General features: G+C 36.8%; 13 protein-coding genes across 16 annotated transcripts; 6 read left to right on the top strand and 7 right to left on the bottom strand.

The window, feature by feature from the left end:
- Positions 1–1,392: 1,392 nt before the first annotated feature.
- Positions 1,393–2,619, bottom strand: LOC111519597. The gene is made up of 2 exons (XM_023181179.2): positions 2,509–2,619; positions 1,393–2,453 (listed from the first exon to the last, which is right to left on the bottom strand). The coding sequence occupies exons 1-2, from the start codon at positions 2,581–2,583 to the stop codon at positions 1,629–1,631; spliced, it is 900 nt and encodes a 299-aa protein (XP_023036947.1). The 5' UTR covers positions 2,584–2,619; the 3' UTR covers positions 1,393–1,628.
- A 1,460-nt stretch (positions 2,620–4,079) lies between these two features.
- LOC6652506 (extensin) lies at positions 4,080–4,910 on the top strand. Its single transcript, XM_002074899.1, has one exon. The coding sequence runs from the start codon at positions 4,080–4,082 to the stop codon at positions 4,908–4,910; it is 831 nt and encodes a 276-aa protein (XP_002074935.1).
- Positions 4,911–5,110: 200 nt separating this feature from the next.
- Positions 5,111–6,373, top strand: LOC124459841 (serine proteinase stubble-like). The gene has a single exon (XM_047009589.1). It carries the CDS (start codon positions 5,111–5,113, stop codon positions 6,371–6,373), a length of 1,263 nt encoding a protein of 420 aa, XP_046865545.1.
- Positions 6,374–6,928: 555 nt separating this feature from the next.
- Positions 6,929–7,384, top strand: LOC124459842. The gene has a single exon (XM_047009590.1). The coding sequence runs from the start codon at positions 6,929–6,931 to the stop codon at positions 7,382–7,384; it is 456 nt and encodes a 151-aa protein (XP_046865546.1).
- Positions 7,385–8,154: 770 nt separating this feature from the next.
- LOC6652503 (proteoglycan 4) lies at positions 8,155–9,332 on the bottom strand. The gene is made up of 2 exons (XM_047009591.1): positions 9,284–9,332; positions 8,155–9,221 (listed from the first exon to the last, which is right to left on the bottom strand). Exons 1-2 carry the CDS (start codon positions 9,330–9,332, stop codon positions 8,155–8,157), a joined length of 1,116 nt encoding a protein of 371 aa, XP_046865547.1.
- A 22,689-nt stretch (positions 9,333–32,021) lies between these two features.
- LOC6652501 (zwei Ig domain protein zig-8) lies at positions 32,022–117,596 on the bottom strand. Of its 3 annotated transcripts, XM_047009817.1 has the most exons (9): positions 116,964–117,315; positions 71,283–71,449; positions 60,498–60,575; positions 60,287–60,419; positions 48,148–48,267; positions 47,931–48,027; positions 47,046–47,143; positions 33,186–33,268; positions 32,022–33,098 (listed from the first exon to the last, which is right to left on the bottom strand). In XM_047009817.1, exons 1-9 carry the CDS (start codon positions 117,076–117,078, stop codon positions 32,178–32,180), a joined length of 1,812 nt encoding a protein of 603 aa, XP_046865773.1. In that variant the 5' UTR covers positions 117,079–117,315; the 3' UTR covers positions 32,022–32,177. The 3 variants fall into 3 exon arrangements, with proteins under 3 accessions (XP_046865773.1, XP_023036912.2, XP_015032063.1); XM_015176577.3 differs by lacking the exons at positions 32,022–33,098; positions 33,186–33,268 and adding an exon at positions 44,942–46,317 and having other exon boundaries at positions 116,964–117,596; XM_023181144.2 differs by lacking the exons at positions 47,046–47,143; positions 47,931–48,027; positions 48,148–48,267; ... (2 more) ...; positions 71,283–71,449; positions 116,964–117,315 and adding an exon at positions 33,516–33,635.
- LOC6652502 (keratin, type II cytoskeletal 2 epidermal) lies at positions 39,607–40,885 on the bottom strand. The gene is made up of 2 exons (XM_023181211.1): positions 40,828–40,885; positions 39,607–40,766 (listed from the first exon to the last, which is right to left on the bottom strand). Exons 1-2 carry the CDS (start codon positions 40,883–40,885, stop codon positions 39,607–39,609), a joined length of 1,218 nt encoding a protein of 405 aa, XP_023036979.1.
- LOC6652188 lies at positions 66,545–69,662 on the top strand. The gene is made up of 6 exons (XM_023181142.2): positions 66,545–66,765; positions 66,857–67,460; positions 68,323–68,457; positions 68,609–68,828; positions 68,898–68,959; positions 69,022–69,662. Exons 1-6 carry the CDS (start codon positions 66,741–66,743, stop codon positions 69,449–69,451), a joined length of 1,476 nt encoding a protein of 491 aa, XP_023036910.1. The 5' UTR covers positions 66,545–66,740; the 3' UTR covers positions 69,452–69,662.
- LOC111519588 lies at positions 88,418–90,103 on the top strand. The gene is made up of 3 exons (XM_023181143.2): positions 88,418–88,504; positions 88,797–88,879; positions 88,938–90,103. Exons 2-3 carry the CDS (start codon positions 88,802–88,804, stop codon positions 89,877–89,879), a joined length of 1,020 nt encoding a protein of 339 aa, XP_023036911.2. The 5' UTR covers positions 88,418–88,504; positions 88,797–88,801; the 3' UTR covers positions 89,880–90,103.
- Positions 117,597–127,929: 10,333 nt separating the features above from the next.
- LOC6652186 lies at positions 127,930–128,639 on the bottom strand. The gene is made up of 2 exons (XM_002074891.3): positions 128,570–128,639; positions 127,930–128,502 (listed from the first exon to the last, which is right to left on the bottom strand). The coding sequence occupies exons 1-2, from the start codon at positions 128,637–128,639 to the stop codon at positions 127,934–127,936; spliced, it is 639 nt and encodes a 212-aa protein (XP_002074927.2). The 3' UTR covers positions 127,930–127,933.
- Positions 128,640–131,788: 3,149 nt separating this feature from the next.
- On the top strand, positions 131,789–134,358 carry LOC124459947. Its single transcript, XM_047009820.1, has 4 exons — positions 131,789–131,908; positions 132,545–132,612; positions 132,683–132,774; positions 132,827–134,358. Exons 2-4 carry the CDS (start codon positions 132,594–132,596, stop codon positions 134,351–134,353), a joined length of 1,638 nt encoding a protein of 545 aa, XP_046865776.1. The 5' UTR covers positions 131,789–131,908; positions 132,545–132,593; the 3' UTR covers positions 134,354–134,358.
- Positions 134,359–134,551: 193 nt separating this feature from the next.
- LOC111519606 lies at positions 134,552–138,725 on the bottom strand. Of its 2 annotated transcripts, XM_047009819.1 has the most exons (6): positions 138,330–138,725; positions 136,433–138,271; positions 136,022–136,363; positions 135,820–135,953; positions 135,369–135,765; positions 134,552–135,296 (listed from the first exon to the last, which is right to left on the bottom strand). In XM_047009819.1, exons 1-6 carry the CDS (start codon positions 138,397–138,399, stop codon positions 134,884–134,886), a joined length of 3,195 nt encoding a protein of 1,064 aa, XP_046865775.1. In that variant the 5' UTR covers positions 138,400–138,725; the 3' UTR covers positions 134,552–134,883. The 2 variants fall into 2 exon arrangements, with proteins under 2 accessions (XP_046865775.1, XP_046865774.1); XM_047009818.1 differs by having other exon boundaries at positions 135,369–135,953; positions 138,330–138,724.
- An 804-nt stretch (positions 138,726–139,529) lies between these two features.
- On the bottom strand, positions 139,530–140,424 carry LOC124459843 (golgin IMH1-like). Its single transcript, XM_047009592.1, has 2 exons — positions 140,272–140,424; positions 139,530–140,171 (listed from the first exon to the last, which is right to left on the bottom strand). Exons 1-2 carry the CDS (start codon positions 140,347–140,349, stop codon positions 139,530–139,532), a joined length of 720 nt encoding a protein of 239 aa, XP_046865548.1. The 5' UTR covers positions 140,350–140,424.
- Between the last annotated feature and the right edge of the window lie 3,755 nt (positions 140,425–144,179).

A 144,179-nucleotide genomic window follows, 5' to 3' on the forward strand; every position in this document is an offset into this window, starting at 1 on the left:
CGGCGAGACGACTTACTTACTTCATTTTTAGAAGATCTTATTCTAGTACAACTCAAACCCACGAATTTGGGGGTTGAAAAATTATTATTATTTTGGGTTAGTTAAGAACTACAAGTGTTTTTCCACAACGGGTGTGGCTGATTGTAATCCTAGTCATATGCTAGGTAGTTGTTTGTGTATTACATTACATTTTCTTTAGTGCATGTGATTTGGTGAAGCCGCTTCAGATCAATACGATGTTTATTCTTAAACACTAATATCCAGCAAAACGCAAAATTTGATCAAATTCGGAAAAAAAATAGACAAGTTATGCATAGAAACGTTTTTCCATACGAGCGGAGTTGTCCGTTGGCTGGTGTCGGCGCTAGTGTGCTCAAATGCTTGGGTGAGCGAGATAGTAAGTAGATAGTAGTAAAAAACATTTGAGCAGAATTTTTTAAAAATACCTAAATTCTTTTGTTATTTTAAATTTGAAATATTTGTTTTACTGATGTATAGTATACCTAACTCGGCGAGACGATTTACTTACTTCATTTTTATACCCTTACAGAGGGTATAATAAAATTGGTCAGATGTTTGTAACGCACAGAAGGAGACGTTTCCGACCCAATAAAGTATATATATTCTTGATCAGCATGAGAAGCTGAGTTGATATATGTAGCCATGTCCGTCCGTTCGTCCGTCTGTGTGTATGCGTTTTACTCAGCCGTCTTAAGAGCTATCGGGCTGAAATTTTTTTTCGGTGCTTTTTATTACCCGGGAAAAAAAAAGTATGAAAACTATCGGGATCGGACCCCTATATCATATAGCTCTAGAAGAACTAGAACAAACATTTTCATAAAAATTGGAGTATCGCTATGAAACTTACATATGTGATAATATTGGATATAAAACCCCAGATCCCAAAATGTGATCGGATAAATATAACACAAGTTACAGTCAATATAATAATCGGCTCTGCTCCCAGCTCTGCCGGCAGCGCTGCTTGCTGTCTACTACGTCTTTCGTCATCAACAGAGTACATGCATACACACACAGACGCAACGCTATATAAACTATATGTGTATGCGTGCGTTGCTTTGCTTTGGGAATGAGGGAAGAAGAAGAACAAATTGTAAAATAGAGAGTAAAATTGTTTTGTTTGTATATTGATGAATTCAGTTGCAGAAAACAAATTTTGAACATGTAAAATTATTATTACCAAGGACTGCAAGGGTATATAAACTTCGGCATAGCCGATGTTAGCTTCTTTGATATTTTTATTATACAATATCCAATTCGACATATGTCAATAGCATATTCATATAAAGTTCCAGTGGATTAGCCTACCATATATTCCATATATTTACTTAACATTTAAAAAACACTATGCTAAAATCAAATACATTCTCTGCTTCTTCAATGTTTTTATTCACATATTGGTCCAAATATGATTTAAAAATTGCTTTATCAACGCCAGGACATACATATGTTTTACCCCATTTTCGGATAGGAACAAAAATTTAATTCACATTCTAGTACTATGACTATAGATTTTTATAGCTTAATGTGCTTGGCAAGAAGGTGCTGCCTTATTTGGGAGCGGTAAAAAAACCGGACTTTAACTGATAATGGGCACAAATTAAGCCTTACCTAAGCGATTTCGACAGCATCACCAAGCTAATTGATGGGTCAAGTTTCATTAATTGCACATTTTTTGGCTTTACCATCAAAGTATAACTTTTACAATCCTTTGAAAATTGTGTATTAAGTTCGTCTAAAGTCATTTTAGAGATACTACCCATATCAATTTTTATTGAGCTGCTAATAAGAGTCAGCGATTTGACCAATTGTTCACTTATATTATTTCGACTAAGCCGTTCAAAATTGTCGAAGTGGGCGTAGGAAGTACCTCCATTCGTATGTACTCGATCAATGTACACTTCATATTGCAGCGTTTCGAAAAGACCTCTATCATCCATATGAGTTTGACCTGGAAATCTACCATAACGACATATTACTATCCATCCGGGACCAGCTATATCATTTTCAATCACAAGCGTTCTGTCACTATACCAAAGAAATCGTTTCCGTTCTTTGACTGCTGTCTCGTTTGTTTTTATTTTTTCTTCCAGTTCTTTTATTTTCATCTCGTAACTCTTTATAAGAACATCATTTTCATTTACTGCCGCCGCCAATCGATCCTCCACTTGCTGATTTTGAGCTTCGAGACTCTTGATCAATGAGAACGATTCCTGTAGAAGAGTGTTCGCCTCTTTCAGTTGATTATCGTACTTCAATGTAATTTCTGTGTAACTTTTATCATCAGAGTTCTTGTTTAATGCCATGATAAGATTGTCAATTTGCCGATCTTTCAATTTAATTGTGTTAGCTGCTTGCTGCAATATGGATCTAATTTTTTGATAACAATTTCCCTCGCACTGAACGTTTATTAAGTCGAACCCATCGACTATCTAAAATATATTACTTATTAATGAGCTTTTACATATGCTAAGTATGTATACTTACCAAACTGATCTCAGATTCGTCCGTCTTGGACTCTTCCGAAGAAACCTCCAGATTGGCTACGGTCCGATTTTCCATTAGCTTCAAACCAAATAATTTTCTATGAAAAACGTCAGCTCGTGACACCTGCCAACTTTACACTGTCATATTTGCTGCGTCTTGTACACTTTAACCTTAAATGTATTGCTTATCACCAATAAGTATACGTTATCTGGATAGGAAAGAAAAAGATAAGTAAGTCGCATTAACTTTATTAGGTAAATGATTTTAACAAAAATAAAATAAAGTAAATCGAATCGTTTGAAATCGTATTTCAAATTTCGAGAACGAAATGTAAGTCTATTATATTGTTTGAGGGAATTTGCTATCTCGCTCACTTTTACCAACAAATGGAACAGTGGGAAATGGGCGTTGAATAATTTTAAATAATCATAATCTGCGGGAATACTGAACAAATCTAAGTAACGAATTTGGTGACTTTTGCTGTGTTAGTTTTCGAGAAAATCAGTGTTATTAAATTTGCGAGGGCAGAAGTGGGCGTGGCATAATCTGCCACGAGCCTCTTATAGTCTTCGAGATATAGGTATTTATACGGAAGAACAAGACTACATCTTCTCGGCTGTTGATGCTGATTAAGAATATATATGTTTACTTTATGAGGTCGGATAAGCTTTTTTCTGAATGCTATATACATTTTCAGTATACCCTATGGGTGCATGGTATGAAAAGACCTATGTACATTCAAATGTAAAAAAAAAAAAATTTTCATGGTGCATGGTATACCGAAGTCGGCGAGACAACTTACTTTATTCGTGTTGTATATGTACAAATCAAATGTCATTTATTGTGCACATACCAATCGTAAAACCTTTCTCATTTTAACAGTTTTCTGGTTGACTTTAAGTGAATTGCGCAATGTTCCATTTTAGAGTTTTAGAGAGACCAAAATTACTTAGTTGAACCTTTGTCTCTCAGGCCTAAATTCCCGAATTCACTGTTAATAATAATAATCATTTTTAATTAGAAATTGTCATATAAACAAATGTTTTTTAGTTACCTAAACTGCATGGACCATTTCAAAAACTTTTACTTTGTAGAAAATCTGAAAATTTGGAGGTAGGTCTATGTTTTGTTCTGGTACCTGTCGTCCTTTATAGAATTTTAAAACTAAATACATACCCAATCGATCCAATAACAAATAAAAATATTTTGACAATTCAAAATTTCGACTTTGGCTTAAACTTTCTCAAATATGCCCACATAAGTCTTCACTACGGATTGTATTATAAAGTGTAATAAAATTAATCAAGATATGGTCAAATCAGAATCTCATTCTGAAATCCGAACACAAAGAATGGGCACGTTGACTTCAATTCGTCAACCTTTTGTAGAATAGTGCGTTTGCATATTTGGCTTAATTTTGTTTTCTTTGTTGTCTACCATTAAAAAATCAATAAAACTTTGATTTGTATTAGAATAAGTTTGGCCAAAATGAACTTTACCTTGGATGTATGTATAAAATCGATCGCGTTTGGAACGACTCAATTTAGTCGCAAATCAGAACGACACACACAATGTTCTACGGCAAAGTGTTTCTATGGATTTTAATTTATGGACCAACGATTTGGCTAGAATCATCTGGAAACGAGCTCACACATCGGATACCAGTTTGGAATATTCAAGATGTTTTCTCACACATAGCCAGATTGCCCGAAAAGCAGACAATTGTTAAGCACAAAAAGAAGAAAGTAAAGAGTACACCGCAACCGGATAAGGAATGGCCATACCCCTACTATCCATCTCCTCCACTGACACCGCTGCCATTGCCCCCTCCGTATCATCATTATCACCATCATCATCATCCGCATACAACGACAAAGCCAACGACCAAGGAGCCAGTAACAAATCCCCCAGATACGGATTTATGCGAAATGTATCCCCATCTACCGATATGCACAACGGCACCGAAACCCATAACCCCCCCGCCGGAACCAGATTGCACCCTTGATCCAAATCTACCATCATGCACGACGAAAAAGCCCCCGGAATCAGATTGTGATCTCGATCCCACTCTGCCAACATGTACAACACCCGATATATGTGAAATGTATCCTCAACTGCCCAGCTGTGCAATAAAAAAACCACCAATCAGAATAACCACTGCGAATCGTGAAGAAAACTTAAATTTTTCAATCGAATCGGAGCCGCAGCCTCTGCTCTCGCTCTGCGATCGCTATCCCGGTGTCTGCAAGCGGGCGGACGAGGCTCAATTCATAGGTCTGAAGGACGAGCAGGGATACCCGTTGATATTGATAGCACCCGGGTCAGCGTCAAGTGCTGGACGATCAACTTTTGGTTCCCGGTTGAAGTTTGAAAGGCGACCTACTCCAAGACGCAAGGTCTGAATAGGGCTAACGAGTTGCAGAAAGAACCTTTGATAGAACAATGAATGAAATACAATTGCTAAAAACGATAAACAACTCTTGATTTTCAACTTGGCCTGGGGGGACCATCATGGTCAATCCACATTGTCGGTCGTGTGCCCATTATGATCCATCTCTATAAAAATATTTGTTTTGACCAGATTTTTGCTTAGTTTTGGATCATGGCGTTTGGCATCAACATTCGAATCTTTCTCTTGCTGGTTATGGTCGTTCATTCAACCTGGTCACAGGTTGGCGACAATTCACTAAGATTACATATACCTGTTTGGGATATAACCGATCTTTATTCCCGTTTATCGAGTGCACTTCATCATCCACCAGAAAATCCTACAACATCGCCGCCTGAACAGCAATTTGATGCAGCCGTCTTGGCGAATTATTACAATAATTTCTGGCAGAGTGTCGAGAATAAGAAGCAGCAGTTGGGTTTGTGGTCAGATTCAAATGCGGGTGAGGTAATACCTGTGGAGCCGGTGCCACTACCGCTTCCTCCACTCCCGCTACAGCCGCTACCCCCGTATCGACCACAAAGACCTTTACGACCCTTGAGACCCAATCGACCGAGACCCAGACCAACTAGGAGACCAACAAGAAGACCTACAACAACCCGGAGAACAACGACCACAACAGCAGCAGCCACAACAACAACGTCAACTACGGTCAAACCTACGACGATAACTACGACAACAACCAAGGCAACAACGACTTCCACAACAGCCGCTTCTTCCACTACTGAGTCCACATCTACAGAATCTACTTCAACGAATTCGAGTGTAGTTTCTACAACCACAGGATCGTCTACCACAGGATCGTCTACAACAGGATCGTCTACAACAGGATCCTCCACAACAGGATCGTCTACATCAGGTTACTCAACAACAGGTACCATAATAGTTAGCTCTCGAACGACTCAATCACCATATTCCACAGAAGCGACCACTGTCAATCCTATCTGCAATCTGTTTCCCCATCTGCCCATCTGCACTTCATCCTCCTCGTCGAGTCGTCTGCATTTCCAAGAGCACAATTCTACAACGATACCCACGGTCCTTAGCCAGGTCGATACATTCACTAGTCAACTGCATCCAGAGCAACAATTGAGTCTCCAATCTTCGCCATATCCCATGACCTCGCTCTGTTACAATTATCCGAGGCTCTGCGCCCACCCGGAAGAGGCGCAATATGTGCGTTTGTCCGATGGCCATGGCAGACCCATGCTTTTGATAGTGCCCGATCGAATGAGTTACAACAAATACAACATGCCCGAGACAACAACGCCGAGAACCACCGCCAACAACAACTACAACAACAACAGACCCAACAATATGAGATTGAGACCCTATAGACCCACACCTCGACCAGCTTGGCAGAGACCACAACGCAAACACAATTATCTCAAAAAGATGCCCAAGTGGAAATTATAGAAATAAGCGTAAACTACATAAAAGTATTCCGATCCCGGTATACCCTGTAATATATGTATCTGAAAATCAAACAAACAAAAATAAAAGAATCTTTTTGATTACATTGTATATAATTTTTAATTATTGTCATAGAACGTGAAGCTTGTTGTAGGTCATGATTAAAGACAAAAGTAATTTAAGAGACTGCTCAACTAATCAACATATTGTCAGAGTGATAACTATTTTATGAAGATGTACGAGTCTTCAAGTATTCTAAGAGTCGGATGTGAAATTAATATATAAAATCGAATCGAATTTCTAATAATGCGGTCGTGATTTTGACATAATGATGACTACTTTATTATTGCTCTTACCTTTCCATTTGCTTTTCCCCTATATATGCCCAATTTGATTAATGGGCAACGGCAATTCAAATATGTGTATAATAAGAACTATTGTTTGACATTCATTTTGGCATGCCCAGAGCACATAATTTTTGGCAAACTGGTTTCCGTACCCATACCGAAGAGTTCAGTCGCCGTCGAGCTACAAACGCAGCTGGTAGCTGAAATTGAAATGTGTCTCGATTATTTCTTGTGTTTGGCATTGGTTTACCTCGTTGCATCGAGTCGAGGTCACGGGGATGAGGCATTTGCCGGACTGAAGCAAATACCAACACTGAATTTGACGCAAGTGACATTAATCGCCGAGAATGCCACTGCCAGATGTAATTTGATACCGAATCTCTGCAATTGGCAGTTGCATTTGTACGGAGGTCATGCATTCAGTGTGCCCCTGAAGCAAGAGGAGCAGAAGAAGGCAATGGAAAAGGAGATTATTAAACCTAAACCCACTCGAACAGTGTTCACCTTGTCTTTGCCAGATGACTCCAAGGAATTGCTTTTCTATGCCGATATTGAACCCAAATCCCGTGCCATGGAAAAGCGACGGAAAAGAAGACTCCGACCAAGACGACCAGCAACATTCCACTCTGTGGGCCAACGAAATGTCATTCTATGGCTGTTCAAATGAATGAATTTCCATGAGAATTAATATTTCAATAATTAATTTATTTTACGCATAACGAAATGGTTAACGCCATTATTAACGCTTCTGACCTGTTTTCAAGCGTGGAAGCCGTTCAACCAGTTTCAACTTTAACCTGTGACCGGTCGGTCGAGCGACCGAGCGACTGAGCGACTGAGCGAACTACCGGCCATGTCACGGTCGTCGTCTTGATGCCATTAAGCTGTCAGTAAACATTTTATTTGGCGTGAACTAAGCCATTCTCGCTTTCATTCTCAATCTCAGTTGTGCTTCTGATTCTCATTTACTATTTTCTGTATATTTAAATATTAATAAATGGCTTTTTAAATGCCCAGCTGAGTTATTGTTGTTGAGCAGCGGGCATGGTTGTATTTTAATTAAGTCGTCTTTGTTGACACAGCGGCTTAAAATCATCATTTTTTGGGAGGGAGGCAAAATTTGAATAAAAACACGAGAAATTCGGTCTCTTGGGTATGGTTCTAGCGAATGATTGGATTGGAAATGATAAATCACATCCCAAAGAAAAGCCATTGTGCATGATGACTACATTTAATCAAGACTTATCAAAATGTATTTTATTCTTTTCTTTTTTATTGCAAATTTGTTTTGTGATCGTTAAATCCAACACAGTTGCGATTGATTTCGAACGGAAATTCAATTCAACGCTCGCTAATCTAACCCAAACCCGAACCCAAACCCAAACCCAAACCCAAACCCATCCTCACCCGAAAACCATTTCCATTGGTTTCCTCTTTTCAGAAACCAAAACTTCTGGACATGCCCCCAGCACGTTCATCGTCATCGTCGGTAATGCTATCATAAATCGTATTCAAAAATGTTCTAATTTCCGCATATGGTAGTATCTGCCACCAATTTGTCGTAGTTTCAATTTCCTCCTTGGCTGGTCGCCGTTGAGAGCCCCGGCGTTTAGTTTTGGTCTTCGAACCCTTCCTTGCCGGACTGGCCACTGTGACTGCTGCTTCTGTAGGACGATGCGTGCTGATTTCCGGCGATTGTGTTGCCAATCCCATTCCTGGCTCCTTGACATGTGAGGACGATGGAGGGGATGGAGGGGATGATGATGGCGATGGCGATGATGGAGTTGCTAAAGCCGGTCTCAAGTTTGTTGCCATTGTTGTCTCAATTTCGTTTTGTGTTTTCGTTTTCATTGTCGTTGGCACTGTTGTCGTGGCTTTGGCTTTGCTCTGCTTTCGTTTGGACTTCATGCGAAGGGGTTTAGCTGTTGACTTCACTTCTCTATTATTGTCAGTTTGTTGACCATCATCAGTCTGCTTGAGCGGGGTCTCTGTGGGCATGCTTTCCTGCAACTTCATTTCCATCACAGTCTCCACAGTGTTAATTTCGATATTTTCATTAGTTTTAGCTGAAGAACTCTCTGTTGTCGTAGAATCTGTGGTTGCAGTCTTCCCCGCTTCTGGCAAAGGCAATTTAACTTTCAATGGTTCGTCCTGTAGCTTAATATTGTCCCGCACTGGCTTGCCATCGGCCAGTGTATTCAATTTCACTATTTTCTTTGAGCCTACATTTTGTGAGAGAAACTCGTTGGAGTATAAATTTGCTCGAACAGTGCTTAAACTGGAATTAGTGTCTGCTTCAATTGTCTCGTCTAGATTCCTGTAATGTGATTTTTGCATTGTCGAGCGGCTGCTGTGGGAAAGTTGCTCTAACAGTTGAACCATTGGCAAAACTTTGCCCCCCTCTTGACGGGCCAAGTTCATTCTGGGCTTATTAAATGCATACAGATCCACATTGAAGGTTCCTCGTACTGGGGCCCGTTTCCAATGCCTGGGCAAGGATTGAGCTAAATCAATGGAAAACAATAACTTTCACTTGCATTCGATTCCAATCAAAACTTTATCTTACCGGCCACAATAATCGCTAGTAACTGTATTAGGAATAAGAGCTGCCTCATGATCGCCGTAGAACATATTTTAGGCGTTGCCTCTGTCAACAACTAAACCGATTTTGGAACACTCAAGCAATTTTATTGCCATTCAATTTGGGTCACTCACAAACTAATTTGCATCAGATGGAAAAAATATATATAGAATAGACTATTACAATATTTAGATACAGTAAGCCTAAGTTATAGTGGCCACTAATCAATCACTTTCCCCTTGACATGTCAACGTAAACTAGGAGATTTCGTTTGAATAAAAAAGCTTTATTTTAAAGGTAATTCAAAATGTATTCCCATACAAGCTTCGGTTTGTGCACTCAATTTCAATATTTTGCAATATTTCGAAAATTAACTGAAGAAAATATATTTACAAATACATACATATATCTGTTATTAACAAGCCTAAAAAGGAATACTTAATTCGTATTCAATTCAGTCTACTCGTCCCACGTTAGTTCTAGCCATGGTTTACTGTGATTGAGAACTGGTTTCTCCCGTGCACGAATTCAGATAACGGCACATGTCTGGGCCACACAATGGCCAACAGATTCGCCAGCTAATGCCACCAATGCTAATGTGTTGCCCCATAAAAAATTTATTGTATTTGATGGCAAAATGCTTCTGACCTGGCCGGCACCCTTGACCAAAACAAAAACAAAAAAGCAAATCACAAACAAAATGTCAATTTATTTATGCACCGAACAGCGAAAGTTGAAATTTTATTTTAATTAACATATCAATAAAGAGATGCCAAACAAGAGACACTTAATGGAAAGTAACTAAATAACTTTGTTGAAATTCTAAAGAATAAATCTATATGTAAATGCTTATGGCTAGGTAAAAGTTCCAAAGGGTCAAAACAAATTCCAATATCAATTTTGATCTTGGAAACATGTCAAAACACAGCACTCGAGATGAAAAAAGAAAAAAAGGAAAAGTCAACAAAGGAACTGACAGTTTGCAGTGGGAGTGCTCTAGACGGACAGCCGGAGAATGGGATGGACCTGATGATGTCCACTCGACAAAGATTTATGAAAACTGTTGACATTCAGTTCTTCGAACCGTAAACAGTGAGCTAAGTTCAGTAGAGCCAAGGCAAGTAGCGAAATTTTTGCATTCCGAGAGTGCTAACAAAAAAAATAAAACAAGAATGAAGAGAGAAGGAAAAATCTACCACAAAAAATGGGAAAAAAAACCAAGTAGTGAAAATGACACATAGAGACAAAGGCAATTGAGGCAACTGGAGCAAGACAAGAATGCAAAAAGGCAAAACGTTAAGATAGATTGAAGACAAAATTGAAAAAGGCCCACAATGAGCTTCATAAAATTGAAACTCCTTTTAAAACTTCAAATTGCCATTGACTGTATTTTGAAAGAAAATAAAATCTAGGAGTAAATCTAGTCAAACTCCAATTTTCGATTAGATTTTATGATAATTCTTTAATGATTATTTGTTTTGAAAAACTCTTTGGTTGGGCTTTCTCCTTAAAAATATTTTGAAGCAGCTTATATTAGTTTATTAAGGATTGGAGTCTGTAGTCCTCCTCTAGGAATAAGGACACAGAAGCCACATAAAAGATGCGCACTCTAAGAAAAATTATTGGGACCGCAAAGTACTTTCGAAGAGACCTTGACTAAGATTAGGCTCGAAAATTCTACAAAATTTATAGCGCACCCAAAAGAGCTTGCAAAGTTAATAATCGAACTAAGAAGAAATGGAAGACCACCTTTTGAAGATTGAACAAACAAACTTAAAACCAAAATAAGTCATAAAGAATATTATGTCAAGTATTGCTTAAAACCAAACAATTTAGTGGAAAACATTTAAGAATATAACAACGGAATGATGTCAACGCCGAAAAAAGAGTATAAACAAATTGGAATCCCCGAAATGGTGGCACTTAGAATAAGTACTTTTTAAGAAGAATTGTCGCCACCTAGATTCTAAGATTGGTAAATAAAATCAGTTCATATTTTGAATTCAACAAATGAAAATTAAGTTATTTTGCTTCTGCCTTGAAATCCTATTCATCACCTCAACAGTAAACTAACACCGCAGTACTTACACTATAGACTATATATAATTTTTGTGTTAAGCTCTAACACTAAGTTAATAGGCGGTTCGTTTTGCCATTGTGAATCGGGTTAAATGATTTTTTATAGTACACCCAAAAGTTGTGTAAATTCATTTAGGTATTTATTTAATGCCTCTTAAGAGTTTAGCTAAGCACTATAGACTTTAAGACCTTACGTCAGATTCATCTCACACCAAAGGACATCTTTTTTTGCATTATGTAAACGATGACATTGGCAACTATTTTATTTTATTTTTTGGTGCCTTGAATCTAATTTCTTAGCATTAAAGATGCAAAAATATGAGGTATTCCATTCCTTCCATGATTATAGCATGAGAATCGCAGAAACCTGACCTTGGAAATTTGAGCAGTTAGTCATCCTTTGGATATCATTAGCTTACTGACTGACTAATCGCTGACTTCTTTTTGGGTAGTTGAAAGAACAAATCACTTTGAAACTGCAAGATATACATTTCATTTTTCGCTTAATCTAGTTTTAATTCTGAACTGGTTGGGAATCTCTTGGGAAAATCATCCCTAGGCCTTTGATCTTGTATACATGGATCAATGGCTAAAATTCCGTATGGAGGGTTCCTGTCGTTATATTGGAAAAATGTGAAATAATACTGAAAGCGGCTTAATAATCCGCATAAGATGCTGTAAAGTAAAATTCATATCAAGACTGAAATTATCCACTCCAGTTGACTTGTCCTGGATCCTGGCTATATACGTATGTATTTACGTTATCATTGTCCTCGTCGTCTGGCGTTGAAGCTGTCAAGGTGACAATGCAAATAAGAAAAAGAGGATGAGGAAAATGAAACAGAGGGTGAATCGAGAAGGCGAGGACAAAGTGTGGACACAAAGAGAGGCAATTAAGGCAACTGTCGTCGTGGCCATCTTAATTAATCAGCAACACAACATGGACAATCGCATACAACTTTCTGATTGTGGGTCAACTTTCGAAAGAGGCTTATTGGGCATTATTTATTAAAATGCATAAATAACAGGGGTGAGTTGTGAGGAGTCGCAAGGTGAGTGAGGTGAGATGGGATAAGGAGCAAATGTGCAATTTTAAAGTTCTTTTTAATTTGTTTGTTTGTTTTTCAGCAGTTTGGTTTTTCTTTTTCATGCTCGATTGGATGCACACAATTTACTTTAGCACTCTCAGTCCGTCTTTGCATCTCTTGGCCATCTATCTATCTATTTAACTATCTATCTATTGCTTCTCTCCATCTCCTGTCATTCCTTTGTTATCTGTTTGAACTGCTTTTGACTGCTCATTTTCAGTTTGCAGATACTTTGTCCAATTTTTTATTTGACCATTTTATTTGTTGCACTCTCAAAAGAAAACGAAAATGATAGAACCAACCATGGTCCGATTTGCACTCGAATTCGCATTCGCATTCGCATTCACATTTCCATTCACATTCTCATTCGCATTCGCATTCACATTCAAATTCAGATTCAGTTCCACAGCGTTTGGCACATTTTCGTTTCGTTTAATTTGAATTTCTCTATGCAAATGCCGCGTGCAATGAACAAAAAACTACAATAAAACAGAAAATATACAAAAAATTCGAGCATATATATATATAGCTAAATATATATGGCAAAAAATTTCTCGTTAAATGTTCGTCTGTGCTAAATTGTTATTGCAATTTTCTTTATATAGAATTGTCCTTTTTTGTTTTTGCAATTTGCAGCCATCATGGTTCATTTGGCTGTCTTTGTGTCTCGTTTTGTTTGTGTCTTCATTTCGATTAAGAGAGTGTACCAGAGGGGTATCATGGCTATTGCGATAAGTTTAAGTATATTCGGGCATTTTTTTCGCTTGACAAACTCGAACGGGTCTAAACAAAGTTCTGGCTTGACTAATTGATATGCCTAATCCAATGGAAGTCGAATAAAACCAAACGACCATAAACTCTTTATCTATCCGCTCTCCCATCGTAGGCAGTGAGTCTGATTAGTTGTTATAGGAGCCTCTTTGCATGCCACAGACAAACGACATTTTGATTTAGTGCAACAACATTTGTGGGCTGAATAAACACAGCAAATGGCGTACTATACACACACATACATATATACATATATATGTATATACAATAATAAAATAAAACAAAAGCGAAACCAAAAATGCAGGCGGCAGTTTTATGGCACACATAAAAATCTTCTCAATCCCCAAAAACCAAACCCAATTCTGATACCATTCCGAGAGTCCTACCCCAAATCTAGCTGGCTAGATCTCAGGCTTACGCTGACTGAATGTCAATGAGTCATGACAAAAGATGGGTAGGACCGCCCCTCTTAGTCTCTCTCTCTCGCACACTCATTCTTTTCTTCTTCCTCTTTCTCAAGATTGCTTAGGCGTTGGATTTGGCCAGAAGTGTAGTCCTATTGTTGTAGAACTTGTTGAACTTCTTCAATATGCAAATCTCGCCAATTTTTGGCATAAGTAGCAAGCAAAATGCCACGCTAAGCCGACCACCAAAAAAAAAAAAAAGGAAAGAAAACCGAAAACTTTAAGTTCATTTAACTTATTTTTTGCAATCATCCATGCTGGAGGACGCAATACAATAGCAGCAGGACGCAGGACATGACTAAAGTCTTGTCAAGGCAATTTATGATTTATGAACAGCAAAGGAAAGTCAATTCAGCGCTATGGCTCCTCAATACCCTACCTCAACAGAGTACATCCATTTTAAAAAGTAAAAGAGGTATATTATATAGTATTTTAAAATTATTTTGATATCGAAATCGAAAAACCGCTCCTAAAAAGTTAAAATGTTATGATTTGAGCCAAACTTGTGAAATATTTTAAATCTTATATTCGATTGACCCTACAAAAGTAAGGAAACAATTGTCTTTTAATATTTATTATTTTTCTCCAAAACCTTGAAAGTTTGAATATTTTAATTATATCATCCATTTTTAAGATTCAATGGCTGATATTATCGAAATTTGAAATGTTCAGAGCTTGGGATTGGGAAAATCGGGAAATAAATATACACATCAAGACTAAATTATCAAGAAAATTATCTCTTAAAAACATAAATGTATAGTTAATAAATATAGTTAATTTTCTTTGAATTGAATTAAATTTCTAGTACTTACATCCCAATTTGTTTTGAATTTAACTTTGGGAAAAAAAAGGTAGATATATGAATATGAATCATGCATTTTTGAAATCTAATTGGGATATATTTTTACACACTGTGCATAGTTGTTCAACTTTAAATTAAAAAATATATTTAATATGAATTTGTGTGCTTGTTGTTAAAGAAATAATCCTCTATGTAGCCTAATCAAGTCGCCTAGATCAAACTTTTAAAGGGCATCATAAATCGCCCCACGCGCCGTAAATGGCTTGCAAACATCCACCCACTTAAGAGTCCTAGTCGAACCTAGCCCGAACCTTCATTCAAACCCTCTCGGACAGACACCATCGCAGCAATTATCTAAGCAAGTGAGCGTGTAATGGACTTTGGACCAGGCCAACAGCTTCAGTCAGCTTCAGGTTTTTGGCCACATTTTTCCCCTCTATGTTTCCTTGTTGCTTGCTGCCTGTATTGAAATTGACCATGATTTATGATTGGCTCTTCTTGGCTGGTGGCTGGTAGCGTTTTCTTTTCAATAAAACCGCTTCACTGTCTGTCCAGGCATTTAATTTTAATAGCCTTTTTTTTGAGGATGGCTCAAGTGAAGCGCTCGAAGCACAATGTAAACTATATGTTGTTCGAATGTAAGCTGTAAGATAATTTATGAAGTAGCATCCGAAATTTCCATATGCGAAATTTATGCAGTTACTACTACTACTATCAAATGCTAATGCATATTTATGGCAACTTAAATTCAATTGAGAATATACCGCCACACAGGGTGGGGCAAAGGGGAAAACCCGGGGCCGAAGCGAAATTTGTCTCCCCAATCAATCATAATTTGTATCTGTCAACGCGAGCTGCGACCGCGGCCATTGAGTGATGAAGTTGTCGCCACGAGAAACAACGAACAGTGAAGTATGACCAGCAGGAACAGCAGAGAAAGAGGAGCGAGCATCAGAGGATTTTAGAAAGGGACAAAAAGGCAACCAAAGTCAGCAACAAAAGCCACACACTGAACAGGGAACAATGACCATCAGTGGGTTGGAGTGGCAACAAACAATCAATTGGAGCGACGACATCCAGATACCTTGGATCATCTAAAAATATACTTCACTCAGCGAAAAACATTCAAGAACATATTGGCTCAATAATTCTCAACTGTTTAAAGCTTGAAAATTACTGAATTATGACTGAGGAAGCAAAAAATAATAATTAGTATCGAAAATGTAGTTCATAAATGCGTTTAAAGGACGAAATTTAAGATCATTTTAAATCATTTCGACTGTCTCATTTCCTGCAGTAAATATGGAAAATGACAATTCGGTGGGTAACAAAGGAGGCTACAAAATTTGACTTTGCATGGAACCACTGTGAGTTTGGTTTTCGTTCAGTTGTCTTTCTGAAATGAGTTCGGCCTCATGTTTGAAACACACACACACTCACACACACACACACACTCGCCATTGTCTCCGGGTGTGTCACCTGGCAATGGGTCATGGTTTTGGCTGATTTATCGTGACTTTTTCCCCCATTGAGCGTACTGCGAAAACAAAGAGCAAACGGCTCCAGTGTTGGGGCTTCTGCTGGAGGAACCAACAATGCTGACAAAACTTTGATGTGCTCCGAATTTGACAAATGTCTGACAAATCCTGTCAGCGCACCCACTCTAATACTGGGCTAATGAAGCTCAATTGCTGTTTAGGTCTCTCGTGCAGGCAAACAAACAAGACAAAAACCAAAAAACAAAAAAAAACACAGAAAAAAAACTGCCAGCTAAAAATCTTTGGCACGTGATGCCGCTTTCAGGTTTTTCCGCTGTACTTATTTTCTCCACTCCCACCCTCCACAATCTCCCGTCGTGTAATATTTCCTTTGTATATATGTATGTGCATTTAATATATTATTATTTTTTCACACACGTGTGCCCAAAAATTGTGGCGTTAATAACGATTAAATACGCCAGTCAACATTGACCTGAGGGGCTGCTGAACGCAAAAGGAATTGCCAGGATTTTTGTTATGCCTGGCACATACACGTTAAGGATGGTTCTTTGGGGTTTTCTGTTTTGTTTTTTTTTTGTGTCCTCATGCCTCCGCACCGAAAAGAAGTGAAACTTTCACTTCCATCATAGGCTGACAGTTTCAAATGGCCTGGTCAGCTGTGATTTGTGTCAAAACGTCGATGGACCCAAAACACTCTCAAGTGATCAGGGGCACTTCCCGTTCTCTGCCATCGAGCTATCCACCGACTCCTGTTCATCCTGTGTATCCTTGGATGGTTTCGTCCTCCTTTTACCCCTGCTTCTGCGCCTGTTCCCCGGCCATGCATCATTTTTCATGTTGCTGTCGCACAGCAACAGAACCCAAAAGTGAATGTGATTATTGATTGGTGTGGCACCTTTATGGCTTTGCCTGGCATCCAGATGAATCATTTATCTAAAAAGTCAAGAGCAGCTAGCTGGTTACTCCAAGTCCCTTTCCCTCTCCCTAGCTATCTTTCTGTCCGTGTGATAAGAGAATAACTATGTATGAATTCATGTTAAAGTGTAGTGTCTGCTGGAAGAGCGATGACACAAAAAAAAGTTGCTAGTTTTGACGTTTATGTGACATTTGATATCAATTTACCAAACAATTGGATTTTCAATTTTCGAATATTTGCAATCGATGCGTTTGCATGTCAATTAGGAATCTACATACATACACGTACATCTGCACATATGTATATATGTGTGTAGGTACTACAATGTATTGGTATAATCGCTGCGATGCCACGGAATATGCCCTGAATTCAAACACCCAACCAACAACCGCAGCATTTGGGACAACAGCAGAATTCACCGCAAATTATACAAATACGACAGCCCGGCGAAGTGCCGCCAATTTATTTCAATTGCAAATCCAAATTGATAACTCCTCCAAATAGGCAAAGCGATTGGCAAATTAATACCAGAAATATTTAACATTAATCAATACATTATAATTATAAAATTGCATCCATTACACCCAACCCCAATCCATTAACACGAGTAAAGTGTTTACGCCAAATGCTAAAATGGAATATTTTTGGTTTTCAGAGTTTCAATGAACTCCGATTTACACGTAGACCTACCTACATATATTATGTATACGCCTCGTCGACTAATTTACATTCGAATGTTCTACAGTTTTTGATTGATTACCTACTCTAATGGGTTTGTTTGGTTTTCAGCTTATTTTAAAATCAAAATATAATGCACGTTGCATTTTGACTGCAAATCCTTCTTCATGCCAATGTCATGCGAAATGTGCAACAGAAACACTAGAAGTAAACACTTTTGGTTCACTTTTTACTTTTCGGAAATAATGGCATAGGTCTTTATAGAGAGTTAGTATACCCTTTCCTTGGTATGAAACGTTTGTTACACGTGACATGAAATGGTATATGATAAGGTGATATACAAGGTAGAGAGCTGGATGAATGAGAGAAAAGTCAAAGTCAAATGAAACCATACGAATTGAATTCAAATGAATGAGTGACAACTACACAATGAAATGAATGAGTGTGAGTTAGTACTTGCCATATCTCTAAAAATACGTAACTCTGTTTAATGAAAGGAAATGAATTAAGTGTCAAAGCATAGAATTGTACTAAAGCACTCGAATCATTAGAAATATTCGAATTCACTCATTTTTGCTGGGATGTTTAAAAGCAACAAAAACTAATTGTTTTATCAAAAATGTAGGGAAAATAATAGCAAAATGGGGGCTATTAAAATTAAAATATGCTATACACCAAAAACTTTAGTACGCAGTTGTGGATTTGACAATTTGGGACAAATCTTGTAAAATCAAATTTTTCTAAATTAGATTCGTAATTGCCACGAACCGTGAAAACTTAAATAAGGCTATCTAATATATTAACAAAAAATCATATTCTCTAATCCATCATATACACGATGGATCTACCTTTTAATATTACTTCACTAGTTGGGAAAAAAAAAATTCTTCTCCATTTCTGTGGGGGTTTGAACCCGATAACAACAGTATTGTAGTCTGAGTAGGTCCCCACTGAGCTACTTGTCGTATAGTAATCACATATAATTTAAAAATATTCAATACAAATAAAAACTAAATACTAAACTAATGCATTCGAATCATAGCAACTCATTGACTCACTTTCTAACTCATTCAATTCGTTTTGTTTCGTTTGAATGTTGTGCGACTGATTTTTACGTCGCACACTCATTCACTTGAAGTCGATTTTCAAAGTCATTCAATTCATTCATTTGGTTTTGAATGTTGTTAGCTCGAATTGATTTTTCTATCATTCATGCAGCTCTCTAATACAAGGATATAGGTTTAACTAAATTCGTTCTGTTTACATTGATGTCTAAAAGCATTCTTATAAAATAAACGTATTTATATACATTCAGAATCATTAAATACATTCCTATAAAATGATTCCTTTCAATTATAATAAATTATGAATTTATTTATTTAAAAATTATCAAGTCATTTCGATTTTAAAAGTCCGTATCATAAATACACTCATCTAAAGACGACTTAAAATATGTGTCGATGATAAAGTGACAACTAATAGATAATAAGACATTTTGTCCTTTTTCTCCCATGTTCATATTGAAATTGATTTTATTAAACCGCTGCGTAAGTCAAAAGAAGATGTTGTGGATTTTAAAGGATGTTATCAGAGCAAAAGTCCCGCAGCATTGCGAGTCAGAGTTAAAGGAAATTGAAGGACGTCTAGAGGGTCTGCATGGTACCGATTCATAAGCCTGAGTCAATAACTCAATCAAGTTTATTTTATAGCCTCTTAAGTTACTATTGAGGGACATAAATAAGGAGCAGATTCTGAATTACTTGAGCCCAAATTGAAACAGGGTATTTCAAAGTCAGTTTTACTTCGTTTGCAGTGTTTCTCTTGTTGCCTACAACGTTTTAATTGGCACAATGAATGGAAATAAGAAAGACCCAGGAAATAAAACAGCTTTGCTTCAAATTTGTTGATGGAAATCGAAAATCCGTATGATTTTTTTAGCCAGGAAGCTTTGAACTTATCTATTGGGTCTTTAGGCCCATTGCCAATTGCAATATTTGTTCTGCCGCAAATGCTTTGAGAGAGGAGCCTAACATCAGAACACATTCTGCATTCGCCAGTCGAAGTTGTTGTTATGCGAAGACAAACATCTAACTGAAAGGGAGGTCCATTTGCCAAGTCGAAATGCAGGCAACATCTGCTGCCTGCAATTGGCCAAATATTTATTCCGTCTAGCCGCAGTTTTGCAAGAGAGAAACGAAGCAATGCAGTTGCAACTGAAAAATGGAAGACTGTGAGAGTAAGGGGCAAACATTAACTGCCATTTTAGGGTCGAACTCTGTCTTTTTTTGTTTTTGTGGTAGGCTCAAAAAATCTTAATTACGCGCTTTCTAAATTCAATTTTCCAAACCGAAAAAGAAACTTTTTCCAAGAAGCACTCAGCGTTTAATCCTCTTGGATTAAAGGTTAAAGGCTCGTGTCCTTCTACAGCAACTCAATGGATGTGGGCATGAATGTGTGTGTGTGTGTGTGTTGTGCTTAACAACTCATTCGCTTTGCTGTTAATGAAAGCGGCGATGCCTGCAGCAGCAGCAACATTCTTCCTGGAATCAAGAGCGGACTCCCCTCAACCCTAAGCTGCCAGAGAACACACAGAGGTGTGGGCCCTTTGGGTTAGCATCGATAGACTGGGCGAGTGAGCACGTTGCGGGCTGAGGGGGCTACCTTGTTGTATCTTTGTGCCTCAGCATAAATTCTCCAACGAAAATGGCGGAAGTAATATTTTTCATATCAGCATACGTTGAATGTGTGTGATATACAGATAGGTCTCTGCATCTTTGTGTGGGTGTGGGTGTGGGAGTGTGCCTGGATGGGTGGGTTGGTTGATAGGTTTGTTCTGTGAAAGGCATAGGGTATTAAATTGGTTTTTCAACCAGCCCTCGGGACCCCTTCTATTCCTCGTCCATAGACACACTTACAATTACAAATCCAACCAGTTGCCTGAGTTTAACCGATGATTGTTGCTGTAAGTGCTGCTGCTGCTGCCTCTTGCCGGAAGTGTGCCAATGTGTGTTTGTCCGCAAATGCCCAGCACTAGAACCATTTCTCAGTTCTTAGTTCCCCAGTTTCTTCTCTCGCTTTGCCGCACCAAATATGTAGTTATCCTTGTAAGTTTACGTAGAAGATATAGCCAGATAGATATACATAATATTTAGTGGCAGCTGTTGCAAACTTTTTGGGCGTACGCTGCGTATGCGTGTTACTTCATTGCCGCCGGCTAACTGGGCTCCACCACTGAGAGAACTTGCTTGGCTTTTTAAAGAAAATTAAAAAGAAAAGAACATAATCTGCATGAAAAGCCTAGAAAATCAAATATTAAAAGATACGAATTTGTCAATTTTGGTATATAGATTGATCTACTGTTTCCTACTTTTTGGCCTTTATTTAATTGGAATGACTAATATACAATTACAATCCTAGAGAAGGCAGTAGTAGCCCATGATGAAAAACTGCCTAGTGGCAGTTCGTAAAAAATCGTTGTACAATCGTACATCATTGTGCTTATCCTAAAGATGTCGAAAGCTTCTCAAGTGTTTATCAAACACTGTACTGACATCAACAAGACCATTACTCAATACACGCAGGAATCCAAATCGATTAGCGAAAGAGAATCCGCCACATTAAATGCCTACCTGAAGCAGAAATCGACGACAGTCTATAGACAAAGAACCCTTATCGATAGTTGAGTCTCATAAGCTAGATAGAGCACTAAATCTACTATAACACTTTCGGATTGATCAAATAGAATTTCGAGATAAGTCTGAAATCCAATCTGGAGTTGCTTTTAATAAAAGTGTCACCTATTCATTACCTTTTCTCAAGATGAGTTCTTAGACTAGGAATCAACAAGTGCCTTGAAGAGACATTTCTCCTCAGCAGTACAATCAACTTTTGCAGAAAGCGATCTCCTTTTTGGAAAATAGAAATTGCTGCCTTTTATTTTTTTCAAGTGTAAGATGAGCATACACTTTGGAGGCGAGGAAAGGACAACGACTTTGTCGACTTTTGTTGTTATTTATGCAACGGAAACGGGGAAGTTGGCTTCGTAACCGTTAGCCCAAAGAAGTTTCCTCTTTTCCAGTGTGTCTATGGCTACATATGTGTGTGTGTGTGTGTGTGTGTGTGTGAAGTCAGCATATGCGGAAGTTTTGGCACTTGCCCCAAACGGCAGCAGCCACATGCTGCTTTGATATGCATTTACCAGAGTAAAATGCTTATAAAACTGCCTGCATTTTCTACCCTAACCATGATTTATAGAGCATAATTTTAATTAAATAATGTCTTCTAAACATGAAATAGGTATGTGTGTGTGTGTGTGTGAGTGTCACTGTGTGTGCTAGAGCTGCTGGCAGCTAATTATTGATTTCTGCTTGTGGCAAAAGGCCTAAAAGCCTCTAGACCACAACAAATTTTACCTGCAAAAAATGTGAACATACTTTTTTTTCCTTCTTTCTGGTTGATTGTAGAAAATGTTGAATTTTCATAATTTATGATGCTGCCAGCCGGTCGGGCCTACGTATCAACATAAATAATACCAATCTATATGTATATAGTTAGTATGTAGATTTATACATACATATATAGTTGAACCCTTTTTTGCTCCTGCTTAATCAACATAATTTTTGGTCCCTTTCATAAGCGGTTTGATTTACACAGAGTATAATCATTAAAAAGGGCAGCAAATAAAAAACAATTTTTAAGTTGCTTCTACCTCAACACCCTCACACCAAACCCTTGGCTGACTTTTTCCCCCCTTTTCCCCCCCATTCCACCAAACTTGTTTATTTATTTACGGACTATATAGTATGTGGGAAAGGGTCAGTCAGTTGGGGTTTTCAAAATATATGAGCTTACATACATGTGGAGACGATTAGAGAGAAGAGCAGCTTCAATTTCGGTTGGACTGTTGGACTTCAACTTATTTTTTTCAGTTTTTTTTTTGTGTTTTGGTTTGGTTTTTTGGTTTGCGGCATCATTTACATAAATGCCATCAGTCCTAGACAGAGTAGCAAGTTGAACCCAACGATTATCCCTTTTTAATAGACTCATAAAACGGTTATTAACTTTGTTGCACACACACACTAACAAAGGGGGAGGAACAACACACACAACCGAAGAAAAGTATACAAAGTACTAGATTTTATTCCATTTGAAGGAACTCATTTTTGGCCAGAGCAAGAGTCCATTTATTATATGTTTTTGCATAGTTTGGTGCTTTTTTTTTGCAATGAATTTTCTTTTGTTGCTGTTGCCATTCGACGACCAGGAAAATATTTCCGAAAATTATATTTGACATTAATAAATGAGCGGATGCTGAAGCTAATGGTATGACTTGCCAATCCTGAGGAGGAGGGCAACAGTCCGATTTGGCCACATGATGCTTTTGCCAGTGGATGGCCGCCAATGCCAATGCCAATGCAAATTTCATGCAAATAAAACAAAAACGTAAAAAGAACTACAAAAAAAAAAAAAACACGAAAAACCAACTTTTGCAATGCTCCGACTACAATAAGTAAACATTGAGAATTGCTGATAATCGATTGGGTAGCAAAAATAACTTTAACAGGAGACTCGGGGTTAACTTTAATCACGCCGAAGTTTGTATACCCTTGCAAGTAATATTTCTTACACTTATTTTACCTATAGCCGTCAAAGGGAAAAAATCATTTACATTCTTTTTAAAGACTTATCGTAGAATGGCTCACAATCTTAGCCTGGAGCAATGCGGAGCATACAGCATGCGATTTTGACGACTATATAATATAGTTATACGATTTGTATCAAATTAGGTACAGTCATTAATATGTATAGAAATCCAACACTAATTAATTATTATGACTATAGCTTAGAAAACCACAAAGTTATTGAGAAAACTCACTGTTTGTCACTTTGCCGTTTGTATGGGAACTATATGATATAGTGGTCCGATTCACCCGATCCTGTGCAGAATAGAAAAGCTCACATGCAGATTTACAGCTCTGTATCTTTAACGGTCCAGGAGGATTTTGCCTTGATCCAGACGGACGGACGGACAAACAGGCGGACGGATGGGTATATCAACTTGTCTCGTTGTGCGGATCAAGAATATATATGTATACTGGATATGGCCGGAGTTGGTTCCTTTTATGCGTTGCACACTTCTGACCAAAATTATTATACCCTTTTCGAAAGTGTATAAAAATGTATTCATTATAGAAATGGTTACACGGTTGCCGTCGTTAGCTTAAAATATCTGTACACAGGTAAAAACTTTTATTTTTACTCCTCACATTAAATTTAAACAAATAATTCTTACAACAAAATATTTCAGAAAGTCAGACTATTATTTTTTAGTTGTTCAAGATATAACAAAATGTAACAAAAATAAAATATTTTTCCTAGTCATTACCCTGGAAAATCTTAGGCTATTTCATGGTTCAACCCCGTGGACCGTAGCTCTGGATTTTTCCTTACGTTTTTGGTTTTCTTTTTGGTTGTTGTTTTGTAGCAATTTCACTTGTTATTTCTGATTTTGCAACTGGCAAATGCAATTCACTTTTATGCTGCTGCTGCTCTTCGTTTGCTTTCAGGTTGTTGCTTTTTTCTTCATTTTTGTTGCAGTCAGTCCCTTTTGCAACATCCACACAATAGTAGCAAAACAAGATAAATGAAATTCTGATGCAAATTTGATTTGTTTGTAAATGTTCGACGTTGCAGAGGGAAGGAGAAAGCAAGGGGGAGAGAGGTATGTAGATAGAGGAGCCCCCAGAAGTTGCAGCTGTGTCCCATGCTGCTGATCACTTGCAACGGAGTGCTAGAACGGCAGCAACATGTTGCCCCCTCCAATCTATTTCTCTCTTGCTCTCTCACTCTTTACCTCTATCTCTGTCCTTCGCAGTTTCTCATTTCACTTCAGATGACATTTTTATGCGCGTATGATTAATTATGCAATTTCGCATTTGGTCTTGATGCTTTTACCGCCCCCAATTCTGGCTGAATGCTCCACTACCATTGAGGTTTATGGGTTATTATGGGTCTCAAATGCATCAATCAGACACACACAGAGGGAGGGGAGATGGTGGGAGCTGTTATCCCTTTTATAAATTGGTTAAAGAGGTTTTAATGTTTGCACTTTCCTTGACTGCGGCTGCGGGGTAGAGGGGAGGAAAGTACAAAATCAATTTTCATATTTTCTAGCTAATTTTTTGTAAGCCAGCGTGTGTTTGTTATTAGTAAAAGGCTTTTTATGAGGTAATCCATGGGGCTAAAACCGTAAAAGGTTATTAGCCAAACATATCACTAAATGAAATTTAATTTAAATGCAAATGGAGTGTAACTGAAAATGGCATCAAATGGAATGAAATGGAGCAAACAGTTTAATCACTGCAAGTCAGGCGACGTGAGCGAAGCCCAAGACTTGGGACTAGATATTTGCACGCAAATGACAAATGATAGACCCAGGGAGGATGAGGGTGGAGAGAGTAAAATAAAAATGTAGAGTTTCCTGTTTGCATGCAACCCACTCGCGTTTTCAACTTAGCTGCTGGTTCTGGGAACCACAGACATCGCAAATAACTGAAAGAGGAGCTGGAGCTGGAGCTGAAACTGGAGCTGGAGCTGGAGCCGTAGCTGGACCTGGGAGTAGGAATCAGGAAGATCGAGGCATTAATGCCGCACAGCCCATTTGAGGCACGTTTCAGTTATTAACGGAAATGTGGCCGCAGTCCGGGCAGCTTGTAAAGTGCATGCCACTGACCATTTAGTCCCTCTGTCTCTCTTTCATTCACCAATATGCCTGTCAGTGCCATAATAATCAGCATTGGAATGTGTGCGCGAATTGGTCAGCACTCTCCGGCCTGTCCTGTCCTCGCCCCTCTCCATCTATCCCACATAAAAGTGCTACGCCAGTCATGTATCCTGGTTTCGGCCTCCAGCTCGACTCCTGTTTGCTCTGGAATTACGCACGAGGGCAAATGTATGGGCAATTATGTTGGCACGTTGCTTGTAGGCGAGTCTCTCTATTGGGCCAAAACTATGGGAAGCTCATGCAAATATTGGTCCGATCTAATTGTTGAGATAACGCAAGACCTAACCACATATGTATAAGCCGTACATCGAGCCAAATCACAACTACTTTGCTTTGCGGAATAGAAAGGCGATTTCTTGGTAAATTCATCAGTTCTATAGAGTCACTATAAATTAATCTATAAGAATATGAGGACTCTGTTTCTAAATTAAGAAGTGTGACTTTTACAAAGTCCATTTAATTTTATTTATTTATGGCATCCTAGCACTAAAAGGTATCCAAGCTCAACAACAAAAAGTGTTCCTGACATTTTTCCTAGCTTAACGTAAAATTTGATTCAAACTTAAAAAAGGTCATAATAGAGACTTATTTTATAAATAATCCAAACTGGGTTTTAACATCGGTGAAGTCAATAAATCTTACTAATTCAAAAGATTTTGAATCATAGGCACAAACGGCGAGCAGGTTGTCTGTATAGCTATTTGAAGATGTACCAAGTTCAATCATCATCAGACTTTGCTAATGAATCCATACCATATTCTCAACGCCTTACGGAGTTGGGAATCCAAACTACAGTAGAATCTGGTTATAACGACGCACAAAGGACCAACGATTTTACGTCGTTATGCGCCTTAATCGGAAGGATTAAAAGAAAATTTTGTTTCTTGATTATTTTACGTTCATAATAGGTCTTAAAATAAAAATAATTACTTTTTAATCAAAGCCAAAAATTTAATAAAATTTCATTAAAATTCAAATTTTTGACCTTTAAAAACAGCTGCGCCTGTCATGAAATGAGATATGACTGCTGTGAAAAAATTTGAATGGACAAGTCTATTTAGAATTGACTCTGAAACATTACATGGCAAATCGTCACTTCTTGTCCTCGGAAGGTTCCCCACAAAACGCCACTCCTTTGTTAATAAGAACCTATTCTTCCAATTCTTTCTTTGAAATAGGTAGCTGATTTTTTAGACTTTTTACCCAAACCGACAGAGGAATGTCGTTTGCGTTTTCAATACAACTTGAGAATGAGTGGCTGCTACTGATAAATGAACACATTACCATACACCAATAGGGTGAAATGGTATATTAAAGTCGCCAAAATGTATGTAACAGGCAGAAGGAAGCATCTCCGACCCCACAAAGTATATATATTCTTGATCAGGATCAACAACCGAGTCGATCTAGCCATGTCCGTCTGTCCGTCCGTATGAACACCTAGATCTCGGAGACTATAAGAGCTAGAGCCACCAAATTTGGTATGCAGTCTCGTGTAGTATGTACACTTATCGAGTTTGTTTCAAATTTTTCCCACGCCCCCTTCCGCCCACGGAATTTATAAAAAAACTAATTTTCTTAAAAACTATGTAAGCTACCGACATTAAATTTGGTATGTAAGCTAGCTTAATAGACGCACAGATATTGACTATTTAAAAATTTTGCCACGCCCCTTTACGCCCCCGAAAATTAAACAAAACGGATTTTCTCGAAAACTAACAAAGCTAAAGTCACCAAATTTAGTATGTATATTGGCTGCGCGCAGAATACATATATTTTAATATATTGCCACGCCCACTTCCGCCTCCATAATTTAGAAAAAACCGATTGGCTCCTGCAATTTTTTGACCATCGCTATCAAATTTGGCACACTAATAAATCTTATCTATTTCTATCAAACTACCAAATTTGATTGAAATCGGACTAGAAACATACAAGATATACGTATGAACGTATTTTGCTACGCGATCCATAAGGGCAGAATTGGCCGTTTGCTAGTGGCGGCGCTAGAGTGCTCGTGTGTTTGTAGAGTGAGCGAGATAGCATATGGATAGCATGTTAACACAATTTAATAGACATACATTTGGTTTTCGAAATTTTAAATATTTGTTTCACCTGGTGTATGGTATACCCAAGTCGGCGAGACGACTTACTTACTTCATTTAGTTAAAGTATATTGTATATGGTATACCTAGTATATTCATGTGTAAAAACAATATACGGTGGGCCTTTCATTTTTAGTGTTTGTCTAGACTACGACTTTCTTCAAGTTAATCAAAACTAATTGGATTAATTAAAATACCTTATTAACTGTTTCTTATATATGTACCAATATTATATGGAAACATCCAATAGGGATTAGTGCTTATTTTATTTAGGAGGTAACTAAAAATCTCAGTTAACATTTATTGAGTTATTCGAATGGAATTTCATCAATCATATGCATTTTATACATATCAATGAATGCATACATATATTATATTGAATTGGTTGAAACAAAGTGAAAAAGAATAATAAAAAAAAATTGAAAAACGCTTCAATAAACAATTTTTCTAGTCAATCTTTGTGCCAATTGGCAATGTTTATTAAAAGGCAATTTAAACCGATTTATTTTGCATATTTCTGTTTGGAACATAAAACAATATGAAATAAAAAGAAATTGTATTGAATATGCAATATAGTTGAGCTTCGTTTAGATTGTTTTTTGTGTTTCTTTTTTTATGTTTTTGTCAATTTGGTTTGAAGTTCAATTCGTTGGAATTCGATTCAAAAATTTCAATTAAAGGCAAAAGTTGAATGTGATTTTTACAATTGTTGAAAAGCCTTGCCAGATATTAATTAGATTTTATGATTTACGGCTCATGATTGCCAGATGGGATTGTTTTAATGCTCTGCTTCCGTCGGCTTCGGTGAAACGGTGCAGAAGATGGACGTGGGCGGGGATGGGGGTGAGGGTGGGCAAGATTCTGTTCCCGTTGGCTTTTAATGAAGTTGTCTGTTGTAATTAGAAGTAATAATAATTTCCTAGCCCGAGTAGAGAGTCATTATGAATTTGGATTGCGGCCAAGGAAATGCCATTAATCAAATTAGCGAGCGAATAACTTTTTATGATTATGCGGCCAAGATAAGCAAACTGTCAGACGATACATACAGAGAGGGAAGGAAGAGATAGCTATGTCGCGAATCCTGTTGCTGCACATGCAAAGATAAACTTACCAAACGGCTGACTGACTGGCAGGCAGGCTGGCAGGCTGGCAGGACAATGTCTGGTCATTTGTTTTTTGCTTTTCTTATTGCTTAATTCTATTTATTTTTTAATAAACAGTTTTCCTAATGAAATGCCTGCAAAACGAGTGGGTGACAAGCAACCAGAAAGGAAGGGAGAGTAGCCAAGCAGGAACCGCAAAATTAATTACGATAAACCATGGAGCCGATGTTGTAACTGAAAGTGAGGCAGCTGGAGGAGTAAGAGGCTGGAGTAGAAAACATCAAGTTAATAGTAATTGAAAAATTTTACAATAATGAAATTTCTCTACTGTTGTCTCTGATGTCCCTTGACCAATGATTCGATCTGCCAGGCAATTGAAAAGGCCTCATCCTAATTAGGCAAACTTAAAGGTCCATTGTTTGTCGAGAACCGCCCTTTGCTTAGTGGACAGGAAATCTCATGAGAATGAAAAGAAACAAAATAAAATCACTCTCATCATAATTATTTGAGAATTTTTTTTCAGATGAGAATCGTCTTTCGTTTTATCCAATTGGAGGATTATGTTAGCCATCGCATTGGATAACTTTTGTCCTTAAATTAAATAACTAATGTCCTTTTGAGGACTCTCTTGTAAAATTGCATATAGATTTAGATTTTAGCTTGATTCGGGCTAATTGGCCATATCAAATTGGCATAGTTTGTCGCCGTGTTGACATATTTATTTTGGCATTTCGAACGAATTGAACGCATTTTGACCCAATCCGACCGAACAACAAGTTCGACCAAATAGCCAAAACTAGTACCTAGGACTCGACTCGACAAGTGTGCACTTTGAACTGATTATGGTCAAACAAATGTAGTAGTTGCTGGTTCTGTGGATGTTGTCAGATGTCATGGGTGTGGCGGAAGGGATCTTTATGCACCGGAGATAGAACATTTGGAGGTGCATTTCTTATCGACTGCAAGAATGGCAGGTCTCTTTGAATTTGTAAATGGTTTGATTATCACTCCCCTTGGAGCCACCCATTGTAGTGGATGTTGTTAATGCAAGTCTGCATTTAATGTGTCCTGTATTGACCCACAAAACTGCATTTGTCATTTGCCATTTACCAAATGTTTGTCCAAACATTAGAAAATGCTGCCATAATTGTCGACGACTATCTTTAAACAGATCAGGAATTGGCTTAACTGTCAGACGTAGATTTTCAATGGGGCAAATTTGAGAAGATCGTATGGAATTTGTATCTCTCGATTGAGTCAGAGATATTCATCTACTTATCTCAGACACTTTTTATAAGATATTAAAACATCCCACTTATGTTTGCTTTCGGGGTTGAGGATTTTGGCATTTAAAGTCACAAAAGTTGAGTCGAGTCTTCAAGTTTCAAAGCGAAAGAGTAAGTGAGTGGAGTGTGGGTGGGTTGGGGGGGTAGCTAGAGTGGGTCAGCAGGTGGTTGAGGGTTCGAAAGGATATGCAAATTGAGAATGTCTTTTGCCTCCTTGTAAGTTTCAATCAAAATGCTAATATTGATGCAGTTGACATATGACGTTGTTCGGCCAGCAAAATCAAAATCCAAGCTATAGCAGCAGCATGCAGATTTATGATAACAACAAGAACAACTACACAACCAGGAACAGGAACAACCAGCTTAGAGAAAGAGACATACATATGTACACAGAGGGCGGGGCAAGGAGAGACAAAAGATGTATGGCAAGCAGAAGGCACAGTCTTCGAGAATGCAATAACAAAGGATAAAATAATAAGATTTACTCATGACTTACTTCCTACCCATGCCTCTTTGCCTCCTTCACCAAATTGTGGAGTCATGGGTGGGATTATTGGCTGGAACAACTGGGAATGGTGACGACTTTGTCGGAAGGGGATTGAGAGGCTCGGCAATGTTTTATTAAAATATAAACACAAACAAAAACCAGCGATAACAACAACAACAGCAACAGCTATGACAGCAAAGATGCCATCAGATTGAATAATGGGAACAGCAGGTTCATCCACTGCTCACAGGATCAAGACAGGTGCTGAGAGTTTTGACTCAAGACCTGAGGGCTGGTAGATAAATTAAAAAACAAAAAATACTCACACACACACAGACACACACTTAATATTTGAGTCCCATTTGTGATTACACCGAAGTTAAGATACTCTTATAGTTCTTGGTCATTACGGTAGAATATCCTTAGGCTCGAGCAGTCATTTCCTGTTTATTTAATCAATTGACTTACAATTAGATCTAATTGAAGGTTTGTTTCTCCATATTTTAGCCAGGCCGTTGGAAGTAAAACGAAAAATTCAGAACTAGACATAAGGAAGAAAAAAATTGTTTCTTAAAATTTATTAAATTAAGATTCTTTAAATATAGTTTAAAAAATAATTAATAAAAACATTAGCCCTAAAACATAGTTTACCAAAAATGACAGTAATTTAAAAAGAACTCTCACGGGTAAGGGTATTATAAAAATAAAACTCATCGTACTAAATTAGAGCAACAACAATAACAACACCAGCAGCTGCCAAGGTAACTTTCAGTTATTATTTTTCAATTTCTTTCTCAAGTTTTGTTGTCATTTTTCAAGTGCTTATATGCTTCTTGTGCATTGCTAAACAAAAGTCTTGATTAAGTTTTGCCTAGAATTTCAATATTTCTCCCAGGCTCCTTTCCGTTTATCATCATGTTAGCAGAGAAATTTAAAACTTTACTCTCTGATTTTGCCCAATCCAAAGTGATTAGCTTGTGTTTAGCAAAAGCAATCGAACTATTCGTATGAATTTAGCTTTAGCCTTTAAATACACACATATCGACCTTAGTAAACACTTTGCGTGGACATATTTTCATTGCGTCTTGAAAAGAGTAAGAGAATATAATAATTCCTATCTTGTCTTTAAAGTGCAGAAAGCAGTACACTCGCTAACATGAAAGTCGCTCGAAATGTATAATTCGTGGGGCTGATCTTTAGCGAGAGAGTACACCCAATTCTTGCTAACCACAATAGTTTTAAGTTAAGTTTTAAAACTAGCTTTTCAATGATATATGTATTTAGTTTTACACTTGGCCAATCCATCTATGTATGTACCTATTCTAAGGACAAGGAGGGTAACAAATAGTTTTGATATTGGACTTTAATGAGTTTAAAACATTCATTACACCGTCGGGTTATTTCTTCTATTTTCCGTTTGTAATAAAATAATAAATAACAATATTAAATAAATTATTATTCTTAACATGCAATTGCGCAGAGTAGTAATTAAACTGTTGGATTTACCTTTACTTTATATTTTTATGATTCATTCCAGACTTTTCAGCTCGGAAAATTGAATGTTTTATTTTATTGCTGATTGACATTTGAATATTATTTATTTTCGCCATTCAGGTTTTCTTTGTCAATATTTGGTAAGAAAAATCAAAAATCAATACAATATTTTCCTTCAAATTCCAAAAATTGAGACTGATTAATTATGGCTATTTATGTTTTTGTTAATATGACTATTAGATATTCCGTTATTATACAGTAAAATAAATGAAAATTATTTTCAAAAATTATTATTACCGACATCCACATTTTGCGCGGACCGTTTTATTCAGTTAAGTAAGGGGTTAGTAGTTGATATTTTAATTTAGATCTTATCATTAAAGTGTAGGAAGTATGGAAAGTAAAAGTGTCCGAAAGAGATTCTAAAGTACGTCCGCAAAAATCACCACCAATCGTTAGTGAGGTTCTTAGAGCACCCATCGATTTTATTTTATATACACTGCCGTTCCAATCATGAAGAGCAAATTCATCATAGTGGGCAAATGAAGTGGTTCCATCCTTATATACTAAATGAATGTATAATTCGTGGGGATGATCTTTAGTGAGATCATACACCCAACACGAGCGAACGGAAATAGTATTCTTGAGTGATCCGCTTTGACGTTCAGAACGTCTTATGACTATCCAACCAGGACCAGCGATATCATTGTTAATGGTCACCGTCACAGGTCTCAATCCAGTTAAGTGAATTATCGATTTGTATTCTTTGTCTTCTAAATTCTTAATTTTTGTTTCGTTATTTTTTATCAGAATTTCATACTCGTTAATTTTTGATGTCAGCTTATTCTCCATTTGCTGTTTTTCAATTTCGAGCATCTTTACTTTCTTGTTGGACTCCGGTAAAAATGTATTCGCCTCTTTAAGTTTACTTTCGGCTTCTGATAGCTGCGCGATTAGACTCTCTACTTTTTTATTGGACTCCTCTAAAAGAGCATTGAGTTGATCTTCTCTAGCTTTAGCTTGGTCCGCCAATTGATCTCTGGGTTGTTCTTGCACTTGATTCTCCATATAATGCTTATGTATTTCCAGACATTTCATTGACAGTGTTGATATTGTCTTTAAATGATTATCAATTTGCTGATCTTTTAGTTTAATCAACTTGCCTGCTTGCTGCAATATGGATTTTACTTTTTTGTAGCAGTTTCCCTCACACTGAGTGTTCAGTAATTCAAATTCATTGATAATCTGTAATTTATAAGTATACATCGATTTTTTTTTGTTTTACATCTAGGTAGTATATACGTACGTATGTACATATGTATGTATACTTACGGAATTGGTCTCCGATGAAGAATCTTCTGGAGAACCATCCATATTCGGCGACATCAAATTGAGTATGGCTTGATCCATTTTATCTGTAAAATTGAAGAATTGGCATTAGACGCTTGTGGGCAGTTTTCAGACTGTCTCTTTCGCTTAGTCAGCAAATTCGATAAAAGCACATATGGACGTATGTATATACATATATACTTATGTATGAATGTTTACATACATTTGTATAAAAAACTATGTATGCATGTATGTAGGCAGGAATCAAATTAGACGTAAAGCTGCAATTTTATATACCTATGTATTTGCTTTATTATGATATTTAGGCATTACCTTATTATTTAAAAACGTTTTATTATAAGGGATTAATAAAATTTGATCCTGCTTAATAATGAACCTTAACTCTTCTTGGGACTTTTACTTCGGGTAGCTGAAACCACTTCGCAGAATGAAAGACAGCAAACAAGTTATCGAATATGGGGAATTATCGCGTTAGAGATGGGCTTTCAACAATGGAGCATCATTTGTATTAGAGATGGAATGCTGTCAAAATTTGGTTTTAATAAGTATGATATTAAGTCTCTTATGTATGGAGCGATTTTGGGCTGTCTGAAATATATGTATTTATATTTGCAAAATCCGAAGCCAAACATAAATGTAGATGTAATTTTACCATCCATTTTACCATTAGAGGATGTTTCTATCTCAAACATTTCGATTTTGCGATATTTGCAGAATTAATGATTAAAGATCTGCTATGCAGTGAGGAAAAAACCAACTTCGTATTTGCCTTTTTTGAGGAAAGCGCAGGTTTACATATATCATACTTATTAGATATACATATGTACTATCTGTTAATATATTTTTTTTTATATTGATGACGTTTTTTGAAGAAAAAATAAATAGAACCTGTTTCTCTCATTACAAAAAGTATAAATTTCTAATAGGGTTCGTTTTGTTGAATATTCCCCAAATTATTACCTTAATTATTCCTACTACTTGCATTAATCAATAAAACTGTATCTTTTTTTTTCAACCGTTGCAGTTCGATGCACTGCATGGGAATACGATGTTACTGCATGGGAATAAGATGTTAGATAGTTTCCATAGTTCGTGTTTATTGACACTTATCACCTGAAAGCTTTTCAAAGCCAATGCCCCGAAATGGCCACTGATAATGTAATTAACTTTGTTATAATTAAATTGAAATGAAATTCAAATGATTTAAACCATTTTATGTATTCGAAGTTGGAAGTTCCAAATCTAGTTTTTTCACAATATCAGCAGATAAACAAACAAAACAAATGTGTGTACATACAAAGTACATATGTAATTATGAACATATGTACATATGTATGTACATACATATGTGTTGTATATGAAGAGTGTTGATTTCGCACGATCATCATTCTCGGATGAAGAGACGGGCGTTGATCGAGTATAGAGCTATAAATGTACATATTTGTTTATGTATGTATGTATGTATGTACATACATACAAAGAAGGTTGGCATCTCAGCTTGAGGATCACGATGATAAGAGTACGCATATATGTATGTATGTATGTAAATTTATATACACATGTACATATAAAGCAATATTTCCTCGTCCGTATAGATCAATGGAAACTCATAGACCATTTAAGCACTGGAGTTCTGAAGCTGGATCGGATTAGGTTTTAATATTGTAAGTATCTACTTACATATGTACATACATACATACATATATACATATGTACATACATACATACATATATACATATGTACATACATACATATGTACATATGTCAGCGGCTGCCATAATATGTATGTATGTATGTATATACATATATGTAGTGGACGTCTGCAGTTAAGAATAGACTAACAAAAAAACTTGGTCGGGTATGCAAGCTGGAATCATGTAATCGAATTGGCATTATATTGAAACACCCTAATGTACACACACAGGAAATCCCTTTGAAGGAAAAGAAAAACATTTTCTCTACCATTTTAATTCGGTCGCTCGGTCTTTGAAGTTGGCAATTCATCAATTTGACTGGCATGTATGTATGTACATAAATCAAGCCCAAATGAAAACCTCTTCAAAGCCATTTATAGTTGTATTTACAGATGCGCGCAAAACAAAATAAAGCAAATAAATATATGTACGAGAAATACATATATTTACATATATATATAAAAGTAAATATAGGAGAAACGAGAGAGGATATTGCCACTTAACAGCACGACGAGTGTTCATACATACATACAAAGTTTTTCACAAAATTTTAATTGAATGGCAATTGCATTGAACAACTTTCTGATGCCACTAAAATTGATTACACACACATCCAACTGACGGCAGCAACATTGCAGCAGCAGCAGCAGCAGCAGCAACAGCACCGACAACAACACTTGAAAAGTTTCGTTAAATGTATATATGTTTGTATGCATCCCCGTCTATATTGTGATATTGAGAAATTATTGAACCGGAAATCGGCCAGGCCGCAGGACTATACACACACACACACACACACACACACTTGTGTGTCAAATGCATAACGTTGTGCGCTCAATCCAATCCTGTAGCACTCCGAATCTGAGGCCTGTCGCATTGCCAGCATGTTGCAATTTATTCTAATCGCTTGTCGGGGAGTGAACAAAAAAAAAAGGACCAAGCAACACACAGAGACGGAAGAGAAAAGAAACTGCAGAAAGAGGGCTGATGGAATAGGACGACAGGGGATGGGGAGTCGGGCGCTTAGCGATGCGTGTAACGATGCACGTGAAGTCAACGGTAAACCAAAAGTCGAGACCCCCACCCAGCACCAGGATCAGAGAAGGCCTGGCCCAGAAAGGTTGCCAATTGAGAGGCGCCAATCAATCTGCTCTTCGACTAGAAAATGTGTGTCAAAAGCGGCGCCTGTGCCTTGTCAAGCTGCTGAAAAACTGCAACTTAACTGCAGCTCGAGGGGTAACTGATGTATAGATGGGTGGATGGATGGATGGCTGCATGGATGGAGACATGGTGACGGTTTGTTGTGTCGCTTATGGCACTTAATTGACGCCAATCGCATTGACTTGCAACACTTTGCTCTAGTTCTCGCATTTTGTTCCTGCTCCTGCTCCTTCTCCCGTTCCTGACAGCTCTGAAAAATCACAGCTCGTTAGTGTTTGAAATTTGTTACGGAAAAAAACATGAATTTGAGATTTATTTCAGAATTGAATTGTACATAAAAGAGGAGAGTTAGTCTCTCTCAGTCTCCCATTGGAATGAGTTCTTGCTGTTGCCTTCATAAGCCGCAAATCAACAGCAGCGACAACTACATGACAGCCAACAGACCCACACACACACACACAAACATAACTCTATTGTCGGAGGACCTTTTGCCCAACCGCTTGAAAAGCACATCTCATGTACTTTGACTCGTATGTGCGTTTGTTTCTTAATGATTATTTGACGGCATATTTGATTGACGTGTCCTGCAAGGAGGTGTAGCCAGGTGGATAAGGTCATACAAGCGTGTGTTCGAGCTCGTTACAAGTCTTCAACGGCGTCTGCTTCGTCCTTTTCTGGTTTCTGGTGCAAAATATTTCTTATTGTATAAATTTTATTATGCGAACATGCGTGTTTCGAGCCACCAACTCACACCTTATCTCTCTCTCTCTTTCTCTCTCTCTCTCTCTTTGGTGTCTCTGTCTGCTAATGGCCGTTCAACACCACAACAACCACAAGGCACTTATCAATTTTGCGCCTTAACAAAATGGCACTCAAGCGCGTATGTGTGTGTGTGTGTGGAGGGGTGGGAGAGACATTTCCTTTGGTGATATCAAGGATGCATGCCTGTACGTGTAAGTCTGCATTAATATGCCCTTAAATTGACAACGGAATGTGTACGATGTGTGTTAAGTTCGCTGACTTTTCATTGTTACAAGCAAAACGTATAAATTAGTTGTAATGTGGTCAAAAATGAAATGTCTTTCAAAGTGAACGTTATGTAAATACAAACCCAACAGAACGTGTCAAGTTATTTTGGAGTATTAGTATTAGTATTAGCAAAAGCATTACAAGTAATATATATGTATGTATTTATGATCTTCATCAGATATAGTGCACAATTTTACAATTCCCAAAATGCAAATATGTTTAGACTTTTATCTGACCCTTATTTCACTACAGTGGCTCCAATACAAATGTGCTCTTGTGCTTATCAGCGAAAAATGAGCGTATATAGAGTTAACAAATGGAGAAAATGAGAGCGGAGGAGTCGTGTAAATGTACAACATGCAGACCCCATCGGAAAGTTGGTGGCTTGTAATCTCCGAGATCTATCTACTTATAAGATCAATCGATTATACCACTTCATGATTATTAAGGTTTCAATTTCATTCATTATTACACAATTTCTCTATGTTTAAGGTGAGACTTACAATTAGTTACTGAAATTTTCTTAAACATTTCTCTTTATTTGAAACTTTTAATATGAATGGAACTATGCATAAAATTCCGCCTTAAGACTGTAGTCTCTTTGTAATTGGAAATTCGTACTGTCACTTTCAAGTAGAGTAAAACTCGGCTCTCTCGTTTCACCTTTTTTAATTATAATATGCAAGAAGCTTTAGTTTTATAGGAGTGCGCCAATATGATTCGAGAAAAAAATGTATTCTATAGTTTTGTGCCTGCCTATAATTGCAATCTAATGACCAAATGAGAACTTTTAATATATTGTTTCCCCTTTGGTATGAAACAATTATTAGTCTGAGGAATACTCATCGAGTCAAAGCCAAAGAATGAAGTTCATACAAGCCGGGCCAAGAATGATCACATAAGAAAAGCATGTGAGAATGTTCTATAATATATTTAATCTAAAATAAGAGTAAGATATTAATTATCCTTTTGTAGTAGGTGCAAGTTTAGCGTCCTAGTAGTTATGTATGTTTGTAGTCTAATTCACTAGCATGGGTCGTTGGTCGTTGGACCTCTTGCAATTGTTACAACATCCAATATGCTTCTTTTCACTTTATTTTCGGCAATTTTTGTACAGACAGACTTCCCCTCAGCAATTTGGAAACATTTCACGCCTGGCCCACTGCAGTGTCCCAAATACATACATATGTATATGCGTATGTATGTACATATTGTTGGGGGATCTCTGACTCTGACTCTGGGTGATGTGTTGTTGGATAAACTATGTAGAGAGTCCTTGAAAAACATGCAAAGCCATACAAGCAGAATGCCAGCGGCTAAAAAAGTTAACAGTTGACATAGTTTAGAGTTGAGTTGAATGGAGGGGGAGGAAGAGGGGGAGCGATCAGAGGACGTGAAAGCAAAACGGGTTCAACAGCCACAAGCATAAGCCAGTCAGCCGTTCTGTTGAGTTCGGAATGAATGAATGTCTTAATAGGAGTGTGCAGTGTGTCAGCTTATTGCAGAGATGCTAGAAGGATGGCCAATGGTATGACGGGGAGGGGTGGGGATGGTGGTAGTATGCCAAACTAAATGAATTTAATTGCCGCTGGATATGAAAGTAATTATTTTGCAGTACATAGGCGCAATACACACTAGAAAGAATGAGGGAATAAGAGACACGCTGAGAGAGTAGGATAGAAAACGCATTGAGGCCAAAGGCGAGTGTCTCTATCTCTGTCTTTGTTTCAGCTTCTCTCTCTCATTGAGAGAGGGAGAGAGCGTGTGTGTGTTTGTGCGTGTGTATTTGTGGGTGCCATCGATGCACTTGCACTTAACAGCAAACAGGCGTAGGCGTATGGCGTTGGGCGTACAAATCGCCACGCCCACTGTTCAGTGTAACTGTAAAATTGCCCCGCGGATATTTTGAGTTGTTCTTTAATTTATTCTCTTTCATGTGTGTGTGTGTGTGTGTGTGTGTTGGTGTCTCTGTGTCTGGATGTGTCCTTCGTTGTCCTTGCGCTGGTTACGCTCCATAGAGGGGCAACGAAGAGAGCTTCTACAAAACGCAACGATGTGTTGCACTTGCAGTTGTCGCTTGCCACAGCCACCCACATACGTAAGTGTACATATGTGTATGTGAGGCACTGTAATGTTGCTTGTTTGTATGCCCGGACGATGTTTTGCTGCCTAGATCAACGTTTCGCTTTTTTCTGTTTTGTTTTTCTTTTCTTTTTTTTTGTCCTGTGCATTGTTAGTGGGCAGGACCTCGTAACACTTTCGATCTGCCTCCCTCCTATCTCTCATACCTCTTATAGATGTGCGATGGATTTGTACTCAGGCTGCAAATGATTGAACCGAAACAACTCTGCCATTCAATTTTAAGTTCCAATTAAAACCGACAAATGCGATTTCAGTGTACTACTCTGCTGTTTCAGTGATTTCTAGCGATTAACAATAGAGAAATAAGTTAAATATTCGTTTTCGTTTTATTTACTTCTAGTTTTGAACTCTATTCGAGGAATCGCATACAATTTGCTTACTGCTCGTATTGCGGCGACTTAACATAGACAGGAGCAGGATCGGTTAAGCCATAGTTACGCACTACTTTCGGATAGTTGGAAGCATATTCCTGCTTGGGATAGCTGGCTGGTTGGTAACCCGAGTTCGGTACTACCTGCTTGTGGGCACGGGAGCGTTTTCGGTGAGTTGTAACTGGAGTTTGCTGATAGTAATAGCTATTGTAGGCATCGATGGCATCGCTAGCATCCTCTAAAGAACGTTCTTCTTCATAGTCGAGATAACGTTGCTTTGGTGGAGGTGGGTAGCCATATGGGGGCGGGAAAGCAAATGGAAATGGAGGATAACCACCAGGATAACCATATGGTGGGAATGGATATGGTGCATATGGAGGGTAACCAAATGGTGGAGGTCCATATGGAGGGGGCTTATTTCCATGGTTAGGTTTTGTTCCACTACCGCTTCCAGAGCTGCTGCCGCTTCCCGAGCTGCTACCGCTTCCAGAGCTGCTGCCGCTTCCCGAGCTGCTACCGCTTCCAGAGCTGCTGCCGCTTCCAGAGCTGCTCCCGGATCCGCTTCCTGTGCTGCTATTAGGATCCGTTGTCACCAAAATGCAATTCACAGTTGTGGTATCATCGACATCAATACTACTACCACTGCCACTGCCGCTTCCACTGCCATGACCACTTCCACTGCCATGACCACTTCCACTGCCATGACCACTTCCACTGCCATGACCACTTCCACTGCCGTGCCCACTACCATGTCCACTACCATGTCCACTTCCGCTTCCGCTTCCACTGCCACTTCCACTTCCACTGCTGGAATCACTGTTTGGCTCATAGGTAAAGGTTAAAGATTTACCGGCGTCTTTGCCATCGTTTTCATCGTCATCATCCTCATTGACATCCACATTGGTGGCAGAGATAACGCACAGGGGGTAACCCTTCTTGTTGACCACTTTCTTTGGTGGCTCGGTTGAGCTGAATAACGATGGGATGAAACTGCCAGCGGCAAAACCACTCTTAACACCAGCTGCCAGACCCTTGATGCCAGCAATCGGGCTGCTTAGAAGGCGGGCCTCAGGGACTTCCTTCTCACCCTGAGTTAGACGGAGCAATTCATTGTATTCCGCTCGCGTTACCTGATGCAATCGCAACAACTGAGGACGACTTGTGCCTGAGTGGAGACGGTAATATAGGTGATAAAGGCGACACAACACGAGGATACGGTAACTTACCAGCCTTGGCGGCGGCAAAGCTCAGAGCTAGCACTGCCAGAAGTATAAAGATCTTCATTCCGATCACGAATAAGTTGGCACTGCTTTCGACATTGACTTATATACGTCGATTGACTTTCGTTGTGATCGCTCTCGTCAAGTTAATGATTCAAGATCTTCCCCTCTTATGGCATTGTCATTCAAATAGCCAAAATGGCTCAAATGCCGCAAATACAGTTTAATGCTTGGCCATAATTATCTTGAGAATTTGCATAATTTACATACTGACCCAATTCTTTTGCCGTCTCCCAAGCCAAGCCCAAAAAAATACTAAACATGGCTATTTTTATGACTGTTTTAAGTCGTTTGGTGGCTCAGTTAATAACATGAATACATTTATGGTGAGATTTGCATGATAAGCGATTCTAATGTACAATCGTCATGGAGAAATGAGCTCGCAAATTATCAACAGATCGTGAGAAAAGGCAAAGCCCGATAGTGGCTATGATTAATTTTACTACGGAGAAAACATTTCCCCCTCATTTGCATTGTTTGATTGACTTGATATCATTCGACATTCCTAAACATCTGCAAATCTATCTAATAATCATTTATCAATTTAACCAAACAAAAAAACAATCATTTTTGATATTTCGTACAATTATTTATTTATTTATCATAAAACTATTCATTATCATAACCCCAATAGTTGTCACCTTCTTTATCGTATTGAATTTCGGGTTCAGCGACTACTTCGTAGGAAGATTCGTTATACAGATTATCATCGTCATCGCCATCAATATCGTGATGGTCATTATTAGACTGATCGTAAGATTTATAAAAACCAAAAGGAACATTGTAAGGCTGGTAAGGCTGTGGGACGTAGGGACCATAGGGGCTAGTCAGCTGAGGGTTGTAGAAGCCGTAAGGTGGGGGACCTCCAAATTGTTGTTGGCCAATTGGATAAGGATTGTAAATGCCATATTGTGGAGGTGGTGGTGGTGGTGGTGGTGGTGGTGGGTATTGAGGGTATTGGGGGTATTGAGGGTATTGGTATGGACCAAATTGACGCGATGACAAGTCATTTGATGTTGACTTTGTGTAGGTATTCGTTTTGGTGTTCTTCTTGGCTAATTTGGGCTTTGGCGGCGACTCCGTTGTAACTTCTTCCTCTGCTTCTTCTTCCCGCTGTTCTTCCTCTTTCTCTTGTGCCTGTTCTTTCTCAGCTGACTGGTCTTGGGTCTTCTTTTTCTCGTCTGCCTCTACAACCGGTTGCTGCACCACTTCCATCTTAGCTGGCTCATTTAGGTCTTGGCCAGATGCATATTGCGGTTCTTGTACTTCCGGGGTGGACCAATAGTTGCTAAAACTTGGGCTATGTTCTACACTGGGCAACTCTTGTTCCTGTTCGTGACCGTTGTTGAGCACAACAATGCAGTGGATAGGCTCCTCATCAACTTCGTCCACGTCATAGGCGCTGCCAGAGCTCCGAGCAGAGGTGTCGTCTCGGAATTGACCCTCACCCTCTCTGGTCTTAATGACGCACAAAGGCTGACCATCAATATCCAATTTGGCCTCCTCGTCGGCCTTGCTGATTGTAGTGAGACCCACGATACGCAGCAAAGAGTGCCAACCCGAACTGAGGCTCTCACTTACGGTGGCAAAGCCTCCGTTGATCAGTCGGGCCTCTGATATCACGTTCTTGCCCTCGGTTAGTTTGAGCACTCGTTCATATTGCTTCTCATCGATCCTATAGACACGGACAAGCTGCTCTTTTTTGTCGCTGCCCTGGGGCTGAGGTGCTGTGGTGAATAATATCATGATGATGAATTTCGCTTGGATTCTCAATGCGATCGTTTACCCACCTGCCCAGCTAATGCCCAGAAGAAACAGCATAGCCAAATACCTGACCAGGGAGAGTTGCATTGTGATCTAAAAACCCGTGCAAAAATACTAAACTCTGTTCACTCATATCTGGGTTTATTTATACATTTGTCAACCATATTTAAGAAGCGTTGGTCCATAAAACCAAACGGTAAATGTTTCTTCTACTAAATATGGTTTAAAAAAGGCCAAAAAAATTGCAATCAACGAAACCCAAAAAAAAAAAAAAATTTATTTAAATAAATTAAATTCGGTAAGTTGATACACATTCAGTCAGATTCTGATTCAAACAAGTCAATGAACGCATTAAAAGGTGCGTTGAACCGGTTCCATATTCGAATATGGACGTGGGCAGAGCGCGGGGCAGGGGCAGGTGTTAGACTTTTGACGACTAATATAAACTATTTTGTCTGTTGCTTCTCTCATCAAAGTTGTAAGCGTCTGAATTTAAATTTATTAAATGTAAACGTAACCCAAAAATCTAAATGGTATTTATGTTTCAAGACAAATAAGTTAACATTAGCAGAATTGTGAAAAATATAATATTGACACTTTTTGTGAAGTCATATAGTCATTTCTCATTATAAAGACATCATGGACGTAATATTCGTTTAAATTTTCCCATATTTAATAAGAATATAAAAACGAATTTTAGAATTTTTTACTAAAAGACATATTCAATGATATACAGTGAGAAAAAATTGCATGAAAATTTCTGTCTGTGTTAAGTACCGAAACAGGGGAAACCTCGAATAATCATGTTGGTATTTGGCTCATTATAAATAAATTTTATTTTTCCAAACTCTTTGGTTCCATTTCAGATGTCTCATACCGTCCAATCAATATTCAGTTCCTTAAAACATTTGATACTTTTCAGTTTACTTTCTTTCAATAAAAGCTGAACTTGAAATACTTATATTTGTGATTTGTTTCAGTTGTTTAAAAGTTTTTACGCATTTTATATTATTTTCTTTAATTAAAGTTTAATTTGAAATATATAGCTGAAACATAGCTGTAAAATAATCAATCTAACCATAAGGTCTATATGGCCATCGGTTTAGACGAAACTTTATCAATTCACTAGCTTGGGATTCGAATCTGGATGATCCTCGTTATTCTGTTGCCTAAATAACTGGCCACTTGGCCAACTTGAATAGTTTTCCCATTTTGGCTTGGACTGACAAATAAAAGAAATAACTGACTGGGAAAAACAAAAACATGTTTTAACGGTTCAAACATTTCCATATTTTTTTCAATATATTTCGAACAGAAATCTTAATAATTAGCTGTATATTTACCTTATCGGATGCCCAAAGTTCTTCCGTTTGAGCAGATAAACAATTCAAGTTTTTTTTTTATTAAATTTTCTAAATCATAATTTTTATTTCATCATTTTGTGTGATTTTATGTCTGTGTGAGGGTTTGGTTTTGTTTTGTATTTGTTTCGTTAAACATTCCTATATATGTAGATATATATATGCACATATATATGTATATATATTTGTAGAATTTATTGTATTTGCTAGATCTCTTTTTGTTGTTGTTGTTGTTGTTGCTGTTAATGATGATATAATAATCATTAGATTCTTCTTACATATAACACTTAATGTGAGACAAATTGAATCATTTTCTTGTCCATTTGTATGCTTCTTGATGTTAGTTTAATAATAGTTAATATATTAGTTTATCGCCTGTCTTTGGTTAATGCAAAAATTCGTTATTATTTACAAGATGTGTTACCTTTCTTTTGTAAGACCTTGCTATCGATTAATCGATCCATGCGATCTGATCATTCGAGATTCTTTGGTATGGAAATTTTTTACTAAGTCGTTTCTTCTATTTTCTTTGTCGGTGTTTGTGGGTGTACATGTGTATGTAGGTGACTGTGTGTAGACGTGTGTCTGCGTGAGTGAGTGTGTATGTGCTGTTGCTTGCCCTTTTGTTCCGGGTAATGGCCAATTTTGATTTTGTCTTTGATATTGATTGTGCCACATACAGACTAAAATGAATTTCAACATTTTAAATTTTATTTATTTTAGTTGTTGTGTCTGTTTTTTTTCCTCATTTTTTTTTGTTTTCCATTGGGGTTGTATCATATTAAGTTAATTAAAATTACAGCTTTGTCTACTAATGAGTTTATTTACAGTGAGTGCTTGCTCGTTTGCCTGGCATTCGTATCAATTACCGATAAGCACAATTATAAATTGCATTTATCAATACACAAATATATATATATTTATATGTATGTATGTATATATATATGTCTATTTGTTGGATATATCTTGATTTCATTTATGTTGTTGTGAGCCAAAAATTCATTCATTATATGTATATACAATTAAAAAACAACTATATAATTATGTAAATGTAGGTGGCAAATGGGTCTGGCTGATGAAACAGGATTGAATCAATTTAGACTGCTTTGACACTGCTAATTTGAGACGAAGGCTTACAGTTAGTACTAAAAGTTTACAACTATAACTTAAATGCTCGAATACAATACAAAAATTTCTCTATTTATAAGTTTTCAATGCGTTTCTTATTTTCGGTTTGTGTGTTTTATGCATCTTTTAGTGTTTGTTCTAAAATCTTCTTAAATGGCTCTTATTTACAGCAAACATTTCGAAAAAAAATCGAATCTACGAATTCACAATTCAATTAAACATTGTACAGTTACCTATAGAAGTATATGTACCTATTAATGCATATGCATTTCAATGATTGCCAAAATCTTTTTCTTCATTGGCAGTCACGAGAGATAGAGTCAGAGACAGAGACAGAGACAGAGATAGGGAGAGAGATAGAGAAAGAGAAACGTCGAAAATGATGAAATTTCTCAGTTGTAAATGCAATTGCGAATGCAAATAGGCGAGTGCGGATGCGGATGTGGAGGAGAGATAAAGGTTTCTGCTTGGTTGGTTGCTTTTGGCTGTTTGTATGGTTAATGAAGCATATTTATAGCTAGTAAGTCTTATTTTATAATGATAATGGTCTGTGTAAATCTGCATAAATGAAATATTAATATATTATTTTAAATGTATTTTCTTTTCGTTTGGTTTCGTGTGCCTTATGCTAAAATGTTTTCCACTAAGTGTATGCATTTCAGAGATTTCCACATTCAAGTTATACACCACAAACCATAACTGAACTTCTCCATCATCGTCTCATCCTCATGATCATCATCATCATCACCATCTTCATTATCATCTTCATCTTTATCTTCGCCGTCATCGTCATCGCCATCACCTTGGGTGAGTTTGACATTTCTGTATGTTCTCGTTTCTCTTTATGATTGCTTCCTTCATCTCATGCATTCAACTGCCACAAGGCGTTCTCTTAGTGTTGTTGTTGCTGCCGTAGATGCTGCCGCCGTTTTTCTTGCATATGGACATTGCTGTAGTGAAGTGGGCTGAAAGCACCTCGCCGACATTCTCCTGGTTTCACTTGCTGCTGCTCCTACTGCTGCTGAAACTCTCCCTCCTCCATAGCTCGTCGTCCCTCCACTCACATTGACAAACCAATGCTGCAGGCAGCAGGAGACAATGCTGAGCAACATGCAACAGATGCCGCAGTAGAAACTGTTGCTATTGCTGCTTGAATTGTGCTGCATGGCCGCGGGGTGTTCGCCTGTTAGAAACCAGAAAGCAGAAAGCGAGCAAATCAGCAATGCATTGTTAGTTCATTGGTTGTTAATGAGCATGGAGAACATGCTTTATTTACTACATGTATCACACACACACACACACACACAGACAAACATCTTTCCATACCCATTCATGATCAGATTTGCCTTAAAGCCAAGTGTCCGAAAGTTTCTTTTTGACTTAACTACTATGAAAATTTAGTGTGCAAAGGCGTCAATTTTCAGTTTTTGCACCCAGAAAAGAATGAAGCATTGAAAATTGTATTCTTTGAGATATAGTTTCTTTTGCAATACCCTAAATGGAAAGAGACTCCCAAGGATATACTTTGTTTGCAAGAAGGATCTCTTGCTAATTGTGTGAAAGTGCCTTTATGGCAGGGATTTTACTTTATCTCCAATGATAAGAATTCTTATCTGTTGTAATTTGTATAGAGCCTTAAAAACTTTCTGGATAACTAGCTGGTTGTATGTGAATATATATTACTTTACGACACAATTGCACAAAATGAGAACTGAGAACAGCTCAGAGCAGAGTGCAATGCAATTATGGGCACTGCCACGCCCAGTTGTGCACTTGCACATTACAAATTGCAAATGCGCCGTTGCTAACAGGCAACTTCCCGTCATAAACATGCAAAACTGTCAGCCAACACACCCACTCCCCTCCATCCGGGAGTCCCCCCCATCACACCCTTTTTCAACCGTTACTTACCAATAATTACGTGCACATAGACGCTGGAGGTTTTTGCCACCGTTGGCACACAGGTGTAGTTGCCAGTATCGCCGGGCATGGCGTGCCTGATTTTTAATCTGTGGAGTAGACGGAAGAGAAGGCAGAGAAAGTGAATGCGAATGGCAGTGGAAATGTCTGTACATATATGGGTTTCTTTTTTCTTCCTTCTTTTTTTTTTTTGGCGGGAACAAGTTGTGGAGATGGGAGGGGCAAAAAAGGGGAAACATTCAAAAACTTTTCCTACTTTATGACTTTCACTCACTCTCCCCGACTCTTTCTCTCTTACTTTTTTCTGTATGTCCTTTCATTTCGAAAGCAGCAGCATCCTTAACATTTTATGTTCATCTGTGTCGTTAGTTAACTACAACCATATATAAATGGACTGGCTGATTATCAGGTAGATGAACTGATGTACAACTGTTGGACTAATTAAAAGACACGTTCGTCTGAATAACTATCCATGAAAATGGATTAAGCAATGGAAAAGTGAAAGTTAATAGCTTGGTTTATTTCTAAAAACTTTATCTCGAAACTTTGCACCCCATAATGTCATTTGGCTGTCTGATTGAGTTAGTTAGCTGATCTTTCTATGTACATATATTCCAATGACTACTTTCTAATGGCTGGTCATAAATTTGTTATTATTATTCAGTTTTACATTTCCAATAGAAGTTAGTCGTCGATGATTTAAAAAACTGTTTGAGGACCCTTTTCTGGATTGCTACGCCCATGTGCTGACTGACTGACTGACTGGTTGTCTCTGGCCTTAATTAAGTGAGGCGGAATTTTAATGCAAAATAATACAAATACTTGACATTAACATGTTTGTGAGTTTCCGTCTGGTGTAATTTTTCTGGGGCATACCTTGAAGTCAGTCCATCGGACCAATCATCCTCGACGCGAATGCGTGCCATGGCGCTGTCAATTTCGTTCTCATTCTTCACATCGAGCATTTCGGTGCCTGGAATGCGAATGTAGATATACGGGGTTTACATCAGGGGTGAATGTAACAAATTAAATTGTTTAAATGAGACTGAAAAATTCTATGGCTTGCGCATTGAAGTTCATTACGCATACGCACCTTTGTACCAGAATATGTTGCCCAACTCGTGGGGTCCTTGCATAATTTTACATGTTAGGTTAATGTCGCTGCCAGTTTTCACCATCAGATCGCTGGGCCCAAAGATTTCCGCTTTGAGTTCTACAAAAAAAGAAAAAAAAAAACAAAAAACGTAAAGCAAGAAGAGTATAATAATAATACAAAAGAGAGGAGAACAAAAAGTCACTTAAGTTGGTTTTTCCTCCTCTTTTCTTGTTTTTTTTTTTGTGACAACGATAATAATATTGTTAATGATAACGTCCAAGTGTGTTAGGGGGGCAACTGAGACCTGGGGACCGGGTGAGTGAGCTTTACTTTATTACACAGACGCGTGTCTCTATTATGCTGGGCGATAAGCTTTTGTTATGCCATATAAAGAGGAGAAGGAAGTCCCACTCTGCCCACTTCACTCGTCCTCTTGCCACCTGCACTTAAAGCGTGTATTTCTGTTGAAGTTTTGTTTTTTTTTTCTCCTTTTGGTACTTCTGTTTTTGGCTTTTCATTGACGTTGCTTTCCCCACTCTCAATGGAATTGTGTGTGTGTGAAAATGAATTTGCTACTTTTCATTTTCAGCTCTCAAATCAAAATGTCAACGATTGAAGTGGCTTTTGTTGTTGCCATGTGTCAATGGATTTCACTTCGAAAATCGCCTTGGACAGCTGCGAAATGCGATTCCATGTTAAATGCTAAATGTTTATGACTGCTGACAGTCGCCTTAATGGAATATGTCTAGCACTTATAAAATATATTTTCCTGTTTTCTTTTTCTTTTTGCCGCGTCATTGCCACTAATACCACACCAATGTGGCACACTCCCGCCACATATACAACAAAGTTTGCTCCACTTTCACTCTTGCCGAAGAATACCTCAACTCGTAAACTGGCAACTCGGCATCGCGGCAACGCGGCAACTCTGCAACTTGCCGCATGTAGAGCAATTTTACAACTTTGCTTTGTGCAAAAAAAAGAATTAAAAAAAAAACAACTTTCGCCGCCCTAAACAACCGCAAAGCCAGCGGAAATAAATTGCACTAAAACTGGAACTGAAAAAAAAGTAAACTAAACGGTGGGTAGAAAGGAGTCTGCAACTAGAGCGGTATACTTTCACATATTCCTTCTTTTTTTGCCGCAGGACTGGGACAGTTTACCATTCAATCGCACAGAGAGGAAAAAAAACCAAAAATCATTTGGCAAAATATGTGATGTGAAAAAAAAGTATTGCATACTTTTAGGCCCGCTGATTTGCATGAGCCTTACAACCGCGAACAGAAAGGTGGCAAACCAAGGGGGTTGGAAGCTACGAAGAGTTAGGTACTCTATATGTATATATACTTAACATTAAAGACCCTTCAACCTGTGCCATTAAATCAGGTTGGAGTCTACCACCCCCACCAAAAGGGAGAAGAGAAAGAATACCGAAAATGTTAATCTAAATGAAATGCCAAGTGAAAATAGTGATAGAAAAAAAAAGGAAAACCAAACCCCAAAAGGAATTCAAACATGCTGGAGAGCTAGGCGATTATCTAGGTTGTTTTATAGACCCGCACAGTAAAGCCTTCTTCTTCTACTCCCCCTCCCATTTTCCCAAAAAAAGAAAAACAGTCGGAGTCGGAGTCGGAGTCAGAGTCAGAGTCGTAGACAGAAGAGAAAGCGCTGAATGTTGGTGTTGCTCTTGCTGTTTGTTGTTGTAGCTGGCAAAACAATTGTGGCAGTGGCAAGCTAAGCGTCTATGACTTTTGGCCGCACAATCCAACTCCAAAACCCAGAAACCAAACCAAACCAAACCATCAGCAAACAATATGTGGGAGAAACAGAGAGAGGGAGATAGGTGAAAGGAAGGTAAAATGGCAGAAAAATTATTGCCACACGTGCAGCTGACAACGCGACTGTTCGCTCCCACGTATGTACATACATATATGAAGGAGAATGGGGCATGAATTCTCACCTTACCAAAGAGCTGTGGCCTGTTTGCTGGAAGTGTTCAGGGGGGAGCCCGCATTTTTAGCATCGGGGAATAGGTACATAAATGCGACTGGAAAATTTCCTTTGGGCTGACATAGTGTGAAATTGCTTATTTAACAATAATTAGATTAAGTGTTGGAGGCAATTTATAAATGACAGCATGAAGGGTAGTGCGGGGGAGTGGAGGGGTGGTGGGCTCGGGTCGACAAACTTCATGTATATTTGAAGTTTTCATTTAGATTTGGCCACTATGTTGACCCAGGTTGGCCATGAAGTAGACGAAGAAGACCAAATTTGGGATCTCTGGCCACATGCCAAACGATAACTGGCAACTTTTGCTTTCCCCCCCTCCCCCTCTGCCTCATTCTCTGTCAGCCTTTTGGCCAGGACAAACAAAGGTCTGACTACTGACTAAGACTTGTTTACACAGACGCACACACACACACATACACGGAGAAAACTCACTCAGGCTGTTGGAAAATTTTTGTGCAACCAAAGCAAAATGGAAGAAAAGAAGTGGAAAGGGGGGAAAATATACTCTTGGAAGGTAGAAACATGAAAATGCATTTTCATTTTTCTTGATTTCGCGCATAAAATGCGCATAAGCCTATATGCCCATAAACATTTGGGGCAATGAACTTTTCTACAAAAACATGGCATACTTTTTTCCCCCTCCCCTGCTTTGTACTGCCCTTCCACAACGCTCCTTGGCATCGCCTGGTTATGTGTTCTTCTTTTTTTTTTTTTTGGCCCATTGCAACTTTGCTGTAGCCATATCCTTTGCTGGCTGTAAAAATTTATTACCCCTCGCCAATGCTGATGTATGTTTGCACACATGTAACAACACGAAAGAGACGGAGACGGAGCGCAAGAGCGGGAAAGAGACAATGGAGGATGGGTATTTATTGCCTGGAAAACAATTTAATATGTTCTATATATGTAGGTACATACATACATTTGAGAATAAGTGGGAAAAATCGCTTAAAGTTTCACTGCCTCTTTAAAAACATCGTCGACATAATTAATCTTCAGAAGCGAGCGAAATTTCGGGCTATCACGAGAGGTCAAATTGCTGTGAATTAATTGACAAATCAAATAAATAAATTCAATTTGTAAAAGTCAGCCACATTGCCCCAAAAACACACAATTGATGAAGTATTTGTAGTTCCCCCACTCTCTCCGTTGGCAAAAAATTCTCATTTGGCTGTCAAAAATCTCGTTCCAATGCCAGAAACCTCATCAAGGCCTAGTCCAACATCCCCACCCATCGACTGTAGGCCGCTCAGTTTCATTCCTCATCTTAGGCCTGGGACCTGGACAATTTTCTTTTGTTGTGATTATTATTATTATTAATAATTTGGCATTGCTGCAGAGACATTAATCATTCGCTTCTCTCGACTTCTGCTCTTCTCCTTCTATTTTTCTATCCCTCCTGTTCGCTATTCCTCCTCCTCCTCCTCCTCTACCACTTCTGGCCCATTTCTTTTGTCATATTCTTGTAATTTATCAATACGAACGCTTGAAGAGCAATTTTTTGGCCTAGAATGTAATTTGGATGCGAAATGAAGGAAATTGTGGTAAAACATTTTATTGTCGTGCCAGCAATTTTTTTTCCATAATTTTTAATACCCTAGAAACGGATACATCTAAATATACAAACTGTTTGACATTCTGAAGAAAAGTAACTCTATGGTATAGATTTTTATAAGAAAAGAAGCTAATAACTTAAATTATTATTTAGGTATTTAGCTTCTGCTGATGAAAGAACTAGTGGTTCTAAAAATAGCTATATTAACCTGCTCAGGTTGAATTTAGGCGCTAGGTTTGATCCTAATTTCAAGAAGATCGTGACTTCAATTCTTCAATAGAATTACAATTTCTATCTACTTTCTTGGAGAAAAGTTGTAAAATAATCAGACCAGTTCTCGTTTCTGAGTCGCTCTTAAATGTAAATCTTTCGCACCATCTATCGATTTCAAAACATTTTTCATTTGTTTACTATAACAGCTTACAGGATCACAGAATGAATAAGAAGAATAGGATTATGTTTAAAATATGTAATGAGAAAAATTACACATTTCTAACAAATGTATTAGTAAAACCTTCTTTAAAAGCGACTGAGAAATAAAGAAGGATAAAGGAAGAAAGGTTTTTTAAAAGCAGACAAGAAGGTATGCACTGTAATTTTTGATTACTTTATAATCTGATATTTGTCTCTCCAAGCCCTGAAGGATATTACATCCAACCCCATCCAATCCCTCCAACCACTCTTTTACCTAGATTTTTTCTCTACGCCAACACATTCTGGAAATTCACATGTAACATTCAGATGATCATCGAAGTGGCAATAAGGTAGTTAATCTGAAGGACAAGCTGTCAGAGAGAAAGAGAGTTGCTCAAGGTGCTCGAAGTTACGCGTCAATAGCCCTCTGAGGTTTAGTAAAAGTGTGACAAATAAAACCAAAAAACAATTTAAAATCTGACAATATCTTGCGGAATAATGGTTGATTGATCGATCACCTTATTTGATTCGGTAGTTAAAAATTGGTCACAAAACTGAGCTACTCTCTTTAAGAAGATATTTCTATCTGGTTAAGCTGTAAGACCTAGCAGGACATTTTTCCAGGGGAAATGCAAGGGTATTTAAGTCTCACCTTGCGGAAATTAGCTTCGGCAATCTCTCTTATAATACAATATATAACAATCAAGTGGATATGTATAATGCTTATAATGTTTATGCATTTAAATTAATTCCCCCTTTGTGCAGTTTTTAATGCCATTCCATTTTTTTTTTTGGCATTTTTTGTATTCGCTGTATCCGTCGGATTGTCGGCCGCAGTTCGCTGATTTCTTTGAAACATTTTGTTGATTTTGTGCTCTGCATACTTATAATTTTTTATAATATATATAATAAGTTAAATAAACTTTTCCGCACGTTCAATTTCCACGATGCAAATTGGGTCAACGGAAAAACCGACAACTACAAACTGCTTCCCACTCGTTACTCCGTTGAATGCAAATCGTTTAAGTTTTAAGCTGCCTAAAGTGTTGGGTAATTTGCGCTCTTAATAAGCATAATAATATGCATTTTAGTTTTTGTTTTAAACCGCAGTGCAAATGGGAGCACTAAGATGCAATTTGCTCGCTAGTAAGGAGGCGGATTAAATGTTCAGACAAAAGACCTCGTGTGATAATGAATCGAAGCCATCTCAGTGCCTTTATCAGTTCCACCTCCGACGTTCTCTCACCTTGAAACGCTTTAATGGAATCATATAAATCCATAAAAATCCTTTTCAAAATCGAAAGAAACGTAACATTTAATGAGTCGATAAATGTTTTTTGTAAACATTTGACTTTAATGTTGTTTTTCATCAGTATTCAATAATTCTTGTAAAATAAAAAGAATTAAAGTTTATTCCACCTCAAATATTTACCAGTAAAATTAAATATGAAGAGCCAAATTAATGGCACAAACAATACATATTGATAATAAATCAGTCCATCAATCATTTCATTCTTTGATGGGAATATTTTAAGCCGAACTACAATACAGAAATTAAAATTGAAGTTATTCATATTTTAAAAGCAGTAACCAATAGATTTCTGATTTATTTAATTTGCAATGTAATGAGATGCTTTTTGCGTTCGGAAAAGCTGAGTAAAAAGTATTTACTTTAATTTGTTAAGTGAAACTTTATATGTTGTTAAAAGGAGTGTTGAAACAAAGGATTAAAACATGTTTACTACGAAATGATTCATTAATTCGTTATCTAAATTAGTATAAAGTTAAATTAGTTACATCGTGCAAGATGCAACGGTCTGAGCTTACGCCTGGAGGTACCGCTGACCAAGCTAAAGACTTTGGATGGGAATAAGACGAAGTGCACAACGCTTATTGCAATGGCTGATAAGTTCGGCTATGGTGGGTACGCCAAATTGGTGGGACGAAATTGCCGACGTACCATTATGATCCTATTATCTATATTATATGAGTCTGCTGACGGCCAAATCGGAAGGTCTATGTGAATGATATGCTTATACATGTGTCATTGCTAGCAGTAGGATCGTTTCAGAATTAAATCGGTAAAGGACAAGTAAGATCTTTTCCTGAATATCAATTGATTTGAAAACATTGAAGGTCGAAGCAAATGGTTAACTAAAGCAAACCTTATATTTCAAAAAAAGATTACCAATATCGTAGGTTATTATCACAAATGATAAATTTTCAGCCAATCCTTCTTGACGGGGTTGGCACAAGAATCATTTTATGCAATCATCTGTCGATACACACAACGGTTAAAGACTAATATCATAAGGTGCGCGCAATAAGTAAGTGGGACAAAGACTTATCACATTATTTTGTCCAAAATATGCAGTTTTTCGTTTTCGCTTTTCCTTCTATATTTTAGTTGTATTGTTCTTCAGCGATGACCAAAAAATTGTGAAAAAGTATCACAGGGTTTTCCTGTTACATTAATTTTGAGATGCCAACGTTGAGTTTTTCGAACGAAATAAGTAAATGGGACAGATTGCTTTGCTGTCATTTGTGGTTAGCTAAACACATGAAATTGGCACTTTGTGGAGATCTCAATTAGATCTCAATTTCAGAACATATTGGCGAAAATAAAAACACAGTGAAAAATGACTAAAAGACCGGGAAAATTATAAAGGAAATCCCCGTTCCGCCCAATATTGAGTGACAACTGAATATGAAATCTAGCGATGAAATAAAATATCAGCGCATCCCAAATAGGGAGTAATTTTTCTTTTTCTTAGGCATAAAGCCACTCGTTTACAGTTTACCAACAAATACAAAGTTTGTACTCTCTGTTTGAACTGTGTGGAAAAATATCATTTTTATGAAACCAAAAATGTTTAATTTAGATAAACACGAGGTGTAGCGCTGTTAAATTCGACATTGCGCGCTCCAAAACAAGTTCATGTGTCTAGAAATTTTTATATGATTATATGGACGGAATTCCAGTTTATTGAAAGGACTCTAAAGTGTTTTATAACGCATTAAATAAATGCACAAAACTATGTTAATTTGTCCAAGATCGTTTTTGTGCAATTTGACCAGAATACATACATTTTCTAGCATGATAATGCACCCAATTATACAACAAAACTCACAAAAGCTTATTTAAAATGCTCTCCAATTCTTATTTTAGACTGGTCAACAAGCAGACTAGACACAAATCCGATAAAAAATCTTTTAGGCATCTTGATTCAAAGGTCTTATGCCCCCGGAAAGCAATTTCCAAATTTTAAGGACTATTTTTCAAGAATCGGACAAATTGGACATCCAAATGCTCCAAAACACGCTTAATTAAATTGCAATTGGAATTTGGTACAAAACAGAGGAAAAGTCTATTCAATCGTTCAAAGTTGTTTCCGTTGGTTTTTATTTTTCATTCTAAAATTAGGGCACAAATTAACAATTTGTCCCAGTTACTTATTTCGTTTTTAATTTTGTTAAATTCGTTAAATTTCCATTTTAATGGGCTGAAATATATTTATAAATTTAAGAAGTTTAAAGATAAATTTATTGTATTTTAATATCTTTATCGGTCTAGTTGGTATAGATAGTAATGTTGTGTCCCACTTACTTATTTCGCGCACCTTATTCCGGTTTCTACTGCATTTAACAAAAACTGAGGCCAACAGTCAACAAATTTCATTTAAAAGGACTTGCTTCGTTTTTTATGAATCGAAATTAAATATCAACCCTGAAATTTACACGGAATAATAGTACATAGATTGATTGATTTGGAAAATCGATTCTTTGTTATCGAAGCCAGATGATCATGTAGTCTTTATTTGTCTCTATCTCTCTCTCTAAATTTCTCAACATGATTGTTTAGCAAATGGGAGCAATTTGTTGAGCTGCTTTCTTGAATACGACTACCCTTTAGATGGGTTCATTGTTATGTGTTGGGGGAAAGAGCAGAAAACATAATGTGCAACACGAAATGCTTACAAATTGAACGTCTCTTCGAATTTTTAGAGCTGGGGAAATTATTTGCGCTTGATTGCATGCAATTTGCTGGCTGCTAATGTCAACAAAGCGGCAGCCAGGCAGAGGCAACAACAAATCCTGGCGGCAGGACACCAACACGCCAGCCGCGTTGCTTTATGGAGCCCAAAATGAGCAATCTACTCGGTTGGCAACTTCATCTCCGACGCGGAGCCAAAGCTGCGCATTCAAATTGCTGTCAATTTCAGTTTTTTTTCTTTCTTTCGCATCTTCGCCAGATCTTACGCATCCTTCGCATTCTCTGGTCCCTCAGTTGCAGCAGCCACTTATTCAACTCTATGGATAGTACCTCTACCTGAATGTACTGTGTGTCTCCTTTTCTCTGTTGTGTCTTTGTTGCCGCCTAAGCAATTTAAATTTATTTTTAAACATTTCCCCCCGCCCTCCGCCATCCGCATCTTTTAGTTAACTACGAAGCGCTCTCGCTTGATTACATTCGCCCGGGTAAACACAATTTTTTCATTTGACATTAACAACACCTTTTTTCGCTTCAGTCTACGCCGGTTCAGAGCTCCTCGGAGGTCCTTCGATCTGTGTGCCTGGCCTGGGCTGGCTGTCTCGTTTCAGTGAGATGCCACACATAATTTCATTTACAATTTGCTCACTTTATCAGCATATTTGATAATTTTGTCTTGTATTCAAAATTAAATCGAGGCCAGGCGACAACTTGGTCTCCTCCGTTCAGTTATCTATGCGTACATAGTTTAGCACCTAGTTGAGGGAAGGGCTCTGTGGACTCCTTTTCCTTTCTCCCTTCTCACTTCCGTCGAGTTGTGTACATAAACTTGGTAATTTAAGCAATTGAAGCGGCTGCTGGTTGCATTAAAATGTCGAAAATATTGCGCAAAATACATGAGGGTAAAGAGAGAGAGAGAGTGAGAGAGAGAGAGGGGGCCTGGCGTGGAGTGGGAGGGGAATTTATGTTTATGATGCTTTGGTCATCTTGGCGCTGTTTTGTCTCGCTCGACAACGCGACTTCGCACTGAAGTGTAAAAGAATTTTCACTGGCGTTGAGAAAAATAAATAAGTAAAACGGAAAAACAAATTTATGGAATTTTTAGTGCAATGTTTTTTTGTGTTATTTTCTTCATTTTTTTCTTCTTTCCTTTTTTTTCGTTTATTTGCATAAGCGCATAAAAAATGCTGGCACCAACAACAAATGTGTTTGCAGAGACAACATAGACACGGCACAGTGGGCCAAAGCTATCAAAGCACTAGGAAATTATAATTAATGCGAAATAAAAATAAACTTGTCTTCTTTTTAAAAATTAGACAATTAATGCTGTATATCCTCACCTTTTTTTTAAACTTGTGAGCTTTTAACTCTAAAAAGACATAAATATTTTATTGCCTGTAATTTTTAAAATAATTTAAGTTGGATTCATAATTGCTTAAATAGAGTAATGGAAGTAGATAAAGCTTTTCGCGTCTGAAGCTTAGTTTTTATATTTATTTTTAAACAAATATGATAAATAATATCTAAATATGACACGTTTTCTGTCAGCTATATGTAATTAAGTATGTTTAACTATTATTCCTCATGCATTACGCCTTTAAAAATATCCATAAAATGTAACTAATACATTCAGCAAATTAGTAAGCCTCAGCCCTAGACTGATTAGATTAGACAGTAGATTAGACTCTGAAGCCTCTTCAGGAGTTAAGACTTAAATGGTAATATGATTTTAACATAAAATCTGTGCCTAAAACTAATTAAGAAATTAGCCATTCGAACATACTTATGGATATATATGGCAGAAGGTAAAGCAAAATTCTGGCAGGGGATAATACTATCTTTACAGAGGATAATGCCATTCTATCATATCCTAAGGCAATATCTTTGCAGATATCTGTAAAGTTTAACTTTACCTACTACAACGTAAGAAAGATTGCAACTTCATCAAAACTCTTCGTGTTCTTGACTTTATCTCTAGCTTTTTCAATCAATCGATCGCCAGGAGCGTGGGGCCTGATGAGGTCTGAAAACAAACGGCAGCTCTGATCCTTTTATGACTGTTTCATAATTATTAATTTCACAACTTTAGGCAAAACGAGTAAAATTTAAAGCTTGCTTACTTTAATCCAGTCCTATCATCTGCTTTTCGAATATATTTGCCTATTTAGAAGCCTTTTGCTCCAATTCAATCTTCAAAATCTGCCACTGGTTGAGAATTTTTTGCGGTTATATTTTAGGATCAATACTTTTGTTACATCTTGCAATTGAAATGAATTTTTGATTAAACAACAAATAGCTCTCATACCACTGTGTGGTCTGACCTGCTGTTTGCTGTTTCCGCGTGAGTGGCATGTCGAATATTTTATATGCACATTTCTTTTTGGGCATTCAAATGAGTAGAGGGAAGTATGACGGAAGAGAGCATGGTGAGAGAGAAAGAGAGGGAAAGGCACACATGCCGCCTACCTACATGCGCACATACATACACACATAGATAGATAGAGCATTGAATAAGAGGGTGGTAGAGGCTTGAAGGCGTATGGGCGTGACCGTTTTGGCAGTCATTTGCATTTCCGCAAATGTAATATTTATGACTCTTATGTGTGTCTGTCTGTGTAAGTATGTGTGCGCTTGTGTGTGTGTGTGTGTGTGTGTCAGTCTCAACTGACATTTTGGCTTGTCAGTCTGTCATAGCGTAGCATTTCTTGTTGTTGTTTTAGTAAAAACTTATTCTCTAACCTCTTTCTGTGTAGTCATATTAAAACATTCATAACCCACTCACTCAGGGCTGACCAAAGCATTTTATTCAAAACTCTCTTTTACCCATGTGACCCAGGGAGAGCACACACCCAAACACACACACACACATGGATGCATGCATGGTGTGTGTTTGTATAGAAGGCAAGGCTATGGGAAATCAGAAATCAAATAAGCTCATTGAAAGCATTCTTCCGCACCAAAAGATTTTACCCAAAATGCATTTTGGGGCTAATACGAATTCTGATAATAAAAATGCAACAACGAAACGAAAACGGGAATGAAAATGAAAATTCATTATAAAATAAATTTCTGTTCGGTGGGTGGGGGAGTAGTCTTTTGTTTGACCCCTCCCTCCACCCCCCTCACAAAATGTTTTAGCTTGATATCAAACTAAACTTGTACTTTAATTACACAACACAAAACTAGTTAAGAACTGAAGACTTTTGTGTGAAGTTTAAGCAACAGCCAATTTGATATGCTCGTCATGGCTCAGCAGCAGGCCAATTTGCACATAATCGAATTTGAAATTTTATAATCACACTAGAGGCAGGAAGCAGGCAGGCAAGCAAAATGCTTCTAGCCAAGTACAAAAGCCGCTCAGTGGGTGTTTAAACTTGGCTAATGGCAAAGCTGCTGCTGCTGCTGCTGCTGCTGGTGCGACAGAACGTGGCACACGTAATAGAGCCAAAGGATGGCAAACAAGCAGGGGAAGTGAGGGTGAAGCAAAGTCTGTGTATATGGGATAAATAACATGCATAGTGTATGACATCCTTAAGCTCATGAAAGCTGCATGTTCTTGAAATGCGAAGCATTCCCCCATTTCTCGTTCTCTCTATCTCTGCCTCTCTCTTTCTCTATCTCTCTCTCTCTCTTTCTTTATTTCATCCACATGTGTAGTTTGCTGGCTTAGACCAATTTCAAGAGCATAACACATAAAAGTAATCACTTCAGTGGTTTGTGACCAATTTTCGGCAATGGCATTGCCCAGGGAAACTGCGACTATGTGTGTGGCCATATAACTTTTTAAGATTTCGTCCAATTTGAAAGGATTCTCAGATGAGTAGAATTTTTCTTTGGCCTCTACAATAATGAGCACAAGTTTGTCCCCAAAATGTGTAGCATACATAACAGGGCACTATGGAGGCTATGATTTCAACGTTGACCAACACTGCCTTGAGTATTTTTCTCATTTTTTTTTTTGGGAATTTGTTGTTTAAAACTTTTATTAGAATTCATTAATTTCGTTTGTCTGGGCGCGACAAAAAAAATGTTTAATTATCGAGTTGACAAGTTTTTATTCCAAGGGACAATGGAAATTTATTGAAAAACATTTTCAGCGTCTATGTCTGTGTATGTTATTTATAGCACATTTTAATTAATTCTCGTTCTATGCTGTAGATACTCACCGACAACATTGAAGGTGTACGACAAGGACATCTTCGGTTCCGTGTTGATTTGGCACTCATAGACACCCGAATCGCGCGGTTGTGGATATTTGATTTGCAGTGTCCAATTGGCCGATCCGTCGGGTCGTATAACCTGCAAAAAAGATACAGACGCCCCTCAATTACGTTATTCATGGCTGCTAATCCGGGCAAATCAAGCCACTTAGCTTACCTGAAAACGCTGATCGGATGTGTAGGTTGTGCCGCCAGCTGTAAGTATATGCAGATCACGTTTGCGTATCCAAGAGACCTGCAAGCATAGGAGAAGTGTAGGATGTTTTATATACACATTTTGGGCAATGTCTGAAGACTTGAAATAAAAAATTACAAATTTCCGCACTTAAAACTTTTTTTCTATACACACATAAATTGAACTGAGTTAACGTATTTTGTCTTGTTTCCCCCACTTGAAGCAGCAGTGTCGAGGAAAAACAAAGCGTAAAGTTTACTTTTCTTTTCAATGCTGCTTGTCGTTTGTTTTTTTTTTTTTTGTTTTCTTTCGTTGTTGTTATTGTTTAATCTTTAGAATTTTGCCGTTTTTGTTTTGGCATTTAATCAAGAAACAAAAAAGTGAAAGAAAAACGTACAAATGTGAAGGCCACCAAAAAAAGTTGAGAGGGCAAAAAGGGTTGCGTGTTCGACACGTGAACTAAGCAACAAAGGAGCGGAAAGGAGAGGAAATGGAGGACAACAAAGGCTTATTGTCTATATCGATGCTTGGCCCTGTACCTCTCTATTCACCACCTAAACAATTGGAAAGTCTTTAAGCCAGCCAGACAGACACACAGAGGGACAGACGTACAACGACAGCAACAGTAATAGAAGCAGCAACAGCGATGACTAGTTGAAAGGCCAGTTGAGTTTTGTCAAATTTGCTGCCTCAGCGGAATTTCGAATTGTTTCAAATAGCCTTCTTCTTCTTCCATTTGTCCTTCATTTCAGCAATCCAGAATTCACAATCCTCAATCCCTTTGCCAATATCCAGACAGCTCTAGCTAAGCTTTGACGCCATTTTTTCTTCGTTTTTGTGTTGGCCTTTATTTGCAACATTTTATATTGCTTGAATTACATTTTCATTTGATTGCCTTTGACTTTGCCATTGCCATTGCCATTGCCTTTGCCTTTGCCTTTTTGCCTGGCCTTAGCCAGGAAATCTTCTGGGAATGTGCCATTAACCATGATTTTCTGTCTTTTTCTCCTTGGACTGTGATTTCTTTGGGACTGGTGACTTTTGTGCCTGGCCTTTTCATTTCTCTTATTTTTTTGTTGTTGTTGTTGTTGTTTTGTTTTGGCACATTGTTTCCAATTTATTTAATGACCTTAGTTTTGTTTGGACTTCTTGTTGTTGCTCTTATTGCGATACTCAATTTTAATTACAATACAAAAAGTTTTGTGTCTCCTTTTTGCCCCTTTTTGGATTTTGAATTACAACATTCAATAGTTAATTTACGCCTGTCCATGACCATTCTTAATAATAAATTCAGGCCGAGAACTATTGGCCATCTAATAAATTCATTTCGATTTCGAGCAACAATACAAATACATAAGAATACATAGAACACCAACAACAATGGGTAAATAAAAACGGTCACGTAACACGTAAACATAAAAATCATTCGCTTGTAAAAGTTTTACGCTCTCGTTTTTATGTCCATCATAGAAGATTCGCCCCTCTGTCTCTGTCTTTGTCTCTGTCTCTGTGATTCGCTGCCAAAGTGAGAAAATGTAAATTAAACGTTTCCCATACTGCAAAACCCAACACAATAAATTGGTGGGGCGATAGCATGGGAAGTGGGGGGAGGTGGGTGGGGTGGAAAGGTTAAAAGGCAACAAAATGAAAGCCGTTCGTAAAACTCTCAAACAACATTTTCAACTGAGCAGCTTAATTCTGGTCAGTATTAGATGTTGCTTGGTCGGCCGGCTTTCAGTGCGTATGAGCAATATGAGGCAATAAGGAATAAGAAACTAACTGCAAGTATCGTAAAACCTAACAATAAGCCAACAATTTTTGTATATTAAAGTAGTCAACGTCTTTTCAATACCCTGTAGTTGAATTTCTGGCTTAATCAAGTGATGGTTAGCTCTCTAATTTCTACAACAGTCACTTTTTTAATCTCTTACAACTTTTTAACTCTTTTAAAAGGAAAACAATCTTTGCTTACAAATAAATTAAGCACAAAAAAACTTTCTACTAACTTTAAAACTCTCTGGACTCCACGCAAAATAACCTTTGCGAATACTTGGCAATTATTTAAATGGTTTCATTTGATTTTCTTTAATTTTTGGGTTAAAAAACGAAACCATCATCTCACCTTATTAAGCCTTTCGTTTTATGCTAAAATTATCAACAATTGTAATGATGTTCTTTATTTATTTTTTAGATAACAATATCATTCTTCACAGAATAACGTAAAATGTAATTTTGAGAAGTTTTGAATTAAAAAGCGCATCTTTTCATCTAATGTGATTAGATTTCTTGCAATGAATTCGAATGAATTGCTTTTGTTAATTTGGCCTAATTTATGTTTCTTTCATCTGTTTTATCAATTGATTCTTCAACTCCACTTGTTAATTTCTAATATCTTAAGCTCTGTTTTTGCGGCTTGATCAGACTCTTTCATCAGACTACCAAAGGGTATTATAAAGGATGTTGAGACAGTTGATGGAAAGGGAAATGGAATCGGTCGTATAGTTAATTTATGAGTAAGTATGGCCCGAAAAATACGAAAGAGTTTTGCAGTTTACAACTCAACAAGCTCAACACTTTAATATTTAATTTTGCAAACTAAAAAGCAAAAGTGAAAAGTTTTACAACTTTGAAGCAAACAATTTCACACAGAAGTGTGCAGAGCAACGGTGAATACGGTGTTAAACCCAAACAAAACCCTTCGCACCGGCTAACTCAAGGATTTGTCCAGGTAGCCGAGGCAGCTAAAGAGAACGACCAGCGACCATGTCAAGTCCCTAGCCTGAGAATAAAGTTTTTGCACTGTGCTTTGGGTATAATTTAGGTAATGTCTTTAGGTTTAAATAAATACCACAAGCATAGTTTTATATTATTTAACACTTTGTGTTGGTTGCAAAAACTTTCGCTGCAAAAGCTTCAGTTTTCCCCCATTTTCATCCACTCTTCTTTCTTTTCCTTCTTACTCTTACTTTTATTTTTCGCCATTTTTTTTTGTTTTGTCATTTTACAACACTGCCAAAATGAGCCAAGTTTCAACTGGGCAAGGGGTGTCCCCTTCCCCGCCTATATATGTATATATAAGTGTGAATACGTGTGTATGTGTGTGTGTGTGTGTGTGAAAACTTGGCGAAAATACATTAAAAACTTTGCTGACGCATTTTCTGCGTCTCTAACCAAGAGTCTTTTGGTAAGGAAACTTGAGAGCCTGAAACAGTTGCAGTTTTGCTATTAGTTAGTTGTTGTTTTCTTTACCTCTTCTCTCGCCACCTTCTCCTTTTCTCTCTTTGTTTCTCTACAAGTACTTTTCTCTGTCTGACTCTTTCTTTGGCAGTGGCTTTGTTTAGTCCGAGGTCCTTTCGCAAATGGGTGTGAAAAATTTCATCAAGAAAAAGTTACTCGCTTCCAACCAAAAAAGGGTCATGGGGTGGGGCGGATTTGTCCCCCTTTTTCGACAAATTATAATTACCCGAGAGCTAACCTAATGAACTTAATACACATTAAATTGCCCTTTCATCGATCTATATTAAGACTCCAAGCATAAAGCGCAATTATCACTCAATGCGAAAGAGGAAAAACTGGAAAAATGAAGATTTAAACGGCAACTTCTGCAAGTATTTTGTAAACAAAGTTGTAAACAGATTTTTCCCTCTTCTCTTTTTTTTTTAAATTTTTTTGTTCTTGTTGTTGTTGTGAATGTTTCAAAAACAGCAACAACAAACGTGGAATTAAAAAGGGTTCGCTGCCTAAAACTTTTCTTTTCTCCTCTTATTTTTTACTGGTTTTTGGGCTGTGTTTAGGCTGTTGTTACATGGCTAAATTGCTCATACTCGTGTTTTTGGCGGCGGCACTCGGCACTGCGTAATAAATCAACAGTGAACGGACAATCCTGTGAAGTCAAGTTGAACAAGCGGATTCAAGAGAAGCTTCCGGCGCTCAACGAAATGCAAAAAATAAAAAAATACCAGAGAAGACCATCTGAATTTGACTAAGCCGTAGTTTCTATACCCTTGCTGGTTCATCAGTCTATCATTGAGCATCATATCCTAACCGTTATGTTTTGGGTAATAGATTCATTAATGCATTTTTTAGTGCTCAAGATCAAAAGCATACTTTTGGGTTGAGCTTTTATCATTCATTGAAATGCAACTAAGGATTGTCCGGTTTCCAAAGTCATTATTCGTAGGCAAGTTGTAAACATACTTTAAGTGTTTGGGAATGCATTCATCTTGCGTTGTAAAGTTACAACCTAAATGGAGATACTCTTATTGCAAGGGTACGCCGAAAAGGGAGAAGAGAAAAAAAATTTGAGAATGAAAATACAAAAGGCAGACCCGTCGGTGCGCAGGCAGTTGATATGGTAATGGCACCCGCAGCAAACTCTGGCTAACGAACTAACAACGCGGGCATAAATTACACCAGGATGCCAAAACTTTGGCCACCTACCCCATAAAGTCCTTTGGCATGAAAGCCCCATCGTAATGGAAGCCAAGTGGCGGCAAAGTTATTTGCCGTAACTGTTACACTTTCAATTTAGAGTTTATGGTGATAGAGCAGAGCAGGGAGCGACCAGGATGGAGGCACTGCAGCCTAGATACCTACTCACATACAAACATACAAATAAAGGGTATGAGGAGGAGGGGCGGAGTGTCTGTGTGTGCCAGTGTATTTGTATGGCAACTGACAACTCGCGGTTCCACTCTGTCGATTACAATTTACGTTTAACAACCACAAGCTGCTCTTTTTTTTTGGACTCTCCCTACAAACACAATGGGGTTACACCCAATGTCTGTGTTTCATAGTTGCTCCCCGGGCCCCGTCTGGGGATCCATATGTACGTATTTTGCATATAGTCGTTCAGTGTGATGGACACCAGCTATCTACCCGACAATAATCTACTGAACACAAAGTAGGGGTGTACCAATATTACAGACTCCCAGAAATTTAACATCCATTCTCAATTAAATTTCCACTTTATGCCCCTCAAACAAGTGGATCACTTTGCTTCCCAATCTCTGAATGGCTCCTCTGGCAATAGATGTTGCATTTAAGTTTTCTTTACTAATGATGATTCTGAGGTTTTATTTAATCAATTCTTTAGTTGGTGGATAATGGATATTTCGTTTTAAATGTCGTAAAATTACTTAGTTTTTGTCCATTGCGTGAGGTCAAAGTACCCGCATTTGTAATAGTATACTAAGGCATTATTATTTCATCCTTTTAATATAATTTAAAAGGAGGTACTTTTTTGTTATAATGAATAACATCTTACACTTTGGATATGGTTCCTAAAAAGGATCGAATTTGAACTCAAAAGTTTGCTATATGGAGTTCTAGAATTTTTGGTTTATTTAGTTTAAAGGAATTATGGGAATCTCTTGCAGCTAACAAATTGTTTATTAGTAATGTTTACAAACAATGGCTTTTTTGCTTAAACAGAATATTTTAAAAGCTGTTAAAAATGTGAAAAAATTCTTTGATTCTTTAAAGTGTACTTTTGGGTTCCTATTTTCCAACCGCGAATCCACTTATTTCACAGCATCTGAAGGTGATAAACAAAAACCAAGTTCTTTTTTAGAATCAGCTCTCAAATTAAAGACACCAAAAATCATGTCGGCCTGAGTAATTTTTTTAACACATCATAATGTCAATTTAAGTTAGTTATAATTTTTGAAGAATTTAAAATTCTTTGACCAATGAATTCTCATACCATATTTGTACCTGAATTTGAATATTGACTCAGTTCACTTTGAAGATTTTAGTGTTTATTACAGACGGACGAACAGACTAACATGTCTATTTCAACTCGTCTCGTCGTGCTGATCAAGAATATATATATACTATATATGGTCGGAGCGCTGCACACTTCTGACCAAAAGTGAATAGCTCCCACTTAACAGAGCCTGCACGAATGATGATCAAATTACGAAATTTGGCTAAATTATAAAAGTATTTCAAATATAGGTAAAAAGTTTCTCAGTGAGAATTAAAAAACTTTCTCGATGTGTCAGATTCATCTTAAACCGTTGCGGAGACAAAGTGTACTTTGATTTTTCAAACAAAACTCTTATTTTAGCCTCATTATAACATACAAAAAAGAAAAGCCTAAAATATTTAAATATGATTTAAAATTTCTTGTATTTATTGAATTGCTTAAGACTTAAACTGATTGACCGTCTTAGGGATTACTGATTTAATCAATTCGTGGAACCATTCAGTTCACGTGCGGAAATGGAAATGGAGTGTGAGAATTGCGGTTAGTTCACCTCAATCAATCGCATTGAATGCGTAACTCGTTTGTTTACTGTATCTTCCTTCCACTCTTCACATGGCATATAATTACGTAGATGATTCTGGCAATACTATTGACCACAAGCCAATAGCCGAGACAACATTGCAAATGGAACTCGACGAACTCGTGTCGTCAAGCAGTGCCGATGATGCCATGCCACCAGGCATCATTATTGTCGAGACCTGCATCAATTCGAAGGAGCTGCAATTGCCCATTGCAGCAGCAGCAGCAGCAGCAACAACAATGACAGCGGCAACAGCAGCAGCAATTGATAAGGACAAAGATGTTGCAAGTGTTGCAACTGTGACAGAGATATCTGAACAGCAGCAGCCAGCATGCTCGATTTGCTTGGGCCTAAAGCCAAATGTGCAATTTCAAATACTACAACACGATGGCGAGAGGTACGAGCATCCTCTGGCCAGCACTGAGGCTGCTTTGGCGGCGGCAACATGTTCCGCTTATGCCACATCTAAGTCAACAACACCAACAACAACAACAACCACAAAGGATTCAATTTCCACATTGCGCTATTGTGTTGACGGGACCACACAGTGTAATAACCTTAACCTGGACTATGAGTCGCCAGCCTCTAGTGATTCAACGCCATCGATTGGTTCCCTTGTCTGTCGCATTTGCCACAACGCCGATAATCCGGAACAGTGAGTAAAACGCTAATAATTCGTTTTAGAAAATCAACACAACTGATAGACTAGGTCATATCGTAACAAGTGAAATATAATTGGTATAAACTATGAGACTTTTAATGGTCCTGAAAGAAATTTGTTGAGACAGAACAAACCAATTTAAGACTTTGGTCTTAAGTAAGCGTCAACCATTTTCCCTCTCCAGATAACTGAGCTACTAACACATGCAAGGCTTGAACATGTTGAGAATTATAAGCATTTCGCATGTGTTTGCTTTAATTAAAGAGTGTACTATCTGTGCTCGAATCTAGGTAGGTAGCATATCTGGTAATTTGCGAAAGAGTTTTCACTCAAGTAGCTTTAAAAGCAATAATTTCATTTTAATTCATAAGATTGGGTTTTTATTGCACATGAGCATAATTGAAATAGGAACGTTGTGTGGCTCGCTGAGGCCGTCTGAATCATCCGCGTCAAGTTCTCTAGTGTTTTGGCTCGTTTCGGGCATACCCAATTTCACTCAAATTTATGTGCGGTTACAGGGTATACAATGTCCCATTGAATTACGCTCGAACAGTGGCAAATTGTGCGTGAAATTAATTGCATGGAATTAAAATTGAATGCGTTTAACTGAGAACATTTATTTAAATTATTAATATTAACATGTCATGACACCGCCAAAGACCGTTTTGGTGTCCTGTGTTCTCTCACACACACACACACACACACACATGTACACAGCCACATAAAAGTTCTCACACTCCTTCAGGCATTTGTCTTTTGTTTTTCATTCCATTTCGTTTCGTTACGTTTCGTTTGTTTGTCTATTCTCAACTCATCGTTGAGTTTTTTTTTTTCCATTTCTTTTGTTGTTTTTCAGGCTTGTGTCGCCCTGTTTGTGCAAAGGATCGCTGACTTATGTTCATGTGCACTGCCTGGAGCGTTGGATTAGCACCTCGCGTTGTACCACCTGTGAGCTGTGCCAGTTTAAGTACAACACGGAGCAAACATTGCGGTAAGTGGCGAAAAGACAAAGAGCAACAACAGATCAAAGAATGGCAAAGTTTTAATCAGCCAACGTTGGTTGGCCTCTTGGCCCCTTCACTTAATTGTTGCCTTATTGTTTCAACCCTCTCTCTTCTCCTCTCTCCATCTCTCACGCATAGCTACTCGTGCCTACAGTCCTTGCGTCTGTGGTATTCCCGTGCTATGAGCCGACGAGCCTTGCAAGAGGATTGCCAGATGTTCTCACTGCTGACTCTGGTGGCCTTTGGCATTATTGGCACTTTGCTGGTAGGCATTCAATATTATTCATTGCACACTCAATCTTGGGGCCTCAGTAAACTGTGGACCAAGTCGTGGATGTTGTTTTTTCTGTTTATGACGGTGAGCATGAAATTCCCTCAATCTTCATTCGTTTACCTTTGCTTTCATTAATAATAATTCGTCTTGCAGATTACAGTTTACTTTGCCAATGTTTATATGCTAATCAAATCACAATTAACGCCCTGGTATCGGTAAGTCTGGATCAATAACAGATTATTCTGTGAATTCTCTCTCACCAGTGAGTGTCTTTCAGCTGGTGGCAATCTGCAAGGGATATCAAATTGATTCTCGAAAATCGACGACCTTTTCCAAATCCCAGTCGTTTGCAGACTCTAAACCCGGAGACTAACTCCATTTCTGCCTCCATGTTCACACATCATGATCAGCAGGAAATTACTGCAACAGTCGAAAGTGATAGACAAAGGCCAACTCCAATTCCACTTTCGGTTACTTCAGTTGCTATTCCTGCTCCAGTTACAATTCATTGCAAGACACTACAAATTAGCCAGTCCAGTGAAGATGAGACAGCGGAGGAAAAGATCAATCAGATGTGGGGTACTCGAATGGAGAACGATGATCTGGCTGCTGTGATAATCGCCACAGTGGAATCAATTGCTGACGCAAGTGCCAGAGAAAGTGACAGGAAATCAGAGCAACAGCAGCAGCAGGATACCAATCAATAAGGCCGCCATTTATTACTAAGCACTAACCCACTTCTTTCACTCGTTCACCTCCACCTCCCACCGCCCATTTGGTTCTCGCCGGACCATTCTGGCCAAGTGTAATTAAGGCTCAAGGGCAAGGATTTTTGCTAGTCGGCTTTTGTTGGTTGTTTGCGTGTGTCATTTGTTTAATGTAGTTTCAATGCTTTTAATGAACTTTCCCTTCCATGAAGATGAAGCAGCTTGAATTAAATGGGCAAACTTGAGCTTAAGCTGGTGCCTGCACTTTGTGTAGTCCCGTCCCCGTCCCCTTCTCCTTTATCCTAGAACACTTCCTGTTTCCTGTGTACGAGCGAAGAACGACGAGAGTTCAAGCAAATTAAAGCTGATAACGTTGGCCACGTCAAATGGTTGATGTTGATGGCAGAGCCAGTCACGTGATTGATGGCTCATAAATTAGTCATTTTGCCTTGCTGGTGGTGCACTCGTTAAGGTTGCAGACACGCCTACGTTTATGAGGACGCCCACACAGCAACTCACCGATACACACAAACACATACACACACATCGATACATAAACAACAACATTAAGCAGTTCCTGTTCTTGTTCTTGTTCCTGTTCTTGCTCTTACTCTTGCTATGGTTGTTGTCATCTGTCTTGTTTGCCAATTTTTCTCTCTTCCCTATGCCATTCCCTTTTTGCCAGTGCATTTGCAAATCACCCAGTAATTTGGTCTAAGCCTCCCTCTTCCTCTCCCTGTTGCCACTATGCCTCGAACCCTTGGCATTTAATAACAGACGCTATCCTCCTGGCAGTAGTCCTGCCAGTCCCTGAGTTCGTTCTCGAGGCACAGTGCACTATGGATCAATTTTTTTTGTGGGCATCACAGTCTTTTTCTTTTCTGTGTATGTTAATTATTTTTTTTGGAGATTTTTCAAACATTACTCTCCAGGGGGAATCACCAGCTTTTTTCTAAATTTTTACTTATTAGCGGCCTGTCAGAGGCAAATCAAAGAATTTGCCTTCTCAATTCAATTATGGAGGATGAACATATTATTTAGAAAAAAACTTTCATAATCAATTTTGTTAAATATTTCTCTTATGCAGAAAAAAATTTCAATTAAATTATTTGATGAGATATTGTGCAAAAATAGTTCATATAAAATAAAAGCTTAGACTCTACAAGTAATTGAAATTGAATTATATTTTCGAAAAAAAAATTCAAATTGCTCGAGGTGAAGTCTTTGGTTCGCTAGTAAAATAATTTTAAATGATTTCTAAACACAGAAGTACATTCGCCATAAGTTTATAAAGGAAATGAAGCCTTAAAGTATACAATGATTTTAGTTCATCTAAGTTCCGAATCACCTAAAACTATCTTCATCTTAAAGAAGTGGCTCAATTTCAAAGAAATTAGGAAAACCGAAATTATATTTTACTCCCTCTTCAATGCAGGCAAAACTTAAGAACTTTTTCTCTCTACAGTCAATTCATGGTGCAACGGTTTATGTTTTGGGTAAGGAACTTTCATCTAATCATAGATTTTTGTAGTGAACCCAAACCACTGTGCCATGTGCCGCTGATGTTGACATATTAGGCTCGACTCTGGCACATAGTCATTTGGTTGGCTAGTAACTAGGCATATTTGGCGAAGGGTTAACAACCCAAAACGACCTTCAATCATTCGGCTTAGTGCGGCCTTATGGTTACGCAAGCAATCACGACGACCAGAATGATTGAGTGTCTAGCAAATCCCTAACGGAATTTTCATTTATCTCGCACAATTTCCATATGGTTGGTGCTTGTTTTTTGGTCGCTTTTTTTCATTGTCCTTTTTTTTTTTTAACTTACATCCTTATCGCCCAAACGCTCCACGCGGCAATGGAGGAAGCCGGTTTGGCCAACGGTTACGGTCAAGTTTCGCGCCACATCAAAGTCAAAGTAGGGCAGCAAATTCGAGGGCGAGACTGTGGTCGTCGTTGTCGTCGGCGGCGTTGGGGCAATCGCAGCTCCATAACCTACAAAATACAGAGAGAGAAGGGAAACATAGAGTGTGAGAGCATATAGCATATATAGAGACTTGTGCCAAATGGAAATTTATTTTCATTTTCATTTGCTCATACAAAACGAACCCATACGAATGTATTTGTATTGTTGTTTTAAGGGTAAGGGCTCCTAGAGAGTCCTCAATTTTGGTGGCAAGCTCACAAAGCCCTCAAAACATAGTGCTGGAGCAATGTGGGGGGAAGCAACAAAAAAAAAAAAGCAAACTGAAAAGTAATAAAATTCGCATAAAAATTCTGCGAAAATACAAACAAACACAGCAGCAACAAAACAACAACCAAAAAGGAAAAAAAAAAACCCTCAACAAACAATTATATTCCCTTTTTTGCCATTTTCAGTTTGCTGACTGTTTTTTTGTTTCTGCCTTTTATTTTTATTTTTTGTTTTCTATGATTCTTTTGTACCAAAGTTTGCATATGGCTTGAAGGCATGGGCGTAGATAGCAAAATTCTTCGAAATAAAAAATAATGCCTACCAACAAACAAAAAAATCTATCCATGACAGTCGAAAAGCGCTTGGATTTGGCCACAATATGACCTCGTTTTAATCGGATATAAAGATTTCGAAGCCCCGGCAGTTCGTGACAAAATGTTTGGTCATATCTCGGCCAAAAACGTTTACAACGTGGGCTAAATGTTTGGCATAAATAAAAACATATTTGGTTAATAAATCTCGAATTTAGTTTCAAATCGATCTAGTGAGCAATTAAACAATTTTTTTTTTTAATTTTTTGTACTTTTCTGATGTGAACTTATTTAACGATAATGACAAAAATACTAAACGTGCAGATTTTTAAAAAGATTTATCAATTAAGATGAATCAGTCTTAGCTTCCGCAGGCGGTACCCATGTCCTACGTCCTTTTTCGCTATCCATTTGAAAAGAAAATGGACTAAAGAGGCAATTGAACATGCTTTTGTTTGATGTTTGCTTCTTGAAAAGCAAACACTTTGGTTATTATATTATGCAAAAGGTTCGATTCAAAGCATTTAGTAATGGTTCTCGGAAAATAGCTGAATTTTGTGTTGGTGTTTGTTTGAGTGTATGTGTGTGTGTGGGTGAACATGTGTATATCTGAAACATTTGCATAAGGCAATGAGTTTGAAAGCTTCCAAGAAGAAACGGCTAGATGCAGGACCAATATGAAAAGCATTATGTAGATACAATCAAAAGTAGAAGTAAAACTGGCGAAAATAAGTTCATCAATACGAGAAAGAGATATATGACAGCTGTAGAGGGGTCGGTGCTGAAGAGAAATAAACTTTTCACCATGGAACATTCAGCACTCAGCCGGCTGAGACTAACAACTGGAATCAGCCAACAAGAAGACTTCTTCATCCTGCCGCCGCTGCTGCTGGTTTTTAGTGTATCGAACTCTGAACTCGATGCGGGCGGGGTGGCAGCGAAGAATCAAAGAAGAAACTGCTGTTGCACATTTCCGTTTCCGCACGCGCCCAAAAACGAAACGAAAGAACACGAAAAAAATAAAAATAAAACCAAAAAAGAAGAAGTGAAAAGTTTTCCCAAGCACGCACGCACACAAAAGGCAGCTGGAAAACATACGCAAAGTTTTTCCACACGGTAGGGAATCAGAGATAGAAAGGAAACCAGATAGCACATAGTCGGTGAGGGGGTGAGGGCGATGCTGGGCCAGGGGTGAGGCAGGGTGGTGATGGTAAAGTAAAAGCATACGAACATCAGCATAGAAGTTGCTGGCACAGGCAAAACATGTTGAGACTCTCGCAATTGACTGACTGACTGACTGACTGACTGACTCACTCTCTGTCTGACAAAGGGCATGACAAATTTTACGATTTACTTTGGAAAAATTTTCGAAACAGACAAAGTTAAATTTAATGCGTACCCGCAACATTTTCGTACGTGAGTCCTTGTAGCCAAAAGAGATCCGAATATGAAAAACAAATTCCACACGCCAAATGTAATAAGGATGAGGCCAAAACGAAATCGATATGCCCTACTCATATGAGTTTTCCTAGTCATAAACACTTTGAGTCCCTCTCGAACAAAGATAATCAATGTGCGAACTGATGTGATCCAACCATGTCTGGCTAAACTGGTCGGACATGGATAGCCGGATAGCTGGAAAGCTCGATAGTCGGATAGACTTTGCCAAGGGAACTCAGATCCATGAACTGCTGCTGAAAATCAGTAGCCAAACGGGGAAAATTAGCTGGAAAATTTTTCACGTATGTGTACGTGGTATGCGTGAAAAAAAGCGTTGGCGGAAAATGCGTGGGAATTTCGATAAGCAGCAGCAAACGAGGCAAAAGCTGAACTTAATTTATTGATTATCAGCGGACATGAAATTTATGACCAACAAACAGCCAAACATTTCCAGACAAAAATATCCTGCCATCAATGTGTGTGTGTGTGTGTGTTTAAGGGTGTGAGTGCGTGCGTGTTTTGGAAATTTTGTCTAAAATTTTAAGTTTATGCATGGAAAATTTGCTCATATTGTGAAAATTAACGATGCGGCTTTTCTGTTCTGCTTTGTGGAAAATGTTGAGCCCAACTTGCCACTTGCCACTTGCCGCTGGCAGCACCAGCAACACCCAACGAATAGCAGATGCCGCCTGTCAGATTTTGGTTTTGGCTTTAAACATGTATAATCAAACATTTTCAGCGCCTACAAATTAACATAATGCATTAACCTAACCAACCACCCACCGATCCACAACAAAACAGATGGCAGACAAAGAGAAGGCTTCCGGGAAAAATGTTTTCCAACTTTCAGCCACTAAATTAGCAAATGTGGTGGAAAATTTTTCAACATGATGTAAATTAGAATCTACACACATACATACATAGATAGAGATTTGGGATTGAACAAACATAAATTGAAATTACTTTAATTTCAATGACCCCCCGCCACCACACCCCACCACAGTAGAGAACGTCGCCGCCATCCATTAATTGAGCGTGAAATGCATTCGGGTTGTGGACCAAGTTGGCTCAAATATTTGGTCAGAACTAACAAACGGCAAAGCGGAAGGACATTGAGCACAAACAAACTGAATAATCTATAATCTATGTCCATAAATACAAACACGTTTAGAGCAAAATAAACGGATATAGAATTTTTTCACAAAAAGGTCATGTTTTGAAAACGAAATTTCAGTCTTTAAGCCATTCACCATCGATGTTTATGACTCGGGAATAGGCAAATCAACTTTATTTTTGAACTTATCTATTATTGACAACTTAATTTCGACAGAGAGTATATCAACTATTAAGTCTCGATTCCTAAAATTTTATTATTAAACCTTATTTAATTATTATGAGGCAATAACTAGATAACGATTAATAAATCTCAAATCACTTAACAACAAAGAAATTTATTTGAAAAGTATTTTTAAGACCAAATCATTTGAAAATTTTGATATTAACGATTCAGAACTAATGCATAATTACTAAATACAGTGAACATCGAATATAATAAACACACGAAAATAGTAAATTTTCATTTCTTCTTGATATTAATTGAATCTGTTATTAAGGATGCATCCTTGATTAAAAATTTATTACACAGAATATCAATCATGATAAAGTGAAACTGTAAGTAAACATTCTGAATATATGTTAGTTCATTATTTCCAAATCTGACTGTGTTATATCATTCATAAACTCGCTTAAGTCGTAAATGTGTGCTAAAAACCAAACAAATTTGAATTGATAATTAATTTTATATTATTATTTTAGAAGTATTTAGGAATTATTAGATTATATCTGGCAAATCAGTCGATCATGAAGCAGCGAAAGATACAAACGAACATCAAACTTACTTAGCACCTTTATAAAATCAAAACTTATTTGATTTGGAAACTTTACTCACAAGTAAGTACTTCTGATAGAATCAATTGTATTACTGCATAGGCTAGGATTAACAAAAACACTTATAGCTAATCCATTAATTTTTAGGATAAAACTGCAGAAAGCAACTTATTTAGATGACTTTAAGGGGGGAGCCTGCTTTAGGAAGCCTAAAAAAGGCAGTTTTTCGTGTTTTTTTTTAGGATAGAAAAATACAAGCAAATGTAATGGAATTTTTGTCATCATTTTATTACATATTTAAACTTACAAAAAACATTTTTTAAAATATCGAAATACAGCCCACTTTCATCTTCTTTTGTGCACCACCGCGCAATTGAAGTGTCCAATTGGCGGGCAAAATGTAGGTCGCAATTTTTGTCTGAGCCAAAAAAGTCCAATGGATAATTAATTTTCATTAGTCCTTCTTCTATGTAAACCTGACAAAACCCGAAAAAAACGCGAAAATCAAAGTTTTTTTTAGATTTGAAAAAAAAGTTCGAATTTTTCACCAAAAAACCTAACTTTAATTTACTAAAAAAATAGTTTAGAATTTTTTTCAAGAACTTTTGAGGTTTACAGAGGAGGTAATAAGATACAGAATCTAATAAGCTTTGGTTTTTTACGATTGGTTGAATACTTTTTTTGTAATTTTGCTGCTTTTAGTGCTGTATCTTCAAAAATAATTCGAATTATCTTTCCAAAATTGACAGACATATTCTTAAATAACCATTTCCGACACATTGTTACATATCTTATTAGCAAATCGCACTCTAGCTAATCGTATGTTTTATTCTCTAGTTAGTAAAGTTGTTTTCCTTGTAATCTGACGTCAGCATGTTTGCTAAAACGACTCCAACTTAACCGGACGCAATGCTGTGTAAGTTGCTTTCTATACTTCATGATCCCATGCACTTAAGGTTAAGTTGCACTGACAACACATTGACGCATTCAGTAGCAGCGCCCCTTCGCAACGTCCTGGCAGATTTTCTTTGGCTTCCTCTTTACTTTTTGCATCCTTGCCATGTCCCTTTTACCCTTTCCCTTTTGTTCATTCTCCCTCTGCTTCTCGATGTTGACTTGGCATAAAATTGTCTAGACGCTGCACGAGCTCAGTTCTCGAGCTCTTTTAAATATGTTGAACTATCCATCTATCGATTATGTGCTACTACTACTGATCCACTTCACCCTCGCCCACGCGCCTGCCCTCGCCTCCATCAGCCATGAGTTTGCCTATTTCTGTAGAAGCAATAAATATTTGTATTGCAAATTGCAAATTTAAATTTGCAGAAGTAAAGTTGTTAAATCAAAGTTGTTTGTTTGTTTGGGGGCTAAAACTAAATTGAATTCATTGAGTATGACTCGATTGATTAGCACAATCATTTGCATTGCTTTGAGAATGAAAACTATCATTTGGTTGGAATTTGTTTCATCGATTTGCTGCAAAATATTTACACAGGCTCAAGTAATCGTGTGACTATTTTGACGGCATTTAGATTTAAACTTCTCAGAGAATTGGATGAGTAAAAGGCGACTATTTGTTATCTCATTTCCATTATCTTAACATTAAATGTGAATGATTTACAATGTACTTTTTCTGTGTCTAACATATATAGTGCATAGGTAACCATAAGTCTTATATGTATTTATATTTGTGGTAAATCGTGAATGTAACCTCGACATAATAAATGAAGTAAGTAAGTCGTCTCGCCGACTTTGGTATACCATACACCAGTAAAGCAAATATTTCAAGCATTTTCACATGCTTCTTACAAGCATATCTTAGTATCTCGCTCACTCAATCATACGAGCACCCTAGCGCCCCCACCAGCCAACGGCCAACTCCGGCCTTATGGAAAAACGTTTATATGCATAACTCGACTGTTTTTTATCCGATTTTGATCAAATTTGGTATTTTGATAGATATTAGTATTTAATTTAAGTGTGCCAAATTTGATTGCATGAGGTAAAAAAATACGGGAGATAATCAAGTTTTTCAAATTACGGGGGCGGAAAATACATACAAAATGTGTGCATTTACTAAGCGAATATACATACCAAATATGGTGTCTCTAGCTAGAATAGTTTTTGAGATAAACGCTTTTTTTAAATTGCGGGGGCGTGGCAAAAATTTGAAATAAACTTGATCACTCTACATACTACACGAGTCTACAAAAAAATTTGGTGGCTGTAGCTCTTATAGTCTCCGAGATCTAGGTGTTCATACGGACAGACGGACAGACGGACGGACGGACGGACAGACGGACATGGCTAGATCGACTCGGTTGTTGATCCTGATCAAGAATATATATACTTTGTGGGGTCGGAGATGCTTCCTTCTGCCTGTTACATACATTTTGGCGACTTTAATATACCATTTCACCCTATGGGTGTATGGTATAAAAACGAAATTTCAAGGATGCTAAAAAACGTTTTGGAGGGGCTTAGGAATCGTAATCAGAAAATCTTCCTTTGTCTAAATTAGAGATCACTTCGCCAAATATGCTTGCCCAGCCTTAACTTAGATTTGCACCGAATAAAGAAGTCTAACTTCTAGATTCAATTAGGGATGATTGCTTGATAATTTCAAAGAAGATTAACTTCATGGTGATTCTGCCACCATTTATCTCGCTTAGCTCATGCTGAGTTTGCATCGGCATTCAATGGGATGTCCTACATAATATAATGATGCTTAAAGGTCAGTTCCTTGGCACATTAAAGTAGAAATTTGTTTCCCATAGAATTTATGCAAATCGTGTGATCATTTGTTTTTTGTATGGCAAATCAAGTTCTTTGCCGTTCGTTAAAATTCCTTAAAGCATTTTCATGTATTCATATGAAAAGTTTGTCATACATCTTTTGCCTTTAGACTGTGTCGGATTTTATTTGCGAATGTGTGAGTGTCGCAATGGCAAGAAAAGTTTCTCGATGTCGTCGCCATTTTTATGGCTGACAATGTCTGCTCTTCTCTTCTGGTTTGCTTTATTTCATCACTCTCTAGTTGCTTCTCTTCATGCATGGTTAGTGCCTCATTTCGGATTTATGTATTATTATTATTTCTCTCTCTCTCAAAAAAACAAACTATGCTTAAATACTAATACGCATACAAATCAGATTCTATTCATATACATATATAAGCATGACTCAGAATGGAAAATTTAGGCAATCAAATGAATGTATAATAATGCGCGAATGTTGACATCGCCAATGGAAAATGGAAGAAAAAAATCTTTTCATAGGGAGAAATTTGAAAATCGAGGCAACTTCCTCTGCTCCACGGCATCCCACCATTTTCATTTAAATCTCGACTCTCTTGCCGCATTTGCATGCGTCGCATCACATGTCACGCAGATTGGCAAAAAAAAAAAAAAAAGAAAAAGTCGAGCGAAAAAAGTCGACAACGAAATCAGATAAACGCTTGCTGAATGCCGTTCATGGCGACAACTGACGGATATGGTCGTAAATTCTTGTCGAGATCGTTTTGGCAACCAGAAAAACACAAAAAAGAACATTCCCATTTTACAATATACCCGAAAATCGGCTTAAATCTACGCCTATCAAAATAAGTGAACTTATAGATAATTTAAATTAGCTTTGGTTGAGCTTAGTTGCTCTTAGGCAACAGGAAAGAACTGACGACTCTTGTTTTTCTATTAGACACTTTAATACCCTCTATTAACTTGGAAGTACGAAGAATCATAAAAATTTTAAATCCATTTTTTTTAAAAACGTCGACCTCTCGGTTTTAAGATTATAATTAGACAAAATCTTTGGCGGAACCATATTTGTCTTTCCTGCAATTAAAACTTAACATATTCTTATTTAGTCGCAATCGGTTTAATTCAAGGACTTTTCTTATATATGTCCTGAGTTTAGTGAGTCAATAAAAATGTTGAACTTTTTGTTTGTTTAAAAGGGAACCACATGCTAATTTGAAACAATTGAAACCTAAAAATGTACTTATATTGTTAATCTCTTTTAATTTAAGACATATTGTGTATATTCTACAAAAGAAATGTCATCAAATATTTCCAAACAACCAAAATTTAATGAAAATCAGTCCAAGAGTCACATGTCTGGTTTGTGCTTGTCATCTACTGAATATTAAATACTCAAAGGTGATATTTAGAGATAAGTCTACAATAAATTTTGTAAGCCAAAAGTGTGTGTTGACAATGCCAAATACACACACACACACACATAGAGAGAGAGAGAGAGAGAGAGAAGGAAGAGAGACAGAGGTAGATTCAGGGAAGACAAACTGCTGGCATTGGCAAATCGAAATCTTTGGGAAACGACATACATGGAGGCAAACATTTGTGCTGAGCATAGCAAGTTGCTCCTACATACATACATACATACGCATATATGTATGTATATGTGTATATATAGGTAGGGTGGGTAGAGGGGGGAGAATAGAATGGATAATGGTGTTGGAGTACTTCAGCCTTAAATACTTTTTGGGACAAACAGACAAAGTAAAGTTCACTTCACTTAAATGCAGACATTAATCGAAGCGTTCACATCAATTGTGTTTGCAGTTGCCCAGGAAATGTTCGAGCATTATAAATTCTGCCTGAATTTAATGGGGAGAAATCAAATTGATTGTACTACCTAGCTACAGCACACACAATATATCATACATATAGATTTTAAGCTGCTTCATTGGTGTATTTCAATTGATGATGATGGTTAACCCGAAAGAGTTGTTCAATAAATGAATTTAATTGCCTGATAAAAAGTCGACTCATTGCACAGAAATAAGTATACATACATATATGTATATAACTCGTATTATTTGGCATATGGTTGAGAACTGTTAGCAATTTTCCTACTTATTAGTTTTCCCTTCCATTTGGTCGATTTTGAATCTCTTTACCCATTTGCCAGACGACAGCAAACGCACTTAGGCGCGACAATTAATTTATGGCCCAAGGGTTTTGCCAAAGTAATAAATTATACCACAAGATGCTAGCCGAATAAGGAATTCAGTCGAGTTGAAGTTGTAGTTGGAATTGGAATTGGAATTGAAGATGGTCGCATTAATTGAGCTAACTAGGACAAGAAAACAGAATTTGGAAATGTTTGGTGAATTTTCTTTTGCCTAAAGAACAATTATTTGCCGAAAATATTTCATTTTGAACTAATTGGAATTTGTAGGGTACAACTGATTGATTAATCTGTTGACCACAATTGATTAACTAGCCCAAGAGTGGTGAGGTATTTAGCCATAGTTAATTTCAAGTGTGGTTTCAACTGGTTGAAATTGTGGCAGATATCCCATTATAAATTCGTTTTGATTTAAGCACTTTAAGTTGTCCTTTAAGCGGACTATCTCCCTCTTTCTGTATCTCTTATACGTATTCTTTCACTTTAGCTTTTTTGTAACTGTATCTTTTCGTTTTGGCAAACTTAACTAGAGATTTCTAAACAATAAACAACTGCCAGAAAAAGGTTTTTGGCATTGATTTTCTTCTCCTGGCCAAGTTGTTGGTTCTTCCTTCTACCCATTTATTCTTTTCATCTTTATGCATTGTCTATCTTTAAGTTGGCCAATATTTTCAGAGCCTTCAAACGCAACAATGCAAAAATGACATTCACAAAAGACATCGACAACAAGTGCTTCTTCCTATTTGCCTCTCCTGCAGCTCCTGCTGCTGCTGCTACTCGTTGCGCAACAAATTTTGTTGGCTGACAAAATGTGAAAACTATTGGGGCGGATTGTATCTCTCAATATTGAAGGGGGAAAAAGACATTGAACTTATAGCCATAGAACAAACTGAAAGAAACTGAGGGGGCACACACCCATATACACTCGTATACATACTTGCACATGTATGTGTAACTGTAACTTTGACTGTATTTTCCATGTGCGTCAGGGCCAAAAGTTAAAGTAGACAAAAAAGCGTTGCAGACTTTCAGGCGTCGATTTTATGGCTAGCTGTTGTTTTATTTGTTGTTGGCTCTTTCATGATTATTTGCCTCGTTTCGGAGAGATACTTTTTTGCTACTGCCCTTTTCCTCTATCTTTCTCCCTATTCTAGATGAGCAAAATGTCGCCAAACCAACAGTTTGGGCCCTCCGTTTGTTGGCCATTTGGTCAATTCTTATGCCATTGCTATCTGGTTGGGCAAGTAGATGTTTCTGCTGCTGCTGCTGCTGCTGCTGCTGTTGTTGTTGTGTCATAATTTAGCACATTTTATTAACCAAGGCTTGGTCGATAAGGCAGTCGATTAGATTGGGCCATGTCCTAACCACTGTCAGCCAAAAGAGCCTAGGTCGTCGCCTTCTTGGCGCTTCTATTAAATTAGGTTAGCTGTGTGGAACGAGGAGGCAAAGATGAGGGCTCAACAATGCGTATGAGTGATTTTTATGGCATTTTTATTTGAGGCAGAGATTTAACTCACTAAGCCATGTCTAGACTGCTTCTCCCCACCCCCTCCACCGCTGCTCATTAGCTCTCACAATATTTATAATGCTGCTCAAATGCAATTCCATTTTTATTTCTTCTCAAGCACATTAACGCATTGCAACTTTCACCATCACCCCAAGACCGCTTCCCCAACGAAATCCATCCACAACATGGTAAACAACTTGTACTTGCAACACAAACAAGAAGCATAAGAAGTGGGAGAAAAATTAAAATTCAACTGCTATCTCATTTAATATACATGCGGCATGAAAAGATTCTTGCGTATGCAAATGCCAGAGTCAAAGTTTCGTTTCGTTTGCCTTAATCAGTGCGTAAAATATTCCCTCCATCACACTACCACGACTCTGTTAACTTGTTGTTCTTCTCTTACATTCTTAACATACATTTTTTTTTCGTTTTCTACGCAAATCTTCGTCGCCTTTGCGTTGACTTAATGTCATCCCGAAAGTTTTTCCTGCTGTCTGTCTGCCTTAAAATGGATTTACTGCATCCAGCTTGCAGCTCATAGTGGCAGTAAGAAGCTTCTGCCAGTGACATTTAATTTTTAGTTAAGAATAAAAGAAACTCCTCCATCGACTGTAAGATGTTGTGTGTGGTAGTCAAACTCTCTCTCCACTCACGTTTCGTGCATCCAATTTAAAACCAGGCACAACGATTCGCACAACGAATCCCTGGAATTGTGATGAATGGCTTAAACATTTGTTGGAATTCATTTTCTTTAAGGCAGCGAGCGGCCTTGGTAAATATTTTATTTGCCCCATTGTCGTTAAATGAAATAAATTGTGAGGAAAATGAGATTAGCAAATTTTCTTGGCCGAAGCGTTGCCTTCTTTATGATTATAATTTTGAGCTTTTTTTTCTACACTCATTTTTTTCCCCCCCATAACAGAAGATGAAGAATCATGCCCTTGGCATCCGAGGGTTGGCATGAAAGCTTGCCAAATCTGAATGTGCCGTCGTTGAATCGTGGTTTTAATGACTTAAATAAATATTTTTTGTATCAGTACTAAAGAATTTCTAAAGATTTACAAATCTATTTGCAAAAATCAGATATTAACAAGTAAATATACTTTAGCTCATGCATTGGGGATCAACTTGTATTTCTATAATTGTAGTAAAACGTTCCTATAACATTTCACAAAAATAAAAAGGTTTTTTATTCGAGCCGTCAAATTTGTGTCCAAAATCGTAATTTCCTGTACCTACATTAAAAACTATTAAAATCAACTAATACAAACTAGAAATACTAATAAAAATTTCTTTACTATTTTATTAATAAATTATTATAATGTTGTCTTATTGTTAGAAACTAGAGAGATGTTTGAATGATAGAAAAAACAAAGTCAAATGACTTTGAATTGAGTTCAAATAAATAAATGATATATACACAATGAAATGAATGTGTGTGAATGTTAGTACTTGTCAAATCTCTGTTTAATGAAAGGCAATGAATTGAGAGTCAAAGCATCGAAACGAACTAAGGCACTCGAATTATTTGAAGTGTCTTATTTTGATTGCGACAACAACTTATTTTATTAAAAAAGTAATGAAAATAATGGTAAAATAAAGAATATTGAACTTTGACTATTAGCGACCTGACTAATTTAATCACATAGTAATCACATATATTTCGAAACTAAACAATACAAATAAATACTAAAATCAGAATTAGGATTCGAATGCATTCGAATCGTAGCAACTCATTGTCTTACTTTCTAACTTCAATTCGTTTTGTTTCTACAAATCTATCATCAGCACACTCATTCACTTGAAATCGATTTTTAAAGTCATTCAATTCATGCATTTTGGTTTGATAATTGTTAACTCAAATTAATTTTTCTATCATTCATGCAACTCTTTATTAGAAAGTTATTGAATATTTGCTTTTATTAAAGTCTTAACTCGACTAGTTTTGAAAATAATTGTGAATTGGTCATACCTTAACACATTAAAATTTCGAATATTCTTTAAAAGAAGTCATCGTTTTGTGGACTGCAAGTGATGGAATCGAAATTGATATCTGCACTCACTTCCAGTCACAATTGATTAATTCAAATCGTGTCTGGTTTAAAGTAAATTCTAATTATCAATTCTGAAATGATTTCAAACTGATTAGCATGATTCAACATTTCGCCAGTCATAAAATATCAATGCGACAAAAGATTAGGGACAAGTCCTCTGTGACAAAGACACACAAAAAAACTGTCTTGTCAAAAAATAACAAACTCACTAAATTAACTAACGTAGAAGAATTGTGTATTGTAAGGACACGAAATTTACTATTAAATGTTCACTTGTGTAAAAACCTTTCCCCGAAAGTTTTCTTATCAATCTTTGTGAGAAACGACACACCTTAAACAAAATGAATTTCAACTTTTTAGTTTCACGTTTCACTATTAAATTGTCTTGTTTATTTCGCATTTACAATATGTCTTATATAAGTCAATCAGATTCTGCTTAGAATTTTGTTTTGATTCCAAATTCTATGTTGTTGACCAGGTTCAAGTACTACAGGCCAAGTTTATAGTCAGCTGCTTTGTACGTAGCTTGAAACAATTAACAATCGCCAAAGACAGGACAAGTTGCTTAAAGAAAATATATCATTAATGGATTCGATGTTTTTGGCCCATTCAATTGTTCGATAAAATTTCTCGCTTAAGGAAATTGATTTGCTGGCTCTCTATTAAAGTCTCTGCGTTGGGCATATTCAAGGCAAATGCCAAGTAAATAGATCTACTTACAAAACTCTCAAGTTAATGGTCTTCCCCATTCGAGCCCAAAAGTCAACAAGTCTTTGGCCATTCTCCATTCTCGCTATTATCCACTATTCTTTTGCCACTCTTTTGCATGACCAAAGGACTTCTATTCAATTTGCATTGAGTATTCTTGTTGTTATGCCGCACACCCATCCCACAGACACACACACCCGCACACACACACCCACAACAATCAATATAGAGCCTAGTGAAAGTGTGCAAATAAATATGTTTGCTTCATCCGGAGGAGAGAAAAAAAAGCTGGCAATGGCATCTGTTCGAGCTGGGGGGGAAAAAGTGCGGGCCGGGGACTTATTCATAGTCCGGTCACAAATTCAACACCTACGCAACTATTGTGCCAATTCCGAGACCCAAGTTGACCTTTTTTTCTTTATTTTTTCCAACCTGTCTGTGTGTGCCTGACAATGCATGCAAATGACGACATTTTTTTTTTTGTTGCTTTTACTGGGAAGGTTTTTCTTTTCGGTACCACGAACAGAACTCACACCCAAAATAAAAACATTCTTCAGAGTCTAGTTCATTTTTGGGTTAGTTTGCTGACTGGCAGCTAATGTCTTCACTTTTGGTCTGGGCTTTGGTCTTATGGGCTTGTTAGCACTCATAAAACTGCCTAAAAGTATGCCATTGCCACGAAGGAAAAAACGAAAGAATAGGAGCCAGGGAAATGGGATGACGATGGGCGAGGAGAGAGGGGGAGAAAAGCTTTTGTAATTTTATGCCTGACAACACACCGAACGCAAGGAAGGACGGAAGGAACAAGTCCGAGACTTGAACAACTTTAAGGCTTCAAAGTGTCGACGTGCCACCAATAGCTAAAATTATTATGGTGTATGCTAATTTCTTCGTTTCTTTCGCTTAGCTTTAATGCGTCATAATCACAACACACACACACACACGCATACACAAACACACCCAATCATAATTTGCATAAGGGCATAAGGCATGCTCTGCATAATTTTCCACATCATTACCAAACCTACTGAAAATTAGCAACAAAACGAGAAAACTTATGTACGCCCAATTGCCTAGCCAAAAACCGCAACAGCAGGGCCAACCGGCAAAAGCGGCAACAACGGCAAGTGCAACTCATTTAGACGTCTTTTGTTTTGGGGCCACTAATTGAACTACCTAAACTACGTAAACTTACAACAAACCTTAGAAGGCATGGCTCGTTTAACCCTTTGCGGGGGCAGGGTCAGGGGCAAGGGCAGGTGCGGGATCGGTGTCGGAGGTGAAACCAAAATCCTAACTACATAGTTTTCTATGTACAGACATAACTACTTACTTGATACCTTTTGTTGCTGCTTCTTGCCCCATTTTGTGGCATGGGGTTAAATGGGTGGCAGTGGCCAAAGTTTCAAGTAGCTGTCAAACACGAGCTGCGTGACTCTGCTTACTTGAGAGATGTCGAACAGCTAGACATACAGACAGACAGTGAGACAGAGAAAAGGACTTACATACAAGGACTTTGAATCCTACTTCAATTTGTTTGTTTGTTTGTTTGTTGACATGAAATGAAAGTTTCACCTCTAAAACTGTGAATCTGTGAAACTGTGAGAAAAGAAGCAATCAATTTCTCTTGGAAATATGATTTTGAATCATTCATATAATAGAATGATACTTGTTTTCATTTGCCATGAGTTATCGATTGTTGTTTGGCAATTAGTTTAATTATGAGCAAACAAAATGACTGTTCATTAAGTTGATATAGTTGGTTAAATTTAATCAGACAAAAAGGTTCGACACCAAAATGCTAAACATACTAATTAAGAGTTAATTAATTTGAATTTGCATTTGCATTTGCACTCGTAAATTATGAAAGCTCGCAAATGGCTCACCAAAAAGTTTATACGAAATGCATATTTAATATGTTCGCCAATTGAATGATTTCACACACACAGATACATATATGTATGTACATACATATATAAATAATAAATTTATGCAAATTATGTCTGAGTGTGTGCTTGTGTGAGTGTGTGCCGGCATTAACAAAGAATGAGAAACAAGTGCAATTCAATCCAGCGACTGTTGCGTAATTACGATTGATGATTAAAGTGTCTCTCTGTCGGCTAACCTGGCGAATGACCTGTTTAACTGCGCAGAGACGCAGACACCAACTCTTGATTAACCAGAAATAAATCAAAATTGTCAAATGAAAAACATTTCAATTAATTTTCATTTCATTTCATAACAAAAAAAAACTTTTAATACATTGTAATAAGAGCAAATAAAATAAAGAACCGCAAAAATAACGCTCAGTGACAAACAGCTTACATCAATCGGGGACAATGTGGCGTATGCGTAATGACAGATTTATGCCCAGCGGAACAAACTGTTCGACTAATTGATGACCAACCGCACACACACATACACACACACACGCACACAGTGCTCATTGCAATTTGAATAGTTTACATAATTATGTTAATAATTTTACTGCGGTTTGTCAATCAAATGCTGCTAAGAAAGTTAAATTGTTTGCCACTAAATTCAATTTTCAACAACAATCTACCAGAAGTCCTTTTTTGAAGAGAAATGGAACAATTTGGATCAATTACTTAACTCCAGTTAACCAACTTTAAACTAAATATGACATTTCCATTTTTGGATTGTGAACATTTCAGTTGGAAATCTAAAATATCAAGCCTCTAGCTCATGCTGGATTAATAATCTCACAAAAGTCAAAGCAATGAACTTTTTTTTTACAATTAAAAACCTACTAATAAATATTACATTAATGGTACATTAAAAAGCTTTTCTGACAAACAATCTAACAATTTATGACGGGTACAGTATTGATTGCAAAAGTGCAAATTAAGTATTTTCTCCTTCCTTACCCCTTTTATTGCATTCTTTATTTTCTTTTCCATACAATAGAAGATTTATTACATGGTAATCCTTCCGTCGAGATCTACATATTTGTGTGTCAAATTAAATTGCAATTGTTTAATATTATTCTAAACATTTAGTGATAACCTAAATCATGCAAAAGTAAATATGTGTGTGTGTGCATGTCCTATTGTTTAACGAAAAAAAAACATTTAGAAATACTTTATTTCCATCCTCCCGTGCAGGACATATGTACATATGTATGTATGTATGTTTGTTCAACAGGGTCCAGCACTCATTTCCCCCGCGGAACAAACGCGTTCGGCGACAGATCTATGTACATATGTATGTACATACATACAATATGTCGCTTTATTGACCGAACTTTCAAGAAAAAGATGATCGCTGCTTTGTTTTCTCTATCTTTCCTTGCACCAGATTATCGGCTGCGTTTGTTTTCTTAATATGAGGCTACTTTTTTCAAATTTCATTTGGCGCAATACAAAGCAACATACGCACACATACATACATTTTCTTAGTGCTGTTTTTGTGCGGGGCCCTGTCGAAGAATATCACCACTCTGATATATACATACATACATATGTATGCATACATGTAAAAATATATATATTTGTTTATTTGTTGCTCCAATTCCAATTTGGAACATCATCGGTTCGACTCGATATTTGGTATGACAAAATTTTCGGCTGCGCTTTCGCGGTATTAGATTTAATTAATTTAATTCTTTAATTCAAAAAAACCACTCTTGTGGTCGAATAATGATGCTCAAAACTTTTTAAGTATTACAATTTACCAACAATTCAGCTATTTATAATATTGAAGTGATGATGATACAGGCCTGCCTGTGGCATCTGTAAAATCGGATTTTCCAGAATGGAAATATCATCTTTTTATTCAGGAATTATACCAAACGTTTCCCATAAATGTCATGTGGGTATAATTTAAGCTCTGCTCAATTGTTGTACACACATCACTAATTCGATAAATATTCGATATCTACATATCTATGTATGTACATTTATTTAGCGGTCGTTGGTTCACAGGCAGTTTTTTTTGCGGGACTCCCAAAATTAAACCTAAGTTTGACCTGAGTTAATGATTAAACGCAGTAAAATACAGGTAATAAATCGGCAGATGTCTGTTAACGAAATTTACAGAAGCTCCTACGATTTACCTAAATGTCATAAATGAGCTAGTACACACATATCCAAATGTAGATGCTTATGCATAAAGGAGTTACCCACTGCATATGTACATACATACATACGCTTGTAGGTACATACGTATGTACGTATGTCCATCTGTATGTATGTTTGTATATATTTAAGAGTTGCTGACTCAACAAATCAGACAGTCTGAATTTGATCGGTCACAACTACGCACACAAATTTCAAATTTCTCAATCTTGCAGCTTAAATGGATCAAGCTATAATCAACCTGATGTTGTGGAACACCGATGCTTCTCGAGAAGACTGTGCCTCTGAAGCCAATTCGGTAAAGACAAATTTATATAATCCTGCGGGGTAAAACTAATAATACTCCTATATTCCAGATGATGGATGAATTTGAATTAATGAACCCCCAGTGCGAAGGAAATTGTTACCAAAAAGTTAAATCCATTTTGCAGCAAGCAGCTGATACGATTAAACTAAAAGATCAGCAAATTGAATCGAAAGATCGGCAAATTGATAATCATATGAGGACAATATCAACACTGTCAATGAAAAGTCTGGATATACATAAACATTATGTGGAGAATCAAATGGTTGAAAAGTGCAAGGAAGTCTCGGACCTTGTGTCAAAATACCAGGATCAACTCAAGGAGTCGAATGCTCTTCTAAAGGAGACCACTGAGAGACTAAAGAGCCTTGAGACACAAAAAAAAGAAGAGGAGTCTCAATTTCCGGATCAAACTATAGCTATAGAGCAGGTGGAAAATCAGCTGACAGCAAAAGTTAAAGAGAATGAAGTTCTTATTCAAAAATACGAAACGCAAATTAAGCATTTGAAAGATCAAATAATAACCCTAACTCAAGCACCTAAAGAAGATAACAAGGACAAGGAAAGTGATTATACCAAAAAATTAGTTTGGATTCCCGGACTCGGCCCCGTGCCGGTAACGATTGAAAATAATTTCATGGGTAATAATTGGATGGTAATTTGCCGCAATGAAGAAACTCGTGGGAAGATTCATTTAACAATTGATATTTATTTGGAACACTTATACCAATTGACCAAAGATTTTGAACAGGAATTGTGCATTCGGTTTGACGACAAAACACGTGGACCTGTCCACATTACTGAATTTTCCATGTACGGCAAAACAGATGGTTATCAAGTGAAAACGTTGGTTTCGCCAATATTCTCAAATAATTTAGTTATCGATAGAAATATATATGATGTTGTTAATAGATGTTTTGGCTCAGAACCTTTTACTGTAATGATGAGATACAAGCCAAAAAATTCTGCTGAAATATGTTCGCTAGACTATTGACAAACTTTAACCCTCTGTTGCTAAACTAAGATTCTTAAAATGGTATACAACAGAGAGTTAATACCTCGTATGTTTGCCCAAGTTCATTATATGCAATCAGCTATCCCAGTTTTTACTTTATAGATTTGGTAGTTATCCATGACGATATATATTTATATAGAATTAAATTCAGTATCGGTTTATCTTATATAATTAAATACAAAATATATGTCAATATATACCTACAACTATGCAGTTGTTGTGATTATTTTTTGGGGGAAAGGAGCGACTGTCTAGCAACCACAACATCTTGTGCCAATATATTAGAGAATAAATAACTATATGTAAATGGAAATTACTTTTGCGCATTTTGTTTTGCATTTTGATGAGCTATTTTTTCCTTTTCTATTTTCGATTCGTTGTTGTTGTTGTTTCTTGGCTCACATCCAACGTATGTGCGCCCACAGGTTTTTGGCCCTGTGTCTGGGAGACTAACTTAAGTTTATGTATTAGGCTTTGTTAGTGTCAGTATCCCGAAATCGATTTTACGCATTGATGGAGATGCCAACACTCATAGCTATAACTTAAAGATCCTTACATATACACATATACACTTCATAGGCCAACTTTAAGTGGAACTGAGAGGATTCTCTTTTAACCAAGAAGTAGCTGACCAAAAGAGGAAATGAAAACTACTTTAGTATGCAGCTTTTCAGAGGCAGGCCGACCGGGACTGGGGTTGAAGGAGTTGAGTGTTGCAGTGTGTTGACATGGGCTTAAGCATAAGCCGCGTTGGCGCCATTAAGGGTACTCAACATTAATGTTTCATGAATTTAATGCTTACTTCATTAATGCCCTCGCAGCGAGTGCAGACTATCACCCTGGCCTGACCTCCTCACTCCTGGCATTCGCCACAGTTTGGCGCGGGTTTTCACGCTACAGCGGCCAATGACCATTTAAATTATAATTCTTTTTTCTGTGTTTTGTTTTTTTTTGCTTTGAGCTGATGCCTTCTAAGTACACATGCAGACAAAGGCATTGCCAAAGACTTGGCATAGGCATAAATTCCAAATGATTTGCTCTGATTGTCGGCGCTGTAATTAAACTTTTATAACCTAATTAAGGCTAGCCAAATGAATGTCCCAGTTCTCCCTCTCCCGACCGACCCTCCTTCCACCCTATTAGCAATGTGTGTGTGTGTGTCTTGACCCTGTCAATAGACGCATAAACATTTTAATGACTTACCGAAATGACAATCAGCTAGGCTGCTGCTGTTGGCCATGATGACAGCTCATGGCCATAAATGTGCCAATAAATGACAGTTGCTTCTGTCCTGCATTAAAATATGACAAGAACAGATACTTTTCCTTCCGAAACAGGATATATGTACATGTATGTATATACATACATATGTATGTATGTAGATGTGTGCGAGCTTTTGTCGGATGCCATTGGATGTTTGTCTTTGGGGTTTTTATTGCTTTTCCCAACATATGACTAGCCAATTTTCACTTCACATTTCACACTGTTCACATTTGTGTCATTGTCTTATCAAATTACCTCATTAGACAAGGAAGGCAACTGAAATTGTATCCAAAACAAATATCAAATTGGCCAAAAGGTCGTTTCGACCCATTTAGAAGCCTTACAAATTGCATAAAATTGCATTAAAAAGTAATGCAAGAAGCGCAAACAAAAGACCCTAAAATAAAATTCACTAAAAGTCGCCTTCTTTCCTTACCTACCTTTCGTTTTGTCTTTCTCCTGCCAAGAGACTCTTAAGTATTATTTGTATTTAAACGTTAATGACAAGGGCGTAGAAATAGTGTCACCAAGGGGGGTTGTGACACATTCATCGAAGCAATTAACAGATCAATGATATTACAATTAAGCATATTAAGGCCACTTTACTAATCAGATGATAATGGTTTAAATCAGCTACAACGAAAACGTAAAGCTTCTTCTTTTGAAGAAAGTTTTCTATGTCAGTCAAAATCAATGAAGTTGTAATGTGGTTATTTTGTGTATCACTAACTTTTCCTAAAAATTTCAGCTTACATGACAAAGATATGTAAGTATGTAAAAGACTTAAACGTCCTATCGATAAGAATTTCAAATTTATAGAGCTTTTCGTTTCCAAGATCCACATCATTTTGCTAAAGCATTTCAGCCATTTCATAAGTAAATTTGGTCTGGTCAAATAAATGACTACCTAAACTACCTGAATCAATTGTCAATAAGCAAAATACAAATTAAGATTTAAATCTTTACTATTAATGGTTCAAAATTGGTTCAAATTGCAAAAAACTCACTCTTTAATAAAAATTTAACCAGTAAGGGAACTTAATACTTTAATCAAAGCTATTCCATATACTATTGACTTAGCAAAGAAAAACAAAAGTTACCATTCTATAAGAAAGCTGATTTGTCTCCCTATCCAAGATGGTTTTATCTTATATAAAGTCGTTCTCATTAAGAGAACTATGTATCTCGAGAATTCCAAGCCATTTGCCTACGCCCATGAGTGCCATGAAAATGTGGCCATTAGGAAGGATTCTCCTTCACATTGCTGCAACTGCTCGGTTCCATGATTAACGCAAAGTTGCCATATCTTCTCTTTGTATGTAGATGTATACCTATTTAAATGTAATTCTTTTCAACATAAAGCCTGAGCGTCTGAACTTCTTCAGTATTTTGTTATACTTCCGTTTGTTGTATGATTTACTTGACTATCTTGCTATCTCTGTTGCTTTCCCTCTGCTTCTCTTTGGCTGGTTCTGTTTCTGTTCTGTTTCTCTTTTCGCTTGGCTTTCCGTTGCCTTCTAAAAGGAACAGCCATCTTGTGGCCATAGCTTCTAGCCATTAAAATTGCACTTTTTTATGGCAAACGGATGAAATTTTTGCTTGTGGCCATGCAATTCTATGGCTAAATACATTTGGTCGGTTTGCTTGGTTTGCTTTTGATGCAATTTAAATGATTAAGTATTTTAAGTTGAGCAAAGTAAATGGAAGAGTCCTAAAGCAAACTGCAAATGTAGTTTCAATGTTCTTTAATGTTGGCTTTAAGAAGTCATCAAAGTGAAGTTTTGTTAACCGATTCAGCTGTTCATCAATTTACAGGAATTTCTGCAATTCGGACGTTTTATTTTGGGATGTTTTCTTATTAGTTATTTAAGAACAAACTTGAAATCATTTCCATTTGCTTGTCTCAGCAGCATTTCATTATGCTTTCCGGAGCCCGCAGTTGCTCCGGACCATTCATTAATTGACTCAGTCATTAATTTATGAGATGCGCCCCGTGTCCACTTTATTGTTGTGTAGGCGAGTTTTTTGTTTGCAGTTACAGCCAAGGTAAATACATCCAGCTAAAGTACAAACCAAGACAAGAGACTCCTCAGACGGTAAATGGGAAATGCGAAATCATGAAGTATAACCCCAAGGAACGAAACCAAAAAGGACACAACGAAACCCAAGCATCAGAGGAAAAAAGGCATCAGTGCCTGGGTGCAAATTACATGTATACATATAATCAAGTAAAGAAATACGAGAAAACATTAATAAACTGGATTCATTAACGTAAATCTAGGCGTAAACAGCAAATGACAGCAAAAAATAAATAAAGCACACAACAAACAATTTTACGATGAAATCTCTATACCCTACAGATCTGTTAAATATATAAATTTCTTTAAAGTTTATGCAAATTTTCATTGAAAATTCTGAAACATTGTCAACTATTTCAAAACAATTTCACATGAATCAGACACTTTTTCTATATCAGTAGGAAATGACCTAAGGTTCGGATACATTCGGATTAATTATGTATTTTTTTATTTTGGACTATAATCCTTAATACATCCTTTTTTCTTTACTGCAAAGCGTTTGAAAAACTTTCGACGGTCGCCATAAAACCGTAAAATTTGCATTTTTAGAAAACATCACTAAAGCTAAGTCAATTTGAAATACTTTACCTTTATGTACTTTGAAAGTTTTTTGACACTATTTATTCATTTATTTTGTGACCAATTGGTTTGATTTTTACTGACACTAAAATAGCATTATAATAACGTATTTGTATATTGCAATTGTAGTTGTATGTACACATTTGACGTATACGTAATATTAGGAACCAAACCGACAAGAACTCTTGTCTTAAAACTATTCCTGTTAAATATTTTGTAAATACTTTAATGAGGCAATCTCAGTCCGGCATGTGGCACTTTATAATTGTTTAACATAGAATCATTTGTCACAATCCCGCTGGAATATATACCTTCAATTCAATTAGTATGGCCAATTCATGAGTACTTTTTCAACATTTTACGCAATCAAAAGGATTTGCCATCGGATCTAATCAAATGCTATATACAGAAAAAAGAAACAACAAAGAGCCACTTGAGCACCTTTGTTACCTGTGTAGTTTTCAGCGTTCAGTTTTGTTTTCTTTTGTTGAAAAGGTCAATGAACAGAATACGAATTTAGACAAAAGAGGACATTTTGGCCATAAAGAGGCCTTGGAGGAATGCTTTTAACAATGATGACACTGCTGGGGGATGTGAGAGAAGGCCCAAAAAGACTTCCGTTTAGGATGATTAATTTCTCAATCTCCCAAAGATCAAGAGAACGCGAGCATAAATGCGATGACTTATTTCATACTCTCTAAATGTATGAAGATAAAGTTGAAATCGCTATCAAATGATAATTTAAAGCTTCAACTATATTCAGAATGATTATAAATGTCACTTTAACTTTAAGCCATATTTTATGGCAATTGTGAATAGAGCTTTTTGATAGATTCTAATTAAATGCCATGAGCAATTCGAGTGCAAATAAAGTCTAAATTAAATTAGGTTGAATTTGTCACTGTCGCGGTTACTGTTTATATTTGGTTCACTTTCCTATTCTTTGTACTGTGTGCGTTTTTTTGTTCGTGTTCTTGTCTTTTGATAGTAATTCCCACCTCCACCAAGGTGGCATCAAGGTTGCCAATGAGACGAGAAGCACTTGAAACAAATTGCCACAAAATGCGGCAACGTCTTCTCGTCTCTGTCTCATCTACTCTGTTCATGCACCTTGGCAACCGCAGCCGAATGGCAGTAACCTCCTGTCGCATAAATCTTCATCAGTCAAAGTAAGTAAGCAGCATCAGTGCCACGCCTTCAGCCCCCATCCAAAAGCGCCAACTGTCTCCAATTCCTGTAAACTCCTCAGCTCAGACAATTTGTTGTTGCCTTCTTTATTCTGTGCTACAATGTTAATTTTTATTTATTTTTATTTTCATTTTATTTTTTGTATACATATATTGTTTTAATTAAAATTTATTTAAATGAAATTTTCCCTTTGTGTTTTTTTTTCGCATGCTCTTGTCACCATAAGGCATATTTGTTCGGGCAGCTCGTTTGCAAGTGATTTTGTAAAATGAAAAAACCAAAACCCATCGATCCAAAGCTCTTTTGTTCAACAAGGATTAGTGATGATTCCCTATTAATGCCGAATTTAATCAAATAACCCCAACAGTTTAAACCATTTCATATTTTTTAAGTAAACATAATGATGATTTTTTTCTTTCTGTTTTCAAGAAAACAGTTTTTTAATATTTTTAGCTGTTTTTCTTACCAATTTGGAGCCAGTTTTTCGATTTAGTATTGGTAAAATAAAAACAAATCGCCAATTCGGGCAGAAAAAATGTTTTTAGATTAATCAAAAGTGGGTTGAATTATTTATCGGCTTAAGTTGGATAAATATAAGACTTTTAATAGTAAAAAATGGGTTTTGGTATTTCTAAAATATCCACACAAAATGCTTAAAATTGAAAAACCAAATTTGAAACCGATAAGAAAATGCTATCAGCCTTTTGAAAACTATTGCAAAACTGAACTTTTTTGCTCAAGTTAATTTGACGATTAATAATCAAAACTATATTCATTCTTAATCGATCGGAAACAAGTCTTATTCCATTCTACTGGGTTAAGAGTATACAATCTTCGGGCCACTGGAACTAAGCCCGTTTTTACTTGGTTTTATTTTTTGTGTCTTTTTGTATCTTTTTTTTTCGAGGCAAATCGTTATGAAACGCTTCTCTGGCAAGGATAATTTATAATGAAAAGTTCACAGTCGCTGCTCGTCGTCGTCGTCGTCGTCGCATTTGCTAACGAAATGCAAACATGCATACTAATTACTTTTAAAACCGGCAGCTAAACCAAGTTAAGCACGAAAATAAATCCTTTTTTTCCCACAACCAAGAAGTGAGAGTGTGGGTGAAAGCGAAAGAAAGAAAAATTATTTCAAGTGTGCAAGAATGTGTTGAATGGGGATGAGCAGCGGAAACAGTTCAGTACATACATTTGCCCTTCTCTTCCGCTTTGGCATTATTTGTGTTTCCACATTGTAAATGCGGCCTAAAGCCGTCACTGAGAGGCTTACTGATTATTTCTATTTGGTGTGGTTAGTCCTTGTCATTGAACAGGAAACGTTGTCGCCTCTTAGCTTGCTACATGCTTTTCAAAAAATTTCAAAATCGTGCTCAAATATATTTTGGTGTGGTCACATGATAACAAAGAATCACAATTGGAGACAGTGGATACAGTAAAAGGGCACTTCAATACATCATCTCGCCGAGAGATAGGTACTTGAAATTTCCATAGAATCTTAATCAGTGTAGAGAAACCTGTTTCTTTGCTTTTGCCCGCCATGCAGTTAAGCCAATTTGTTTACTTAGTCGGGGAAAAAACCTGTTGAAAGGCTGGCTAAAATGAGATAATTCTGCGAAATTTCTGAAAATTGAAATGTATTTGCAATCTCCTTGGGGCCACGTTATACACAATTTTCACTCAGCCTACTTCCTGTTCCATTTTAAGGACCTAGCAACTCATACTCGGACTTTATCCTTTGACGTAAGATTTTTGCATATTTACTCCTCACTCTTGGTAAATATTTTATTTTCTTTCATTTCATTTTAAAAAGCAACAATTTCTCTTCAGCCAAGTAACGAAATACAAAAAAAAAAAAAAAATTTCAAAGTGCTAATGAAATTATGTCTGTGTGGATGTGGATGAGTGTGTGTGTGTGTGTGTGTGAGTGTGTGTGTGGGGTCTCTGGGTTATTTTTTATGATAATGTGTTTAATGAAATGCCATATGGATGTTTATTAGCATATAAAATATTTACTTTGTTTTAACGCCCACACACACTTCCGACGCCTCTTTTTAGGTATTGCCGTAAAAGCTTCGTCCTTCCCCTTTTTTGTTTAAAGGACATTCATATGTTACATAATTGTTTGTTTTTCTAAACAAAATAAAAAAGTTATATGTACTTTATACGCATCTATAATTAAGCCAACTTATGGCAAAAGCTAACTGTGTCCAGGTTCGTCTTTAATTTGTTCCTTTGAGTTTTTCTATCTCAATGATTTGATCAATTTCTTTACTCGGTATTTGCCAAATTTACGCTTCATTGGTTAATAGCAGCTGTGATTTTGGCTTATATATTGGAGGTGTGTGTGTGTGTGTGTGTGTCTGAGTATCTGTGTGTTTATTTGTTTGCCTACATCTGTGTGTGTGTGTGTGGGAGTTTGTGTGCTCATAAGCTATAAGTACACACACATGCCAGATAATTAGACTTGGCAAACACATTCATGGTGCTTCATTGCATTTCAATTGCTGGAAAATGATTTCGAGTTGTTTAATGCCTAAGAAAGATCTGCTAATGGCTTGCCAGAATTCTGTCAAATTGAATTGCATTTAAATCTGCAACACATGCAAAAAGTATCTCGAAATAACAATTTAAATGAGTTATTCGTTAAGAGATATCAATTCCTGTCTGCACTTCATTGAGTTGGCTAAGCGAATAAAAAAGTTATTCAGAAGGATATTAACTCCAGCTTAATTCAAATTAATTTAAAAGGAAACGACTAAAGTGTTTCCAACTCTGTGTTTAGTTTCAGCCAATGGCAATAGCTTCAAATAATATCAAAATGATTTAGTAGGCTGAGTGATTATAGATATAGGCACTCAACAGATTACCACATAAATGAGTAAATAAATATAAATAGTACAGATTTTTATTTCAAGTATGTTGGTAAATTGTTTCCCCTTAAGTTATTAATAATTTAATTAATTTAAAGTAATGCCAAATATGTACATATTATCTAAATTATTATATGAAACAAGCAATCGAATTGAGTTAATTAGAAGAAACTTAAATTCACTAAAAGTCACTAAAATTGTACCAATTTTTTTTTTTGCTAAAAAGTCAGTGAGAAACAATTCTTAAATAGAGTTAAGTGACAATTGGTTTAACCAATCAAGTCACTCTTCTATCTATATCTACTGTTGTTACAGTTATAAAACCTTATGAACACTACTTCCAGTAATCGAAAACCTGATTATCTCCCGAAATTTTTTAACATCTTAAATTTAACACACTAAAACCAGTCAATTATATAATATAGTATAATAGCAACGTATAAAACTTGATCAAAATCGGTATGAAATTATGCGTAAAAATGTTATTATCTATAAGAGCTGAATTGGTCATTAGCCGTTGGCGGCGCTAGAGTGCTCATGGTAAGAGTGAACGAGATAGCGTATGCAGCGTTATACGGGTACATGTCATAACGCCCAGTGTCATAAGGCCCTTGGGCCTTATGACACACATTTTGCGACATAAAGCCCACGGGCGCAATGACACTTTTAAATGTGACATAAAGCACGCCGGACTTTATTTCACTTTTTTATGGGCGTTATGACACGATTAAAGGGCAAACAATTACATTTTTTAAATATTTTATTGAATATTCTTCAATTGTGTCGTAGCGCCCTCGGGCGCTATTTCGTTTTTGGAGTGGGCGCTAGTTCACATTTAAAAGTGTCTTAGCGCCCATGGGCGCTAAGACACACATTTTTGCGACATAAAGCCCATGGGCCTTATGACACTGGGCGTTATGACATGTACCCGCGTTATACTTATCAGTTTAAAATTTAATTTAAACTTTAAATACAATCTCCATACTCTTCTTATCAAAATTTGATTTTGTTGTACTCTTTAACAATTTGTAGTGTATTTTTTAGCTGGTTTAATAACCTTAAAAGATAAAAGATGAAATTGCTCAAAAGTATTTTTAAACCCAGAGAAGGAAACGTTTGAGAAGCCGAGTCGATGTCGACTGTCCGTATTCATTTCATGCTTAAGCTTTAGGTATTGAGATCAAGTTTGGCAATTGGTAGGATCGGACGACTATAAGCCAACTTTATTGAGATATATCTCACTATTAGTAGAATGTAAGAAACTTTTCATAATATAGATACAAATATCTGGAACACTTCTTCAAAAGAAATTTATTAAAGGAATAAACGATTTAAGAAGGACACGTTCAATATGTTCAATATATATGAGCTTCATCGCAAGCAGAGTTATCTTTTTTTTTGTTTTCTAGGAAACTAAAAATATTAAAATTTTTCAAGGTGTTGCCATTGTTCTTCGTTTTAGGTTAAGATTTGTAATTTTGAAGATCAAACTGTTCGTGAATTGAAAGAAAAAGCAAACTAGCAAAGAATTATTAAGCAAAAAAGGATAATTCAAAATAACTAAAAACAAAATGAAGTTTTTCTAATAAATCTCTTTTACATATCAAAGGAAATCTGTAGCTTGGCCTTTATTTCACAATTATTGCTGTAGTCACTAATGGGTACTTGAGAGCGGATCCGTTATTGCTTCCGGCTCCTACCGGGTCACCGGCCGTTGATGTTCTTCGCTGCAATCTTCGACATTCTACCTTAAATCCAGACATTGCAATGCATTGCTTTATTTTGAACTTTTTTAATTGGGAGGCATTGGAGTGTATGGGAAGCTGTTAGTTCTATTGAAAAATAAATAATCTGAGATGAGATTATTCAGGATTCGCGTTGCGGTAGTTTTTTACTAATTAAATGGATCGTGTATACACTACGGTTCAAATTTTCGGAGACGTGACTACTTGTGGCTTGTCGCGCATCTTCTCCCATGGGAACTCAATTATTATTCAGGCACTTGATTGGTTAAGTTTTGTTCTTTAAGTACTTGTTGTTGTACCTGCTCCATGCATAAAACTGATTTATAAACTGATATCCTTTGGTTCTCATTTCCACTTCATTATGGGAAAACGACACAATGTAAAATAAGAAATATTAAATCTCCTCTTTTTTTGAGAATGTACAAAAATGGTTTTAATTTTTACCACTCCCTGCTTCTCTTTTGTTTAATTTGAGCTGTGTGAAGATAGAAGAAAATTATATTCATATGTATGTCCCCTCTCTCTGTCTCCTTCTCTATCTGTCCCTCTCTCTCTCTCTATGTGTGTGTAGGCAGTGTTAAGGCAAACAAAATGGCATAACAAAAGCAACAGTATAATTTTTGCCAGAGGCATCAGAAATTTAGGAAAGTGATACATCAGCTGGAGAAGAGGAAGAAGCAGCTAAGTATGCATAGAGGCGATGGGAAAGGCAAGGGTGAGGGCAGGGGGTGGGGTGGGGTTGAATATGTCCCAAAAACGGGTTAATGAAAATGAATGCGGCACTCTAGAGCGAGCGAGAGTTCTGTCATGAGCAATCTACTTTATGCACATGTGTTTCTCTCTCTCTTTCTCCTCACCCACTATATCCCGCCACCTATTCGTTTATGTGTGTGTGTGTGTGTGTGCACTTTGTTCCATGGTCTTTTGTGTTTTACAGGATGCTCCGTTACGTTGAACCGCCTCTCTCGCTCTCTCTGCCCATGATATATATCTCTGGGGGGATTTCAACATAATGAATGAATATGAATTTACTGTGACATTTTAACTGTGGCGATATTTTTCGTGTTACATGCTTTTAGGCATGGCTTTTTGTTTGTCGTTTGTTTCGTTCGTCAAGTGAGTAGACATAATGTGACCAGGCTCACACACACACACCGAAAAGCACAAAGACAAAAGCAGGAGGGAGTCAGTTAGACAGAGACAGAGACAGATACAGAGGCACAGAGTCATATCAATCATTGTGGATTATAAAATGTGCAACTGACTCTCACACATCATCCCTCCCTGAATCCCCCTCCACTCACAGTCTTCCTCTCTGCATGTGTCTCTGTCTCTCTCTCTCTCTCTCTCTCTCTAGCATCTAGTGCAAATGGACAATTCTGAAATGAGCCCAGGCCAAAGAGACAAGCTAGATCTCTTCCCTCTGGGCGAAACAGTTGGCAAATGTATCATTAATATATAATATGCTCCCAAATAAAAAAGATATATAAAAGAAAAGTATGCAAAAACTTTTTTCGCACTCACTTTCTGGCAAGAGGGGACGGGGGGCGGGTCGAGGGGGCTATATAAAGCTGGTGCTGTCAACAAAACTCAACTCGAGTCGACTCCCTGGCCAGGCATTAAGCGAGTTGTGGCAGCTAAAAGCCAACGTGGGATTAGATTGCGTTTTCATATTGGATTTTTTTGTTTTTGCCTTTTTCACTTGAAATAGAAATTAAATTATGTCTGGCATGTGTGTCTGCCCTTGTCCCACTCCCTTTCTCTCTCGATTTGAGTGTGCGAATGTGAATTATTTAAAAGCAAGTGAGATATGTACATTAAATTTCATCTGTCAACATTTCCAGGCCGACATAAAAAGTACTTGCCAAAAGAAAAAAAAAAAAAAAGGAAAGGTCCCAACTGCAACATAAAACTAACAGGCATTGAGGCAGGTTAAGCCAACTGCAAATTGCCTTACTGCAGGCGGCATAAACAACTGAAACAACAAGAGCAACAGCAACAGCAACCACAACTCAACAGCCGCAACAAGGGCAGCTTATTAACTATAGCCAACTTTTTCTTACAACATGCATCATGCATGCAACAATAACAAATATGCCTTCCCAGGCTGCAGCTGTTGCCGTAGTTGCTGTAGTTACCTCTGCAACAAACTTGCGGCTGGAAAACTGAAATAATTAAAAATAATTACGACCACAACACCAATTGCAATAACTGCACCAGCAGCAGCAGCAGTAGCAACAGCTCAACTCAACTCAGTTCAGCTTATTTCAGTCCAAAACCACATGAGCTGGAGTCAACAAAACACACACACGAATGCCAAGGATGTTCAGGATGTACTAGGATGCAGTCATCTCAGCCGGAAGACTCAGTTGAAACTGAAGCTACCAACCAAAGTTGTCATTGTCGCTGCCATTGCAGTTAAAGTTTGAAACAAGCAAATTATGAGTTGAGGCCGAGCTAGGCAATTGTCTGCCTCTCCTTAAATTTGTATTCGCAATTTTTAAGTCTACAGCCAACAATTTTTAAGTTTCTTCTTAAAATATCCTTCTTGTGAAATATTTACAGATTACTTAGAATTCTAAACTATAATAGTATATTCATAAATCAAACAAATATGATTGCTTTTGCAAAATTCATTATGTATACATACTAGAGAGCTCATGAATGCATTAAAATCGGCATCTAAGACAATTTGTAAATTAAGATTGGAAAGAATATCGCTTTAATCGAATTTATGAGTTAAAAAAGTTGTCGAATTTATTCAGCCTTTCAACCAAATGACTCAAATGAGTACACATAGAAACAGTCGACCATTAAACAATGACTCAATACTCGAACTCAAGTCCTGTTATTGCTTGAAAACAGCCAATGAATGTGTTTAAAAAACTCTACTGTATTACGAGTATTTAGTGTTTTTCTGACTGATTGGATCACTCATTTTTATTATTCATACTTATTCTAATAGTATTCCGATAACTGAATTTTTGGATTTAAGCGAACGTTTTGAGTCTACTATATTATATATGTAGAAATATGAAAAAAATAAATCTACAATTGATTAAGAAAAGATTCTTCAGGGAACTAAGAGGTAAAATGGATACGATGTATTTATCGTATTTACAGCCCACTGTGCGGGATGTGAACCGTAGGCCTGTTCTTGTTCGAAAACCATTTTGAATCGGAAATTAAAACTTGAAATATTTGTGAGGTCATTTGGAAACTTAAGCGAAAGTTGATATTGTTTCATATTCGGGGAAATTCATTCGAAATCGAAAACCATGCTCGTTTAAAGCAAGGGCTTAAAAATGTAAAATATTTTAAAACTAATCCAAAATCTTTATATGTATATAGTTTTGCTTGTAGTGGAGGTCGGCCTTTGGCAATTATTTATTTAGTTCATATATCGAATTTGTTTTCATTAACCTTCCATTTCTAACATTTCCTGCTGGTAAAATTTTGAATCGTTTTTTTAAAGTCGTGACATTATTTCAATTCAACAGACAGACAGATAACTAGGGTTAAACATTGGTAAACATTGGTAAATTTGTTCACTAAAAATTTTTATTGCAATTGCAAAACACTCTCAAATACAATCATATTCCAATTCTTAGTGGCTTAGTTTAATCGATTTGTGTTAAAATTACCATTCAAATTCGCCCAATAGGGAAAAGTGAAATAAAAAATAGATTGTAAAAACCAAGTTACGTAAAAGTAATTACCCATAAGTCAAAGCTGTTTAAACTTGTCCCATCTAATAAACACAAACAAATTATACAAATTTTTCCGCATTTACCATGGACTCATATTATGATTAGACTTGAATGAGGAGAAATGGAAAGCGAGGAAAAGTTGTGAATGTCGGTGAAAGTTTCGTATCAAATATTTATGTTTCTTTCGTGGATACACACTTTTATCTAATAGTCTTCATATTGCAAAATGAAGATTAAATTAGAAACTATGCTAAAACGGAATTTTTAATGACATAAAAGATAGTCAAATGAAAATTATAATTATAGAAACCAGTTTCCAGCCAAACTGTGTTTGACGCATTTCTAACTAATTTTATTTCTCGTCCGGCCGGACAAACTCTCACACGCCACAAGGATGACCATTTGGAGCAGCAACAAAGGATGTCTCAAATTATTTTAGATTGTCGCCCGAAAGTTTTTTGGGGTCAGGCCATGGACATGAACAATTTCTACTATATATAGTACACGCATATATATCATAGCCATGGTCTTTCGGGTTGCTCGCATGGCTTTTGGCTAAGCTTTGCTTATGGCCCGGCCAGTAGCAAATTATCAAATCTAGCCTACGCCCAACAAACACAAACAAACACACACACACACACACACACAGAGAGAGACGCAGAGAATATTCAGGTTGGGGGTTCATCTAATATCCACACGTAGATCCTGCACACACAATAAACATTCCCCTTGTCCTTTTCCAGAGTCTGAGAAATTTAACATATGTGCCCCAATTTGTAAGTGTTTTGTGCGAATTGGAGAATTGTGCAATTTTTCAGCAAACAAACGAAAAAAAGAAATGAGAAAAAGAGCCAACTCGAAACTAAACTAGGCCCAAAACCTACCCAAGGGATAATCACATATATATGTACATACTATGTATGTATTGAGGAGCAGACCTTATCTCTGTATATTTCCAATTTAAATGACAAACTTTTATTTAATGTTGTAATTTATTTTCTAGTCCTGGCCCCAAAGAAGTAATTTCATTCCACGAAATTTAAGGCTGCAAATTGAAAATTGAATGGAAATGTTGTGTTAGTGTTTTTTTTTATGCGTTTCATCGTTGTTGCCTTTGTTGTTATTGTTTTCCCTGTTGTTAGCAGTGTAAACAGGGCCAACGAAATTTAGCCCTTGGCTAAGTATGCCGCCTTTAATTTTCAGTCATTAGTTCTTATACACTGGGAGAAAATACACTGAGCAAACATTTGAATTCCACATTCACCTTAAAAAACTTCTTCACAATGTTGAGCATTGTTTTTATATTTTGTAATCGCGACAAAAATACAAAAATATTTGTAATATTTATTGTTAAAGATATACAACATAAACACTCAAAAAATCATCTAGAATTGGGAGAGTCAAAACAAGTTTTATATTTTAAATAAAATACAAATTTGAATGACGTAAATATTTAATACTTAAATGTAGAAGAGGTGAAGTAAAAATTTGCAATGAGCAACAAAATTTGTTTTGTATTTTATTATAAATATATTCATTATCAAGATATTACCTAGTATATTTTATACTTAAGAATAACTTTAGCCAGAAATAAAAGTGATTAATGAAATGACAAACGGATTGAATACAAATTTAAATATGTACAATAATAAAATAACATATAAAACTAATTAATAGTTAGTGATAAAATTGGATTAGTTCTTACTAAATAAAGTTATTGTATTTACTTGCAATTGTCTTACTATCGACTAACTTAGTTTTGTCTAAAACTTGATTTCGAGAATTCTGGTTTGTAATGAAAACAAATTACCGGCAATTAAAAACAGATTAAAAAATAAAATGTGATTTTCCTGCTTTTGCCAAGTGTAAATTTACCTCTATTATATGCCAATCAAGTTTGAAATGGCTCTACATAATATTTATTCGCATAATTTCCATCTGTTGCCAATTGACTGAGACGCAGCAGACGCCGCGCCGTGCCGTGCCGCCTAAGGACGATTCTTTGACGTGAAATTAAGCCACAGTCTTGACCGATATTTGTCTAGAATTTGCAAGATGTAACAGATTTTGCGCTTGCGGCCAAATTTTAATTACTCACCATAAAGACAAGCTGCTTTAAGTCAATATCAAACTGGTCGATTGAACTATGTGCTCGGCCTTTTTCATGGTAGAATTCTTTCTCTATTCTCTAGCTGGAAATTTGGTTGTGCAGAGATAACAAAGCCGCAAAAATACAAACAGCCACGTGTAGCCAAGCTTAATATTCATGGCTGGGGGAAAAAAAACTCGTCCAAAACAAACATTTGCCTATCCCCAAATCCAGGCCCGAGCCCCAGACCCAACCACACAACAAAATCAAATTGTCTCGCCCATGAAATCGAGGCGCTAAAGTGCGCAAAATGTCTCGCCCAACGGCAGCTATGCCATTTTGATCAGCCATTGAGGCGGCTTAATTACTTCAACGGGAACCCAAAATGGCCAAAATGCACAGCCAACAACAAGCATAAAAACAAATTTGTGAGCGGCCATAAAAAAAAGTTCAATACGACTAGATGATGACGCGACGCCGTCGGCGGCATTTTGCCATGAATGTCAATGGGCTGTGGGCGTTGACGATGAGGAGGCGATGGCAGGTAGGGACATTCTCCATTCCAGGCAGTGAGGCTAGATGGAGAGATCTCGGTTGGTGACTGGGCATTATAACCTATGTTTGTATGTTTCCATAAAAATAGACCAAACTGAAGTCAAAGTATCGATTTACAGATACCCTATACACCGAGCAGAGCTAAGGAAAATTCCTCCTAAACCCAAAGTATGTAAAAAGTGATATCTTTTGCAGCATCCAAAAAAAGCTATCCAGACACCCATCGAATCAAAAGATTCTCAAAATTATTAAGCACAAGAACACAAAGCTTAAGGATATCTAGTTATAAGTATTGCGAAAAACTCTGCAAACGTGAGAAATATTTGCCTTGGTTCACTAAGCAAAAAGTGACAAGCTAAAATGCCATTCTGAATTAGGTAACCTTAATATTTTTCCATTAAAAACTAATACATTAGTTAAAATTCGTAGTTTAGAATCTTAATTTTACATAAAATGATGTGAGCTCAATATTATACTTAGCCTCCTTCATAATCTCCCACCCAAAACGCCTTTTTGGGCAAAGTGAAAATAAAGATATCCTATTCTTAGGGCACATCTTGGATGACATTCTTAACGTGATACTTCAGTTCAGGAGTCCTGCCTACAAATACCGTGTACTAAATTCATTCAAATTTCAATTTGACTGAGCTAAATATCTTTTCACTGCCCTTTCAGGATTCTATTGTTCATTCTAATTGTGAGTTAATATTATTTTCTCACTTAAGAGAAAATCTGAAACTATCTAGTAAGTTAAATTCCTGAAGGATTCAATTTTAATGCACATACTTGTCCTGTTCAGATCATAGCCTAAAATATCAAATGCCCATGAAATAGATCAGGCATAAACTAGTTGATACCCAATAAAAACAGAACTGTCTATTTCAGACGATCCTATCGTCCTATCCAAATCAGTTGGACCTTTGTTCTCCACTGAATCTTCAAATTGTCGAAACATAAATAAAGCAGGAAGATCAGTATGAATAGATTTTATATATGCAATTTTTAATTTGGTTGGGAATCAAGAGCAATAAGTGCATTTGATGCGTCAGGTGAATGAAACACTTTATGTAGCCTACTTTTCGGTGCTGCAATTTCATTTTCATCAACAAGTTTATAACACAACGCATTCGTTTCCCCATTTAAAACAAAAATTTAAGATCAGGACTATTAAGTTAAAGGACTGTATACTCTATTACTGCTTTATACCTTTTACTCATCAACTTTACTCCCAAATCTAGTGAGTCTCGTAATAACTACCCACTGTTAAATAATTCTTAATCTGAGAGAGTCACAACCAACAAATGGGATGAAGTAATTCTTTTTGGTATACAAGTAGGATCGCGGTATGATAGAGGTGACTTCGAGTGAGAATGAGAATGAATCGGTATCGATGTAATATCGGTACATCGTTTTAGTACGATGGTGAGAAGTAGTCAGTCAGTTCGAAGAGAGAGTGTGTGGAATAGAGTGGCCGGTAAAGTGAAATAGAGTGAGCGGAGTGAATTCGAAAAATAAAGAGAACTATTGTAAAGTAATTAATAATTTTATCAATAAGCTAATAAACTAACAAAATACAATAAAGCTGATAAAATTAAAACCCAGTGTGTGCAAATCGAATCTCTTCATCTCGTTAAGGAAATTTCATCCAGGACAAAGCTGAAGGTCCACATACATTATAGAGTTTTTTAAATGAGTTGATATTAGAGAGATCATTGAACAATTTGCATTAGCAATTTGACAGACTTAAGCATCTTACACGTTTATTTGATGCCATGATAAAACCATTTTTCACCAAAGGGAAGCCACGTTGAGCTACCGACACACATATGTATATACATATGTATGTGGCTCATAATGTTAGTGCTTTGTGAGGTGATTAAGAGACAATATCTCAACGGTGATTTAACTATTTATTCATTTTTAATGTCATGTAATTCCGTATTTCCCCAAAGAATGCGAGGAACAACTGTTTAATTATGCAACTAATTAACACATTGTTAAAATGTCTACCCAATGTCAAAGTGCCAAAACACATGTGAAACTTGTGAGAGGGCTGAAAATGTGTAACTCTATAAAACCGAGATTAAAATTAAATTCTCCATTAAAACAGGAAATGATCAATTAAAAGCATTTGCTTCACCCCAGGGACTACATATAGAGAGAGATTTTGATAGATTTCATGGTCTAATTTGTACAATTTTTGTCCAAATCTTTTAGAACTTTTTGGCCTTTGTTCAGAAATTGTTTTAAAAACTCATTGCCGTTGCAGCATATATGCCCCTATTAAAAATGGGTATAACAAAAGCAACTGCGAAAGGATAAAACCAATGCTGCTTAGATTTTGAAGAAAACTGTCGTTCTCGGAGTATCCTTGTGGCCTTTGTTGCTGCTACTGATGTATCTGTCTCTGTGTGTATCTTAAGAGATGTTTGTGTATATGTATGTACCATCTAGCTACTGGAATGACAAAGCAATAAAACTGCTACAACAGCAAGAGGAACAACAGCGACAATTGTTGGTTGTTTCCTGCTAGTTGGTTGCCTTAAACATGCTTATTTCGGTATCTCTACCATCTTTCTCCTTTTATCCCTATCTTCATGAGTATGCCTGTGTTTGTGTGTGTGTGTTCTCTTTGTTGGTGTGTGAGGAATTTTTAATAAAACAACTCAGGCAAAGTGAAAGAAACAGCTCAAAGCTCTCATGTAGGTTACTGGCACGCCCCAAGGTATGCAACAAAAACAAAACTTCATCATAGCAGTACGTGTGGATCCCTGTGTGTACGTGTGTGTGTTAGTGTGTGTGTGTGTGTGTGTGTTTTGTGAGTGGTGTTGTTGGTGTGCCAGTCCCGTGTTAATAAAACGAAATGAGCTTTCCTTGCTACAAAATCATTGAAAGACCTACATGATTTTTAGAGCCGCGCAACTGGTTTATGTGGCTGCTGTAAATTTATTATCGCCCAGCCACGCCCCCTTTTTTTTGTCTTTCCTCTATCTGCTCTGTACATTCGGGTTAAATTTTCACTTTAAAATTGAGCGATGAGTGCCAGCTGTTGGCCATATAAATGCGTATTTAAAGTGCTTTTTAGTAGCTTGTACTACATACAATTCAGAGCCATAAAAGCATGAAACAGCTAAGCAATTGTGGAAATCTCCTCTGCTCCCTGCTCCTCACTCTCTCCAAAATGTGTCGCAAATTTATTGGTACATCTAATTTGTTGTGAAAACACAAGACCACAGACTCACATAGAAACCCAGTCTTTCTCGCTAAACGTGCGTGAATTTAATTTTATTTATTTTTGCGTTGAAAATTAGTTGAAATCAAATGCATAAATTTCTTGTTTTTCCTTTCTTTCTTCTTGTATTTTTTTTATATTTTCGTTCTCTTTTTTTTTTGCGGTTGGCCAAACGAACGTGACCTAAATTGTTGAGCGTGTGTGTAAGCAGCTGAAATGCTTACCAAGTAACTCAAATACACAAACATCTATAAATATATAGTCCAACTGTATATCCAGACAGTCAGGCAATAATATCTTCGAACTGCAAAAACGTTTAAACAAACTAGACATTGGTCGGTGCAATTTCTACAAATTCTTTTTTATAGTTTTATAAAACAGCAATAAATTTCACAGGTTGATTGAAACTGTTTCCCTTGAAAGTTATGAAAAAAGAATTACTGAAATTTAAGAATGTATAATTTAAGTAAATTAAAAGTTTACGTATTTAAACTGCTTCGATTAAAAGAAAACAAAGTCAGGGATAGCAAAGGCATATAATATACAGAACTGGCATAGAAAGATTTGTAAATAATGTTTTCTTGATAATTCATAAAGCTCAGCAATTATATTGTAATTTGATTAAACTTTTCACTGTGCGTATACTTAATTGCTTGACTGTATAAATTTGTACGTACTTATAGACTTACATAAATGGTTGTAAATAGTTGCGGTTTTGGACTGGCAAAATAAAAACAATTTAAATTTTCTCAGTCAAAAAGTCTCTCACACTATTAAACATACAGACACACACACACACACGCTTCCCCATTGCATAACGCACACATGGAAAAAAAGAAAATCAAACGGATTCACTGCCAACAACAACAACGATGCCAAAGTGTCGGTTAAGTATACCAAAATTGCGACATACATAAGAAAAAAACCAAAGAAAAATGTTAACTGTCATATAAATGTCAAACCCATATGTGTGTTACGCAACCAGCGACGACAACAAAAAACCCCCACACAAAATTATTATTTTTTTAAGGGAAAAACTTAAAAAAGGGACAAAACATACCGACAGACCCATACATTCACAGTAGGGCATCTCGAAAAACATATACAAAGAAGCCCCTTCGAGCTTAACGTCTCTAGAATATCATGATCTAATAATCTTATTTTGAGCAATCGCATTCAAGTATCAACAAAATTATAGTATCTCATGTGAAAAGGACGAAAACGTGAGAAAATGTTCCTGGAAAACTAAAAGAGGATTGCTTTTGAAAAGCAATGTCCTCATTTATCTGTTAAAAAGAGTCATTTTCATTCGTGTAGAATAATTTACTCTTAAAAATTTAAAAACTTTTCTTTATGCATTGCATTGATTAATTTTTATCATTCATGATAAACTTTGAAGTGAAACTATAACATTACTATAAACCATTTGCTAATGTGCTCGTCACTGAGTTACCCTTCAAAATAAAATTTGATAATTACCTTGCACTAAATTTAATATTTATATACCTTTAGAATTTTTGATTGCCCAGAAGGTACTTTATAATTGAAACCTGAGAAAATTTCTGCCAAAACAAGGCCAAGAATTCGCGGGTCACAAGTGGCCAAGAACTTTTAATTATAATTAATTGTAGTGCACAAAAGCATGTCTGTTGATGGGACTATGATACATGATACTAATCAAATTGTTAATGACTATGACAAATTAATAACTGAAACAGCTCAAAGCTCTCACATCACCTAAAATTAGAAAACTATTGCCTTGGCTTTATTTCCGCATATCCTTAAGGTTCAGGTGATAGCTTAAGGCTTAAAACACGTCTAGTATCAAAATCCCAACTAAGTACAAAAGGTGATAACTAACCAAATTTTGCCTATTTTTAACGGAATAGAAAAATTTGTATTAGTTTTCGTTCTTTTATTTTATATCAAAAACACCAAGTTTAAACATCAACCAAAAAAAAAAAAAAAATCACAAATGAAACATAAATTGTGATTTTGTTGTGCAATGCCATAGTGAATAACGCAGGATTTAAAGTAAATATTTTATTTTGCATCAAATGCTGAGACTAATTCAATAAATGCATTGTTTATCCTCTTTCAATATCTGCTTTCATAAGAATAGAAAGGAGAAACAGCATCAAACCCTAATATGATATATTCATTTTATATAGTATTATTTATACATACATATAAGTATTAGTATCGAACTAATGTAAAAGTGACCTTTTTCTCCTCGTTATATTTTTAATAATGGATTTATCTATTTTCAGTAGAGAAATAACAGGTTTAGGTGTTTAACAGTTCAACACTGTTATGTATGTGACTCCTCTCTAAGAAGCTGTCATCGTTGCACTGTTAAAAAGGTCTGTTAACTGCAGCTGTACTCCTAATTACTTCTGGATAACATCGCCTCAATTTCCTGCCACAAATACGAGGGAACAACTACTACTACTACTACAGCTACGAGGAAACTAGTTGTAAGTACTTACTACTGCTACTACTAGAGGGACTAACTACTTACCACTGCAATTCTACACTACATATTCTTCTATGTAACGATCGCTTCTCACAAAAAACACAATCATGAATTATTTTTTACATTTGTGTATATGTATAATGATGACATGTCCAAAATATAGCTAAATTAAATTGAAAACCAAATTAAAGTTGGCTAATATATTTTTCTCAACAAACATAGCGCTTGCTTAAATATTGCAAGAACTGTTCCTTTTTATATGCGTTGCAACTAATTTTAAAGCTCATTAAGTTCGTCTCGTCGACTATTTCTGCGAAGGATATTGTTTTTCAAAATCTTAATAGGTATTTCAACGAGCACGTCTTCTAAATAGCGTTTCTCTCTATCTCGCTCTTTCCCTTTCTTGTTTTTTATTTTACTGTTATAATCAAAGAAAACTTTGAAAATTCCACCCTTGAGCAGGTCCCAAATGGAATTTAGTCTCCTGCCTATTGATAAGCAACAACAACAACACGAACTTGGTTGTTATGCATCCAAGTTTTGGTGTGAACAACCTTGGCCCGACGGACAGACAGACGGATGGGTGGATGGATGTCGTCGCTCCCACTTCTACTTAGAGATTGTTTGTTATGGGCTTTACATAATTCACGGGGGCGCTGGCAGCTCATCAATTTGACTCGTGTGCGTGATGCATGTCGATGTCTAAACGAATTCACAGGATTCATTCATCAGAGTGACGCGACTATCGCGCCGCCGGCAAAATGAATACCAAAATATTTCTTAAGGCCTTCCAGCACATTCATCCATATACATATATTCACACAAACACAAACACAAACACATATACATATGTATACACATGTATGTATTTATGTTGGGGGACTGCCCCATCATTTTTGCTTGCTGGATTTATTATGCGAATTCCTTTGGCATTAAGTGGACTCAACTGAAAATCACGTCAATTATTACTAGTTTTTTTTTTTGTTTTGCTGCTTTCGTTATTTTAGCGAATAAAAATATTTAAGCGCTGCCATAAATATGCAAAAGAAAGCAACAAGAAGTGGTGGTCGTTGGCCACTAGTCGATGGGTGGGTCCTTTTTGGCGGTGTAAGGACGAATAAAAAAAAGTAACTATAACGCCAAACCATTTGTTTGGCTTAAATGGCAAACAGCTGTGCAAATAACTGCAATTTACATTTACCACCGTCCACCATAAACTGAATAAATATTACGGAAACCGCAAGCGCAGAATTTATTTATTAATTTCTGGTCATGCGGCAACATTACAATAAGAACAAAAACAAAATATGAAACAGAGCACAAGAAGTTATATGAATTCATTATGGTAAATAATACATTTGTATGTCGTATTTATTATTTTTTCAATTATCTATAGAAAATATGCGAAAATCGAAAATGCAACCAAATCCATCCAAGTCTGGACTGTGAATCATTCTTTTTTCCCTCTTGGCTAAAAGTTTACCAAAGTTTGCCATGTGCCTTTCATTTTCCATTTGTATTAAAACCGAAAAAGCACAAAAAAAAAAAAGGAAACTGCCGCTAACTGCCAACTAGAAAACGAGTGTCCCGTTATGTCTGTGTGGTTGACACATTGTGCGTAGTTTGCACAACGCGTGCAACATTTTAGCCGTTTCCTCTCCTTTCATATGGCCACATAGACGAACGAAACCAAGTGGGCCTGCGGTTGAGTGCCAGCTGCCATTATGACTTATTTAGCAGCATGTCAATGTCCAAATTGGTTTCAGTTTTCCGTGTTTTTCCCCTGGCTTGCAGGCTTTACTTTTATCTTTGTACATTTCACAGAATTCAATTGAATACGATCTCAAACATTTTGTTCGTCACTAGAGCCATGGAAACTCTTTATCTATCTTTCTATCTAAAATATGTCTCGAAAAAGCCGAGTATTTTTCTAAGATCTATAACATTCTATTATATAAAAGAAATGAAATGAAAGAAGCCTTGCTCAAGGAACAACAAAACACCGACGGACTTAGCCAAGTTCAATAAATATATACATTTTTTAAAAATACTATCTGTTAATGACAAAATTAATTGATTTACAAAAAATAAAATTAAATTTTGGTTTATTAAATATCATTTTCCTATAGTATAATTTTAAACTTTTTGTATTTTGATTGTTGTTGTTTTATCTAACAAGAATATATGAGTTTTTAATATCCATTATTGTTCATTTCATTATAAAAACAATTTCAATTTAGTTTATATGGCAAACTGGGCGTATACGTTATTATGGCGAGGGATCTGATTAAGTTGCTCCCCAAACTCTAATCATCTAGGACACTTTCTTGGACTTCGTTTACTCTGACCAGAAACTTAAGAACCTGAGACTTGAAGGTTCAAAATCGACCAACTCTAATTAATAAATACAACTAAAAGTATTTGAAAGTAGAGAAATAATACAGAGAGAATGGAGAAATCTTGAAGTTCATTTACTATAAAGGCTTAAAGAATTTGAGAACTTTCAGTAAATTGCTGAAATGTCCGTAAATTTGAAAATAATTTTATATTTCTTTCCTAAAAGAATGAGTATATACTCAAAGAATATTTCTAAGGAGTATGAAAATAAAAACTTTTACATTATACTTTTCAATAAAAACTTGTAACTATCTCCAGATAAACCTAATATATTAATATATTTATAATGTATAATCTTATTTTCAATTTTTTTTAATGCATGTATTAGACAAAGATTCAACTTTTTGTAAAATTATCTATGATTTTAAAATTCTAATAATTCAATGAAAAACAAAAAAAATCTAGACTTGTCGAAAAGTTAAATCAAAATTTTAATCATTAGTAAAAAAAGAAAGAGGAGAAATAGCAAGTAAAAACTATCTAGAATTAATTTTCAACTTGTAAAAGTTAAAAATTAAGTTAAGTTAAAGAATTCGAAATCGTTCGAAATTACCTGAGAATTTCATGAGAGAGTTTATTATTTTGTTTTGTTTGTGTTATGTTAGTCTTAATTAAGGTAGGTCAGCATGATGAATGAATTTCTTTTGTAAAATTTATAGTCTTTTGCCGAGCTTATGGTTAAGATGTTGGTGCGTTTGGGTAATAAAACTTTTTGCCGTATACAATTCAATTACTTTGGCATTTCAATTACACAAAGACCCCTTGGGCAGCCGAGTTATTTAAGTACTCATATTTGTCTTCCAACTTGGCCAGTTTCAAGTAGCTTTCAAAGAAATGAAATGACCACAGACAGAGTGAGAAACAGAAAGAGAGATAGAAAAGCAGAAAGACAAAATGAGTAGACAAAAAGTAAAATAAAAATAGAACAATTTGTAAAAGTAAATTGCATTCGAAAGGCAGCATTTCATTTGGAAACCTTAAAAGCCCCAACAAATACGCAGACAATTACAATTGCAATTGCGTTGGCAATGAAAATTGAAAAGCGAAATATATAAAAACGATGATGCATTTTCCACATGCCATAAATTGAATCAGAATCCGAGTCCGAATTCAAATCAGAGAAGTTATTACAAAGTTCTGCGTGTACCCACACACTCGTATGCCTGAAAGTGAAATCCACTTTGTGAGTCCATCTGCGGTGGCAGCCGCCAGCCAGCAGACAGCAACACCAGCAATCTGCAACCTGCAACCAGCAGCAGGAACGGAGGCAACAGCAACAGCAACAGCAAACAGAATTCAAGCCAACGGCAACAGTTTCCATGTGTCAACTGCATTCAGGCAAATCCTGCAGATGCATCTGCGAATGACCCTGACTAACAAAACCAACCAAGCCGGGTTTTTGCTTGCATTTTACAAGTGTCTGCTGCTCGTTAGTTTTTTTCCAGTTTTCTTTTTTTCCCCACAACTTTTTCGTTGGTGTTTTCCATTTTTTCATCTAACTCTTGAAAATGCATTCGTTTTTTTTTTTTGGTCTGACAATGAGGGGGGATAGAAAGAGAGAGAGACAGAGAGAGTGTGTAGCAAACTATTATATGCAGCATATAAAAATAAATAAATAAAAAGTTTGTATGCTTCACACACACACACATACATACACACACATGTGAGCACATATGGGCATAAAATGTGTCATTCATATTCCCACTGCCGAAATGACCTTTGCCAGTTGCCAAGGCTGTTTGCCATAGACGACTACTAACTATGATTTTTCGTTTTACTCAACTGTCACAATATGCAACACAAATGGAAACCAAGAGGAGATTTCTGATATCATCACAGCTTCAGCTGATGTTTAATTTGGCTGAAACTCTGTGACTGTGTCTTAAACAATGTGTAAAAAGCAATAAAGTATCTAATTAGAAATCAATGATCAAACTTGTTCGTACAGAGCTTTTTACGGATAAGTCTTCGTCTATCACGTAATAGAGTGTGATATCATCTAATGATCCAACCATTTTTATCCATTTTTTACTATCTCAAGAGTGAGTTAATTAAATGATAGTTAAGTCATAATAATCCATTTATTCCTCGATTTATTTTATCCTCTGTTAGACATTGCATACTTTGTTGTGGATAGATCTTGCTTTTTTTCTTCATGGAACACTTGTCGATCTATCTGGATGTCAATAAATTATTTAACTTAAAATTAGCATATTAGAAATAATCTATTTGTGTATTGAGTTGGGAGAACATTCAGTTTCTTGGCAATAATATTAAAGAACAAAAACGATATTCACATTTTTAAATATGCACAATAAAAATGTATGATCGAAAGCTATTCATTTGAGTTGTTGACAAACTTGAATATATGTAAATACTTTCACTTTTTCTGGCAAAAAAAAACAAAATAGAAAACGACAAAAAAAAACAATCATTACTCTTGAAGCAAATGAAATTTCTCGACAGCAAAATGAAAGAAATTTAGAAAGAATTTCAATTCGCATAGCTGCTATTAGCTGCTTTCCCTTTTTCATTTTTTGCTTCCATTTTTGCTTACGAGTTGGCGGAAATTAGACAGGAAATTCACGGGCACGGGAAAAACAGAAGAGCGACAAACTGAGAGTAGTCGAACGAGTGTATACGGATGGGGTTCTTTGTTGTTGTTGTTGTTGTTGTTGTTGTTGTCAGGGTTCAGCAATTAGATGCTGCGGCAGCCAAACAAATTAAATTTAATTAGAAATTAAATGAAAATAAATTGGATTATTTAATTAAAAAGCTGGGCTCCGAGCACGAGCTCAAGCTTGGGCTCTAGCTTATAACAAAAAAAAAAAAAAAAACACGTGCTGTGGGGTGGGATGAGGGGGGAGGTTGGGCTCACCTTTAAGCAATAGCATCAGTAATAGCAGCCAACTGATGAGCCAGTTGAGTAATCCGAAATTGGCTTGAGATGAGAAGGACGCAATGGGCGAGGACAAATGTGGGCGGGCAAACATTTTGTTATTGTTATTATCGCTGTTGTTGTTGTTGTTGTTGTTTTCACTGCCGTTGTAGTTGTTATCCGCAACGTTTTATTATTATTATCGTGGCTGGTCGACACGCGATTTGTGCTCCCTTTTTGTGTAGTCTGGTCAACTAACAATTCCGTCAAATTAGTGTCAGGCCAAGAAGCACTCACTTGGGAGCCATAAGAAAATGTAGGTTTTTCTATTTGATTTTGTTGCTTTTTTCTCTCCGCTTTTTCTCTGCTGTTGATATTTTCTTCTTTTTTCTGTGTGTGTTTCACATCTTTGAAAATTGCAATCGCAAATCGCAAAGTAAGCAACAAAATGTTGTTAAAATAAAATTCAAACGCTTTTCAGTATTTCTGTGGTTCACTCTCGCTTTGCTTCGTAGACGTCACTTAACTGATTCATTCGTCAATGCTCCACTATTTACTATATCGGCCACATTAACCCATTGGACACAGACGCACAACACAAACCGTCGGCGAGTTAAGAACGCGTGCTTCGCTTTCGAGTCGCAGGATGAAACTGAAGAATACCGTTACGTTTGCTTCGGATATTTTCGCCCCCCGAAATAAAGAGTCCAACACGACGTCGCGGCGTCTCGTGTGGCCGACAGACGAAGTGTCCCCAACATCATCGGCAGTCGTGCGGTAGAAATCGAAAGAGAGACACGGCACTCTCTTACATTAGCGAGCTAGAGGGCGGTCTCCATGCATTAACAGTTTGTAAGAGAAAGAGAGAGAGTGACATAGCGGCTGATGATAAACAATAACGTTTGCAAATTTTTTCATACTTTCCAAAATTGAACTAACTAACTGGATGAAGATCTAACTGCATGAAGATCCTTGAAGTTGGTGAGACATTTGACAAGTTGGGATCCTCTGGGAAGTCTCAACCATAACTAAGTCGCTTTTCTAAAATGGGGTCTCCGCTAATACTAAGTAATACTTTACCAAAAAAAAAACTATATAATATCTACACATTAGTTTAGGAGGGTTAATATGGGTCGGGGTCCTAGATGAACATTCTGTTACCAAAAACCACCAAAATTTAGAAATCTTTTTTGGTAACTCTTATAATATTAAAGGACATCATCATGTCATAGGGATGATTTAAAAAGTCTCTTTTTAACAATATCTGGTTCAAAATAACGAGGAATTGATTTAATAACTTTTAATAACTTCATTGACAGGAGATTTCAATTCTCAGCAACAGTAACAAATAAACAGACTAATTTAGTGACTATAATTTATGAAAATATGTTTAAAAACCTTTTGCAATATCTTACAAATTTCAAGCATACCTGGGGGTCGTAACACTCTAGCCACATCTAATATATAATAAATGATTAGGACTGGGGGGCTCAAACAAAGCAGGTTTAGAAAATGAAAGTTCCTTTTTGGACCTGATCTGTCGATAACCTTTCGTTTTATGGATCTTTTCGATTTTTATGATTCGGGAATCGTTTGCCATATACCATTTGCTAAAAACCTGTCAAAAAATACATTTACATATACATACATATTGCAACATATCTACTCTACCATCATCATAATTCAAAGGGTATTAATATATATAATATAATATTTTCAAGATAAAAGTATCTCGATTCTATTCCGAAATGTTGCAACCACAAGTTTGAATTTGATTTGGTGTGAGTATTTTAACGAATATTTTCTTAAAAATACGAAACTCAGTTCGAATTAAGTTGGATTTTAAATAGAAATCTGTATGATTTGACTACGTTTTATTCAATATTTGATTAAAAATAAAATACATTAATATTGTGTAGTTTTTAATATTTGTTTTCGATTTAGCAGGGTGCATTCCGACACCTTTCAACAAGTTTCTACTTACTACGCCATGACCTAGGTCAGTTCATTTACTCTTTGGTATAAGAGTTTTACATTTTCCCTTGTACTCTTATACAGTTTGCTGTAGCAAAAGAGAAAAATTACCACGGGTCGCAGCATAATTCACGGATGAAATTTCTCTTAAATTTTCATTTGGCTTTTTTGGAACCCAAACGAAAAAAAATGATTTTTAATTAATGCTTGTAATTAGCCTTTTTAGCTCTACCCCTTTTTTTCAAATGGTGTGTGTTTGTCCTGTTTGTGTGCGTGTATGTGAGTGTGTGTGTGTGTGTGGTTTTATTGTTTGGACATTGAGATTTTTCAATCAATTTGCAAAACTTTTTAATTACAAGTCAATTTCATTTGGAGCAAAGGCAAACAAACAAAATAGATAAACTGCAGTCGAAAAGGAGAGGAGCCAATGCTGCTTGTTGGCTAGTTGTGAAATGGTTTTAAATCAATTAAATTAATTAGTGCCACGAAGTTAATTTTATATATTTTTTTTTTGCCCCATTTTTTTTTTGGCTTTGTTATTTGCCAGCTGATTATAAATATATTTTGTAATTAATTGGCCACAGCTTTTGGCTTTTCAATTAGCAGCCAGCAATGAGTGTATTATGCAATCAAGTTTTCTGACTTATAAACGCTTCTGGCCAAGGCCACAATTAGCTCTAGGCCACCACAAAAATAAAGCTGGCGAGTTGGGGGCACGTGTCAATCGCAAGCCGATTAGCGGCAAGCAAAAGCAGTAAACTTTTTAATTGAAACAATTTGTAAAATGTTGGCCCATCGCTAAATAGAATAGAAAACAAAAGGAAAACATCACAAGAAACGGAAACGAAAAAAATGTTTCAAATGCAAGCGACGACTTTCCCATATCCTGTATTAGATAAGGTCTATAAGACTTATTCATTGACTGTTCCTCCTACGGCCAGATAGACTGAGGAGTGTCTGGATGAATAAAATCTGATCGAGCATTCATCTTCCTAAATAGACTTTTCAACTTATACATACAGGGTATAGAAACCGAAACACAGATAAACTTTCAGTTTTGCTTTTAATCTTCGCTTCTACATTTTTCTTTTTTTTGGCTTGGGTTTCGGTCTCTTGGCCTTGGGCATCATTCACCTAGCCCAGTAAGAAGCAACAGTAGTAGTAGCTCCTTTTGTTAGCCAGTTTGCGTGATTTCTTTATTGAATTATTCGGCTGCTTTAACAGGTCCCTCGATTTTAGCTCACTTTTTCCTGCCTTTGCCTATTGATTTTTTGTCTCATAAATATGAAGGATATTGAACGCGAGAGCGAGGAGTGAGAAGTGAGGGGAGTGGACGCAATCATTATTCCAATCAGAGACGCACGAGCGGTTCACAATTGGATTCGATTGTGGTGACGGCACACAGGATACACAACAAACAAATCAAAAATCTATTAGGACTAACCGCGACGTGAGATGCGCCCCATCCGGTTGGTCACGTGTCGGTGGGTGTCGCTCTCAATGTCGGTGTCGGTGTCAGGGGCATTGTCACGAATTGCAATGATATCGTCGCGGAGCATACATAACTCCGTTTTTTTTTTTTTTTTTGATGAGGAGGGTGATGAAGGATTTTATCTTCATTAGTGTGAAGAAGCTGCAGCCAGATGTGAAAGTGAAAGTGAAAATGAGATGACTCTCGAGGGTGGCAAGTGCCATTAATTCAAAATGCCAACAACAACATCTTGTCAGAGCAACGAGCCATGATACACACACTCCCTCACCCCCTTTTCCACCTCCTCCGGCCATACACTTATGTACATTTGTATGTGTATGTGCAACTCTCCCTTTTCGACATGGTGACTTTTGTAAAGATTTTGATTTTCAAGTGTTCACCTGTTTGAAGAAGAAAAAGAAGAATGTCTCTCCTTTCCTCACTCTCACTTTCGTTCTCTCTGTCCCTGTGTCTGTTTCTCTGGAGAATTTCGTCTTAGAAAAACATTCATATAAAACAAGAGAAAGCAAAGCGGAAAAGAAATGAGCGGTATTGCAATAAAAACCAAAACCCGCATAATTTAACACAAGTGCGAGCAGCGCAACAAAAGGGGATAAGCATTCGCATAAACGAGGAGGGATTTCAAAGTTTCAAACAATTAAGTTAGGAATAAAAATATCTGGGTGAAATTCCACATTCTAAGTAGAAAGCGTTCAATAAATGTTTTAAATGTTTGAGGCGTTTATGAAGATTTTCCGAGCCCTTAAACCAAGCTCAGGCAATTTTGGTTTGGTTGGATCTACTAGTCAGGCAATGTCCGGCTTCCTGTGCAACTTGTAAAGTATAATTCTAATACAAAGCTTTATAGACTCCGATTAGCCAATGTCCTGTAATGACTGCAAATAGCCTTGTGAGACCATACTTCTGGACATGAAGTCATGGAGATCAACAATATTCTTAAGCAATACTTCTCTTTCCTCCCTCGTTGGCTCACATATGTGACTCTGGTGTGTAAACTTGCTGTGGAGGCAAGCAAAAGCTGAAAAAATCAACATCTCAATTATTTGTTGGCTCTGGGATTTTTCAATGCAATAAAAACAAAACACAAAAAAGAAAAATGCGTGGGAAATGGGTGTCAAGAACGAGACGCCTTCTTTTATTATCGACAAAAACGAAAAGCAACAACAAAACAGCCAACATTAACATTTAAAACAATTTTCAATGCTGTAAAAGTTGCCTTCTCGACAAAATCGAAAGCAAACAGAAAAATCAACAACAACTATCTCGCCAGCTCCTTCTGCCCTTTTCGTTTTTTTTGGGGGCATGCCACATTTCACACGCCTGCATAGTTAATACCATGCTCAGGACAGCAACAGCCACAGTAATGGCAACGCCAGCGGCAGCAGCAACAACAACAACATCAGTTTTACTATGACCCTGCCCCGCCTCCTAATAACATCCACCACCAAGTAAGCCACACACACACACACACAGAAAGAGAGAAAGCTAACAGTTCTTTTTCCTTATCGCTTAAATGTCATCGACGACTGTGGTCGACCTCCTTCAACCCTGATCCCCTGACTGGCAGGCGTTCATTTGTGAAATTCAAGACATGCCCCAGTCCCTGCCCCTCCCCATGCCCATGTCCTTGGGCGGCACTTGCGGCATTTAGTTAGTAATTTAGCGCATTTAGTACGCAATTTCAGTTTCGGGCTGTTCTTTCGGGGATGTTACATTCGAATAGTTGCTCTGTTGTGGGCCTTTTGCCGACCACTTGGGTACAAGGAGTGGGTAGTGGGTGGTGGGTGGTGATCAGCGGGCAAGAGGTGGTGGGTCATTAAGTGTGTGAAATACCCACTAATTGAAGTAATTTTCAAATTGTGTTTTTTTTTATCATTACAATATGTTGATATCTTTTTATAGTTTTCTTCATAAACATTTTTAGTTTCATAATATTTCATTTAAGCCTAAGATAAGTTTGACCTGGTTGGAAATTTGTAATTTCTCAACATTTTTGACTCGAATTGAAATTAGCTAGAGTTCATATCTCCGCCTCCAAATACAAGGAAGCAATACTGAAAGATATACTCCATTCAAAGATATTTATTGGAAATAGACTTTCCATAATAGACAAAGAGTTTCAATTTATTCGTCTTGATGGTGGAACATAATTGAGGTCTGGATTGTTTTTGTTTTTACAATTTAAAGATTTATTCCATTACTTTTGTTATATTATTGGCAGCAAGTTTCGGATACCTATTTATTGTCTCGCTGATAAACATACCATCGACTTAAAGGCGGATAGGCAACACACGTACGTTCTCCCCGCTTAGAACTTAACAGCCCACATCTCTAACAATGCCCGCCATCACCTCTAGAATTGGGTCATTGGAAGAGTTATCTTTTATTACATGCAACTTGGGGCAGCCATATATCACACGTAACATGCCAGCGACAATAATAGAGTAGCAAGATAAAATATAAATATACTCCAGTCTTTGTAGCTTAGTTAACTCCTCCAAAACCTCTTTATCAGGGGGCATCAAAAATCTAAACTAAAGTTTTTTCCATCCACTCAGCTTAGCCAATAGCAAAAGCCTCTATTTGGTTATGTGTGTTGAAAATCTTTAATTGTTTCAACTGTTTTGCTTAAATAGTAATCAGCTGATCCAAGGGTTTGTCAAATGGTTTTTAAGCTGTAACCACTTGAATCTTTATTTTTATACCCTTGCAAAAAGGGTATATTAATTTTGGTCAAAAGTGTGCAACGCATACAAGGAAGCATTTCCGACCATATAAAGTATATATATTCTTGATCAGCACGACGAGACGAGTTCAAAGTCCGTCCGTCTGGATCAACGCAAACTCCTCCTAGACCTTAAGAGCTACAGAGCTGAAATGAAATTTTGCACGTAGGATTCTATATACTGCAGGCGTTGTATATCTCGGATTCAGCCGGATCGGATCACTGTATCATATAGTTCCCATACAAATGACAAAGTCACGAACAGTGACTTTTCTTAATAACTTCGTTTTTTTCTAAGCTACTGTCGGGAAATTTCATTTTGGTGAGTTAATTACACATATAAACGACTATGCCAAATTTGATAAGGATCGGATAACTATATCATATAGCTCCCATAGGAACGATCGGTCGAAAACAGTGACTTTGATCAATATCTTCGTTATTTCCTATGCTAAGATTGTAGGCCGTTCTTTTGGAAACATTAGCCTTTTTAGTTTAAACGTTTTTCCACTTTGATGCCTATAGGTAAGGAAAGAGTTACCAAAAATGTTGCAAGGGTATACAAACTTTGACGCGGTCGAAGTTAGCCCCGGCCCTCTGGTTTTTTTTAAATTTGGCAACTTTGCTGTCTCGTAATATTTGAAACCATCATAAATACAAGGAAGCAAAGTTTCCAGCGAAACCAGATGTTCAAAAATATTCGTTGTACATTGTGGATAGACACGATATTGAGAACTTTAACGTTTCGTAGGCAGGCAAAACATACGATGCCATTCTATTACAAAAAGTATAGAAAAAGTTGTCAAAAAACTCAAGCGAAGTTGGAAGATTCGCTAGCGCATTTTTTGATTTGCGGAAAGGTAAAACTTTAGGTAAAGGTAACGATTTAAGTAATAATTAAAACGTTGAATATGCCGCCCAAGTGTGCAAAAACGTATCTAATCGATATCTAATTCATCTAGAAAGCGACTTCAGCTTTAGGTTCAAGGAAAGAAGTTCTAGAAATTGGATAAGGCAATGATAAGAAATCTTAACTAAGTGTGTCTGTTCTGGCTGACCATTTTATGGCCCTGTCTCTGGGCCATAAGCCTCCAGTGAATGCCAACTGTCACTGGGCTTGACATGGAATCGACTTTTGAACAGATGGTACACCCCGTTACGCACGACTTTCACTGCATCGAATGAATTGGCAAATAAAACGTAACCAGCTTCCAATAGATTCCCGTTTTCTAAAAAATCCTGATTTTCCGAAGAAGAAATTGTGTCTTTGTCGAAGATCTGCAAGATAACACAAGACATTAGGAGTGTCGTATCAATGTGGCTCCTGGACGAGAATGTGATCCTCAGTGTTGTCATTTTTGATGTAGTAGTTTTTGAAAGCTGTAAGGCAATAAGCAATAAAAAAAACTAATGACTTTTATTTTTGATTTAGTGATTAATCCAGCTAATCCAGATTAATCCATTTTAGTCAACTTTATCTAGAATTAAATTGCCAAGAGTCTTTGGCTTAATTCAGGTATTGCGCTACAGGAGTTATTTTTACCAAAATGATTTATTGATTGATTCAATTTTTAATGTATTCTACGCTGAGAGTGGATTGGCCATGTTGAAAGTATTAGTCGTATATACATACAGAAATATGTATGTAGGGGAAAAATGAAATGCGGTATTGAATGACAGTTTGAGCCCTGTAAATCATGTTTGTTAGACGTTCTGCAGTTTTTGGACAGACCCCAACGTTAATAATCGTATTGTATATACGCGTACCAAACATCGTGTTGAAAATCGTGCGAAAAAGTTTTTTTCCATTTATTTCAAAGTACCAACATTTTGTGAAATCAACAGTGAAAAGGTGAGTGCAATGCATCAAAGTATTGTATTTGCCGTATATTTTGTGATTCTATAAAAATTTATGTGATTATGTAGTGTCTATAAAAAATATAGATATAAACTTTAAACTATAAAAAGGCCCGGTTATGACTCAGCTGGGGTGCCCAGTTATGTCCCATTTTTTTTTGGACTCGGATTATGTAAAATTATCAAATTCCAACATTTTTGTTGTTGTTTAATAACAAGGAAAGGGAATTTACATATTGAGACCAGTTTGTCCAAGAATATTCTGGAGGATCTCGATCGGGAATGTTCATTCGAAGTGCGCTAATATGCAAGCAAGTTATTTCGCTTGCAAAAACTGCGAAAGTGACATGGACGACGAGGGCTTAAAATCGTTCTCATTTATGGCCATTTTCTTTTGGGTTTTTCATTGTTTTTGGCTTTGAAGCCCTTCAAAATAAGTAAACCATTAAATCACAACAATTCGTGGGACATTCCTTTCATATTTTCTTATTTTCAGTGAATTTCTTAAGTTGAGTCATAACTGAGCCACTTTTTTTTTGGGTTAAAAAAAGTTATCCAAATTAAATCTGTTCCAAAATTTTTTGAGTAACTCAAATAAACATACATTCTTTGGAAAAAAGTTGCGTTTGGTTAATATTTAAATGTTAAACTTCTTAATTTTTCATTTTCCCGAACTGAAGAAAAAATTTCGAGGTTTCTCAAAACCCAGGTCATAACTGGGCCCTCTCCCCTACATATGTGTTTACTTAGTTTTTTCGACCCCTTGATCAGCCGAGTCAACTTAGCCATCTGTCCGTCCTGATGAACACCTAAATCTCAGAGACCATAAGAGTTAGAGCCACTAAATTTTGTATTTAGCTCAGTATTTATTGAAACGCCCCGTAGTTTGAATAAAACTGTTTTTTTCTGAGACTAAATTTGGTTTTATTTAGTATGCAGAACATGGACTTCCTTCCTCAATTTTTTGACCATGGCAATTAAATTTGGCACATTAATCAGCGTTGTTAATTTCAACCGACATACTAAACTTCTATGAAAATCGATTAAAAAAATATAAGTTAATATAATAAAATTTATGAGCGCTAAAGCTTGCAAAAAGAATTTATTGAACATATATTTGACGTTCGAAATTTAAAATATTTTTTCGCTTGGTACTAAAGTAGACCCACATTTATTTATACAGATACCCTCTCGAATGAGCCCGAGTTCACTTATGAGATTAAACCAAAAATAAAACCAGATGAGCCCCGGCCATCGACCGCTTCAAAGTTTGTATACCCTTGCAACTTTTTTGGTCACTGTTTTCGGCTGATCGGTCCTATGGGAGCCATATGATATAGTTACCCGATCTTTATCAAATTCGGCACAGTCATTAACAGATATATTAAACTAACAAGTGTTTAATTTGAAAGCAATCGCGTTAAAAGTAACGAAGTTATTGACAAAAGTCACTGTTTTCGACCGATCGTTCCTATGGGAGCTATATGATATAGTCACCCGATCTTGATTAAATTTGGCAGAGTCGTTTATATGTATGTGTAACTTACCAATATTCAGTTTCAAGTTATTGAGAAAAGTCACTGTTCGTGACTTTGGCGTTTGTATGGGAGCTATATGATATAGTAGACCGATCCGGCTGAATCCGAGATATACAACCTTTGCAGTAAATACAAGCCTACATGCAATTTCAACTCTGTAGCTCTAACGGTCTAGGAGGAGTTTGCGTTGATCCAGACGGACGGACGGACATGGCTATATGAACTCGTCTTGTCGTGCTGATCAAGAATATATATGTATACTTAATATGGTCGGAAATGCTTCCTTTTATGAGTTGCACACTTCTGACCAAAATTAATATACCCCTTTTGCAAGGGTATAATGAGCAGGTTATGGGTATAGCTCCATTTAGAGAACTATCAAATTCTTGGTAGATCTCGGTAACTACTTTAAAATTATTAATGTGTTAAGTGTAACAGAATACATTTAATATTTTATAAGTTGGCTCATTAAAACCTTTAATAAAATGTCGTCCACCCTTCAGAATGTTCATGTGACATTTAATTTGATATCAAAGTGCAGTCCATCTCTTTTGGATTGCTTTTAAGGCATTAGCATAAATAATAAATGGCAACTAATACAATTCGTTTCAACTATCAGATAGTATCTTATTGGCGAGATAGGAATATAACATTAGCATTAGCATTGCATTCCCCCTTTAGCCACGAAGATGTAAAAGAAAGGCTCGGACCGGGCCAATAAATACAAATACATACAAAGTAGATGCGAAGGAGGTCTTTCAACCACATAAATTTCACATCAAAATCAATAGAGAAAATCACAGAAATGAGAGACAATGCCCATGGACCATGGAACGAAACCATTCCATAACCATTCCGTCTGACATTGGCTAGTGTTAAAGTTAATAAATTGTGGCCAAAGAGATTTATGGCTTGGCCATTGGCCTCTTGTCGTCGGCAATGACATTTCAATGTTTACATAAGGCCCAAGGAAGCGGAAGGGACGAGAAGGAAAAAGGATGGGAGGGACTCGCTGTATTAATTTCTATTTACAATATGTGTGGGATTGGATTGTGTGTCTGTCCATGTGCGTGACATTGCAACTCTCTGCGTGTGTGTCTGGGAAGTGTTTTTCAAATAAAACCAAGACCCACTCCCAGGTCTACACATACATCTATGCCCACGCCTTTCCAATTGATTAAATCAAACGATATCACAATATATTCGCCGTGCCCCGGCATTGGCACATCAAAATCTTGCCATGTCATTCAGTCATTAGTGACAAACTCCATGTGCTTCTTCACACTTTGAGCAATTAAATTTTTAATAAACTAATACAAATCAATAAATACATTAGAACTAAATATATACCTACATATATGTACATATATTAAGGCACTTTATTTTAACGTTGATTCTTCAGAAATCTCTTTCGCAGGTTTCTCTGAACTCGTTTCTTCTCTGTGTGCTGTCTAGGAGTCTCGTTTGCCAAAGTGTCCCGTCTCCTTCTTCCCTTGTTCAACACAATGCAGGTAAGGCCACTGGATCCGCCAGAAGTAGTGCCCGTCGTAGATCCTAATGTACCTGTACCTGTTCCAGAATCTGTGGAAGTAGTTCCGCTTCCTGCTCTCTCCTGTTCTTCTGTATCAGCCGAACTTCTCCCTCGAATAAGCTCGCCCTCTAAGCTGCGACTTCTGAAACAAATCTCTTGAGCTGTCCCACTGCTATCGCTGTCCGATGACGATGATGCCGAGCTTAATAGATTGCTTACATACTCCAAAGTGGCATTCGCGGTAACCACATCAAATAGAATGGAACCGCCGACACCTTTGGTTATGCCCAAGGCAAAGCCCTTGATGCCAGCCAAAGCTGAGGCTACGGAGCGACCAGCTGGTGTGTCATCCAACTGACCCGATTCACGCAAAGCCCTGCGTAGTTCTTTCAGCGACAGCGGTCGAAGGGCCAAGCGACGAGCTGTGGTTAAGCAAAAGCCATTCAATAGATGATTTTTCTTCTCTGTGAACCTCTGAGACATTCTTACCATCCACCGTAATGCTGATGCCCATCAATATTACCAGCGCACAAGTCGTCCAACTTCCAAGCAGCTTCATGTCTGTTAATGATCGGTGATAACTAAAACACTGTTGCCAGTTCCCTTCCACTTTTATAATCTTCCAGCCAAAGAAAGTTCAAATATGCAAATCTGACCTTTGACAGAGCAGCGACGATCGGAATTTCGAAACCGGTTTATTTTCAACGATGACTATTAAGAAAGAAGACAAAGTTGGCATAGGTTCTGCGAAACATTTAGCAAAAATTTCATTTCTCTATTTTTTAAAATCAGCCAAACCACTTTCACTTAATAATTTGACTACCTGACTAAATTTCCCTCCCTAAAAACGGCACAACAGCAGAATTTACATGCCCAACAAACAACCATACACTTTAGATACACTTTCAACTCAAAATCAAAATGCTAAATACAAGGCAATAATTAACAACTGATGAAGGAAATTACGTGTAAGTGAATGGGAAATGGAAACCAAGTGGAATTTGTATAACCACCAGATCAAATTTGTACGACTTCTTATTTTAGTCTAGTACGGATATTATCTTTCAAATAATAAATAAATCATTATTCATAATCAACAATGTTTACATAGGAAATATATTTTCGGCTCAGAAATTTTTAACTATTTTTATTAATTTGAATTTTTTTGTTTTGTTTATCAATTTTGGCTTTGTTTCAAAGTTTGGCTTCACGTTGGAATTTATGACTATAATAGGATTTTTTATTCATAACTAAGATATGACGAATTTCGCACCGACATCGGTATTTTGTTTAAAAGGAAGCATCTCCGAACATGTAAAGTATAAGTATTTTTGATCAGCACAACGATACGAGTTCTTGTGCGTCCGTACACCGTTAAAGCTATAGTGCTGAAATTTTGAATGCGAGCTTCTATATAGCTTCACAAACTGCGGCTTTTCTAAATTTGTTGTTTTCTGAGCTATTGTGACAAATTTACCTCCAAATGACTGAGCTACCATAGAAGCGATTGTTCGAAATCAGTGATTTCTATCAATAACTTCGTTACTTTTGACGCCATTTTCCTAATAATTAATATTTCTCATTTTAAGGTCTATTAGTCCTATTATTATAATTATAATTAATTTGATTAAAATCAGATAACTATATTTTAAAGCTGTCATATAAACATATGCCCCAGCCTAAGCTTGTAGGCTGTTCTTTTGCGAACTTGTTGACTAATTTGGTAATACTCTTTATACTCTTACCTAGAGTAACAGGCATGGTAACTTGAAAGGGTGTACAAACTTCTACTCCATCAAAAAGAAATCAACTTAATTGTAATATTTTCGGTTCCAACAACTTGCAAGTCCTAGTAACCGAAAATACAGTTATATATCCAAAACTGATAATCATAATAATCGACCTAAATCCATATATCTAAACCAAATTTTTCGTTAAATAGACATAGTTAAGATAATTTTTAAAATATAGTTTTTTGCCATGGAATAAGTCAAAGTAGTTGATCCTTTAAAAATGATTGTTCCGCAAGGAATATTCCCACTCAATTAAACCATTTATTGGTTACGTTTTCGCTGTAAATGACAAGTTTTTAGTGTTGCATTATGAGAATATCGATAAAAAAAAAAGTCAATCGAGCTGTCGCTTTAAACTTTCGCCACGCCAAACTTAATCTGCAAATGAATGGTAAAATTTCGGGAAATCCTTACGAACCTCAAACATGGTCGCCAGTGGGAATCCAGTCTAACCATCTACAATCTTTTTGGCCCAAAGAACTAAAGTTGTATTAAATAAACTCGTAGGTTAGTATATTCAGTTCTTTTTTCGCAATTGCATTCTCAACTGATAGTAGCAACTCGCCGACTCCGAAACTGCTGTAAACTGACTGTTGTACGGGTAACATAAAAACTTTTAGTGGAACTTTGCTTTTAAAAATGGTTTAAAGCTGACATCTGCCAATTGCTGAAATTGTGTTTCATTTCTTACTTTTTTTTTCTTGGCGGGGTGGTGCACATAAAACGAAAGTTTGTGGACACTAAAAGTGTCAAAGGCATTTGCCTGGAATCTGTGCGTTTCTTTTATTTATTTTTAGGAACAGCTGCAACTGCAACAGCTGTAGCGGTGGCGCAACAAGTGCAATAATGCTTTTGATGCATACCAACTTGTCTGCATATGCCAACAATGGAAGTGCAACATCAACAGTATCATTATGAGAACGCCACCGCCCTCCACAGCAGCAGAAGGGGCATGTACAATTGGCATTCAAAACGCCTCCCGGTTGCATGCATCTTATGTCGCTCTCACTTTCTAAATGTATGTACATATGTGTGTACTTATGTACACATGTACATATGTATATATATGGTTCTGTCTTTCTTGTTGGCACCGAAGCGGATAACATCATTTGCAGCTCATTAATCAGTTTTGGTTGAGGAGGCAGCAGCAGCTCGAAGGAATGCGTTGCTACCAATCCGGAAAAGGGGAAAATGTTTTGCCACATTGTAGCAAGTAAGCGGATTAAGAATAACTCAAGTGAAATTTACGAAAACTCTTTCATTTCTAAAGTATTTCTGAAACTTCGATTAAGTTTCCATGAAAGTTTGTTCCATTTTTCATAAAGTTATTTTATTATTTTTTATTGTCTACTGATGCCAAATAATTTGGCAGTCTTATTTGAACACAATATTATTTGGCGAATTTAAAAATTAGGGGTTGGGATGCAACTTTACTAAGCTCTCTAAGTCAGATGTTGATTTGCCTGACGATGAATTAGTTTTTAATCTAAAACATCATATCCCCAAATTTCAGTAAGAACACAAGTTAAAGCAAGCAAACTTCATACACACAAACCCAAACACATGATACGACACTGTTATAATTGAGACATCATTGATACATACAAAGTTTAGAATATTTTACAATATTACGGCCAAAGACTGCGAGGGTATTTACAATTCAGTTTACTTGTTATTTTTGGTTTAATACTGACTCGTTTGTTTAGTTTCAATTTATAAAGAATCGTTAAAAACATCGATAGCAGCTATTTCTCCATATCGATACATATTAATTCACGTGCTTTTGCACTTTAAAGCCCTTAGAACTAGTTGGAAACAACAAATCAAAAGACTAGATCACACTGATCTGTTTATCGATAGTATCGAAGTTGATAGTGTGTACATCGACTCATCGAAAGCAGAAATCGTGCCAAATTTCATCATTATTACGTGGGAGACTTGTGGTAGAAACTTTTTAGCGCATTTAACGTTTAATCAGCTATAAAAAAAAACACAAACAATTGTTAACATTAATAGATACATATTTCATTTGTAGGTATGTATAAGTACATCATAAAATATCCAAAAATTTCATAAAAAGCAATCCATTTCCCAGTTCATCTTCTGTAAGGAGGTGGGGAGGTCGCAAATACGCGATTAAGCCTTTATTTTTCTCAGGTAATAGGATTGGATGGCCCAATGCATCCAATGCAGCATACCATAACAAAATATTCCAATAATAAATAATTAAACATTGTGTAAATATGCTTTAGTAAATAACGGTTGTTATTTGTTTTGCTTTGAATTTTAACGGCAATGCGAAATGTTGTAGAAAAGCATAAAGTAAGTAAGTTTATGCTTTTAGCAAAGTGGAGGCCTCCAGAAAAAAAAAAACAGGGCTTCACATGTCCAAGAATCTTCTTCAGATGTTGTCTAAAAATTAACTCGTTTTCGTTTTGTGATTCCCATCTCTGGGGAATAGCCGCCCTGGGCAATAGCCTCGCTTGTCCGCTCTTAGGTTCGGCCCTGAATATTTGAATCGCCTAATAACAAAAACATAAAAACCTGCTAAAATCTTTAATTATTTTTGTATTTAAGCTTGAGATTAAGTTTAATTGATGTATTAAATAATGTTATTGAAGTGAACTGAATTAACTAATATGAAATTGCAAATTTTAAAATATGTTTTTAGTGTATTAATTAATTCAGTCTAAGACGCGTTCAACAGTAAATTTGATACAATGGCTCAACTCCCTGCATGTAAGTTCATTTTAAAGAATGAAGGAACCAAATATTTCGTTACTAATTATTAAATGCTTTTTGTTTTCAGGTCCCAAAAACTACTATATCAAAGATGACAAGTGCTACACCGAGGATTACATTCTCGTTCAGGAGTTATATGTGTACGACGTTCCAACAGAGGTAAGTCCCTGCCCAAGAATATGAATCATTGTTTATCCAATATTTCTTACAGCTAAATGACAATGAATTACATCAACATTTTAAGAGTTATGGCGATGTGGTGCATCTGCAGATCTTCAATAATGGTAGCAAAAGTCCTTTGCAAATTCAGGATTCACCCAATAGATTGGAAAAGGAAGAACAAGTGAAAACTGGCCGCGTCCTATTTGCCCATTCACTGGATGCAGCTAAGGCATTGCTGAGTCAGAAACATCTTGTGAATGGACATGAATTCCATGTTAAGACCATTGGCAATTATAGCCCAGTTGAGCCACCAAACGATCGGCCAGAAAAGATAGATATAATGCAGATTCCTGATGACTGCTTGGTAAAAATCCTTAAATATCTTCCGTTGCCCGATCAGTTGCAGTTTTTGCGATGTTGCACTCAATTTCGAGATGTATACAATTTGGATACGAGACCCTTACACAATTCGGTGGATTTCAAAATATTCAACCCCTTGACTGTGTGGGATATGCGCGACTTTTTCGTTATATTTGGTCGATATATTGAAACTTTTCAAGGTGTGATTAGACCCCGTCGTGAGAGGTTTTATGACTATTTTGGAAAAAACTGCGTAAATATAAAGTCTTTAAAACTTCGGAGCACTCAGTTAAGTTCCCAAAATGTATTCAAAATGTTTGCCAATACCAGTAAGTTGGAAAATCTGGATCTAAACGGATGCACTCTTACTGAGGGAAGTTTAGTGGCTTTAAAGAATTTAAAGAATCTTAAAAGTCTCATCTTGTCACATAATTGGCATCGTAGTGGGATTGACTTAAAGAAACTTCCAGTATCTATTAAAACTCTGGGACTTTTTAATTGTGGAGACAAAATGCCGAATTATTTGATGCAGATGGACAAGTGTCTACCAAACTTGAAGGACCTTAACATCTCGGGTATCGATAACATACACTCGGATATTTACGATTATCCGGTTTCAATAGAAACTTTGCGCTTTAGAATTTTCAATAAAACCAACTATAAGAAGATAGCAAGTTTGCCCAATCTGAAGAGAATTCACATTCAAAACATACACTCAACTAATACATTTGCCCAACTTCTGGATCAGCTGCTTGTTACGAAATCGCAGCAATTGGAACAATTAAATATTTACAATGCACACAGTATAACTAACCAGATGCTTCTGAAAATAATAAAGTTTGACGAACTGCGTAAACTGGTTCTCTCCGGGTCGAGGGCCATTAATGATGACATTTTGGGGGAGTTTACCAAGCTGAAAAACCTGGAGCACTTTAGTATAGAGTATAGCATTCGCGTTACCTTCAATGGTGTTTTCCGCCTACTACATGGCTGCCCAAAGTTGCAAGAACTAGAACTTCTTTATTGCCCACACTTAACTAAGTTTCGAATGCGCAACATTGTAAATCTTAGAGGATTACAAGCAACTATCAATAAGGAAAAGAATCGGAAGTTGTACTTCCGTCTTTACGTGGGAGCTACCAAAATCGGGGACTCAATTAATACTAATTCCGACGTGGCTGCCAATAATGTAATTAATATAAGATTGATCAATTGAAATATGAATTAAGACAACAGATAGATTTCTATCTATGTTACCTATATATAAAAATTCCGAAAACTGTAATAGTAGGTACTTAATTTAGATCTATAAATCCTATAAAAGTTTGACTATGAAGAGTCAGGATACATTATACATTTTTTTTTTACATTTACCTTTACCTTAATGGACAATATTCAAATGTAATGTAAAATATGAATAAAAAGCCAATCATTTTATTTGACAAGAAGGATATACTGAAAAATACTTTAAAAATACTCAAACAGTTTGCATTAAATTTGGTTCAAATAAAGTATTAAAGACGAATTAACTTTTTTTTTTTCATACACAAATAAGGCATTTTAAAAATTAAATGAAGTAAGATTCAATTCTCTTAAACGTTAAACTTTAAGCATGCTATTTTTGGCAAAAATAGAGGTAAAAATAAAAGAACAAAAAACAAAACATTTCGGTATCCATAGCTATGTGGTTATTAAATATAGGATTCTTAGATCTATTAAGGTTCCATCAAGGATCCGTTTTTGACTTCAATCGTTAGTCACATTATTTAAATGCTCTATTGGTGCCTTCATTGGCCAGTTTAGACGTGCTTCTTCAGCATATCTGGTAAAAATCTGCGCCAGTTTTAGTTGAAGTTCTTCTTGGACGGAAGAACTAAAGTTTTCCATGGCAAAGGTCAAATTCTTGAGAACCAATCTGGGCTTGCAGGTCATCATATTGATCTCGGGTATATAATGTTCTGGATAAATTGGGACTCCAGTGTCAGGCAGCGGCCTATTGAGATCGGTAGGAGGTGTGCCCTCTGGGCTCATCTGACTATAGATTTCCCTCATATGGCAATAATATTTCTGATTCAGAAGACAGCGACATTCAGGATCGAGCACACTTAGAATACGCTGCTGGCGGATAGCATGCTGCAAACTTAGACGGCATTCACGAACTATGGAGATATAAAAATTGCTAGGATTAGAATCAACCCTAGAGGATCAAATTGGAGAGTATACTTATGCACCTGTGGTATAAAGATTGTTGGCAACTCTCACCCAAGCCGCACGCTGTTTCATTGTGGAGGCTCCCCTGAAGGTATAGGGATAATTAAGTAGCTCACGTGTCAGCTGGAAAGGACTAATTGTGGGCAATATTCCCGAAGGGCCCTGCGCATGTCGCATTGAATTTTTGGAGGTTGGTGGAACAGGGCCATGAATCTCGGGCAGCGAAAGTGGGGGCCAATCCCTGTCTTTCGTGGATGATAATGATGTGGCAATCAGCCGACCGGTTAGTAGACGTTTGGCCTCTTTTGATTCCCAAGGCATGATAAAACGCTCCGATGTGTTTGATTGAATTGCATTCTCCTTATCCATTAAGTCGCTTTTTAACAACTCGTGGAGGTTGCATCGTATCACTTCCTCCTGAAATTTTCTATGGACAATATAGTAGAATGGTTCCAATGGATGATAACGCACCGAGACAAGAAATTTTAACTGCTCCAGCGACTGCCACCAGTCTTGTGGCCAAGGATTCTCAACACCCCGCTCAAGATCTTCCATATAAGTGAGAAAAGTCGACTTGAAAGTTAAGCAGATTTCACGGCAATTCACTGCAAGAAAGATTTAATAAAATGATGCAATTGGTGTTTCTCCCTCTTTGTTCTTACAGACCACTTACTGTTGGGAAACTTTTCACTAACTGATCGCCATATTGCCTGACGTTCTTGTTCACTGCATTTGTGAGGAGTCCGAAGTGACTCGCCGGGACGTGGCTTCCGCAAATCACAATAGAGGTGATCGTAATGTCCAAAATGCTGTAATAGAGCAGGCAGTTTATCCTTGTGTTTGATCCATTGATTTTTACTTGCTATTTCATTGAGTTCACTAAACAGATAATGCGATTTCTGCCATATCTTATTATTGGGTCCAATTGGACACATTAGGTCCGACATAGGAGCAATGTGGGGAAATAGCGACATATTTTTCACCAGAAAACTCCAACAGGCACGACAGGCAGCCTCTGTCAATAGAAGAACAAATTGATATCATTTAAAAACTTTTTAGGGTTTTCTTAAGTTTACTCATTTACCAGGTACATGGAATTTGTCGGAAATCTGCTGCCAAAAGTCACAATTTTTCGATAATAGTTGTGGATTCTTGCTGTGGAGCTGCGGTATGGCCATTATCTCACGAATAAACAACGCAGTGCATCCCATACTCAGTTGGTAATGAAAGGCGAGAGTTTTACTCCAAACATGCAAGGAACTGGCTTTATCGAGATTCTCTACAAGTTCCACTTTCAAATCATTTGGAGTTTTCTCAGTAGCGGCTGGAGCAGCTGTATTTGATCTAATATTTAAAGCGCTTTCATGATTTTTCTTTAGTGGAACATTCAGTGATAGTATAGGTAATGGTCTAGCAGAGGACAAGGTTGTGGTTGCGATCTTCACTGAGGTTGGATTTAGCTTGATTACAGACACTTTATTATGAAGAATGGTATTTCCCACCAATTTTGTCTCTTTTGCAGAAGGGACAAGCAAGGCAGATGATGCCACACTGGAGCTGCACTGAAGAATACGCACTGTCACCTGGTTTCCATTTCTGGTCGATGCGGTGCCCAGAGAGGGTAAATTAGGCGAAGCCAGAGAAGTGGTCAATGACGTAGCCTGCTTATATACTAGAGGGCTCGAAATGGAGCTTGTGCTTCTGACCAATACTGATGATGATGTTGTATTGGGATTGGAGTTGGAATCAATCTTGGTCTTGGCTGTCGGCGGATATACTATGGCGAATGGTAGAGGCGATGGTAATATCTGCTCGTTCATGGAGCCGATGACGTCTTCGAAATACCATTTATCCTTTAGCAAATAGCCACATTTACGCATTTCAGAAAGCTCTTGAAATAAGCAATGAAATGTTAGCCAGGTGACCTCACAACTCTGACAACTGCTTTTCACCAGGCTGGCGACCTTCATCCAGAGGACATGATAGCGCGGCCCTTTTTTGGATGGGGACACATTCGATTGCACAAATTGCACCAATTCGGGCAAGCCTTTTATTGTATCGATCAGAATTAAAATAGTGGGAAAATTTTGGATGGGATCAAACCAGTCATTCTGCAAATACAGCGAGGATTTGCACACAGTGCTAGGATTCCGAATGACGTGGGGGCCAAGGAAGGAGAGCATATGTCCCAGCTCCGAGTGCTGCAGTCTGTCCCCAGTGCTAATCAGCTCCCATTCGTAGCGTGTTTGAAGGTAGAGCCACAGTTTCATTAGCTTGGTAGCTCTATCGCGCAATTCATTTGAAATTGCGAGCCAGATAAGGCCACGATGTCTATAATTATTATAGTCCGTGTGATCAACATCGTAGAGTTGCGGATAGGGTTTCACCGCCTCAATGAGGCGCCGATATTCGTTGATGCACGGGAACTTAGAGACGTCCTCGTCGGCAAACAAATCGACATCAATAATTTCACCTGCCGACTCCAGGCTGTCTTTTTCCAAACTCTCAACACGGATTTTGGGTAAACGCTGTGGTTTCAGTTTCAATTTTGCGACATGCTCGTATAGAAACATCAAATCCTCCTCAAGGATCATGACCGGACGACGACGCCGTTTGGCGCCACTGTTTTGACCGATTGTCCGTCGATAATTGCGCAAGCAGCGCACATGGTTTTGATATTTATACCGAACCTTTGCCCAAGTGCTAAGGCATTCGGTCAGATCGAGGGACAATTCTTGGGCTATGTCCTGCCACAATTCATTCTTGTACGAGTCGTCAAAAAAGCGGTGATGTCTGGCATCATAGAGAGCGTCCTGTTTGGCTACCAAAGCAATTAGACGGCGCTTTAATTTAAGCTTCTCTATCGACGACTGCCTCTTCGGCTTGTCCTCCTCCGTCTTAATCTCTTCAACGACATGCACCTCTGCAAAATAGACGAAAATGTAATTTGGAATAAAATTGTCCGTTATCTTTTTACAAACCCTGCATTGAAAACAACTTTTTACTTGCTATAGGAAAGCTACATGCATACATTAGAGCTGGAAGTAACATCGATGGTAATATCGATACATCAATGTTTTATAAAAACACCTGGCCAGCACTATCGATGTTTTTTTATTCTTTTCTTTTTTTGGAAAGTGGATTTTACTAATTGATAGTTATATTAATAATTGACAGTAATATTATCTTCTTTACAAAGTTTCTTTAGGGTTGTTCATCGGACACGTAAGTTTAAAAAAAATGGCCAACAAATTTATATGTGTGCCTGTCACATGCCTTTTATGTGTGGAACGATTCAGCACGGCAGGCCAAATAATATCTTTGAAATCTAGTGTCGTAAACAAAAATGATCCTTAAACCTTGTTTTTTTTTTTAATGACAATAATTTAAAAGAAAAAGTTAAAGCTTCAATTAGTTATAAAAAAAAGTTACCAAATAAATTTATAATTAAAATATAAGTCAAAATCTTTCTTAGTCGTTTTGTTTTATTTAGTATCGCTTTAACTATTGTTGCTATACCTCTTTATTTCAGCGTTGCAGAAGAATTTAAAAAATTGAGATTCGCGAAATAAATGAATGATTTTAAAAATACCGCGCAAACATCGAAACGTTGAAAACATCGATAACAACGATTGTTGCAAACATCGATGAAATACTCAAACACATATGTATGTGTGTACATTACACATTCGTGAGTGCGAAAGAGACAAGAAAACGCTACATTTTTGCTCACTATGTATTATAATGTTACAGGGTTGGCAAGTAATGAAAAAAATTACCACACACAGTTATTATATACATGCATACATACATAGGTACATATGTATGTACTTTATGGGGTCGGAAACGTCTCCTTCTGTGCTTTACAAACATCTGACCAATTTTATAATACCCTCTGCTAGGGTATAAAAACTACTAAAGTACTAAAGTACGTCCGCAAAAATCACCACGAATCGTTAGTGAGGTTCTAAGAGCACCCATCGATTTTATTTTACATACACTGCCGTTCAAATCATGAAGAGCAAATTCATCATAGTGGGCAAATGAGGTGGTTCCATCCTTATATACTAAGTGAATGTATAATTCGTGGGGATGATCTTTAGTGAGATAGTACACCCAACTCGAGTGAACGTCAATAGTTTTCTTGAGTGATCCGCTTTGACGTTCATAACGTTTTATGACTATCCAACTAGGACCAGCGATATCATTGTTATGAAAATGATAAAGTGAATGGTCACCTTCCGGGATCCCCATCCTGCCAAGTGAATTAACGATTTGTATTCTTTGTTATCTGAATTCTTAATTTTCGTTTCGTTATTTTTTATCAGAATTTCATACTCGTTAATTTTTAATGTCAGCTTATTCTCCATTTGCTGTTTCTCAATTTCGAGCATCTTTACTTTCTCGTTGGACTCCTGTAAAAATGTATTCGCCTCTTTAAGTTTACTTTCGGCTTCTGATAGTTGCGCGATTAGATTCTCAACTTTTTTATTCGACTCCTCTAAAAGAGCATTGAGTTGATCTTCTCTAGCTTTAGCTTGGTCCGCCAATTGATCTCTGAGTTGTTCTTTTATTGTTTCATGGCTATTTAGTGCTTCGTTGGTCTCGTTTGAGGGAGCCATCGACTCCTTTAGTTGGTCCGGGTACTTTGACACAATCTGCGATACTTCCTTGTTCTTTTCGGCCATTTGATTCTCCATATAATGCTTATGTATTTCCAGACATTTTATTGACAGCGTTGATATTGTCTTTACATGATTATCAATTTGCTGATCTTTCGATTCGATTTGCTGATCTTTTAGTTTAATCAACTTGCCTGCTTGCTGCAATATGGATTTTATTTTATAAGTATAGATTTTTTTTTTGTTTTACATATAGTCAGTATACATATATGTACGTACGTATATATTGATGTATACTTACGGAATTGGTCTCCGATAAAGAATCTTCTATAGAACCATCCATATTCGACAACATCAAATTGAGTATGGCTTGATCCATTTTATCTGTTAAATTGAGGAGAAATGTGTGCGCAGTTGTGACCGACCAACTTTAGACTATCTAACTCGTTGAGTAAGCAAGTCCAATATATACATACATTGGTGGAAATGTTTCTACCTATCTATTCTACTTATATCTATTTATTTGCTGACATCTGCCGTTTTATTACGTGGATTTGCTTCGTTTAATCTTCAAAGTAGGTATAAACTTGGTTTTTATTCCGGGAGTCCCGAAAAAAAACTACCTGATGAAAAACAGCACAATAAGTGTGCAATATTATAAAATTTTGATGTGGAAATTTGGCTTCACGCAAAATAGCCTTATCCCCGATTCACACTGAGCTCTATCTACCATATCTTTGGGATTGCCGTGTGAAAACGATTTCAATCCCAGGAGATCTCACGATTCGCGGAGATGCTTGTAAAAATATATGTACACGTGTATATGTGGATAATAAATTAGTCTCTTAAAAGAAGAAACGAATTTCGTGTTCAATACAAACACAAACACTAAGACGAGCAAACCACCAAATGTAATCAAAATTCAACCATGTTTATTTGTAAGATGTGGTCAATGTATGTCATTACTTCCTTGGCTACTTCCATTACCTTTAATATGACACACTAAAAATTTAAGTCGAACGACAGGTTTTTTTTAGTTTTTGTGTTAAAGCTCTAAGTTTTTGTACCGCACAGGTTGAAATTTTACATTAAAGTCGCTTCAATGTATGTAACAGGCTGAAGGAAGTTATATATTCTTGATCAGCATCTACAGCCGAGTGGATCTCGCCATGTCCGTCCGTCCGTCTGTCCGTATGAACACGTGGATCTCGGAGACTATAAGAGCTAGAGTGAAAATATTTTTTCACCTGGTGCATGGTATACCGAGGTCGGCGAGACGACTTACTTTATTTAAACATGGAATGTATACTGATAGTAATTGTTAGTGTGCCAAATTTGATTACGATATTTCGGTAGAAAATCTGTCAGGAAAACTTTCTTGTGCGTGCCATTCAAATTAAGCTTTGAAAAAGACTAACATTTCGTTTGAAGAGAGGACCAGAAAACTACTAGAATCACCTGGTCAACAGGACATTTAAACTTTTGCATAAAGTTGCCTTGCCGTTCACAGTACGGCTCCTACTTTGACCATAATGGTCTTCTATTTGAACTAAGAATCATTTTACTGAACACATTTTAAATTAGTGAACTAAATCATGCAAAATGTTAAACTTCTAAACTTCTGTTCTAAGAAATAGTTGGAACTTATATGAAATCTAAAGTATTTTTTAACATTGTTCTTAGATAGGCAGTAGAATATAAGGCTTCAAGTAAGTAATGAGTATTCAAGTACTTACCATAAGGATACCTCATTCTGATTAATGGAAAGAGTGAAAGGTCCGCAAACAAATGGATGCCATTAGCAAGACTTCACATTGCCAGATAAGCACAAATATACATAAGATGCCGTTACTACCGAATCAATGACTTTTGTTATGTTGTTGCCTATTTCAATTACATGAATTATTTTCATTAAAAGTGTTGTAATGATCTATTTGAAGCTAAATACCTGGCACTCACCATGGACAGGCGCCTAACCTGGGCTTCCCACATTAAAAACAAGCGTAAGCAGCTAGATATTAACTGGCTTTTAGGTGGCAGGTCCAAATTGAGACTCCAAAACCAAATTCTGCCCAACCTATTGGACAACAGCTTATACACCAGAAGATGACACCACTAGACCTACCTTTCCGGCTGAGCTGAGCAGCTCCTAAGGCTCCACACTGTCATTGTCCTAATTAATCCGTACTAACTGTTTTCCTAATGTTAATGTCTAATCAAGTTTATTAATTGTTTATGTGTTATCACATTTATTATTTTTTCCCTTATGTCAATGTCCAATCAAATTTAATAATTGTCCCCTGGACAGATCTTAAATAAAGAATAAAGAATAAAAAAAAAAATAACAAAAAAATGTCTCTAATTTATGCTTTTTCTGAACTGTTCATCAAAGTGAGTTCAGATGAAGTTTGTTCGCGGCTTATCAATTTTGTAAAACTTTTTAACACTACTTTGCGTGCAAATACTACAACCAACACTGAACATGTTGGAGAGATTGTAGCAATTAGCGGTATAGTGTTGGAGAAGGCCTACTATTTTGCAGGTAAAAATGTAATGCCCAGTTTCAAATCACTGAGTCGTGTAATTATAATGAAGCAACGTTTTGTCTGCTAACTTAACCTTAATTTGTGTTAGCTGTTTTATGACAAGCAAGCTTAAACATTTTCCTTTTTTTATTGTATTCCCCCATGCAGGTGCCGAGCGAACGAATGAATGAGTGAATTAATGTATGAATGAATAAAAAGCCATGCCGTCTGCTAATTAAGTTAAGTTAAGAAAGCAAAAACTCAACCATTTTTTGCATTGTTGCACATAGAGCCAACTTTTGTGTCGTTGCCTTCGCAGTTCCCGCTGATGCGGGTTTTGCAGCTTTAGCCCTGACCACATTTTAATTGGGCTAAGCACACGTCGACTATGACTACAACGGCGACGGCGATGAGGATGATGATGAGGCCAACATCTGCTCCTTTGGCTTCTTTTAGTCCTTTAGTCCTTGCCTTGTCGTCGACATGTGTGACATCCTATTAGTAAAAGTTTTAAATGAGTTAGTTGATGTCAAAGTAGGTTATATGCTGATGTTGGCTTTTGCATAATTTCCCATTCCCCTTGTCAAGTCGTATCACAACTAATCAGTCTCTCTCTCTCTAAGCCTAGCAATTTGGATAAATTATTACAGTACTTTTCTGTGTAACTTTGATTGGCAACAGAGCAAATCGAAGGAAATCGGAGTAAGCATTACCCTGGTAGCAGTTATTTACCATAAGTGCTTGTAATCAATTTTCAATTAGCCACAATGTAATAACATTTTACTCAACCATTCCTTTGGTCTGTGAGTGTGTGTGTGTGTTTTTTTCCTCTTCGAATGGGGGAAATGCCCCAACATTCATCAGCCCGCCCCTGTTCCCTTTCTGGCTCCTGGCTGTTCCAGTAATTATTGAAAATAAATGCTCTCAGCCTTTGTATATGAGATTGCTATGGCCATTGGTTCGTATCCTTCGTATATATGGCAATTGAAATACTTTTGGTGGTCCCGTATAATAGTCAGGAAGGAAAAAAATGTATGGTAATGACACAAAAGAATGTCGAGGGCGAACAAAATATTATTTCATCAGTTATATAAAGGCAACTGCAACTTTCATGGCAAAACCTTTATACCCTATAACATTTTTAAAATGATTAGATAAGAGATTGAAAGGGCTTATAATTGCATGAAAACATTTTACTTTATACCGATTTAATATTTATCCAAGTTGCGTATGCAAATGAAATTAAGGGTGTTCAGTTTCGACGTCTTCAGCTAGTCGAGTTGGTTGCAAACTCCGCCAAAAAACCAATATTCTCTTTATTTTGTTGTCTTTTTGTTTTCCTTTTTTTTGCTTTGTCGAAAGTGTATAATTACGAGGCTTGTTCAGAGCCATTGAAATGATGAGCATAAAAGATCCAATGCAATAAATACTTTAAGTTTCATTTCGATCAATAAATTGAACAACATAACAATAATAATACGTATACGCCCAGTATTTTTTCCTGATTTTGTTTCTCTTGCATGTTGGCAAGTGGCAAATTTATGCAATTGTTTAATTGGAAGATAAAATAAGAATACTGAGTTGAATGAAAATGATACTTACTATCTACTAGACGGAAAAAAATCTTTAAGAATTTAAGTGGGGACTTAACTTAAATGATGATAAAAAAAAAACAGAAAACGAG

The sequence above is a fragment of the Drosophila willistoni genome (genome assembly GCF_018902025.1).
Source record: "Drosophila willistoni isolate 14030-0811.24 chromosome 2L unlocalized genomic scaffold, UCI_dwil_1.1 Seg168, whole genome shotgun sequence".
NCBI lineage: Eukaryota > Metazoa > Arthropoda > Insecta > Diptera > Drosophilidae > Drosophila > Drosophila willistoni.

Bases quoted from the DNA above. Each gene is read 5' to 3' on its own strand.
- LOC111519597 (XM_023181179.2), bottom strand. From the start codon at position 2,583: ATGGAAAATCGGACCGTAGCCAATCTGGAGGTTTCTTCGGAAGAGTCC. The intron at 2,454-2,508 runs GTAAGTATACAT...AATATATTTTAG, and splicing joins ACGAATCTGAGATCAGTTTG to ATAGTCGATGGGTTCGACTT.
- LOC6652506 (XM_002074899.1), top strand. From the start codon at position 4,080: ATGTTCTACGGCAAAGTGTTTCTATGGATTTTAATTTATGGACCAACG.
- LOC124459841 (XM_047009589.1), top strand. From the start codon at position 5,111: ATGGCGTTTGGCATCAACATTCGAATCTTTCTCTTGCTGGTTATGGTC.
- LOC124459842 (XM_047009590.1), top strand. From the start codon at position 6,929: ATGTGTCTCGATTATTTCTTGTGTTTGGCATTGGTTTACCTCGTTGCA.
- LOC6652503 (XM_047009591.1), bottom strand. From the start codon at position 9,332: ATGAGGCAGCTCTTATTCCTAATACAGTTACTAGCGATTATTGTGGCC. The intron at 9,222-9,283 runs GTAAGATAAAGT...CCATTGATTTAG, and splicing joins ACTAGCGATTATTGTGGCCG to CTCAATCCTTGCCCAGGCAT.
- LOC6652502 (XM_023181211.1), bottom strand. From the start codon at position 40,885: ATGAAGATCTTTATACTTCTGGCAGTGCTAGCTCTGAGCTTTGCCGCC. The intron at 40,767-40,827 runs GTAAGTTACCGT...GTCTCCACTCAG, and splicing joins CTTTGCCGCCGCCAAGGCTG to GCACAAGTCGTCCTCAGTTG.
- LOC6652188 (XM_023181142.2), top strand. From the start codon at position 66,741: ATGGAAATGGAGTGTGAGAATTGCG. The intron at 66,766-66,856 runs GTTAGTTCACCT...ATAATTACGTAG, and splicing joins AATGGAGTGTGAGAATTGCG to ATGATTCTGGCAATACTATT. The intron at 68,458-68,608 runs GTAAGTGGCGAA...TCTCACGCATAG, and splicing joins AACACGGAGCAAACATTGCG to CTACTCGTGCCTACAGTCCT.
- LOC111519588 (XM_023181143.2), top strand. From the start codon at position 88,802: ATGGATCAAGCTATAATCAACCTGATGTTGTGGAACACCGATGCTTCT. The intron at 88,880-88,937 runs GTAAAGACAAAT...CCTATATTCCAG, and splicing joins GTGCCTCTGAAGCCAATTCG to ATGATGGATGAATTTGAATT.
- LOC6652501 (XM_047009817.1), bottom strand. From the start codon at position 117,078: ATGTTTGCCCGCCCACATTTGTCCTCGCCCATTGCGTCCTTCTCATCT. The intron at 48,028-48,147 runs GTGCGTATGCGT...TTCGCATTCCAG, and splicing joins CAACATATTCTGGTACAAAG to GCACCGAAATGCTCGATGTG. The intron at 47,144-47,930 runs GTATGCCCCAGA...TCTACTCCACAG, and splicing joins TCCGATGGACTGACTTCAAG to ATTAAAAATCAGGCACGCCA.
- LOC6652186 (XM_002074891.3), bottom strand. From the start codon at position 128,639: ATGAAGCTGCTTGGAAGTTGGACGACTTGTGCGCTGGTAATATTGATG. The intron at 128,503-128,569 runs GTAAGAATGTCT...GCTTAACCACAG, and splicing joins CATCAGCATTACGGTGGATG to CTCGTCGCTTGGCCCTTCGA.
- LOC124459947 (XM_047009820.1), top strand. The intron at 132,775-132,826 runs GTAAGTCCCTGC...TATTTCTTACAG, and splicing joins TGTACGACGTTCCAACAGAG to CTAAATGACAATGAATTACA.
- LOC111519606 (XM_047009818.1), bottom strand. From the start codon at position 138,399: ATGTTACTTCCAGCTCTAATGTATGCATGTAGCTTTCCTATAGCAAGT. The intron at 138,272-138,329 runs GTTTGTAAAAAG...TCTATTTTGCAG, and splicing joins AAAGTTGTTTTCAATGCAGG to AGGTGCATGTCGTTGAAGAG. The intron at 135,954-136,021 runs GTAAGTGGTCTG...TCTTTCTTGCAG, and splicing joins TAGTGAAAAGTTTCCCAACA to TGAATTGCCGTGAAATCTGC.
- LOC124459843 (XM_047009592.1), bottom strand. From the start codon at position 140,349: ATGGATCAAGCCATACTCAATTTGATGTTGTCGAATATGGATGGTTCT. The intron at 140,172-140,271 runs GTAAGTATACAT...TCCATATTGCAG, and splicing joins CTTTATCGGAGACCAATTCC to CAAGCAGGCAAGTTGATTAA.